We start from the raw sequence: 144,179 nt of genomic DNA, 5'->3' as shown, positions 1-144,179 counted from the left end.
CACAATCATGAGATTTAATTGAAACATTCTTTACACTACAGGTAACCTTTTTTCACCGCCATAATATTTGTGCTGTAATGTTTAATAAACGACTGCTGTAGTCACAGATGTGTGCAAATAAAAGGACATTCTGTGAATAGAGCTAAGGACAAGACTAGTCTCATGAATATAAAGCACAAGGTAATAAACATACATAGTGCAACCTTGCAACCATGTCAGATGGGTATCTTATTTGGAAAGTAATTCCTTTATTGTATGGCCGATATCCCATGCATACCTAGTAAACAATATTTTCATAACTTGTCTTGCAACTATATTAACATCATGTACAATGAGACTAGAACAGACTACAATTTAGAATTTAGTTACTTTAGAACTGAGAACATTGAGTGATGTCACAGAGCTGTTATTTGTATTGTGTGGAGGGATGTAACAGTGACTAAACCTATCTGCTTGGTAACATTTAAATTCTTTATCACCCAAAACAAAATGGATCTCAACTGAGCAAAGATCCATTTTTCCCCTAAATGGATCCTGTTATCCTTTTGCACTGGGTAGATTGCCCAGGTATGTACCATAGCCATCAAATTGTACTGCCTGATACTAAATTATAGGATATTGTTTTTTTTGTTTTGATAAATTGTTGTCTTAACATTGATAGCAATGAGATTAGACTGTTATCAAAACTGTATTGTGCCATGTGCAATTGCTAAATATGTCATTTACTGAATTAACATTGAACAAATTGCAATATAGTATGAGCTATAAAATGAGCTTTTTACTGCTTTTTGTTTGTTCAAATATTCAAATATTCAAAAAGCTTTATTGTCTAATATGTTGCCATGTTAGAAAATGTTCTTTTGATTTAAGGCAGAGTGTATGTGATGTGTCAGTAGCATGAGTTGTGTATATGTATTGCATTGGGAATGAAGGGAGGGGTGTGTTAAACAGACAAATGTTACTACAGACAAAATCCCTTCTAGAAACATGTAATTCATGTGTTAACTCATTATAACTTTACCAATTTATTTAAACTTCACCAATTATTATTTTTGTTTGTTGACAGTATGCAGTCCAGAGTTAGAGAGGGCCCAGGACACTCAACCAAGGAAACAACGTTCTGCTTCTGTTTGTGGTCATTGCAATAATGCTGGTGTCAGCTGCAATCAGAACGTTGGATATTCCCAGCAGCTAGGCAATGATGCTTCACCCGACCAATCACAAGAGAGATCTACACGTAATACATCTAGAAAGGAAACCTCAAGGTCTGCCGCCCCCACCGTTCTAAATCCTGCTGAAAGCCTGTCCAGAATGCGCATGCGCTTTCCTTTTCTGTTTCTGGATGGTGAGAAGCACGAGAACATCCCCAATATCGACTCATGGATGGATTACCTGAGGGAAGACAGTCTCTCTCCCCTTCCATCCCCAGAGCTGGACATAAGTGACTCCACAAATGTAAAAGAACTGGAGGATCATAAGAAACATGAATTTATATTCCCTGCTTCGGTCTACATAGATTGCTCTGAAGAATTCCACTCTAGTTCTTCAAAGTTTGAGTTTCTTTTTCAGCCCCAGGCTGAAGCTCTTACCCCGTCATATGAGGAGAGTCCCAAGAAGGGAAAGCAATTCAAACAGAATCTGGACTCTGGACTAGCGCTCGAGCTGGAGGTTCATCTGGACAAACATGGTGCGTCTACCACACAGGCTAACTGGACTTTCAAAGTCCCTCAGCCCCATAATCAAAAACCTGAACAGTCTTCAAGATACATTGAAAATGGTGACGAACTCTCTTGGAAACCAATGGAAAAGACAGATGCGAGCTGGGGGTGTGCTGAACCCAAAAGGATTGATGTGGCTCTGGAATCCCTCCAAACGACAGGGCGATCTCAAAACTCATGGAGCGTATTTGAAATGTTTACAGAGTCCAGAAAAGAGACTGACTTGTCTCCAGGGACCCGAGACGTGATTAAGTTGCCTACTGAACAAAAAAGGAAGGAGAAGTATCCCAATCTAAGTACTGACTCCAACCTCCTCAACAGGGACATTGCTGAAATCTCTACTCACCCCAAGCAACAGACTGATTCAAGTAAAAAGCCTCAGGATGTATTCAAGATGCCACTACCACCTAGCCCGAGGGTGAAGAAGCATTCTGGATACACAGATGTGCAGCGTAGTGATATCGAGTCAAACATGCCTACTCCATCAAAACCCACTGAGCCGTCACCAGAGAGCTGGCATATATTTGACATTTTCAATGAGCCACCAAAACAAACGGAAACAGGTGCCAAACGTGGGGAGGAGCTGGAGAGGAATATTCAGTATGAGCAGGAGAAGCAAAGATGTGGACAGTCTCCTCAGCGAGTACTGCAGGGGAAACCAGACCACCAAAACAAACAAACAAACAATGGAGATCTGCATGAAGCCAGTTCAGATGGGTCCAATGCACAAAAGGAGGAGTCGGATTTCCATTATGTTGGTCTAACCCACAGCCCCCAGGGAAATGCAATGACTAGCACATTTCTAGGTGCAAAAGGACATTATACCACCATGGCATCATCCAAAAATGTAGGCACTCTTGGTCAGAGTGAGTCCGGACAACAGGGGCTCCACGTTTCCTTACCTCTAGACAACGACGATTCCCTGCTTGTTCAGGCTAGGAAAAGTTCCAGAAAACGCAATTGCCAGAATGACGATGAATTGGAGCCGTCTCAGAGAGACTGCACTGTGACCCGTCGAACCAGCATAATATTTGTCCCCCCTAAGACCACCAGGTTCCCTTCTTCAAATGAGGACATCTCACAACTGGATAGTTATGTGGGACAAAAGGAGAATGAGGCTGATAGAAGCAGGAGTTTGAAGAGAGAAAAGCCTAACAATCCGACGTTGTCCATTCTCTATTCAGGTGAGGGTGTACCATCCCATTTGCCTTGCCTCGCAAACTCAGGTAGATTACATTCTATGCTTGATGGAAGGAATCACATGAGCCTTCGAAATGACCAGGTGAGCTCATCCATCCCTGCCCTGAGTGGAAAGATAATGAGAGAACAACTGCTTCCAGCAACAAGCTTTGAGTCGGAGACAGGAAAATCCCCTCAGAAAAGAAGTACCACATTTAAGAACAGAGCGAAATAGGCTTCCTGGATAATGAAGTAAGAGGATGGAAGAGTTCCTTAGCGTTAATTTCTCCTCATTCGTACATGATTTTTTCTTAGAACACTTCATTTAAACCCATGAACTAGATGTCTACCTTGAAATAAAATAAAATGACTGGAACCATTACCTTCTCTTACGAAAGAAAGTTGTCTGTTTCGATATTCATTTGCCTTGCAATTGTGAATGACCGTTTCAATGCATACAAAACGGATTCAGCATTTGAGGACGAAAAGCTCAGTTTCCTCGCCCCAATAGTTTCAGACAAAGTCAATATATTTCTTCTAGCTGGAGCATTACAGTGAAGTCCACATCTGGTCCCGTGTAGTCATGTACCTGTGATGTTGTTCTGCTGGCTGCTGCATGGACCTCCACAGCTCCTCGATGCTGCGTATGGTCTGCAGTAGTTCCAGTTTCTGGTCCTCACTAATTCCATGTCTTTCAAGCAGCTTGTGTCCAGTAACCCTGAGGTCCTCCATACGAGACTCTCCTTCAGTCGTCACATTCAGGATAGCCTGCCCAACAGTGGAAAAGGGATATGTTTATGACCATTATAGTCATGTTTTTTTAAACATACAAAGCTGATATATATTTACAATCAACTTTATAGCAGACATTATGAAGACTCATTACTGCTTCAACCCTTACTAGGTCCCTAAATCCATCTCCACAAAAAGGACTATTCACTTGGTAGAGTTCAGAACAATCCCCAGGAAAGACTCCCATACCTGGATAGCAAGTACTCTCTGCTCTGCCTGGCCTTGGCTGCCAGAACCATCCGTGACGACAGAGTCAGCTTGTTGTTGCACAGCTGTAACCCAGGCCTCTGTGTTTTCAGCCAGGGTCTGGAAGGCCCGGGTCTCAGAAGCTAGAGGTCGCTGGTCCTCCTCGGACAGCAGTGTGTTGGTTTGGAGACTGTGGAAGTGCTCCAGCAGCCTGCCACTGTGCTGTAGTATGGAGGACTCCTTGAGCGTGCTCCCATGTAAGTATTTAATCAGTTCACCAAGGGCCTCTGTTTGCATGCTGCAAGGGAAGTGAGTCTTGTCAATGCAAATTCGTCAACGTGGAGTGCATTTGTATTGAACTTGGAGGTGAAATAACTAGTTGACCTGTTTTGAAGAACTTCCTGATGCAGGCTGGTAACATCCTTGTCTCTCTCTGCGTTCACCTCTGCTGCCTTTAACCATGTTTCCAGACGCTCACACTCCTTCTGCAGACTACCACACACAGTTTTACAGCTCCTGGCTCTTTGTGAGACAAGGATTTACGAACTGCAAGAGCTATTCAGGGGGGATTAGGGAGTGTATTCCACATACAGTATGACACAGCAACATGATAAACCAGTTCCACTACCCTTCATAAAATGCAATGAAACTGAATAACGAGTATGATATATATGACAGTACCGTAAAGTCTAAACTGCATCCGGAATAAAGTCCAAGTGAACAGCCCCCATTGTGAGCGGTGACAACTAACGAAATAATAAACCAATAAACTAGCACTTTGCGTGGGTTGGAAATCCACTTTCCCCCAAACCAGAGCGGTTCAGCCCGAGGTTGAGCCTGCGAGTGTCCGTACCTCCCCAGCCTCTCCATGTCCTCCTCTGCCTGCTCGCACTTGGCGGCTACGAGGCGGCGCGCCGCGCCGACGCTCTCCTGCAGCTGCATGCAGCATGCACCCAGGTCCTGCAGGCTCTCTGGGCTGGTGACGGAGGCCATGAGCTGCAGCTCCTCCATGAAGCCGTCTGCCTGCTGCGCCTGCGTCTGCAGCTGAGCAGACAGCTCCTGCATGGAGAAGAACGTCATATAACGCGGGTAGGACTTACCCCCACTTTGTTCAGAGAGATCATTTACTACCTTGCTATTCTCCCCTTGCTAAAATATGCAAATAGTGAAACTTGCATTTGAGTTTATAGTGAACATTCGTCATCAGATGGGAAAAGATTTCGTGAAATATGGTAATGAAACACCAGGATGAATATGTGATGGAGATACTCTAGTTCTAGCCTTAGTTTAAGGTCTCCTAACCCCTACCTGGATCTGTGCATACAACTCTGAGGCATCCGAGGCACTGAGGTTGTCAAGGGACTCCTGGATCGTCTGGACAGAAGACTGACATTCGGCCATCTTGGCAGACACCAGCCCCTTAGCGGCCACCAGCTGTCTGTAAATGTCCAGGGTCTCCGAGAAGAACTCCTTCACCTGCTCCATCTTCTTCCTCGTTTGGGTTTCGATGACCTGGACGAGAAGGCCGAGGAAACAGTTGGCAGGGCGCCCATCTCGCTTTATTCGCGGTATAGGTACGGTCTGTCATGTAAAAAGGGTGCATCACGCCACACCACCAACCTGTAGTTCCAGAGGAGGCTCCTCGCTCTGCAACAGAACCTGGATCTCAGACACCCGGCGGTGAAAGCGCTCCAAGCTCTCCTCCTGGGCCTGGAGCTCCTCCTGAAAGCATCATAAGGGTATATTAAAGTAGTCACAAATAAACTAGAATATGTCTCTTTGGCCTCAACGTACAATACCATGACTAGGAATTTTCCGAGATCTTAAATCAAGTGACCGCGTACTTTCGTAAAAATTCACACGACCAGCTAAGTGTGGCCAGGGGGCTGTACCTGCATGGCTGCGACCTCCTCGTCACTCTGGAAGGGGTGTGACTGAGCAAAGGCCGCCATCTTGTTATTGGTCCAGCTCTCCACTTCTCCACCCAGCTGGACCAGGCCCTCCCAGAGAGCCAACCCCACGCGCAGGCTGTCGAGGTGGGAGTCCGTTCTCTCAGTCACCTGCAAGAAAATCAGTTCATGTGCAGTAGGCTGCTTGTGTTATAATTGGTATTAATTAAATAGGAATAATTAATTGCGTCCCATGTGCACAATTCTAGTCCTTTGTGACCTTAAATAAATTGGAAGAAATTTGACTCAAGTGAGGTCTGGGGAATGGGGTAGAGGGTCTGGAGGAATAATCTCAGGGGATAGAAGGTTAGAGGTAGAAGGGCAGGGGTAGAAGGTCAGGGCTAGAGAGTCTGGAGGCAGAAGGTCAGGTCAAAGAGGGTAGAAGATTGTGGGGATTGAAAGGGAGTAGAGAGTCTGAAGGGTGTGGCTCTACAGGTAGAGGCTCTGGAAGTAGAGACGTTGGAGGTTTTCTTGAACGTTGAGGCCGGGGTGAACTCACGTCCAGCCAGCGGTCCATGAGCGTGTCTGCTTCACTCTCGAAGGCGGCGTCGGCACATTCCGGGACCTTCCGCAGCTGAGCCTGCAGCTGTCTGCAGACACTCCGGATTTCCTCCACCCCGTCTCCAAGTCCGCACAGCTCCTCCTTAGCTGCATCCACCTGAATACACGCATGAAACATAAATCCTAAACATGAAACATCAACAAGGTACAAGCACATACAAGCGTGTAAAAAACGAAACAAAGCAGTAACAATTGCAGGTACATTTTCATTGAGAAAGAAAGACTTAAAAATAACAAAAATAAGTATGTGCTGCCATCTAGGTTTGGGAAAAATGTATCATAAAATCATGGCACACTTCCATTGACAATTTGAATTCTCATTCATCGATCTTGGATTTGATGATTAATGTTCAGATTCAATTAGGCATGTTTACCCTACAGATACTGCTCTCAAGTCACTGAACACATACAGGGCTCGACAATAACGATGGCCCGTGGTCAGTAAAAAATAACGTCAAGACAGTTAAACTAGCAACTTACTGTCCCGATCGGGCCACTGCAAAGCATTGATTGGAGAAAAAAATTGCATTGTAAAACTTGACATCCTGCATGTTTTGCTATCTGCTAAAGGCATAAATAACTTTGCAGCTCATGGGGCGCAACGTTGGCCAATCAAAAGTTGAGTAGTGAGTGACTAGTGGTTGTCAAATTGTAATTCTTTAATCTAAAAAAAATGTTTTACAACTGGCGCGAGACACTGAAGTGAAATGGCAGCAAAGGAGAGCTACGAGCTCAAACGGAAGCGACTTATTAAAGTAACTAAGATGCACTGTGTCGTCTGTCGTATGTTACCGTCTAAAGCAGACAAAAGTGGATCTTTTTACACAGGCACTGACAATTTTCTAAAACAATCCCTGACCAGCCATGCTAATAGCAGACAGCACCTGGTTTGCAGAGATGGCTGTCAGCAGGGGAGAGAGCACGTCATGTTTGAGGTTAAAAGTCAATTGTTTTGCTGACTATTAACTTTAAATTTTTTATCACAAAAAAATGTATTTTATTTTTGTTCTTTTTCTATGTATGTAAATAAAAACCGACACAGCTGTAGATGAATCAGTAAAAACGGTGACGCCTACCTTAGTGAGGAGCCTCTGCAGGTTGTCCTTCCCCAGGTAGGAGGCCTGCTGACCGATGGTGCGCTCGGCACGCTGCAGAGCGCCGCTCACGACACCACGGACGCTCTGGAAGCTCTTCAGCAGCTCTGTGAGGCACCGGCACTCGTCCAGTCTGTGCAGAGTAAACAAGAATGAAGATATAAGCAAACGTGTGCCTGCGCACAGATGTGTCCCACACCCACACACACACAATCGTGGACGGTCGCACGCAAACATGCAAATGTGAAGCCAAATACCCAATGACCTCCTGCACGTGTTTCAAGCGAACAAAGAAGTGCGAATGCAACTCGGTGGCAACATCTCCCACGGTAAATCCACGGCTTATCCTCCACTCCGCTCTCGTTACCTGTCGGCGACGGCTTGATGCGTCTCTCCCCACAAGCTCTCCAGCTCCTCCATGGCAGCTCCCGGGTGCGTCGAGTCGGCGTACGCGGCCCGGAGTCCCCGCAGCTCGGAGCGCTGCGTGTCCAGGCGACGTTCCAGGTCTGTCAGCGCACGCATCCTGCGGACAGGAGGGGAGGAGGAGTTTGTGGTGTGTGTGTGTTTGAAGGGTGGCAGGGGGATGAGGTGGGCTGGGGACACATACCTGTGTTGGACAGCAGGAAGGGTGGGCTCCTTCAGTCCCTGCTGGTCGACGGCTGCCTGTACCTCCCTCAGCGTCCGCATGAGGGCCATTCTCCTCTGGACCGGAGGCTTCTTCTCCTCCCCCTCCCTCTTTTCCGGTTCCTTCCCCCTTGGGGCGTTCGACTCGTCCGCCTCTCCCTGCCGCCTCCTCCCCTGTGCCTCGGGCTCATCCTCCTGCTCCGGAGCCTTTCTTCTTTGGCTAGCGTGCTCCTCTTTTGGTTTATGTCCTCCATCTTTTTGGACAACCGACCCTCCGTCTGTTCCCCGTCCCTGCTCACTTGCCCACGTGTCGCCGTCCGCCTCCTCCTCCAGTCTCTGCGACACCGCCGCCGCCGCCTCCTGGCACGTGACCACGACGCCGTCTTTGGTTAGCGTCATCCCCGCCGCCTTCAGCAGGCTGTCCACACCCCAGGCCTCGTGCCCCGCTTTCAGCACCGCTTTTTGGACAGACGCCAGCCTGGCGCGGGCCTCCTGGACCTCACCCTGCTCCTGGGAGTCTGGGGGAGCTCGCAGCGAGGAGATCCCAGAATCGGCCTCGCGTAGCGGGGCGAGGAGGCGCTCGAGCGCCCCCGCTGCCGACTGCACCCTCTTCAGCCGCTGCCTGAGCTGGTTGAGACGGTGGCCACAGTTGCGCAGGGCGTGGCACAGGGGCGGCGGGGTGGTGGGATTGGGCCCCTCCCCTTCCTCCACAGAACTTTGGCCTGAAACGCTACGAAGCGCCGACTGGATCCTCTGATCGATCTCCTGAGGAAAGTAACAAGGGATAGTTCATTCACTTTTGAAACTGAACACTTGCAACAACAAAACACGTTTGGGAAACTTTGTGTGCTGGGTAAGTGAGTGTGTGCGCTTGTTTGTGTGTGCCATTGTTTTATGCACCCGCTTTAAGGTGTGTGATAAAGATAACAGGGGTGTGGTGCAGTTTTCCCACATGACACCACAGAAGCATTTGGTATTCCAACATCGCTGGCAAGCAGCATGCCCTACTCCACGGTTACGCTGCCCTATGTGGCAACATTCAAAATGTTACCCTTAGTCGCACACCTCAATGTCAGCCACAGTCCTGGGATCAGTGACGCTGAAGCCGCAGATGTCCACAGGCTTGCTGGTGATACGATCCAGCTCATCTGAGATCAGAGTTATCTGCGAGTCTGCCGATTCCATTAGGTCCACCGTGGTGTCCAGAGAGGCCATTCTGAGTGATGCACACGCATAAACCATCATCATTCCATACAGTATCACATCCACAAACTGCCTACTGTCGTTCCGTTAGGCTAAAAATGGTGGTTGTGTGTTTCAAGAGCATAGGTCTACAGTACACATTGTTACACTATAATACATTAGCTTTTTAACACAAGCACTTCTTGCGGTACTGTAAATAGTGTGACAGGTCAACATTTGTTGGCTGTATATTTCAGTGTAGCGCATACCGACACAAAGAAAATGATGCTTGGACATGCAGCCTAAAAAGGGAACGTAGAAACACGACACAAATGTCCTAAACAGACTGAGAGTCAACACCACTACCACCGGTCAATTCACCGACGGAAATCAGCCCTTCCTCCAACTTCAAAGTACATTTGGAAGTGAAAAGGCAACGCACCTGGTCTGCAGACAGATCTGCTGGCCCCTCCACTGCTGAGTGAGCGGTGGCTTGTCGTGCTCCGCTTCCCCCCCCTCCTCCAGGCCCCGGGAGGACTGGAAGAACTGGGTGTGCTGCGAGTGCTGGAGCTCAAACTCAAACCACAGCCCCTCGGTGTCCTGTTTGAGAGCCTGCCACAAGGACACACACACACCGGTTCACATTTGGAGCTTTGCGGTTGCAGTCACAGGTTCAACTGAAGTCCATTTGTGCAGGCGTAAAGGTATAACATGTCCTTTTTATAAAAGAACCGTCACTTGGTCAAACACAATGTTTACAGTCGGATTGCAGAGCAACAAAGTATGTGAGACATGCCAAAACAACTCAGTTATGATCTATGTGCTATGCTTACTTGATATTGGTTCCTTCTAAGCCATGTCCTTTTGAAGACTGTTGTTGTCTAACTGTCAGTATCTCAACTTGCTTGGTGATTAAAGGTCATCTTTTTGAGAGATAAAGTGATCTAAATAACCTGGTGGACGTCGACACCCAAGTTTACACCCAAGTCAACTTCATTTTGTTTTCTATGCATTAGGACAAGTAGGTATTAACACTTTACATTAAATTGTAAATTAACCACCATGTAAATATATAGCAAAAAAGTTACTCCCAGGAACTGCCACTGTATTACGTTTTGTGACAAGTTAAACTTGGTATGAGGAACAGGAGACTCTGCAAGGGTAAGTGGATACTAATACTACTCTTGTTTCGATGACAATGCTGACGTTACTGGACAGGTTTGGCAGGAGGGAGAGGGCGTGGAGACTAACCTGCAGCTCTCTGATGAGCCCTCGCAACACAGGAACGGTGACGGTCTCTGGGAGAAAGTCTGCCTCCAGGCACTGCCTGTTCCTCTGCAGCTGAGACTGGAAGGCCCACCGTGATGTTTGGTATCTGAGAGACCAAAGATTGTTCAAGAAGGTTAGAATATATATTGATTTTGTCCGGTTGGCCTTTCCTAATGATGTCACAAATGTGAACCACCTCAGGAACAGCTGTGTCATTCTCGTTGGTTTGATAAGTTATAGATGCATAACTATCACAAGTAAGAAAACAATATTGTGACTTTTCTTTGCTTTTGAATATTTGGTTATGGAAAATGCAAACATGTTTAAAACTTTCATCCCGAACCTCAGGAGGATGTTGGTTAATTGTTGTGAGGTCACTGGATTTTGTGAATGTGGTTGCATTCCATGTCAACTGTGAGAAGTGCCAACCACTACTCATTATATGTGTATAAATACAATAATTTGAACTTATAAATCAAGGCATCCATCTTCATATGGTCCCCTTAGTAATCATTTACCATCAACACATAGATACTTTCCAAAGAGAGACAAAAATAGTTAAACACAGCAAAGCACTAACACAAAGTAAACAGTATTTATTACAGTACATCATGTATGACACATTCGTCACTAAAGGGTTCATTATCTTTTTACAAAAACTGTTCCCCTGTCTAACATTATTCATACCATCTACTATAAAGGTAAGCATAAACAACTTTAAAAACAATTCTATTGACTGCATGCATCAACAGTAGATGCAAGCCACGCCTCCCCCCATACCTTTCTAGGACTTCCTGATCCGACGACCCCTCTTCCTGTGGGGGGGGGGCGAACTGGATGACGGTCCGCTCGGGGGCCTGCTGGCTCTGCACGGTGTCTCCCCTGACGATCGCCTGAGCGACGAAAGAGACGCATGGCAACAGACAGCGAGTCAGGGAAGGGCGCAGAGCTGAACAGTGACTCTGGCCGTTGTCCTATCCCATTAACGAGGATTACCTCCTACAGCTGGTGCAGGAGCTTAAGAAAGGCATAGGCAGCCAATCATGTGGCTGGGTTTGTTTCTGACAAAGGAGGCTTAGAGAAAGACCAAAGGCCAGTTTAAAGTGGATGTGAACAAAAAAGTTCAAAAGGCATGCTTGGTATATATATGCAAATAAACAATGTATTCATTGGAGCTACCAAGTTTAACTAGCAAGTGGGCATTGTCATTTACATTTCCCTTTTGTTCGATAAAAAATGTGTTTTAACTTCAGTTCAGCACATGTCAAATTGTTCAGGGAATGTGTTATAGCTAGATGTAACCAAAACACATTCAGTTTTGCTAAGCAGTTTATCTTTGTTTGGTTCTTGTCAGCTGTTCCAGTTACTCAGCGGTAACCCCACCCAGCCAGAGAGCCAGGTGAGTCACACTGAGCACACCTGTTGTGAAGGATGGCTGCTGTGTGACTGTGGCAGTCCCACTCACAGTACCTGTGGGTGAGCCGGGCCTCCCTGGCTGCAGGTCCGGGACAGCACAAGGTGGCTCTGGACTTTCAAGGGGCGGTCTTGAGTTTGGCTGGAGCGCTCCAGGGCTTGCCATTGGCTGTCCTTCAGAGACCTGTTCTGGGCTTGTCGTGGGTGTTCCGGAGCTGGGCTGCTTCCAGCCTGCAGTGGGAGCTCCAGCCTCTGCTGAGTTCCAAGCAGACCTCTGGTTTTTGGTTGTGGACGGTCTTGGCTTGGCTGCTGTGGGCCAGCCTGAGGGCCAGGCTTCCTCAGCGGGGTGTGGCCTCCCACATCCCGCCCCCTACTGAGGCAACACAAGCAACACCAGGGGGTGAGTCTGGAACAACTTTTTGGATTACTGCACTTCACAGCCTTATGGGACAACGTATATCTGTAGGGTGTCTGAATTCATCCCTTTATGTTTAAGATGCACCCAGCTCACTACAGCACTAGGTTAAGAAATACGAAAATAGAGCAACCACAGCAACTAAATATAATTTTCATGATTCAATTAAATGAAATAGAGAAGAATGTGCCTAGCATTGTAGCACTGGTGGCTATTATCGCAGAACAGTCCTAGCCAGGACACCAATCCGTTTCATCCCAAAGAGTCCTGTTCTTCGACACAAGCCCTCGTCTCACGCAGTACCTCACCTGTCCTGAGGGAGTGCCGGAGTGCTGCTCCCCACGTGTTGCTGCCGTGGTTGAGGCGCACTCTGCAGCCTGCCTCCAGACTCTCTGAGCTGGGCTGTAGCAGTGTGGGGCCCGCTCCCCGGGGACAGGGTCTCACACAGCCCCCTGAGGCCCTCCACGCGCTCCTCTCCCTCAGTAGGGATGCAGGCCTGGAACCACAGTGACCCACAGTCAGCCTGCAGCACGCCGAGTCAGTGTCACGTCCGAATGTGGAGCAGTTTGTTTCAAAGGATGAATCGCGAACAAAAAACAATGGATTTTGCACTTTGCAAACCAAACACAATCCTGTTCGATCAGTGATTAACCACAAAGGACCAGATGGATTGAAAACCCTGTTTCACACGTTTACTATCAACTTCTAAGGCGCAAGTCTGACCTCTTCTGGTTTAAAGGCTCTACTGCACATTATACGGTACAGGCTAGATTAGGCACTTTTCATGAAAACATGCTGTAGGTCATCTCAGCTTTGACATGGTTTTAGCAGGTGTTGAGTTACCTGTTGAATGGATACATGTTCAAGGTCAGGGGCATCTCTGTTAGCATGCGTCTCACATCCCATAATGAGAGGGTTAAGCGGCGGTCCTCCGCGGATCTCAGACCACAAGAGGGGTAAAAAGGCGGCCATTTGCGAACGGACATCCTAGTTGAACGTCACAGCACATCAATGGTTAGTATAAGGTTCACATATCATGCATACACAACGACACGCCATTGGCAGGACATGCAGTGGAATTGTCATGGGGGAACCAGACATCTCAGTGAAATCAAACTTGTCTCAACCAATCACATTTGGTCACTGATCTCCCTCAATCTAATACATTTCTCACGAAAGAACTAATAGCTCTTAATAGGTAAGAATTAAATCAGTAATATTGACATTGAACAAGTTATCATTGGCATTTTAAAGCATCATTAAGGCATGTATTTGCATATAGGCCCTGTTAACAAGTACTAGCATTCTAAACATACTTTGTTATGTCTTTATGATCAACATAGTTTGTGTAATTTTTTCAATAACCATTATGTTATGTTCATGTTCTCAAATCCCATAATAATTACACACATATTAATATACATCAATCCCACGATTCAGGAAGTTAAGAGTAGGCTATTAGAATAAGTCCCAACCCAACGTCATACATCAGTCCTTGGTTGGATTCTAGATGGAAGGCTCCTACCTCCCACTGGCTCCTAACTGAGCGAGACAGCAGCTCCAGGTCCCGGAGCGGGACCCCGGAGTAGAAGGCCCCCAGGCCCTCCACCGCCCCCAGAAACTCCTCCAGGACGGCGGGCCGCAAAGTCCCCAACGCCCTCTGGAGGCGAGAGACCATGCAAGGACATGACAACATGCTGCAGCCACGCACAAACAGCAGCAAACCAACATGACACGTTTTGAGACAGACATTTTGAGGATGGGTTCATCGTTTTGGTCACTGGGATGTGAAAGGCTTGAGGACTAAAAACGAAGTATAACCAGTGATCAAAACGATCAATGTCCATCAAGCACAGAATCAAAAAATGATCAATCATAGCAAGACCATTCTTGAAATGCTAGCTGTTTGCAGTGCAGCTGAAAACCGTGGGCAAAGGCTTGTTGACATTACTCAGCACAAAAGTTTCAAGGCCTGGGAACCATCCAGTATTTGACAAGAAACAACAAAGACACAAAAACAGAAAATCGAACGTACCAACATCAAGTTGCTGTTAGTTTTTTACCTGTTTTCGTTTGGCTTGCCATTCAGAAATCTCTCTGTCACTGAAGAGAATAATGGCTTGCTGGATGTGCTCTTGCAGGACAAACTTGGCCTTCTCCAGCCGACTCTTTGCCATGGCTTGGGCTTTCGAGTGAACCTCACTGTTGATCATTACAGGTGGGTGTGGAGCCGCTTGGCTGCCACACTGTTGAGGGCTTGTTTTGGTTTGGCCTCTAACTCTGAATTTAGGAGTTTGTTTGGGTGGTGTTGCAGCCTGGGGTTGGGCTTGTGAGGTGGATAAGCTCTCGGATGTCCTCATAAAGGGATTTAACCTGATTTTAGGTAGAGTAGGGCTTGATGTTTGGACCTGTGTGTTAGGTCCAGTTGTAGTTTGGGGGAGAGGTTTGTTTTGGGAGAGTGTCTGCTGCTGGCTGTGACTTAGGGGCAGAGGTTGGCCATGGGATTTGGTTAGTGATGGAAGATGGGATAGGCGCTGAGCTGTAGGCTCGGCCTGAGTTTGTGCCGGACGGCACCGCGCTTGAGGTTCAATTGGGGTCTCGACTGTGGGGTTCTGAGTGGCCGTGTCTCTATCGAAGGTGTAGTCGGGTGGAGGTCTCCGTGGCGCCCCCGTGGTCATCGTCCCAGGTGGAGATTGTGAGGAGGGAGGTTGAGTTGGAGGAAACACTTGGGATGCTGGTCCACTCTGACTGTGTTGTCCACTTCTGACTGCACCCACACCAAACACTCCATTTTGAGACTCTGTCTGTGTTGGTGACCGAACAACCACTTTGGCCGGCGGTTGGTCGGTGACAGATTCCAAAGCCGGCCTCGAACTCAGAGAGCTGAGCATCTCCAAGATTTCCTAGTAAACCAAACGCACGTGTTAATGACTTTGTCCAAAATCACGAAGAAAACGTGTTCAACTCACTGAACAATGAACAGGTGTTGAATCCAAGGCTAAGCACACAAACCTTACAACAAAGACCCTTTGAAGCAGCTTGTAAAAGGAAAGAAAATGAGCTACGATTACCACAACCTATAAAGGGTTAGTCCACTAAAACTATAAAAACAGGTTCATGTTCTAAATTCAAGAGTACATTTAGTCTCACATCCCCAAATGCTGCGAGGTGTTAGTCTTTCACCAAATATTCCGGAATTATCCTACAAAAAGGGCCAGACATGGACTTGACAACAAGGTGGGGTCTGATGACATCACTAGTGTTGTAGATATGAACCTGGGACTGAGCGACGGCCTCCGTGACCCTGTCCTGCATGGAGACCCCGCTGAGGTGCTGCTGGGGGGAGCTCCTCTGGGCCCAGGTCACCTTGTTCTGCAGGTCCTGGGCCTCGGTCACCACCTGGCCCTCCAGCTGCAGGCCACGGGACAGCAGCACCTTGGGAGAGAGACACACACGCAACGATGCTGTAGTAACATATTCGATTCAATTTGTATTTAATGGGTGCATCTAAGACTTCCTCTCATTCATGTGCATTAGTCTTGTATTTGTCTTTTTGCTGTCGTTTTTTTGGTGGCAGATCTACACTAGCAGATCAGGTTGGTGTTCCAATGCAGTATTGTGTTTCCTGTTGCTGCTACACAAGTAAATTAATTCAACAACATGCTGCCATATCATTTTATATATATATGAAAAAATAAAATAATAATAATAATCAAACTAAGTCAACCCTCTGATCGAGCAGACAGAGTCTAACCTTGGCCCTGGGCTCCAGGGAGGGGTGTCCCCTGCGCTCCCTCTCCCTGAGGTGCAGGTAGCCCTCGCTGGCCTCCGTGCCCCAGTGCACCAGCTCGGCCACACGGCCCTCCAGCATGGACGTGGCTCGCTGCAGCTCCGCGCACGTCCGCTCCGCTTTGGCCAACGTCTGCCACAGCTGTCCGGCGAGAGCACAGCAGTGGAGGGAGGCAAGCGGGAAGAGTGGGTGGGGGGGGGGGGGGGGGGGGGGAGGCAGTTGTATTTCATTTCAAATCCATGAAGACGGCTTCACATCTCAAATTCAAGGGAAACTTTGGATGTTTGGTATGCAGAGGAGAGTAGCTTGTGTGCGGTCGTGTTGGTTTCGGAGCCTACCTCAGGCAGGGTGTGTCGGAGCTCCTCCACGGCCCCCTCAGGACACTCTGCTGAGGGGCCGAGGGACGACAGATCCACCTCCATGATCTTCTTACTCAGTGGCTGAAGGACAGAAAAACAGACATCGGGAAAAGAGGGAAGAAAAGAGAAAAAATCATCCATCCAACGACCCATCTATCGGTTTCTGCATTCATCCGTCCATCCGCCCGTCTCTGTCTACCTGCAGTCTCTTCCTGTAGGCCTTCAGAGGGCCAGATGCCACCTCCAGGGGTTCCCTGAGGAGCCAGCCTGCCTCCTGGGCCAGGGCCTGAACCGCCTGGGCACTCCGGGGGCCCACGCTGGGCTGGCTGCATGCCTCCTGGGAACCACATCAACCAACGCAGTCACTACTAAGGCAAGGACTGGTGAACCTGCACTGTACTGTACTGTATGCAGCATAGACTATCCAGAGTCAATTCTGCTGCAGTCTGCTAGCTTCATATTTTGGTTTATGAGCCTTATCAACTTTGTCCTTTATCCACTAGGATATTACTGGTTAAATTCAGTTTCTACTAATTTATGAAATAATGAAATCCTTCTTTTAAGGCTGACATGACCAGGCAAAAGACAGAAAATATTTCAATAAAAACTAATAGACAGAACACATAAGCAGGAGTGAATAGTTTAGCAGTAACTGGAACTCACAAACATAGTCCTCTTAACGTAGTCGGCCCACTGCATGTTGATCCGGCTGAGCTGCTCTGAGATGGCACGGCTGGCGGTCGAGTCCGTCACCTCGATGAGGAAGTTGCCCACCTCGTTCAGGTGAGCCTGCCGGCCGCTCCACTCAGACATACGTTGGGTCCTTCCCTGGACGTTCACCTACAAATTGTTTGGGGTTTTTTGTCAGGCAAAAGTGCTATCCCAAAATGTTCTCAGTTTCAATTCTAGGGAGTCAGGTGGCTGAGCGGTGAGGGAATCGGGCTAGTAATCCGAAGGTTGCCAGTTCGATTCCCGGTCATGCAAACTGACGTTGTGTCCTTGGGCAAGGCACTTCACCCTACTTGCCTCGGGGGAATGTCCCTGTACTTACTGTAAGTCGCTCTGGATAAGAGCGTCTGCTAAATGACTAAATGTAAATGTGAATTCTGAACACAGCATTGTACTGATGACTAACACAACTGACAAATGACAGAACAGTCAAAGCTGTTCACAGGGAAAAGCCTAGCTCATTTCAGATAGAGTCAAATTTCAAAAGGAACTTAGTTCCAATGAGTAATCAATTAAGTGGGCAACCACACAATTTGATGGTTGAATCTTGACCTCGGACAGACAAACCTACGAACTGGAGCTGCGACCAAAACAAAAAATAGAATCAACTAGGTGTGAACTAGTTGCAAGCATAAGTAAGGCAGGCTACCTCTGTACCAGCTGGTTCCGGATGTGACTGAGCCTCCTGAGCCAGCCACGCCTGCAGGGAAGGAAGCCGTCTGCTGTAGCCCTCCCAGGACGCCAGAGCACGTTCCATAGACCCCCTGACGGCCGCCACGGCCTCCGCTGTGGAGGCCGTCTCACTCTCGGCTTCCTTCACCTGGCGGCTGACCAGCTTAGAGTCCTCACCTGGGCGGCGCAGAAGGTCAAAGGTCATTTGTGAACCCTGGTGCCACGGACGTCTTCCTACGTACGAACGCACAGACGAGGGTACCTAGGGCTGCCTTGCTGGTGTAGGCCATGGAGGTTTGCTGCATCTCGAGGAGGGCGTCCGTCAGATGGGAGACCAGCCCCTGGCGATCCACCGTTTCCTGACGAAAAGTATCAAAAGGCGATATCGTCACATTCTCTTTCGTAGAAGACTATAAAATGGGAGGAACGTTGAAAAGGGCTAACATACACGCCTCATGACTCTTCAGGAAGTAGAGCTCTCTGAACTGTGACGGGTTCACTTGTGACTGGTTGAGGAGTGTGGTGAGGAGTAGACACTCACGTGCCAGTCTTGCAGGAGCTGCTGCAAGGCCTCGTGGGAAGTGTAGGAACCTTTCCAGGAGCGCAGCTTGGCGTTGATCTGTTCCAGCAGATCCAGAACGGTGTGCCGGCATTCCTGGTACTCCAGCTTGATCCCATGGTACTTTGCCGTAACACGTGCATTGGTGAAACTGCACCGGAGATATGTTTGATATGTCAGACCTCCATGATAACATTGTTGACTTGGTAGTTACAGCTCAAATCATTTCAAGTCATTTAGGGTTACATATGTCATATTTGGCTACTCATTTAATACTTTTATCTTTGTAATGGGGTTTGGTTTGGTGTGAACCAAAAAATCTAGAGTCTGGTGTTATATTACCAGTAATGCAAATAAAACAAGGTAAAAATGTATCCAAATGAGATAAAGCATAAATATGATATATAATATACTGGCTAGACATTCGGTAAATCCCTCTCTCTTACTGTACTTTATTAGTACAGTATACAGCATTGTTTACACCAGGGAATTCCCTTCCATTCCCTCCCCAGTCAGGGAGTATGATCAAAGGGGAGGTGTTCCTCCCCTCTCTCCTGACCGTCGTTTGATCTCCTCCAGCTTCTCCACGGGCACGAGGACGCCGCCGCTCTCTGAGTCAGCGTTGCGGAACATGTGAAGGGTGTCGAGGTGGTGACTCATCTCCTGTATCGACGTCTAAATGAGGGGACGAAACGTGAAACCAGATCCTGGTAAGATCCAGTCGTGTAGGCTACGTTATACTGTACACCAACTTGACATTCGACACCTAGAAATGTGCGAAATTGATGAACTGATTGTGCTATACGTGTAAGACAATATGTGCATCGGTTCTGTGAACTTTCTAAGAACCACATGTACCCTCAATGGGAAAGCTTGGTGAGACAAGAAGATGAAGGGAAAAAAAGAGAGATCTGGAAAAGCACACCTTGAGCTTTTCCTGTTTGGCTCTGGCTTCTCGGGCTGCGTGGGCGTGGTCATGAGCTGCCCCTCCCTCCTCCATTAGCACCGCCTCCACCCGCTGAAGCCACACCCCCACAGAGTCCAGTGGAGACGGCAAATACGTGTCCAGCTCTGCCTTACACTGACGCAGCTGCAGAGGACAAGAGGACACACACACACCGACACACACACAGACACACACACACCGACAGACACACACCGACACACAAACAAAAAGAAGAGCTTTAGGCGAGAAGATCGAGGCCTCGATATCCAGACGTGCAGACAGAACTGGAGTCCCTGGGTGTCTGGTACCTTGTCCTCCAGGCGGTCCCAGGCGGCCCTCAGGGCCCGCTGCTCTTGGCTGGGCTCAGGGCACCGTCTCATGGCCCCGAGCAGGGGCACCACGGGACGCCTCTGCTCGCTGAAGGAGATGACAAAGCCCTGGAATGCCTGGAGCGCAGGAGCACACAGTAAAACATGCTGCACACATCACTTGTATGGTTAGTATCAGAAGAATGATAGGGGGGGGGGGGGGGGGGGGGTATGGGTGTAGCTCAACGGCAGAGCATTAGACTGCTCATCGAGATGTACCAGGTTCAGATCCCCGTGTATTTAGCAGACGCTTTTACCCAATGTCACATTGGCTAAAACGCTAAATGAAATGGATGAATACAAAGAAACTTGCCTGAAAGAGATTTGTAAGGCGTTTGGCACACAAGGCTATGGTTGATGTAGTCTGTTCTTACCTGATGCCTGTCTGCATAGCTCGCCTTCTCGGTGGCTGCCCACAACTCGAGCAGCTCCTGATAGGCTCGCTGGAGCCAGCTGGTCACTTCTCGGGCCCTTTGATTGGGTGAGGCCTGGGGTCATGTTATAACCAGATATTAGAAAAACAGCCCTTCTGCTAACTATTAGGAGAGTCAATCTTTGATATGTAGTAGCAGGATAGAAGGAAGTAGGAAGGAAGCCCATTGGGATCCCTTTCTACCTTTAACTCCTCATGGACCACATGACAATCCCAGATGAGCTTTAGAAATAGCCTGGGGACGCAATGTTCTCCACAGTGTGTGTTGTGTGTGTTGCGTGTGTTGTGTTGTGTGTTGTGCTGGTGTTAAATGTAGCATGCCAATGGGGAAGAAGGTTTTGCGTCAGGCCTACGTGAGTCTTTGGGGAAGGCCATGCAGGCAAGCAGGTAGGCAGCGTGTACCTGGTAGAGAGGAGAGACAGCTATGGCCGGGGTGAAGTGAGAGGGCAGGTTGACGGGAGAGAGACAGGTGGGCAGGGCCACGGTGAACAGCTGAACCCCCGGGCCCCAACGGGGAAGGAGGTTGAGGAGAAGGAAAGAAAGAAAGGAGAGAAGAAAAGGAGGGAGGGGGGTAAGTGAAGAGTGGAGGAGGTGGAAGAGGAGGAACAGAGGAGGGAAGAAGTTGGTGGTTGTTGGGGGGGGGGGGGGGGGTGCTGACCTGCAGATCGTCGTCGGGCACGGGGCAGTCGTTGGAGTATTGGAGGAACTGGGCCACGTAGGTCATGATGGACTTGTCGTCGGGGTTTTCCACATCCACATCTGTTGGGATGGAGAAGGGGGGTTGCACACCTTTATATAGGCCTTTCCTCTTGTCCTTCCTTTCATGACAAGCCATGTTTTCATAATAAGCTACCTCAGCCTTACATTTCCGGTAACATAACTCCCGTAAATCATGTTTTTACTTCACAAAAAACATGGAACAAGCAGGTGCACAGCCCAGCATCGCCTTATATCTCAACGAGGCCTGAAAACCCGCAACAACCCAACCTAAGCGCCTAAAGCAGAACCCAGACAGAGGGGTTCAGTTGTTAAACACGGCCTCCGCCCCCACCCTCAGGCTCCAGCAGGCGGGGGATGCGGAGCTGCTGCTCGGCCAGGCGGAAGGCCTCCTCCAGGTTGTGCAGGTTGCTTCTGGTCTGGGCCCGGGCCAGGTCCACCAGCTCCAGGTCCACCAGATCGGGGCGTATGGAGCATAGGATGGCCAGGAAGGCCACGCCGCTACGCCAGCTGGACTTGAAGTCCTTCACGCTGAGGGGGCAGTTAGCCCTGAGGAGGGGACGAAAGGAAGGAAGAGAGAGGGGAAGGAAGAGAAAAGGGGAGAGAGAGAGAGAGAGAGAGAGAGAGAGAGAGAGAGAGAGAGAGAGAGAGAGAGAGAGAGAGAAAGGAAGTGAAAAGAGAGAGGGAAAGAAGGAAAAAGACAGAGGGAGAGATGGAAAAGAGGAAATAAAGAAAGAAAGACCTTTAATAAACGTCCTCAAATGAAGCTGTTTATATTGCTCTATGAAAGCCAACCGTTGGCACGAGGAACCCACCTTTGACACTGGTCCCTGACCCACATCAACAGGGCCTTCTTGGCCGAGACACGGAAGCGGGCATGGAGGGGCGATACCCGCCCCCGAGGAGTGGGGCTGCTGGGGGTGGGGCTGCCGAGGGCGGGGCTATTGGAGCGTGAGTCCAGGCTGGCCAATGAGTCAAGAGAAGAGTGGCGAGAACTGAAGGACAGGGTGCTTGCAAGCTCCTCAATCTGAGACAAAAACAAAGGTCACCGTTGAGTACTGCCACACGAGTCAGGTAGAGGGAGAATTATCAAGACCCAAATAAAAGAATAAGGACAACATCCTTTTACTTGGAGTTGCTCATTCTTTTTATCTTTTTATCTTATCTTTTTGGATGTATTATGTATTTGCAGTACATCGATCCATAAATCAGGATCATTGCCTCCAAATATGTTCATGTGACATTTATCTAGATGATCTATTATTATCATCTGCCAATAATGATTGTTTATTATGCATTTATCCATTCAATCAAACCACATTTAGATAACAGTGTGTTATAAAAATGCTATAGGTCATTGTTCCATTGGCAAAAACATGCACTGTTGAGCTAGCTCAGTCTACCAGTTCACTAGTACTCAGGTCATCCCCTCCCAGAATGACCTATTTTTGTTGACAAGGATTACAACAATAACAGACATTCAAAGTCTTTCAAACCATCGTTGTTCTTGCAAAGAAAGGAAATACAAAAACTACATTTCCCATGGGCCATTTGAATGTCCCTGTATGAAAAAGGGTTTGACCCATGTGCTTTGAAGGTATTGAGGCTGCAGGCGTGGCTAGACATAGAAGACCAGAAATGACTTTTGCTAGGTATTGTCCTAGCTAGCCCATGGACTGTGGAATAAGCTTATCCAGCTTTCTTTCTAAGGTCATCCATGTTCCTACCGAAGTAGCAACATTTCTGGATCACGGGTCTTCTCAGTTTAAATGTGTGCGAGTCAATCTTACCAATAAACTTCAATTAGCAATACAACAGCTTTTAGGCAGCAGCACATTCAAGGCTAACAGGTTCACAACTGCAAAGATCGAATGGTCACAGTCAACTTTTATAATCCAGAAATAAACCACAGGGATGTGTGTTCCCCCTCCCAGGAAAGCGAATCCCCTGCAGTTATCTGACCTGGTTTTCTCCTTATCGCTCCACTCTCAAACTTGGGCCCTGTCTCCCCTCTTTGATGTCCCTCCGCCCCAGGATCAAGGCCAGCGCGGGCCTCCCTGCACCTTCGTCCAGCTTCGCTTTCTCTGACTCATCAACTACATGTTGTGACTTCTGCCTCGGCTCTAACGCACACACCACGGTCACGTGCTCATGTGCACTCACTTCACGGGTCTTTACGACTTCATTTTACTCTTCACTCTATCTTGCACTATCAGTTGAATCGAGCAAAGCACTTTTCTGTCCATTTTATCTTGGTCACTATCATTGCAAGTATTGTTTCAATTAACATTCTGTTGTTGTATGCCATGTAGTTTATCCTCCAGGCACAAACGCAAGCTTAACAACAACAAAAAAAGCTACCGAATTGCAGCCTTCTGCATCTCATTTGGCACGAGGCAAAAATGTGAAAGAGCTTCACAAGTCTAGACCTGGACCTTCTCTGATACCACACCCTCTGAGCAGTACATCATGCAGAACGTATAAACAGTTGGCCTGGGGAGAGACCTCCATGCAGCTACCCACGTGACAGTGAAGGATGATGGTCCATACGAGGCCGAGGATGATGGAGGGCCTTCCGTCGATGATGTCAGGGATGTTTATGTTCACCAGTTTGACCTGTCGGAAACAGAAACACGCCATCAGCCCTCCGCGATCGGACAAGACAGGGATCTAGTTCACTTTCGTAGCGAAGGAGGCGTAGGAGGCGTGTAGGATTGAGCCCGTGGGTGTGGTTTCCTCCAACGGGAACCATTTTCCCCCTCCAACGGAAGCTCTCACCGATTTCCTTTTGAGGAAGTTCAGGGCCGACTCGATGTTACCCCTCTGCTGGAAGATTCCATGGCCCCGCTCTCTCTTCTGCCAAGGATACAAAGCATCGATACACTGGCAACGACTCAGGGCACAAAAGTATTTCAACTTCAGCGACGGTTGTTGGGACCACTGCTGGTCGGTGGCCACGTCACTCACCATGGGCTGGCCGCTCATCACCTCCAGCAGGTCCAGGAGGCGAGCGCCGTCCCTCAGGTCAGAGAACAGGTCGGACACGGCAGAGGGGGGGCTCCTCTGAAACAACACAACCCCCCGGTCACTAACCACGGTCGAGCCCGGCTCACATACGTTTCTTACGAAAGGTCGTCGGAAGCCGTTTGAAACCCTTTCTTAAGCCTACATGGACAGACGCTGCAAATGTTGCTGACATAATGGGCAACTCGGTATTTCGACGGCTGTTACCGACAAGTTCTCACACCTCTGGTAATAATCCGTATAACTTCTCAAACACATATACGATAAATAAGTGAACTGATATTGAATATATTCATTTCCAGATATGCATTTATTCCAATGAATGCATGCAGAAACATCCAGTGGCGTGTGAATGAAGCACATTCCGAGGGTGACTCGTTATCGATGACAGCACAGCTCTTCTAACAAGGAAGTCATCCATGCTAGGGGCCTCGTCGGAAAGCTGACCGGGGGTGAACAGACCGTGGGTTATTATCGCTGGTGTGATGATCCATAACGCAGCCACGTGGAGCTGCGGGTCTGGGAGGGCAGGCAGGCTCAGGTTACAGCCTATCCCGTGCTCCCCTCCGCCCCATGCGCTCTATATATACTCTGGCCCTCTTTCCGTTCAGAAGCAGCCCACAGGCCTGCTGCCAGGGTGGGCAGAGGGCTGCTGTGAGCCCCATGGTCCCGTGTCACTTCCCCTCACGGTCTAGGCTGTGAGTCAGCACTCGACTGTCTGAGGTCAAACTGATCTGAGACGATACTGTAGATAGGGGTGTTAAGTCACAGAGAAGATGTGGGCTAAACGTTGCTATTTTTTCGAGTCGTTTTTTTTTCCCCCAGCAAATGGGGTGCTGGGTTCAGTTGGTTTGGAATAAGTCAACTGTTACTGCGACTGTGTTGCCTGAACTCTGAAGAGGCGGAGGACGGGACGGTATGTTCCAACTCACTCAAATGATCTGTGTCAGATCTGACTTTCCATCTGAGAAACGGTACCTTGGAGAGTTGAGCATTGATCCAGTTGGTGAACGTTCTCTTCTGAATCTGTTCCTGTTCCACTGGGAAGAAAACAACAGGAAGCACAAAGGAGCTTTAGAAGATGTGTAGAACTGTAGAACAGGTTCTCTTTCTTTACACAGAGACATGGTTGGGCATCATTTAGTTATTGGGAAGTATATTTGCTGACTTACTGACAATGGATACGTGTAATTAAATCACAGATGCATGAGAAAAAGCGTGGATAGGTTAGAAACAGCCTTAAAATCAACTTCAATGATAGAGCAACCCAAGCAAACCAAACCAAAGGTTTAGGAAATGCCACCTTTTTTAAATCTGCAGAATGTCTATTTAATTCATTCTCAGACGTGCCATAAAGATTTATTGGCAAAACACACCCTGATCGACAGTCTGTAGTCTTCATATTTGCTTTTAACACTATTAACAAGATAGTTCCCATTAGACAGTTACAGTCTGGTCATACTTACGGATGTCAGAGCCCTGAGGGATTAAAGGTTCCACTTGAGCTACCTGACCCTCCATGAACACGGTGTCTCACTTGAGCTGCTATCCTCGTGTGTCGAGCCACATATCCACCTTATAACTTCAAGTTCAGTCCATTTTCTCTTATCAGGTAAAAGCCTAGTGATTCAGAGCGCCGGGGGTTTTCCAGACTTCCAGAGTGACCGAGTGTCTTACTGAGCTAAGAAAGGAAACGCTCAGAGGCTGGGATATGGCCAGGGTGTCTATAGTGCATCATGGGACAGGCTCCAGGACAGTTACACACTCAGTTTAAGGGGGGTTATGGGGCGCAATGAACTGTGAAGCATATCACTAGACTGGCTGGGGTCATCATACAGTAAAAATCCAGTAATGAATGCTTACACACACACACACACACACACACAGACAGACAGACAGACAGACACAGATAGACACACACATGCAGAGAGGACGGGACAGGCTCCACGATACACCCATGTATGCCATCAAGCTCGGAGGTTGCCCTCAAACGAACAAGGACACTGACTAGCATCCAACCTATTGTTTCACTACAGGGACATATTAAGAGCTAAGATACATGACTTATCACTGACTGAAAAAACTCCACACTGCTAAACTGGAAAGACATGCCTTTTTGTTTCAGACAGGGCCTTCTGAGGCAGAACATATACAATAGGAACCTCTTGTGCTTTATGGTAAGTCAGATAAGCCAACGCTATTACTCAGTTGGCCCTGAATAAGGTGTTTTGTTTGTATAAAGCCGGTTGAGGCAGACAGTCTCCCAGACCTCTCCACCCACTTCACCATGCAGCAAGCTGAAACTGGCAAAGCCAAAAGGTGGTTGTCAAACTGGAAGAAGTTGTGCCTTAATGCCAATAACGTATTTAACTGTTCTCAATAACATGTTAAACTAATTCTTTACCTATTGGCAATGTTGGCCAAAGGTTCCCATGAGCCTCCAGCAGTTACTTTTAGCCTTGCAGACGGAGGCATTGCATCATGCGGAACACACAAATAAACGAGACGTCACCTCTGACCGTGACTCAAGACTAATAATCACCCTTAACACGGACAACACCGTCGCCATAGCAAACACCTTCCGCCTGGCAACCATGGACCCACCAAGCGAGAACGTGTTTGCTCCTTGGCCTCTCTCCAAAACACTCGGATGAGTTAAACAGACGCTCTGAGATTTATTTTCAAATGGACTAAGTTAAACGGAGGCAGATGAAGTGGTCTTCTTGCTACTTTTGCTTCAACACAGCTCGTGTGGGCTTCGTTTTGGATTTTTGCAGTGATGTTCCAACACCCTTAGCTCCAGAGTTGGGGAGGGGTTGGAGGAGGGGGGGGGGGCGTCTGCCTGGTGACTGTCCAGTCTCCCAGGGTCTGAGAGTAATGTTAATGTTTTCCAGCACTGTGAAGCCATGCCAAACGCTCCGTCATCACAGTACTAGTTCAGTGTTAATACACTGGAGGAAATCCTCCGTAACACAAATGAGGGGAACCTTTACAAAGTGTCTGGAACAAAAGATAACAGTGCCAGTGTAATACCAGGCTGTAAAAAAAACTATTCATGGTTTAGTCCTGAATTTATAATTTGGGGTGCCCGATTTGTGTGTTCGGAGATATTGTGTGGGGAAAAATGGATGACCACAATTTGAACTCTTGGCCCAGTATCTGAACCCCATTCTGCTCCTGGGTTTGCTTTAGGGTGGTAGTGAAGTCTCGAGACACAGGAGAGCCTTATCTCTTCCATAAGGGCTGAAAGAGAGCCGCCGTAGATATAAGATACAATCACTCCCAGCGTGTTGAGGCCTCTATAAATAAAGGATGTTATTTTCGCAACTGATTGACATTTGAACTCCTGGGCTGTTATTATTAGAACATATAGAGCGTGAGGGCAGTGATGGATGGTGAGAGAGAATGATCTGCTGCTCTCATCCGACTACTAAGCAAGTATAAGACTGGGAACCAAACATTTCCCATATTGTACTATGAAGTGCTCTGTTTCCCAATGCATGTTTTGTTTTAACGTATCGTTTTATAATTTAATAATAACGATAATAATAAAACAACTAGGGTTTCGATTCTCTTTGGGAGGGGGGGGGGGGGGGGGTCACAAAATTAAATAATAGGAGCATATCCCCAACGGTATGTTTTTTATGAGGTTATAGCGTCTGCTAAAAGGCATTTGGGTCAAACTCAAGTTCAAGGTTAGTTGGCCACAGCCTATCCTCAAAGGCAATTTTCCTGTCTTGTCCTGTTTGGAAGCATGATATACGACTGCTTCATGGGCCTAATTCTACTCTGCCCAGTCGCACGCAAAACTGGTAGTGGATCACTAAAACCGTGCCGCCCCCACCCCCCTCTCTCTTCTCTCTCTGTCTTCCACTCCCTTCCTACCTTCCCAGAAGCTCTTTTCGAGGCGATGAACAAGTGCAAATGAGGCGGAAAGAAAAGACAACACGAAAGAACCAAGAACCTGTGAGGTAGGCCTCAAGGTCTGTCCTCTGCTCCGCACCTGGAGACGGGCTCGGAAACAACCAACCTTGCAGTAGCATGTGGACATTGTCAATGTCCAGGGGGAGGCCCCAGTCATCTGCAGGAGCGTCTTCCACACCTCCCCCAGACGCCATACCCTCCGACTGGGGAGGAGAATCACCTAGGAGTCCTGGGGCTGTGGTGGCGTCCTGGGATAAAAGAGGGGGATCATCATTCACAATGACATGACATCATCCCCAGATCACAAAGGGATTCCCAGTGGACATTCAGTATGCTAGACAGAGGGCTGTTATGTGGCATATCCATAAGAGCATGCATAGCGAGTGTACACAGTCACAAACACACACAGACAACACCAGCAGTCCTTGAAAATAGTGTAAACACACACAGCCATACATACCATCAAATACAGTTAAAAATGTGGACACCAGACTATACATGTACCATATCTGGCAATGCAGCACAAGGAAATGAAGTAACCACTACTTAGATATACAGTTGTATCAGGCGACTAACTTTGAGGTCTCCTTGCTGGATTTTGTGGATCTGGTCATTCTGAAAAAAGAAATTCCAAAGATCAGAGAGGACAGTATAGGTGAAAGAAGTTGCCCTCTCCTTTAAGGGGGAGTATAATTAGTGTATACTGAATCATCCAGCTTTCCTTAACCTACACCTATCTAGTCCTTCCTAAAAGCAACACTGAGAGTAAAAGTACCTTAGCCAATTCCTTCCTTAACATGAAATCCCCTGGCAACATTTAGGGAAAGGTTTCACCACTGTACCTACTGTGGAAGTAGGTACCCTCATCAAGAGCAGTACGGAAGCTGAACCAGCTTCATTTACTACATTTGTAATCGATCGACATCACTCGTGACGTTCATTTGTCAATGACCTCCGTGGTCTAGAACTTCCTTGACTTGTAAAGCTACGATTCATCCCCACTCATGAACCTTTTACAGTGATTGTCTCCACGTGACTAATGGAATCGGATGATCAAACCACGTATTCAAACCACAGGACATTTACGATATTTCCACACAAATCACATACTCACACAAAGATGAGTGATGTGACGTGGAGACAATGTGGGTTGTTATCTGTTTCGGACTTTTGTCGTCAATAAACAAAAGGCATCGTCTTTGAGAAGCTCAACAGGATGTCTGTCTGTGTGTGTATGCATGTGAAAGGTGGGTTTAATCAAATCCCAACCTATGATCTCATTTTTGTGCTGAAAGAAAAACCATCCCGTTGCCGTCTGAATTCAACAGGTTTGTGCTACTATGTGGGAGAGCCTGATGTGTGGTGGTGTGACATGCCTGCGTGTGGGGCACTGGGTTGGAACCCTCGTTTAAAGGACTGATGTTGTTTTAGTACATTACACACCTGACACGACAAGGCCACGGGTGTTTGTATTTGTGTGTGTGTGTGTGTCGGTTTTCGTGCATATTTGTACGTTCACACTGTCCTTGTGAGTGTTATGAGGAAACAATAACTACTCTGGACTACAATCCAAACGGTAGATTTCGAGACATTATTTGTTCAAATTATTATCCAAAAAATGATTATTCAAAAGGTGAAGAAGTGGTAACTCCAATTCTACTCCCTTTTAAGACGGAAAGCTTTTCTGACACATGCTCACCAAACACTACAACTGGCAAACAATTTTAGGATGCATTCACAGTAACATAAAGGGTATTTGATTAATAATAATATGCGCCAGAGGGCCACCTCTACTCATTCTGAAACTCATGGGCATGTGTCCTTGAGCTGGGCAGTGCTGATGGTGTCTTGTTTGTTAATTTCACTATGGTGAGGAGTCAGAGCTGTCTATGCCTGGACACAGGCATCGTGTTGGACAACTACAGTGATTTCCTTAAATCAATACACACCTGTCACTATGAATCTCATTGAAGATGAGATAGATTGTGTGTGTGCCTGCATGCGTGCATGCACACATCCACGATTCAAGTCACGTGTGGTGTACGTACGTTCTCTCTTTTTCTCTCACACACACACACACACACACACACACACACACAAGGGTGACATCAGAGAGGGACAACTGTCTCTGCCTGATTGCCTGGTTTTACAACTGCCAGGACACACACACTGACCTGTGAGGAATCTGTGGAGCAGATAGAAATAGGACATAATATGAATGATATCCAGTTGAGATCCCATATCCACTGTGCATGCTAGCCAAAGAAGGTCAAGTCCCTCAAATCGACTCTGTCATTGGTAGTGTAGATTCACGTACATTGTAAAGACAATATCCTTACGTGGCAAAATGTCAACTTAACAAAGATGACACGTCAAGTTGAGGTTTAAGTAGCCGAATGTGTAGGGTTCCACAGATTTCCTGTGTTGTTTTTCACCATGGAATTCAAGTAATGTCAAAGTATATAGTATATAGTGTATACTTACATAAAGGGATTACATTACAGTCGCTGGGAGGCTGTCACCAGAGAGAATGAGGCTATGCAATGTAACCACTTCATCTCATGTTTTAGGCCATCCGCAAAATACGCTGTCAAGTAACCTCAATCATTACAGGAATGAGCAAATATATTGTTATCTACTGAAAGGGCCTGGCCAGATTCCTCATAGCAAGACCAGACTTCTCCAGGGGTGCATACTGTTAGAGAAAGTAATAGGTGTGGTGGTTTATTATAGACTAGACAAGAATTTCTGTAGGTAGCAAGAGTCCATGTACTCAAAGAGATCTTGGCATTCTAAGTCTTGCTGACACATAGGGTACATGAACCATTTGTTACAATATAATTACACCTCCCACTCCCTTTGAAGGTCATATTAGCTGCAAACACACTACAGAGGGACCGTTTTGGTAAAGTTCAACAGTTTCCATTAAGGTTGTGATATAGGCTAATAAATTTCACCTAGAGTGACAGTAAGAATGCTTTGCTGGAAAGACGGGAGGACGCACTGATGTTACATGTCACTGCACATTATGGACTGTACCAGCGGACTTGAACCTACCTAATATGCTCACACGAAAGCATTAGAGTCGCAAAAAGTGATATTATCCTATTTCATGAACATCACTCGTTAAATTGAACTCTTACGGTTGTAGGCTACAAACACACTGAGACAGTAGCCAATCTTAAATAATTCTGTGTAATAGACCAATACTCTTCATAAACTTCTCATTACATTTGAAACACGTACTTATAATTGTAAATCGTTTAAAGATTTGAAGTAATATATGAAAGAAAAACTTTTTACTTACAGTATGGGTAAGCAGAATGCGTTACTGTGTCGAGTTGCCCACCTACTAACTCACTAGGAACTGTGCAGCAGCCGCCAAGTCCAATTGCAGTCGTGGTTATTCACTTGCTCCATTGAAGTCGACTTTACTATGCCATCTAGTGGCAACTATGGGGAAACACATTTATTCATTCACCAGGTACGAATCCGAACAGCCAGTGTTTGACTGAACGATGGAAACACGGTGCCTCAGAACTTCGGTTGTCCGGAAGCCAAACTAGACACAACAAAACAACCACAAACGTGATACATGCCTGAAGTAAAAAAAAAAAAAAAAAAAAGCATGGATATAGTTTTTCAGAAAATTACATTCCAACGATAAAAATAAACAGTTGCAGAATAAGGAGTGAGTCAGGTAGATCAAGGGTTGCAGTCTACAGAGGTGGGAACCGATACGGTAAGATTTTTAGATTAGTAGTGTTGTGTGTCTCAAGGTAGTCCTGTTTTGTGAACTTTTATTTTACCGCTCTCGTGAGCAGCATAAAGATAGTTTTCTGTGTTATGTTGCTGCAGAGGCGTCAATATAAATTGAGTGCACAAAAACCTTCAGTCATTTATTTTCTAGTTTGTAATTCTTAGTTTTTAAAAAGAAAATGAGACACACAATAGAAAATATCATTACTGGATTTAAAACTTTGCAATTCCAATCCAAAGTCTCCAAATCAAAAGTTTATTGTTAATTTGCATTAAATGCTTATTGTGTCATAACTAATCATATATTATTATTTTTAAGAAAATAAAATAACTATAAGGAGGAGTTGTATGCCAGAGAGAAAGTTTTTATCACAGTGTTGCATGTTTCTCCAGACAAAATAAACCTGAGAAACATTTAGCCATTTAGCAGACTTACAGTAAGTACAGGGACATTCCCCCGAGGCAAGTAGGGTGAAGTGCCTTTCCCAAGGACACAATTTCAGTTTGCATGACCGGGAATCGAACTGGCAACCTTCGGATTACTAGCCCGATTTCCTCACCGCTCAGCCAACTGACTCCTATTATTATGGCCACTGACTGATTATGTTGAATGTGTCTATATTTACTTGGACTATGTTGAAGTCCTGTTGTTCTCTGAACTTTCTTTCTACACTAGTTGTTGATTTGGATAAAAGTGCCTGCTAAATGAATATTCATTGCTTCACGTTGATACTTCATCACTTGGTTTCAGTCTGTTAACTTTGTTGGTAAATGTAAAGCATTTTGTCAAACTGATTTGAAAAGTGATAAACAAGTGATAAACAAATTATGGACTGTACCAGCAGACTTGAACCTACCTAATATGCTCAAACAAAAGCATCAGAGTCGTACAGAGATATAATATCCTTCTTCATAAAGATCATTAGTTAAATTGAACTCTAAAGGTTGCAAAACCACTTGGAGACAGTAGCCTATCTTAAATTGAGTTAGTCAGATAGATCACTAGAGAGATAACTGGATAATTTAACAGACGCTCTGGATAAGAGCGTCTGCTAAATAACTGTCAGCTTAGGACAACAGACAGTGTCCAAATAGCAAAGAACAGTGCATTTTTGTGACCATACTGAGTAGAGTAAGATTTCAGAATAGTAATGAGTGTTGTGTGTCTCAAGGTACATAGTCCTGTTTTGTGAACTTTTATTTTACCGCTCTCGTGAGCAGCATAAAGATAGTTTTCTGTGTTATGTTGCAGCAGTGGCGTCAATATAAATTGAGTGCACAAAAACCTTATGCAATTTATCTTCTAGGTTGTACTTCTCAGTTTAGAAAGAAAATTAGACACCTAATAGAGAATATCATTACTGGATTTAAAACTTTGCAATTCCAATCCAAAGTCTCTAAATCCAAAGTGTATTGTTAATTTGCATTAAATGCTTATTGTGTAGTAAATAATCTTATATTATTATTTTGAAGAAAATAAAATTACTATAAGGAGGAGTTGTATGCCAGAGATTGCGTTTTTATCACAGTGTTACATGTTTCTCAAGAAAAAATAAACCTGAGAAACGTACACCTCTCATTAAATGATCACCATTACATATGCAGAGTGGAAATTATGACAGACAAAAGATTTCCTTTATATGTAAAATCTGAGTTCTCATTAACATGGAGCTGTTTCCTCCAGAACCCCCATTGGCCAACCATACTTGATTGTGGGCGGAGACTTGACAAAGAAGACATCATATAGCTCCAGAGAGACTCAACCAGAGAGACTACAGAGAGAGACTGAACCCGAGAAAGCAGTTCCCAGAGAGAGGATCAACCAGAAATAGCAGTAACCACCGCAGAAATAAGCTTCTAGAGACTAGATCCAATACAGGATCCAGAGAGGCTAGACAGAGAACAAAGAGAGACCAGAGTTATGGAGACACCTCGCTGTGACACCTGTGGGAAGAGCCTTTCCTCATCCAGTAGCCTCAAGAACCACATGATGATCCACACTGGAGAGAAGCCCTACAGCTGTGAGCTCTGTGGTAAAACCTTTAGCCGGGCTGGTACTCTAAACATTCACCGCAGGATCCACACTGGAGAGAAGCCGTACAGCTGTGAATGCTGTGATAAAGTCTTCTCTACCTCAGATGGGTTAAGAAACACAGTAGGATCCACACAGTAGAGAAGCCCTACAGCTGTGTCTTCTGTGGTAAAACCTTTAGCCAGGCTAGTACTCTGAACATTCACTGCAGGATCCACACTGGGGAAAAACCTCACACCTGTGAATGCTGTGATAAAGCCTTCTCTAACAAGGGTGATTTGAAGAAACACAGCAGGATCCACACAGGAGAGAAGCCCTACAGCTGTGACTTTTGTGGTAAAACTTTTAGCCTTGCTGGTACTCTTAACATTCACTGCAGGATCCACACTGGAGAAAAGCCTCACACCTGTGAATGCTGTGATAAAGCCTTTTCAACCTCAGGTGATTTGAAGAAACACAGCAGGATCCACACAGGAGAGAAGCCCTACAGCTGCCCACACTGTGACTACTCAGGTAAAACAAATGGCAATCTGAAGAGTCATCTGCGTATCCACAATAGAAACAACCCAAAGCAGTGATGTCTGGGGCCAAGCTGTCCCAGCAGTCACCACCTGAGAGAACTTCTGTATGATCCACAGCTGAAATAACAACTGGCCTGCACATGCAGTAACACCAGATCTCCAGTCCAACATGACTGCACACAAACAGGAAATAATACTCTACCCATGTAATGATGGAGGGAAGCTGTGTCAAACTGGGTAGAAACCTGGTCAACTCTGGCTGATACCTTTCTGTTCTGAAGCAATTTAATTCAAGCACATGGAAGTTTCAGTTTTTGTAGTTTACAATGATCTGGTATTGTAAATATAGGAGGTGTTGAGGCGCGTGTGGGTTGTTCCAAACTAACCATGAAAATGTATTAGAATTTCCTGTGATAGTAGACTTGGTGGTTCTGATGTAGAGGGTTACTCATTCTCTCACCAAGTGATCATTGGGTGTGCTCAAGCCTTCGGCGAGAGCACAACCTTTGTTCTCTCACATATATATTATTGGGTGTGCTCAAGCCTTCGGCGAGAGCACAACCTTTGTTCTCTCACATATATATTATTATTGGGTGTGCTCAAGCCTTCGGCGAGAGCACAACCTTTGTTCTCTCACATATATATTATTATTATTATTATTTTTATTTCTTTTTGCCCCCCTAAAACTCAGTAAATACTTGGCCTACATAGACAACGTAGGTGTCAAAAGTTTCGTCTTGGTAGCGATTGAGTTGCTTCTATTGGAATTTACGTTCCGTTGCATGGTTTAAGCTTAAATTAAGTTTTTGTGGCGAAAAGTGAAGCTAACGGTGGCTAATTTGCTAGCCACAGTCACTGACGTTACTAACGTCACTGCGTCACTAACGTCACGAAAACACGCGTGACTACCTTTGCCAGAACATTCGTTTAGCATCTGTTAACTTGGGGGATAGCTAGGCTAACTATAGCTTTACTGCAAGGCAGCTGCAGAAACGCCACAAGAAAAGAGGCCAGGGTGATAACTATTTACTCATTTTACTTTGTGATATGACACACAATTGTGATGTGTAATGTACAATATAAGCTGATATTATTAAGGAAGTACATCTACTTTCGGAAACAGTAGTCTACTATTTCACTGAAGTATTAGCATCATGACATTAGCCTGTGTTTCCCGGGCAACACATACTACAGTGGTCTATGATGTAGCGTTATCTGTTTTCAATCGTTAAAATAAACATTCCTCACATATACATTTTCGTTGTAGGATTTATTCTGACATTAGAAACCGATTTGTTGGTGAAATTACCATTACCTGTGGTTTCAAACCAGTGTAGCTCACTGCAACGCTGTAGCTTACGCGAGACACACTACAAAAACATCTAGCTACAGTACACAGCTGTTTAGGAAGTCAAACGGCGACAGAAAATGTTCGGCACTCCCCTTACTTAAATCAAAAGTCTATCTAACTACTAACCTGAACTTCATTGCCACAGCCTAAACGTTGTCAATCTGTTCATGAAAATAATTAATTTCAGCCTAAACCGTACAACGGAACGTTAAATCCAATTCAACCAACGCAATCGCTACCAAGACGAACACAGCAGTAGCCTAGTACTGTACCGTAGTAGTACAATTTACCGGGGCAGCTTCTCAACACAGGGCTATATCGCATTTTGCGTTGTTACTGACAATGATCGCTACCAGTGAGCTTTTTATGAATGAGCAATTTTCCACTAAATAAATGTCAAGCTTATTTACGTTTTGGGGGGCATATTTTCAGTTAGCAGATGGTACCGTTTGAATTGCGATTCCATCTTCTACTGCCGGGTAACGTCGTAGAATAATCTTCAAAGGGGTTGTTTATTCATGAATGAATGCAATATGAGTAGGCTAAATGCCTGAAAATATCATGAGAAGAGAAAAACTTAAAATGACGTTTAAATCATAGAGATTAGGTCAATTTTTACACCGGTCTGCAATAATGTCACGAAAACACGCGTGACTACCTTTGGCAGAACATTCGTTTGGCATCTGTTAACTTGGGGGTTAGCTAGGCTAACTATAGCTTTACTGCAAGGCAGCTGCAGAAACGCCACAAACAAAGAGGCCAGGGTGATAAATATTTACTCATTTTACTTTGTGATATGACACACAATTGTGATGTGTAATGTACAATATAAGCTGATATTATTAAGGAAGTACATCTACTTTCGGAAACAGTAGTCTACTATTTCACTGACATATTAGCATCATGACATTAGCCTGTGTTGCCCGGGCAACACATACTACAGTGGTCTATGATGTATCTGTTTTCAATCGTTAAAATAAACATTCCTCACATATACATTTTCGTTGTAGGATTTATTCTGACATTAGTAAACGATTTGTTGGTGAAATTACCATTACCTGTGGTTTCAAACCAGTGTAGCTCACTGCAACGCTGTAGCCTACTGTACCCGAGACACTAGTGTGAGTAGCTAACAACAACTCCTCAGCTGTTTAAGTCAAACGGCAACAGAACATGTTCGGCACTCCCCTTACTCAAAAGTCTTTCAGTAGGGAAACTATCTGACTACTAACCTGAACTTCATTGCCACAGCCTAAACTTTGTCAATCTGTTCATGAAAATAATTAATTTCAGCCTAAACCGTACAACGGAACGTTTAATCGAATTCAACCAACGCAATCGCTATCAAGACGAACACAGCAGTAGTCTACTAGTAGTACTGTACTGTAGTAGTAGAATTTACCGGGCAGCTTCTCCACACAGGGCTATATCGCATTTTGAGTTGTTACTGACAATGATCGCTACCAGTGAGCTTTTTATGAATGAGCTATTTTCCACTAAATAAATGTCAAGCTTATTTACGTTTTTGGGGGCATATTTTCAGTTAGCAGATGGTACTGTTTGAATCGCGATTCTATCTTCTGCCGGTAAAGTCGTAGAATAATCTTCAAAGGGGGTTCTTTATTAATGAATGAATGCAATATGAGTAGGCTAAATGCCTGAAAATATCACGAGAAGGGACAACTTAAAAGGACGTTTAAGTCATAGAGATTAGGTCCATTTGTACACCGGTCTGCCAAATGTATTCGTTTTGATTCAGCCTGTCAGCTGCCTCTTGCAGGGGAAATGAGAAGACGTCATATTTCATTCTACACTTCACTCGTATTTTGAGTTGTAAATGAGCAGCAAAAAAAAGATGCTTTTAAATCTATGTAATCTTTATAAATAATAAGTAGGCCCGATGCATTTTTATATAAAATATACAGACCCCTGTGCAACCGACGCAAGCAAGCACACCCTACAATTTCCCCAGAAATTGTATCCTCTCTAGTTATTATTATTATTTTTATTTTTATTTCTTTTTGCCCCCCTAAAACTCAGTAAATACTTGGCCTACATAGACAACGTAGGTGTCAAAAGTTTCGTCTTGGTAGCGATTGAGTTGCTTCTATTGGAATTTACGTTCCGTTGCATGGTTTAAGCGTAAGTTAAGTTTTTGTGGCGAAAAGTGAAGCTAACGGTGGCTAATTTGCTAGCCACAGTCACTGACGTTACTAACGTCACTGCGTCACTAACGTCACGAAAACACGCGTGACTACCTTTGCCAGAACATTCGTTTCACATCTGTTAACTTGGGGGATAGCTAGGCTAACTATAGCTTTACTGCAAGGCAGCTGCAGAAACGCCACAAGAAAAGAGGCCAGGGTGATAACTATTTACTCATTTTACTTTGTGATATGACACACAATTGTGATGTGTAATGTACAATATAAGCTGATATTATTAAGGAAGTACATCTACTTTCGGAAACAGTAGTCTACTATTTCACTGAAGTATTAGCATCATGACATTAGCCTGTGTTTCCCGGGCAACACATACTACAGTGGTCTATGATGTAGCGTTATCTGTTTTCAATCGTTAAAATAAACATTCCTCACATATACATTTTCGTTGTAGGATTTATTCTGACATTAGAAAACGATTTGTTGGTGAAATTACCATTACCTGTGGTTTCAAACCAGTGTAGCTCACTGCAACGCTGTAGCCTACTGTACCCGAGACCCTAGTGTGAGTAGCTAACAACAACTCCTCAGCTGTTTAAGTCAAACGGCAACAGAACATGTTCGGCACTCCCCTTACTCAAAAGTCTTTCAGTAGGGAAACTATCTGACTACTAACCTGAACTTCATTGCCACAGCCTAAACTTTGTCAATCTGTTCATGAAAATAATTAATTTCAGCCTAAACCGTACAACGGAACGTTTAATCGAATTCAACCAACGCAATCGCTATCAAGACGAACACAGCAGTAGTCTAGTACTGTACTGTAGTAGTAGAATTTACCGGGGCAGCTTCTCCACACAGGGCTATATCGCATTTTGAGTTGTTACTGACAATGATCGCTACCAGTGAGCTTTTTATGAATGAGCTATTTTCCACTAAATAAATGTCAAGCTTATTTACGTTTTTGGGGGCATATTTTCAGTTAGCAGATGGTACTATTTGAATCGCGATTCTATCTTCTGCCGGTAAAGTCGTAGAATAATCTTAAAAGGGGGTTCTTTATTAATGAATGAATGCAATATGAGTAGTCTAAATGCCTGAAAATATCACGAGAAGGGACAACTTAAAAGGACGTTTAAGTCATAGAGATTAGGTCCATTTGTACACCGGTCTGCCAAATGTATTCGTTTTGATTCAGCCTGTCAGCTGCCTCTTGCAGGGGAAATGAGAAGACATCATATTTCATTCTACACTTCACTCATATTTTGAGTTGTAAATGAGCAGCAAAAAAAAATGCTTTTAAATCTATGTAATCTTTATAAATAATAAGTAGGCCCGATGCATTTTTATATAAAATATACAGACCCCTGTGCAACCGACGCAAGCAAGCACACCCTACAATTTCCCCAGAAATTGTATCCTCTCTAGTTATTTTTTTTATTTCTTTTTGCCCCCCTAAAACTCAGTCAATATTTGGCCTACATAGACAACGTAGGTGTCAAAAGTTTCGTCTTGGTAGCGATTGAGTTGCTTCTATTGGAATTTACGTTCCGTTGCATGGTTTAAGCGTAAGTTAAGTTTTTGTGGCGAAAAGTGAAGCTAACGGTGGCTAATTTGCTAGCCACAGTCACTGACGTTACTAACGTCACTGCGTCACTAACGTCACGAAAACACGCGTGACTACCTTTGCCAGAACATTCGTTTAGCATCTGTTAACTTGGGGGATAGCTAGGCTAACTATAGCTTTACTGCAAGGCAGCTGCAGAAACGCCACAAGAAAAGAGGCCAGGGTGATAACTATTTACTCATTTTACTTTGTGATATGACACACAATTGTGATGTGTAATGTACAATATAAGCTGATATTATTAAGGAAGTACATCTACTTTCGGAAACAGTAGTCTACTATTTCACTGAAGTATTAGCATCATGACATTAGCCTGTGTTGCCCGGGCAACACATACTACAGTGGTCTATGATGTAGCGTTATCTGTTTTCAATCGTTAAAATAAACATTCCTCACATATACATTTTCGTTATATGATTTATTCTGACATTAGTAAACGATTTGTTGGTGAAATTACCATTACCTGTGGTTTCAAACCAGTGTAGCTCACTGCAACGCTGTAGCCTACCCGAGACACTAGTGTGAGTAGCTAACAAAAACTCCTCAGCTGTTCAAGTCAAACGGTGACAGAACATGTTCTGCACTCCCCTTACTCAAAAGTCTTTCAATAGTTGAAACAATCTGACTACTAACCTGAACTTCATTGCCACAGCCTAAACTTTGTCAATCTGTTCATGAAAATAATTAATTTCAGCCTAAACCGTACAACGGAACGTTAAATCGAATTCAACCAACGCAATCGCTACCAAGACGAACACAGCAGTAGTCTAGTACTGTACTGTAGTAGTACAATTTACCGGGGCAGCTTCTCCACACAGGGCTATATCGCATTTTGCGTTGTTACTGACAATGATCGCTACCAGTGAGCTTTTTATGAATGAGCGATTTTCCACTAAATAAATGTCAAGCTTATTTACGTTTTTGGGGGCATATTTTCAGTTAGCAGATGGTACTGTTTGAATCGCGATTCTATCTTCTGCCGGTAAAGTCGTAGAATAATCTTCAAAGGGGGTTCTTTATTAATGAATGAATGCAATATGAGTAGGCTAAATGCCTGAAAATATCACGAGAAGGGACAACTTAAAAGGACGTTTAAGTCATAGAGATTAGGTCAATTTTTACACCGGTCTGCCAAATGTATTCGTTTTGATTCAGCCTGTCAGCTGCCTCTTGCAGGGGAAATGAGAAGACATCATATTTCATTCTACACTTCACTCGTATTTTGAGTTGTAAATGAGCAGCAAAAAAAAGATGCTTTTAAATCTATGTAATCTTTATAAATAATAAGTAGGCCCGATGCATTTTTATATAAAATATACAGACCCCTGTGCAACCAACGCAAGCAAGCACACCCTACAATTTCCCCAGAAATTGTATCCTCTCTAGTTTGCTATGTTTTTTCAGACGATACAGAATATATTTCAGACAATACTGACTGATTATGTTGAATCTGTCTATATTTACTTGGACTATATTAAAGTCCTGTTGTTCTATGAACTTTCTTTCACATGACTTGCAACGGGGAGGAGGGGGAGGGGTATGGACAAGCAGCATCTGGACCTCCAGCCATAATAGGTGCTGGTCACAGACCCGCCAGCCACACCGGGGGAACAAGCAGGCGAAGGCATTGGATGAGGGAAGGGTTTGATAACATATCTGTAGTAGATGAAAGTTAGTGTATGAATGTGCCTGGGTTGGCGCCTTCGCCTAGGCCACAATCAGTCAGATTCTCAGTTCGCAGATAGTATTGCCATGGAGACATCCTTGGTCATGACCCAAGACAGAGACGCAATCCACAGGTGTCTGTGGGAGAGGGAAGGGAAGAGACTACAGAGAGTCTCACTGCAGCGCTCTCCAGGGGAGTTGTTGTTCCAGCAACGGCCTTGGCCAAGGCCTGAGCTGGTTACGGGGCCGAAAGCAGATAAGATTGGGATTGTTGTTTGGTCGAGTAAGCGCCTTCAATTCCACGTCTACTCATCATTATGGCCTCCAAGTCGGTTCACTTTCCTTTGCAGAGCCGCTAGCTTCTCCATGATGTTATCCAAATTGCGTTCAACGCTTTGTAAAGTCACAGTCTGAGTGCCACCATCTCTGCCCACCGCATCAATCATGTCGGGCAGCTTTACGGGGCTTTTGAAGGGCTGCAGCCGTTTCTTTAATTTTCTGATATACCAGGCCAGCGCCCAATCCAATCAGCAGAAAGCCTGTAATCATGGTTCCAAATAGAAAGATGTCTTCAACGTCCTCCACGGAAAGCGCCGCTAGGCACACGACACGCCACTTATCCCACGCATCCATCGAGTACCCAGCTGCGAACGTCCCGTCAGGACAGTTAGGTTCCCCCGAACCCGAGCTTCTCTTCGAGAAGATGGTGTCAATTGCGTTGAGAGACCAGCCAATCAATTCCATGCTTCTTGCTTCGGAGAGTGATGCGGAGAGAGTCAGTGCTTTAATGGTACTGAATGGTTGTAAAACAAAGGGGTCAATTGTCCTATTTACCAGTTGATAGGACACAAAGGGCATGACACTTAATTCAGTAAATTGTAACATCATTTTTAATTAAAGCACTGTTTCCATGGCATGACTCGTTAAGGTTCTTCTCTCCTTACGGCGAGTCTGTGTAGCATAAAACATGTCCACATCAACCACCATATCACCCCTTTTTGTCCCCTTTTGTACTCACCAGGAGTGGGCTAGATGAGCAACAGGTGTGTCTCGTTGAGGCTTTGCGTAGGTAACGAGGCCAATCGGCTGCCAGGCCCATGGCTGACAACGCCCCCTTGTCACATCAGCCATTAAAGAAATGCCGGATTTGGTGATAACTGTCAGGTTAGGACAATAGACAGTGTCCAAAGAGCAAAGAACAGTGCATTTGTCTGTGACCACATTGAGTAGGGTAAGATTTCAGATTAGTAATGAGTGTTGTGTGTCTCAAGGTAAGTAGTCCTGTTTTGTGAATGTTGGGGCCTATTGATTATTGGGCAGGGTGGCAGGCGTATGTGTGGTACTCGAGGTGAGAGAGGAAGGTCTAAATTGTATGAGCTGCACTGAAGAGAACATGTCCAGAACCAGTTCCAGTAAGGAATGTTGGATTAGGGGCTTTGGGGAGTTCAACAGGCCAGAATAAAGAGTTAGGACTCAAGGCAGACAGGGGCCAGGAAGAGTAGGCAGTTCTGAGACTATTATTTGTGTGCGTATCTCAAATAGTGAGGTTGTTGTGGGTTCCAGAGTGGTAAACATGGCTCCCTAGGACAGTGAAGAAGGGACGTGCCAAGGGCTAGCAGCTGGGAAAACTCATGGGTGAAGTCATTATGAACTGATCACCCCTTATTCTGGGATTTAGGTCCTCAAAAGTGGCACGTCACGCTGACCCAGCCAGAAGAAGTGAGGAGACGCATATGGAGCTCCCATTAAAGATCTGTAAAGTGGAATTCAAAACGAGTTTCAAGTTCACCACACCACAGAATAATGTGTTATTAACTACCCATCCAAATTCGAATGAAAAAAAACACTGACAAGTATGTTAAATTAGGCTTTGAAATCGTAAGAAAATCATCAGTCTTCTCTGTTCGAGACTGGGGGGTGTGTCGCCTGAAGGAGCTGAAGCTCCGCCCCCTCGCTGGAAGGCGCCGCCTCTCTCAAGTAAGCTACCTACGACCCAGATAATGGACGCTACCGCAAGCCGAACAAAGCAGTTTAGAATTAGAATGTATTTGATCTATGAGTGAAACATACAGATGCATATAAATGAAATATTCCCCTGAGCTGTAACACAGGAGTAAACATTTACAGCAGAGACAGCAGACAGTGTCCAACTACTTCTAGCACATTAGCTACCATTTCACCAAAATACCATCATTCTACACCGAGTAGCCTAATATCAAGTTAGCGGTTTGCACTAATTATAGCAGAGATACCTCTGGAAAAGTTATTTAGTATAATTATAACAAACACACAGAACTGAGTGATGAACTGCTGGCGGCGATGGATGGTCCAGGTGCAACCGGAGGATGAACGGCCGGGGGGGCGATGCTCGGTACGGCTCCGCGCTGCAAGAGAAGCCGTGTGTTGGTGAACCCCGTCTGTCTCTGGTCCATGTTAAAACTGTCCGCCGTGAGATGGTCAGTGGCGCAGAGGCGGCTGTTGGAGTTTATCCGAAGCTTTCCATGAGCCTGGCTCTTCACAAAATCTATCCACCTATTTTTCCTTTCATTATCAACAGGGAACTTAAATGGCGTTGCAGCGCAGCTGGAGTTCTTGCATCCAGGGAAGATGCAGTTGCGGGTGGTGGGAGACATCCTGAAGCTAGCTAGCTAGCTGATGTAAGCTACAATAACAGTACAGCAGGAGGAGCCATTCAGTGATCTGACGTAGATGGGGCGAAATGACGTAGATAGGGCATTTTTTTATTAAAACCTGATCTGAAAACGGAAGAGGAACTTCGGTCTAACTCCACATTTCAGTGCGACAAAGTTTTAGCGCTTTGCACATGCTTTCAGGAACTCATTTCACAGTTATATAATGTACTTAGAAGCAAAACATGGAATTTACTTTGCAGGATCTTTAAGGGTTACACATATTGGGGTGAACTGGGGGTGTGAGGAGAACAGGGAACATAGAGAGGGGTTTGAGTAGACATTAGAGTTAGGGGATACGCATGTTGGTGTTATCGAAGATAGGTGGGCCTTGGCCAGAACCGTCTAGAAGTTTGTGAAATTGACTTCTACATGAACTTTTATTTTACTGCTCTTGTGAGCCAGCATAAAGATAGTTTGCTGTGTTTTGTATTGCTGCGGTGGAATCAATGTAAGTTGAGTGCTCATAAACTTTCAGTAAATTATTTTCTAGGTTGTAATTCTCCGTTTTTATATAGAAAATGAGACATGCAATAAAGAATATTACTGCTTATTATGTGGATCCTGCTGTGAAAAAACACAGCAGGATCCACACAGGAGAAAAGCCTTACAGCTGCCCACACTGTGACTACTCAGGTAAAACAGATGGCAATCTGAAGAGTCACCTGCGTATACACAATAGAAAAAACCCAAAGCAGTGATGTCTGGGGCAAAGCTGTTCCAGCAGTCACCATCTGAGAGAACTTCTGTATGACCCACAGCTGAAATAACAACTGGCCTGCACATGCAGTAACACTTGTTTCTTAAGTTTAATACTGTGCTTTATCGCTTTGTACGTTTTTACGTTACAATAGTGGATAGGATCCTGACATTGGAAGACCAAAACAGGTTGTTTTTATTCCAAATAACACACCATTTAGGCTTATGGGTTGGCTTATGGCCTTGAAGATGTGAAGGAGTTCACCTTTACACTTCAAGTATCATAGAAAAAGATTTGCTCAATTGGATACCAAAATAGTCAGAAGCTATTTCCATAATTACTTGTCCTAAACAAACATCCTGAATAATGTTGCTGATGACCAGTGCAATGCACACTGATCTTAATCCATTGTAGAGTACGGACCTACTCTTGTAGAGTACGGACCTAGAAGCCCTACAGCTGTGACCTCTGTGGTAAAACCTTTAGCCAGGCCAGTACTCTCAACATTCACTGCAGGATCCACACTGGGGAAAATCCTCAGACCTGTGACCTTTGTGGTAAAACCTTTTCTACCTCAGGTGGGTTGAAAAAACACAGCAGGATCCACACAGGAGAAAAGCCTTACAGCTGCCCACACTGTGACTACTCAGGTAAAACAGATGTCAATCTGAAGAGTCACCTGCGTATACACAATAGAAAAAAACCAAAGCAGTGATGTCTGGGGCAAAGCTGTTCCAGCAGTCACCATCTGAGAGAACTTCTGTATGACCCACAGCTGAAATAACAACTGGCCTACACATGCAGTAACACCAGATCTCCAGTCCAACATGACTGCACACAAACAGGAAATAATACTCTACCCATGTAACGATGGAGGGAAGCTGTGTCAAACTGGGTAGAAACCTGGTCAACTCTGGTTGACACCTTTCTGTTCTGAAGCAGAACATAAAGTTTTTGTAGTTTAGGATGATCTGGTATTGTAAATATAGGAGGTGTTGAGGCTGTTGGGTTGTTCCATACTAACCATGAAAATGTATTAGAATTTCCTGTGATAGTAGACTTGGTGGTTCTGGTGTAGAGGGTTACTCATTCTCTCACCAAGTGATCATTTGCTATGTTTTTTCAGACGATACAGAATATATTTCAGACAATACTGACTGATTATGTTGAATCTGTCTATATTTACTCAGACTATATTGAAGTCCTGTTGTCCTCTAGATGTTGATTTGGATAAAAGTGTCTGCTAAATGAATATTCATTGCTTCTTGTCGATACTTCATTATCACTTGGTTTCAGTCTTTTAGCTTTGTTGGTAAATGTAAAGCCTTTTGTAAAACTGATTTGAAAAGTGATATACAAATAAAGTTGTCTGAAATACCTTTTCCATCTTGGTTGATTTGTTTTGTGACAGTTCGCCTACATTGGGTGAAGTGTGTTTCCAAACTACTTGTGAACATAGTACAGAAGTTACTGACAAACTGTATTTCTCTGCCTTTTTGACATGTTTACAGAAGTATGTTATTCTCAGCATTTGATGTCCATTGTGCTCAGGAGTATACGTAATATTCATGGTTTATACTAATAATTCAAATCGTATCTCAACAAACTTGTTTCTTAAGTTTAATACTGTGCATTATCACTTTGTACATTTCTGTTACAATGGTGGATATGATCCTAACATTGGAAGGCCAAAAAAGGTTGTTTTCATTAACAATAACACACCATTTAGGCTTACTTAGATGGGCTTGTAGATGTGAAGGAATTCACCTATACACTTCAAGTATCATAGAAATCGATTTTCTCGATTGGATACCAAAATAGTCAGAAACCATTTCAATAATTACTTGTCCTAAACAAACATCCTGAATATTTTGCTGATGACCAGTCCAATGCACACTGATCTTCATCCATTGTAGAGTACAGACACACATTCTCTGTATTTACATTTGCAAGTCAAGGGCCATGAGACTGAATGGTTGTAAAACAAAGGGGTTAATTGTCATATTTACCAGATGATAGCCTGATAACAGGGCAGTTTACACATTTCCTTCCTACCTCACTGGAGTCTTCTCATACAAACTGTATTTTACCCTCTAAGTTAGTTTAGATTTGATCTCATTAGACTACTGCATAACCTGCTGTGTGTCTATAATATAAACCTAGATCAACTTCTTATTACATTTAAAACACATACTTATAATTCTAAATTGTTCTAAATTTGAAGTAAAATATGAAATCCATTTTTTAAACTTACAGTATGGGTAAGCAAAATGCGCTAATTGTGTCGAGTTGCCCACTTTTACTAACTCACTAGGAACTGTGCAAGAGCTGCCAAGTCCAATTACAGTCCTGGTTTTTCACTTGCTCAATTGAAGTCGACTTTACCATGCCATCTAGTAGCAACTCTGGGACTAACTACACATTTCTTAATTCACCAGGTACGAATCCGAACAGCCAGTGTTTGACTGAAAGATGAAAACACGGTGCCTCAGAACTTCGGAAGCCTTCGGAAGCCAAGTACGGAAGCCAAACTAGAAACAACAACTGAGTTCTCATTAACATGGAGCTGTTTCCTCCAGATCCCCCATTGGCCAACCATACTTGATTGTGGGCGGAGACTTGACTAAGAAGACATCATATAGCTCCAGAGAGACTCAACCAGAGAGACTACAGAGAGAGACTGAACCAGAGACAGCAGTTCCCAGAGAGAGGATCAACCAGAAAGAGTTACCTAGAGTTAGAGTTACCCCTCTACTCAAAAAACCCTCCCTTAACCCTGCCGTTCTCCAGAACTACAGACCGGTATCACTGTTACCCTTCCTTTCAAAAACAATTGAACGTGCTGTATCTAACCAACTGTCTAACTTTCTCTCTCAGAACAACCTGCTTGACCCCAACCAATCGGGCTTCAAGACTGGCCACTCCACAGAGACTGCCCTCCTTTCAGTCACCACTGCCCTCCAGTCTGCCAGAGCGGCTTCCAGGTCATCCGTTATCATTCTGCTGGACCTTTCTGCAGCGTTTGATACGGTTAACCACCAGATCCTGCTCGCCAGACTGAGATGGGCATCACTGGCACTGCACTCCAGTGGATCTCATCCTACCTGTCGGGAAGATCCTACCAGGTTTCCTGGGGAGGCAAACTGTCGGGCCCTCGCCAGCTCTCCACTGGTGTCCCACAGGGCTCCGTCCTTGGACCCCTCCTCTTCTCTCTGTACACCACCTCACTTGGACCAATCATCACCTCCCATGGCTTCTCCTACCACTGCTACGCTGACGACACGCAGCTGTACCTGTCGTTCCCCCCGACCGATCCGGGGATCTCAGCTAGGATTGAGGCCTGCCTCACAGACATCTCCGCCTGGATGACCGAGCACCACCTCCAGCTGAACCTCGCCAAAACAGAACTTCTCATCATCCCGGCTAAACCCTCCATCTCCCACGATCTCTCAATCACCCTGGGATCTGCGACGGTGACCCCTTCATCCTCTGCCAGGAACCTTGGGGTTACCATGGACGACGAGCTCTCCCTCACGGCCCACATTGCTGCGGTCTCCCGGTCGTGTAGATTCACCCTCTACAACATCCGGAAGATCAGGAGATACCTGTCTGAGCACTCCACCCAGCTGCTAGTCCAAGCACTCGTCCTCTCCAAGTTGGACTATTGCAACTCTCTGCTCGCTGGTCTCCCAGCATGTGCAACCCGCCCTCTTCAGAGGATTCAGAACGCGGCGGCCCGCCTGGTCTACAATCTACCCAGACGCTCCCATGTTACCCCGCTCCTCGTCTCTCTCCACTGGCTACCTATCATGGCCCGTATCAGATTCAAGACCCTGGTATTGACCTTCCGAGCAGTGAACGGGACTGCACCCGTCTACATCAAGTCTCTCCTGCAGCCTTACACCCCCACCCGCCACCTACGGTCTTCTTCAGACAACCGCCTGGTGGTCCCACCGCTCAAGACCGCCCGGTCCCAACACAAGCTCTTCTCCTGTCTGGCCCCCCAGTGGTGGAATCAACTCCCCACCTCCATCAGAGACACTGACTGTCTCTCCACCTTCAAGAAAAGGCTCAAGACGCACTTGTTCCGGGAGTACAACGGTACTTAGGAACGGTTCGCTTGACCCGATGTTAGTTTCCTCAAGGATCACAATGACTCTTGCTTAGAGACTTGTTGCTCTTGTGGTTAGTGGTAACTGATTACAATTTTTGGTTCTCGCTGTGATATATTGTTTTATTACTGTTGCTTGCTTTTTCCCACAGGTACACTTGCACTTATAGCTGTTCATGTTGTTTGGTTGTGACTTGTTTAACTACATGCTCTTATGGTTCTTCCCTTTGGCACTTACTTTGGTTGTTCACAATGTGTGCTTCATGTTTTGGCTACTCGCGATGTTTTTTGGCTATCTTGTTGTTATAATCAGTGACCTATGCACTTTGTAAAGCTCTCTCTTGGAAGTCGCTTTGGATAAAAGCGTCTGCTAAATGAATAAATGTAAATAAATGTAAATGTAAAGAGCAGTGACCACAGCAGAAATAAGCTTCTAGAGACTAGATCCAAGACAGGATCCAGAGAGACTAGACAGAGAACAAAGAGAGACCAGAGTTATGGAGACACATCACTGTGACACCTGTGGGAAGAGCCTTTCCTCATCCAGTAGCCTCAAGACCCACATGATGATCCACACTGGAGAGAAGCCCTACAGCTGTGACCTCTGTGGTAAAACCTTTAGCCAGGCTGGCAACTTAAGAGGTCACCGCAGGATCCACACTGGAGAGAAGCCCTACAGCTGTGACCTCTGTGGTAAAAGCTTTAGCCAGGCTTGCCATTTCACTGTTCACCGCAGGATCCACACTGGAGAGAAGCCCTACAACTGCGACTTCTGTGGTAAAACCTTTAGCCGTGCTGGAAATCTCAACATTCACTGCAGGATCCACACTGGGGAAAAGCCCTACAGCTGTGACCTCTGTGATAAAACCTTTAGCATGGCTGGTACTCTCAACAATCACCGCAGGATCTACAATGAAGAGAAGCCCTACAGCTGTGACCTCTGTGGTAAAACCTTTAGCCGGGCTGGTACTCTCAACATTCACTGCATGATCCACACTGGAGAGAAGCCCTACAACTGTGAATGCTGTGATAAAGCCTTCTCTACCTCAAGTGCTTTGAAGAAACACAGCAGAACCCACACTGGAGAGAAGCCCTTCAGCTGTGACTTCTGTGGTAAAACCTTTAGCTTGGCTGGTAATCTTAACATTCACCGCAGGATCCACACAGGAGAGTAGCCCCACAACTGTGAATACTGTGATGAAGTCTTCTCTACCTCAGGTGCGTTGAAGAAACACAGCAGGATCCACACAGGAGTGAAACCCTACAGCTGCCCACACTGTGACTGTCCATGTAAAACAAATGGCAATCTGAAGAGTCACCTGCGTATCCACAATAGAAAAAACCCAAAGCAGTGATGTCTGGGGCCAAGCTGTCCCAGCAGTCACCACTTGAGAGAACTTCTGTATGACCCACAGCTGGAAGAACTACTGGCCTACACCTACTGGGACAGCACATGAAGTAACGCACCATGAAAATGTACAGTATTAGCATTTCCTGTTATATTAGACTTGGTGGTTCTGATGTAGAGGGTTACTCTGTCTCTCACCAAGTGATCATTTGCTAGGGTTTTTCAGACCATGCAGAATATATTTCAGGCAATACTGAGCAATTATGTTGAATCTGTCTATATTTAGCCTGACTATATTGAAGACCTGTTGTCCTCTAGTTGTTGATTTGGATAAAAGTGTCTGCTAAATGAATATTCATTGCTTTATGTCGATACTTCATTATCACTTGGTTTCAGTCTTTTAGCTTTGTTGGTAAATGTAAAGCCTTTTGTAAAACTGATTTGAAAAGTGATATACAAATAAAGTTGTCTGGAATACCTTCTCTGTCTTGGTTGATTTGTTTTGTGACAGTTCACCTACATTGGGTGAAGTGTGTTTCCAAACTACTTGTGAACATAGTACAGAAGTTACTGACAAACTGTATTTCACTGCATGTTTGACGTTTGCAGCAGTATGTTATTCTCAGCATTGGATGTCCATTGTGCTCAGGAGTATGCGTAATATTCAGGATTATAATAATAATTCAAATTGTATGTCAACAAACTTGTTTCTTAAGTTTAATACTGTGCTTTATCGCTTTTACATTTACATTACAATTGTGGATATGATCCTAGCTTATAGTGTAGTAACTAATCCTAAATGATTATTTTGAAGAAAATCACATTACTATAAGGAGGAGTTGTATGCCCGAGATTAAGTTTTTAGCAGTGTTACATGTTTCTGCAGACAAAATAAACCTGAGAAACATACACCTCTCACCAAATCTCTAACTCCACTAACTCTCACCATTACATATGCAAAGTGGGCATTATGATAGACAAAAGATTTCCTTTATATGTAAAATCTGAGTTCTCATTAACATTGAGCTGTTTTCTCCAGATCCCCCACTGGCCAACCATACTTGATTGTGGGTGGAGACTAGACAGAGAAGACGTCATATAGCTCCAGAGAGACTCAACCAGAGAGACTACAGAGAGACTCAACCAGAGACAACAGCTCCCAAAGAGAGGGTCAACAAGAAAGAGAAGTACCCACAGAGAAACAAGGTTCTAGAGACGAGATACAAGACAGGATCTAGAGAGACCAGACAGAGAACAAAGAGAGACCAGAGTTATGGAGACACATCCCTGTGACACCTGTGGGAAGAGCATTTCCTCATCCAGTAGCCTCAAGAGGCACATGATGATCCACACTGGAGAGAAGCCCTACAGCTGTGACCTCTGTGGTAAAGCCTTTAGCCAGGCTAGTACTCTCAACGTTCACTGCAGGATCCACACTGGAGAGAAGCCCTACAGTTGTGACCTATGTGGTAAAACCTTTAGCCAGGCTAGTACTCTCAACATTCACTGCAGGATCCACACTGGAGAGAAGCCCTACAGCTGTGACCTCTGTGATAAAACCTTTAGCCATGCTGGCAGCTTAAGAGGTCACCACAGGATCCACACTAGAGAGACACTCTACAGCTGTGACCTCTGTAGTAAAACCTTTAGCCATGCTGGCAGCTTAAGACGTCACCGCAGGATCCACACTGGAGAGAAGCCCTACAGCTGTGAACTCTGTGGTAAAACATTTAGCCATGAAGTAAGCTTAAGAGGTCACCGCAGGATCCACACTGGAGAGAAGCCCTACAGCTGTGATCTCTGTGGTAGAACCTTTAGCCGTGCTGGAAATCTCAACATTCACTGCAGGATCCACACTGGGGAAAAGCCCTACAGCTGTGAACTCTGTGGCAAAACCTTTAGCCGGGTTGATACTCTAAACAATCACTGCAGGATCCACACGGGAGAGAAGCCCTACAGCTGTGACCTCTGTGATAAAACCTTTAGCATGGCTGGTACTCTCAACAATCACCGCAGGATCTACAATGAAGAGAACCCCTACAGCTGTGACCTCTGTGGTAAAACCTTTAGCCGGGCTGGTACTCTCAACATTCACTGCATGATCCACACTGGAGAGAAGCCCTACAACTGTGAATGCTGTGATAAAGCCTTCTCTACCTCAAGTGCTTTGAAGAAACACAGCAGAACCCACACTGGAGAGAAGCCCTTCAGCTGTGACTTCTGTGGTAAAACCTTTAGCTTGGCTGGTAATCTTAACATTCACCGCAGGATCCACACAGGAGAGTAGCCCCACAACTGTGAATACTGTGATGAAGTCTTCTCTACCTCAGGTGCGTTGAAGAAACACAGCAGGATCCACACAGGAGTGAAGCCCTACAGCTGCCCACACTGTGACTGTCCATGTAAAACAAATGGCAATCTGAAGAGTCACCTGCGTATCCACAATAGAAAAAACCCAAAGCAGTGATGTCTGGGGCCAAGCTGTCCCAGCAGTCACCATTTGAGAGAACTTCTGTATGACCCACAGCTGGAAGAACTACTGGCCTACACCTACTGGGATAGCACATGAAGTAACGCACCATGAAAATGTACAGTATTAGCATTTCCTGTTATATTAGACTTGGTGGTTCTGATGTAGAGGGTTACTCTGTCTCTCACCAAGTGATCATTTGCTAGGGTTTTTCAGACCATGCAGAATATATTTCAGGCAATACTGAGCAATTATGTTGAATCTGTCTATATTTAGCCTGACTATATTGAAGACCTGTTGTCCTCTAGATGTTGATTTGGATAAAAGTGTCTGCTAAATGAATATTCATTGCTTCATGTCGATACTTCATTATCACTTGGTTTCAGTCTTTTAGCTTTGTTGGTAAATGTAAAGCCTTTGTAAAACTGATTTGAAAAGTGATATACAAATAAAGTTGTCTGAAAAAACCTTTTCCATCTTGGTTGATTTGTTTTGTGACAGTTCACCTACATTGGGTGAAATGTGTTTCCAAACTACTTGTGAACATAGTACAGAAGTTACTGACAAACTGTATTTCTCTGCCTTTTTGACATGTGTACAGAAGTATGTTATTCTCAGCATTGGATGTCCATTGTGCTCAGGAGTATGCGTAATATTCATGGTTTATACTAATAATTCAAATCGTATCTCAACAAACTTGTTTCTTAAGTTTAATACTGTGCTTTATCACTTTGTACATTTATGTTACAATGGTGGATATGATCCTAACATTGGAAGGCCAAAAAAGGTTGTTTTCATTAACAATAACACACCATTTAGGCTTACTTAGATGGGCTTGTAGATATGAAGGAATTCAACTATACACTTCAAGTATCACAGAAATCGATTTTCTCGATTGGATACCAAAATAGTCAGAAACTATTTCAATAATTACTTGTCCTAAACAAACATCCTGAATAATGTTGCTGATGACCAGTCCAATGCACACTGATCTTCATCCATTGTAGAGTACAGACACACATTCTCTGTATTTACATTTGCAAGTCAAGGGCCATGAGACTGAATGGTTGTAAAACAAAGGGGTTAATTGTCATATTTACCAGATGATAGCCTGATAACAGGGCAGTTTACACATGTATCTCCTACCTCACTGGGATGTTCTCTTACAAACTGTATTTTACCCTCCAAGTTAGTTTAGATTTGATCTCATTAGACTATTGCATAATCCCACTGTGTGTCTATGATATAACTTAGATAAAGTTCCACTTTGTTTGGGTTAAATGAACGTCTTCAGATGTTCAATTTGCATCCGGGAGAGAAATTACTCACAAAGAAGTGGAAACTATGAAAGTTTTCATATTTGAGTCAAGTTCCTCTAAGAATACAAAATGTCACCTTAATCAACTGTCTATGGCTGGCTGCCATATTAGACACACACATAAGAAAAGCAACTGCTGTGGCGTCAATATAAGTTGAGTGCACAAAAACCACTGGTAAATTATTTTCTAGGTTGTAATTCTAAGTTTTTAAATAGAAAATGAGACACATGCAATAGAGAATATTATTACTGAATTATTTAAAATTTTGCAATTCCAATCCCAAATCTAACAAATGCAAAGAGTATTATTAATGTGCATGAAATGCTTGTGTAGTAACTAATTCTATATTATTATTTTGAAGAAAATCTAATTATTAGAAGGAGGTGTTGTATGCCAGAGATAAGGTTTTTATCACAGTGTTACATGTTTCTCCAGACAAAATAAACCTGAGAAACATACACCTCTCATTAAATGATCTCCATTACATATGCAGAGTGGACATTATGACAGACAAAAGATTTCCTTTATATGTAAAATCTGAGTTCTCATTAACATGGAGCTGTTTGTTTCCTCCAGATCCCCCATTGGCCAACCATACTTGATTGTGGGCGGAGACTTGACTAAGAAGACATCATATAGCTCCAGAGAGACTCAACCAGAGAGACTACAGAGAGAGACTGAACCAGAGACAGCAGTTCCCAGAGAGAGGATCAACCAGAAAGAGCAGTAACCACAGCAGAAATAAGCTTCTAGAGACTAGATCCAAGACAGGATCCAGAGAGACTAGACAGAGAACAAAGAGAGACCAGAGTTATGGAGACACATCGCTGTGACACCTGTGGGAAGAGCCTTTCCTCATCCAGTAGCCTCAAGACCCACATGATGATCCACACTGGAGAGAAGCCCTACAGCTGTGACCTCTGTGGTAAAACCTTTAGCCAGGCTGGCAACTTAAGAGGTCACCGCAGGATCCACACTGATGAGAAACCCTACAGCTGTGACCTCTGTGGTAAAAGCTTTAGCCGTGCTGGAAATCTCAACATTCACTGCAGGATCCACACTGGGGAAAAGCCTCACACCTGTGAATGCTGTGATAAAGCCTTCTCTAACAAGAGTGATTTGAAGAAACACAGCAGGATCCACACAAGAGGACTTCATTATCACTTGGTTTTAGTCTGTTAGCTTTGTTGGTAAGTGTAAAGCCTTTTGTCAAACAGATTTGAAAAGTGATTTACAAATAAAGTTGTCCGAAATACCTTCTCTGTCTTGGTTGATTTGTTTTGTGACAGTTCACCTAAATAGTATGTTTCCAAACTACTTGTGAACATAGGACAGACGTTACTGACTAACTGTATTTCACTGCATTTTTGACATGTAGACATGTTTACAGAAGTATGTTATTCTCAGCATTGTCCATTGTGCTCATATTCAGGATTGTAATAATAATTCAAAACCAATCTCAACAAACTTGTTTCTTAAGTTTAATACTGTGCTTTATCGCTTGGTACGTTTTTACGTTACAATAGTGGATAGGATCCTGACACTGGAAGACCAAAACAGGTTGTTTTTATTCCAAATAACACACCATTTAGGATTACGGGCTTATGGGCTGGTTTATGGGTTGGCTTATGGCCTTGAAGATGTGAAGGAGTTCACCTTTACACTTCAAGTATCATAGAAAAAGATTTGCTCAATTGGATACCAAAATAGTCAGAAGCTATTTCCATAATTACTTGTCCTAAACAAACATCCTGAATAATGTTGCTGATGACCAGTGCAATGCACACTGATCTTAATCCATTGTAGAGTACGGACACACATTCTCTGTATTTACATTCGCAAGTCGAGGGTCATGAGACTGAATGGTTGTAAAACAAAGGGGTTAATTGTCCTATTTACCAGATGATAGCCTGATAACAGGGCAGTTTACACATTTATCTCCTACCTCACTGGGATGTTCTCATACAAACTGTATTTTATCCTCCAAGTTAGTTTAGATTTGATCTCATTAGACTATTGCATAGCCTGCTGTGTGTCTATAATATAAAGTTAGATAAAGTTCCACTTTGTTTGGGTTAAATGAACGTCTTCAGAGGTTCAATTTGAATCCAGGAGAGAAGTTACTAACAAAGAAGTGGAAACCATGAAAGTTTTCACATTTGAGTCAAGTTCCTCTAAGAATACAAAATGTCACCTTAATCAACTGTCTATGGCTGGCTGCCATATTAGACACACACATAAGAAAAGCGCATGCTGTGGCGTCAATATAAGTTGAGTGCACAAAAACCACTGGTAAATTATTTTCTAGGTTGTAATTCTAAGTTTTTAAATAGAAAATGAGACACATGCAATAGAGAATATTATTACTGAATTATTTACAATTTTGCAATTCCAATCCCAAATCTAACAAATGCAAAGAGTATTATTAATTTGCATGAAATGCTTGTGTAGTAACTAATTCTATATTATTATTTTGAAGAAAATCTAATTATTAGAAGGAGGTGTTGTATGCCAGAGATAAGGTTTTTATCACAGTGTTACATGTTTGTCCAGACAAAATAAACCTGAGAAACATACACCTCTCATTAAATGATCTCCATTACATATGCAGAGTGGACATTATGACAGACAAAAGATTTCCTTTATATGTAAAATCTGAGTTCTCATTAACATGGAGCTGTTTGTTTCCTCCAGATCCCCCATTGGCCAACCATACTTGATTGTGGGCGGAGACTTGACTAAGAAGACATCATATAGCTCCAGAGAGACTCAACCAGAGAGACTACAGAGAGAGACTGAACCAGAGACAGCAGTTCCCAGAGAGAGGATCAACCAGAAAGAGCAGTGACCACAGCAGAAATAAGCTTCTAGAGACTAGATCCAAGACAGGATCCAGAGAGACTAGACAGAGAACAAAGAGAGACCAGAGTTATGGAGACACATCACTGTGACACCTGTGGGAAGAGCCTTTCCTCATCCAGTAGCCTCAAGACCCACATGATGATCCACACTGGAGAGAAGCCCTACAGCTGTGACCTCTGTGGTAAAACCTTTAGCCAGGCTGGCAACTTAAGAGGTCACCGCAGGATCCACACTGATGAGAAACCCTACAGCTGTGACCTCTGTGGTAAAAGCTTTAGCCAGGCTTGCCATTTCACTGTTCACCGCAGGATCCACACTGGAGAGAAGCCCTACAACTGCGACTTCTGTGGTAAAACCTTTAGCCGTGCTGGAAATCTCAACATTCACTGCAGGATCCACACTGGGGAAAAGCCTCACACCTGTGAATGCTGTGATAAAGCCTTCTCTAACAAGGGTGATTTGAAGAAACACAGCAGGATCCACACAGGAGAGAGGCCCTACAGATGTAACTTCTGTGGGAAAACCTTTAACCGGGCTGATACTCTCAACATTCACTGCAGGATCCACACTGGGGAAAAGCCCCACTTCTGTGAATGCTGTGATAAAGCCTTCTCTAACAAGAGTGATTTGAAGAAACACAGCAGGATCCACACAAGAGGACTTCATTATCACTTGGTTTTAGTCTGTTAGCTTTGTTGGTAAGTGTAAAGCCTTTTGTCAAACAGATTTGAAAAGTGATTTACAAATAAAGTTGTCCGAAATACCTTCTCTGTCTTGGTTGATTTGTTTTGTGACAGTTCACCTAAATAGTATGTTTCCAAACTACTTGTGAACATAGGACAGACGTTACTGACTAACTGTATTTCACTGCATTTTTGACATGTAGACATGTTTACAGAAGTATGTTATTCTCAGCATTGTCCATTGTGCTCATATTCAGGATTGTAATAATAATTCAAAACCAATCTCAACAAACTTGTTTCTTAAGTTTAATACTGTGCTTTATCGCTTGGTACGTTTTTACGTTACAATAGTGGATAGGATCCTGACACTGGAAGACCAAAACAGGTTGTTTTTATTCCAAATAACACACCATTTAGGATTACGGGCTTATGGGCTGGTTTATGGGTTGGCTTATGGCCTTGAAGATGTGAAGGAGTTCACCTTTACACTTCAAGTATCATAGAAAAAGATTTGCTCAATTGGATACCAAAATAGTCAGAAGCTATTTCCATAATTACTTGTCCTAAACAAACATCCTGAATAATGTTGCTGATGACCAGTGCAATGCACACTGATCTTAATCCATTGTAGAGTACGGACACACATTCTCTGTATTTACATTCGCAAGTCGAGGGTCATGAGACTGAATGGTTGTAAAACAAAGGGGTTAATTGTCCTATTTACCAGATGATAGCCTGATAACAGGGCAGTTTACACATTTATCTCCTACCTCACTGGGATGTTCTCATACAAACTGTATTTTATCCTCCAAGTTAGTTTAGATTTGATCTCATTAGACTATTGCATAGCCTGCTGTGTGTCTATAATATAAAGTTAGATAAAGTTCCACTTTGTTTGGGTTAAATGAACGTCTTCAGAGGTTCAATTTGAATCCAGGAGAGAAGTTACTAACAAAGAAGTGGAAACCATGAAAGTTTTCACATTTGAGTCAAGTTCCTCTAAGAATACAAAATGTCACCTTAATCAACTGTCTATGGCTGGCTGCCATATTAGACACACACATAAGAAAAGCGCATGCTGTGGCGTCAATATAAGTTGAGTGCACAAAAACCACTGGTAAATTATTTTCTAGGTTGTAATTCTAAGTTTTTAAATAGAAAATGAGACACATGCAATAGAGAATATTATTACTGAATTATTTACAATTTTGCAATTCCAATCCCAAATCTAACAAATGCAAAGAGTATTATTAATTTGCATGAAATGCTTGTGTAGTAACTAATTCTATATTATTATTTTGAAGAAAATCTAATTATTAGAAGGAGGTGTTGTATGCCAGAGATAAGGTTTTTATCACAGTGTTACATGTTTGTCCAGACAAAATAAACCTGAGAAACATACACCTCTCATTAAATGATCTCCATTACATATGCAGAGTGGACATTATGACAGACAAAAGATTTCCTTTATATGTAAAATCTGAGTTCTCATTAACATGGAGCTGTTTGTTTCCTCCAGATCCCCCATTGGCCAACCATACTTGATTGTGGGCGGAGACTTGACTAAGAAGACATCATATAGCTCCAGAGAGACTCAACCAGAGAGACTACAGAGAGAGACTGAACCAGAGACAGCAGTTCCCAGAGAGAGGATCAACCAGAAAGAGCAGTGACCACAGCAGAAATAAGCTTCTAGAGACTAGATCCAAGACAGGATCCAGAGAGACTAGACAGAGAACAAAGAGAGACCAGAGTTATGGAGACACATCACTGTGACACCTGTGGGAAGAGCCTTTCCTCATCCAGTAGCCTCAAGACCCACATGATGATCCACACTGGAGAGAAGCCCTACAGCTGTGACCTCTGTGGTAAAACCTTTAGCCAGGCTGGCAACTTAAGAGGTCACCGCAGGATCCACACTGATGAGAAACCCTACAGCTGTGACCTCTGTGGTAAAAGCTTTAGCCAGGCTTGCCATTTCACTGTTCACCGCAGGATCCACACTGGAGAGAAGCCCTACAACTGCGACTTCTGTGGTAAAACCTTTAGCCGTGCTGGAAATCTCAACAATCACTGCAGGATCCACACGGGAGAGAAGCCCTACAGCTGTGACCTCTGTGATAAAACCTTTAGCATGGCTGGTACTCTCAACAATCACCGCAGGATCCACAATGAAGAGAAGCCCTACAGCTGTGACCTCTGTGGTAAAACCTTTAGCCGGGCTGGTACTCTCAACATTCACTGCATGATCCACACTGGAGAGAAGCCCTACAACTGTGAATGCTGTGATAAAGCCTTCTCTACCTCAAGTGCTTTGAAGAAACACAGCAGAACCCACACTGGATAGAAGACCTTCAGCTGTGACTTCTGTGGTAAAACCTTTAGCTTGGCTGGTAATCTTAACATTCACCGCAGGATCCACACAGGAGAGTAGCCCCACAACTGTGAATACTGTGATGAAGTCTTCTCTACCTCAGGTGGGTTGAAGAAACACAGCAGGATCCACATAGGAGAAAAGCCCTACAGCTGTGACCACATTTAGTCATTTAGCAGGAGAGAATCCCTACAACTGCCGACACTGTGACTACTCAGGTAAAACAAATGGCAATCTGAAGAGTCATCTGCGTATCCACAATAGAAAACCCCAAAGCAGTGATGTCTAGGGCCAAGCTGTCCCAGCAGTCACCACCTGAGAGAACTTCTGTATGACCCACAGCTGGAAGAACTACTGACCTACCGGAACAGCACATGCAGTAACACCAGATCTACAGTCAAATATGACTTGGTGGTTCTGATGTAGAGGGTTACTGTGTCTCTCACCAAGTGATCATTTGCTAGGGTTTTTCAGACCATACTGAATATATTTCAAACAATACTAACTGATTATGTTGAATATGTCTATATTTACTCAGACTTTATTGAAGTCCTGTTGTTCTATGAACTTTCTGCTGTTCTTTCTACATACAAAGTACATGAAAAGTGATAAACCAATAAAGTTGTCTGGTACTCTCAACATTCACTGCAGGATCCACACTGGGGAAAAGCCCCACTTCTGTGAATGCTGTGATAAAGCCTTCTCTAACAAGAGTGATTTGAAGAAACACAGCAGGATCCACACAAGAGGACTTCATTATCACTTGGTTTTAGTCTGTTAGCTTTGTTGGTAAGTGTAAAGCCTTTTGTCAAACAGATTTGAAAAGTGATTTACAAATAAAGTTGTCCGAAATACCTTCTCTGTCTTGGTTGATTTGTTTTGTGACAGTTCACCTAAATAGTATGTTTCCAAACTACTTGTGAACATAGGACAGACGTTACTGACTAACTGTATTTCACTGCATTTTTGACATGTAGACATGTTTACAGAAGTATGTTATTCTCAGCATTGTCCATTGTGCTCATATTCAGGATTGTAATAATAATTCAAAACCAATCTCAACAAACTTGTTTCTTAAGTTTAATACTGTGCTTTATCGCTTGGTACGTTTTTACGTTACAATAGTGGATAGGATCCTGACACTGGAAGACCAAAACAGGTTGTTTTTATTCCAAATAACACACCATTTAGGATTACGGGCTTATGGGCTGGTTTATGGGTTGGCTTATGGCCTTGAAGATGTGAAGGAGTTCACCTTTACACTTCAAGTATCATAGAAAAAGATTTGCTCAATTGGATACCAAAATAGTCAGAAGCTATTTCCATAATTACTTGTCCTAAACAAACATCCTGAATAATGTTGCTGATGACCAGTGCAATGCACACTGATCTTAATCCATTGTAGAGTACGGACACACATTCTCTGTATTTACATTCGCAAGTCGAGGGTCATGAGACTGAATGGTTGTAAAACAAAGGGGTTAATTGTCCTATTTACCAGATGATAGCCTGATAACAGGGCAGTTTACACATTTATCTCCTACCTCACTGGGATGTTCTCATACAAACTGTATTTTATCCTCCAAGTTAGTTTAGATTTGATCTCATTAGACTATTGCATAGCCTGCTGTGTGTCTATAATATAAAGTTAGATAAAGTTCCACTTTGTTTGGGTTAAATGAACGTCTTCAGAGGTTCAATTTGAATCCAGGAGAGAAGTTACTAACAAAGAAGTGGAAACCATGAAAGTTTTCACATTTGAGTCAAGTTCCTCTAAGAATACAAAATGTCACCTTAATCAACTGTCTATGGCTGGCTGCCATATTAGACACACACATAAGAAAAGCGCATGCTGTGGCGTCAATATAAGTTGAGTGCACAAAAACCACTGGTAAATTATTTTCTAGGTTGTAATTCTAAGTTTTTAAATAGAAAATGAGACACATGCAATAGAGAATATTATTACTGAATTATTTACAATTTTGCAATTCCAATCCCAAATCTAACAAATGCAAAGAGTATTATTAATTTGCATGAAATGCTTGTGTAGTAACTAATTCTATATTATTATTTTGAAGAAAATCTAATTATTAGAAGGAGGTGTTGTATGCCAGAGATAAGGTTTTTATCACAGTGTTACATGTTTGTCCAGACAAAATAAACCTGAGAAACATACACCTCTCATTAAATGATCTCCATTACATATGCAGAGTGGACATTATGACAGACAAAAGATTTCCTTTATATGTAAAATCTGAGTTCTCATTAACATGGAGCTGTTTGTTTCCTCCAGATCCCCCATTGGCCAACCATACTTGATTGTGGGCGGAGACTTGACTAAGAAGACATCATATAGCTCCAGAGAGACTCAACCAGAGAGACTACAGAGAGAGACTGAACCAGAGACAGCAGTTCCCAGAGAGAGGATCAACCAGAAAGAGCAGTGACCACAGCAGAAATAAGCTTCTAGAGACTAGATCCAAGACAGGATCCAGAGAGACTAGACAGAGAACAAAGAGAGACCAGAGTTATGGAGACACATCACTGTGACACCTGTGGGAAGAGCCTTTCCTCATCCAGTAGCCTCAAGACCCACATGATGATCCACACTGGAGAGAAGCCCTACAGCTGTGACCTCTGTGGTAAAACCTTTAGCCAGGCTGGCAACTTAAGAGGTCACCGCAGGATCCACACTGATGAGAAACCCTACAGCTGTGACCTCTGTGGTAAAAGCTTTAGCCAGGCTTGCCATTTCACTGTTCACCGCAGGATCCACACTGGAGAGAAGCCCTACAACTGCGACTTCTGTGGTAAAACCTTTAGCCGTGCTGGAAATCTCAACAATCACTGCAGGATCCACACGGGAGAGAAGCCCTACAGCTGTGACCTCTGTGATAAAACCTTTAGCATGGCTGGTACTCTCAACAATCACCGCAGGATCCACAATGAAGAGAAGCCCTACAGCTGTGACCTCTGTGGTAAAACCTTTAGCCGGGCTGGTACTCTCAACATTCACTGCATGATCCACACTGGAGAGAAGCCCTACAACTGTGAATGCTGTGATAAAGCCTTCTCTACCTCAAGTGCTTTGAAGAAACACAGCAGAACCCACACTGGATAGAAGACCTTCAGCTGTGACTTCTGTGGTAAAACCTTTAGCTTGGCTGGTAATCTTAACATTCACCGCAGGATCCACACAGGAGAGTAGCCCCACAACTGTGAATACTGTGATGAAGTCTTCTCTACCTCAGGTGGGTTGAAGAAACACAGCAGGATCCACATAGGAGAAAAGCCCTACAGCTGTGACCACATTTAGTCATTTAGCAGGAGAGAATCCCTACAACTGCCGACACTGTGACTACTCAGGTAAAACAAATGGCAATCTGAAGAGTCATCTGCGTATCCACAATAGAAAACCCCAAAGCAGTGATGTCTAGGGCCAAGCTGTCCCAGCAGTCACCACCTGAGAGAACTTCTGTATGACCCACAGCTGGAAGAACTACTGACCTACCGGAACAGCACATGCAGTAACACCAGATCTACAGTCAAATATGACTTGGTGGTTCTGATGTAGAGGGTTACTGTGTCTCTCACCAAGTGATCATTTGCTAGGGTTTTTCAGACCATACTGAATATATTTCAAACAATACTAACTGATTATGTTGAATATGTCTATATTTACTCAGACTTTATTGAAGTCCTGTTGTTCTATGAACTTTCTGCTGTTCTTTCTACATACAAAGTACATGAAAAGTGATAAACCAATAAAGTTGTCTGGTACTCTCAACATTCACTGCAGGATCCACACTGGGGAAAAGCCCCACTTCTGTGAATGCTGTGATAAAGCCTTCTCTAACAAGAGTGATTTGAAGAAACACAGCAGGATCCACACAAGAGGACTTCATTATCACTTGGTTTTAGTCTGTTAGCTTTGTTGGTAAGTGTAAAGCCTTTTGTCAAACAGATTTGAAAAGTGATTTACAAATAAAGTTGTCCGAAATACCTTCTCTGTCTTGGTTGATTTGTTTTGTGACAGTTCACCTAAATAGTATGTTTCCAAACTACTTGTGAACATAGGACAGACGTTACTGACTAACTGTATTTCACTGCATTTTTGACATGTAGACATGTTTACAGAAGTATGTTATTCTCAGCATTGTCCATTGTGCTCATATTCAGGATTGTAATAATAATTCAAAACCAATCTCAACAAACTTGTTTCTTAAGTTTAATACTGTGCTTTATCGCTTGGTACGTTTTTACGTTACAATAGTGGATAGGATCCTGACACTGGAAGACCAAAACAGGTTGTTTTTATTCCAAATAACACACCATTTAGGATTACGGGCTTATGGGCTGGTTTATGGGTTGGCTTATGGCCTTGAAGATGTGAAGGAGTTCACCTTTACACTTCAAGTATCATAGAAAAAGATTTGCTCAATTGGATACCAAAATAGTCAGAAGCTATTTCCATAATTACTTGTCCTAAACAAACATCCTGAATAATGTTGCTGATGACCAGTGCAATGCACACTGATCTTAATCCATTGTAGAGTACGGACACACATTCTCTGTATTTACATTCGCAAGTCGAGGGTCATGAGACTGAATGGTTGTAAAACAAAGGGGTTAATTGTCCTATTTACCAGATGATAGCCTGATAACAGGGCAGTTTACACATTTATCTCCTACCTCACTGGGATGTTCTCATACAAACTGTATTTTATCCTCCAAGTTAGTTTAGATTTGATCTCATTAGACTATTGCATAGCCTGCTGTGTGTCTATAATATAAAGTTAGATAAAGTTCCACTTTGTTTGGGTTAAATGAACGTCTTCAGAGGTTCAATTTGAATCCAGGAGAGAAGTTACTAACAAAGAAGTGGAAACCATGAAAGTTTTCACATTTGAGTCAAGTTCCTCTAAGAATACAAAATGTCACCTTAATCAACTGTCTATGGCTGGCTGCCATATTAGACACACACATAAGAAAAGCGCATGCTGTGGCGTCAATATAAGTTGAGTGCACAAAAACCACTGGTAAATTATTTTCTAGGTTGTAATTCTAAGTTTTTAAATAGAAAATGAGACACATGCAATAGAGAATATTATTACTGAATTATTTACAATTTTGCAATTCCAATCCCAAATCTAACAAATGCAAAGAGTATTATTAATTTGCATGAAATGCTTGTGTAGTAACTAATTCTATATTATTATTTTGAAGAAAATCTAATTATTAGAAGGAGGTGTTGTATGCCAGAGATAAGGTTTTTATCACAGTGTTACATGTTTGTCCAGACAAAATAAACCTGAGAAACATACACCTCTCATTAAATGATCTCCATTACATATGCAGAGTGGACATTATGACAGACAAAAGATTTCCTTTATATGTAAAATCTGAGTTCTCATTAACATGGAGCTGTTTGTTTCCTCCAGATCCCCCATTGGCCAACCATACTTGATTGTGGGCGGAGACTTGACTAAGAAGACATCATATAGCTCCAGAGAGACTCAACCAGAGAGACTACAGAGAGAGACTGAACCAGAGACAGCAGTTCCCAGAGAGAGGATCAACCAGAAAGAGCAGTGACCACAGCAGAAATAAGCTTCTAGAGACTAGATCCAAGACAGGATCCAGAGAGACTAGACAGAGAACAAAGAGAGACCAGAGTTATGGAGACACATCACTGTGACACCTGTGGGAAGAGCCTTTCCTCATCCAGTAGCCTCAAGACCCACATGATGATCCACACTGGAGAGAAGCCCTACAGCTGTGACCTCTGTGGTAAAACCTTTAGCCAGGCTGGCAACTTAAGAGGTCACCGCAGGATCCACACTGATGAGAAACCCTACAGCTGTGACCTCTGTGGTAAAAGCTTTAGCCAGGCTTGCCATTTCACTGTTCACCGCAGGATCCACACTGGAGAGAAGCCCTACAACTGCGACTTCTGTGGTAAAACCTTTAGCCGTGCTGGAAATCTCAACATTCACTGCAGGATCCACACTGGGGAAAAGCCCTACAGCTGTGAACTCTGTGGCAAAACCTTTAGCCGGGTTGATACTCTAAACAATCACTGCAGGATCCACACGGGAGAGAAGCCCTACAGCTGTGACCTCTGTGATAAAACCTTTAGCATGGCTGGTACTCTCAACAATCACCGCAGGATCCACAATGAAGAGAAGCCCTACAGCTGTGACCTCTGTGGTAAAACCTTTAGCCGGGCTGGTACTCTCAACATTCACTGCATGATCCACACTGGAGAGAAGCCCTACAACTGTGAATGCTGTGATAAAGCCTTCTCTACCTCAAGTGCTTTGAAGAAACACAGCAGAACCCACACTGGAGAGAAGCCCTTCAGCTGTGACTTCTGTGGTAAAACCTTTAGCTTGGCTGGTAATCTTAAAATTCACCGCAGGATCCACACAGGAGAGTAGCCCCACAACTGTGAATACTGTGATGAAGTCTTCTCTACCTCAGGTGCGTTGAAGAAACACAGCAGGATCCACACAGGAGTGAAGCCCTACAGCTGCCCACACTGTGACTGTCCATGTAAAACAAATGGCAATCTGAAGAGTCACCTGCGTATCCACAATAGAAAAAACCCAAAGCAGTGATGTCTGGGGCCAAGCTGTCCCAGCAGTCACCACTTGAGAGAACTTCTGTATGACCCACAGCTGGAAGAACTACTGGCCTACACCTACTGGGACAGCACATGAAGTAACGCACCATGAAAATGTACAGTATTAGCATTTCCTGTTATATTAGACTTGGTGGTTCTGATGTAGAGGGTTACTCTGTCTCTCACCAAGTGATCATTTGTTAGGGTTTTTCAGACCATGCAGAATATATTTCAGGCAACACTGAGCGATTATGTTGAATCTGTCTATATTTACCCTGACTATATTGAAGACCTGTTGTCCTCTAGTTGTTGATTTGGATAAAAGTGTCTGCTAAATGAATATTCATTGCTTCATGTCGATACTTCATTATCACTTGGTTTCAGTCTTTTAGCTTTGTTGGTAAATGTAAAGCCTTTTGTAAAACTGATTTGAAAAGTGATATACAAATAAAGTTGTCTGAAATACCTTTTCCATCTTGGTTGATTTGTTGTGTGACAGTTCACCTACATTGGGTGAAATGTGTTTCCAAACTACTTGTGAACATAGTACAGAAGTTACTGACAAACTGTATTTCTCTGCCTTTTTGACATGTGTACAGAAGTATGTTATTCTCAGCATTGGATCTCCATTGTGCTCAGGAGTATGCGTAATATTCATGGTTTTTACTAATAATTCAAATCGTATCTCAACAAACTTGTTTCTTAAGTTTAATACTGTGCTTTATCACTTTGTACATTTATGTTACAATGGTGGATATGATCCTAACATTGGAAGGCCAAAACATGTTTGTTTTTATTAACAATAAAACACCATTTAGGCTTACTTAGATGGGCTTGTAGATGTGAAGGAATTCACCTATACACTTCAAGTATCATAGAAATCTATTTGCTTGATTGGATATCAAAATAGTCAGAAGCTATTTCAATAATTACTTGTCCTATACAAACATCCTGAATAATGTTGCTGATGACCAGTCCAATGCACACTGATCTTCATCCATTGTAGAGTACGGACACACATTCTCTGAATTTACATTTGCAAGTCAAGGGTCATGAGACTGAATGGTTCTACAACAAAGGGGTTAATTGTGCTATTTACTAGATGATAGCCTGATAACAGGGCAGTTTACACATTTCCTTCCTACCTCACTGGAGTCTTCTCATACAAACTGTATTTTAGCCTCTAAGTTAGTTTAGATTTGATCTCATTAGACTACTGCATAACCTGCTGTGTGTCTATAATATAAACCTAGATCAACTTCTTATTACATTTAAAACACATACTTATAATTCTAAATTGTTCTAAATTTGAAGTAAAATATGAAATCCATTTTTTAAACTTACAGTATGGGTAAGCAAAATGCGCTAATTGTGTCGAGTTGCCCACTTTTACTAACTCACTAGGAACTGTGCAGGAGCTGCCAAGTCCAATTACAGTCCTGGTTTTTCACTTGCTCAATTGAAGTCGACTTTACCATGCCATCTAGTAGCAACTCTGGGACTAACTACACATTTCTTAATTCACCAGGTACGAATCCGAACAGCCAGTGTTTGACTGAAAGATGAAAACACGGTGCCTCAGAACTTCGGTTGTCCGGAAGCCAAACTAGAAACAACAACTGAGTTCTCATTAACATGGAGCTGTTTCCTCCAGATCCCCCATTGGCCAACCATACTTGATTGTGGGCGGAGACTTGACTAAGAAGACATCATATAGCTCCAGAGAGACTCAACCAGAGAGACTACAGATAGAGACTGAACCAGAGACAGCAGTTCCCAGAGAGAGGATCAACCAGAAAGAGCAGTGACCACAGCAGAAATAAGCTTCTAGAGACTAGATCCAAGACAGGATCCAGAGAGACTAGACAGAGAACAAAAAGAGACCAGAGTTATGGAGACACATCACTGTGACACCTGTGGGAAGAGCCTTTCCTCATCCAGTAGCCTCAAGACCCACATGATGATCCACACTGGAGAGAAGCACTACAGCTGTGACCTCTGTGGTAAAACCTTTAGCCAGGCTGGCAACTTAAGAGGTCACCGCAGGATCCACACTGATGAGAAACCCTACAGCTGTGACCTCTGTGGTAAAAGCTTTAGCCAGGCTTGCCATTTCACTGTTCACCGCAGGATCCACACTGGAGAGAAGCCCTACAACTGCGACTTCTGTGGTAAAACCTTTAGCCGTGCTGGAAATCTCAACATTCACTGCAGGATCCACACTGGGGAAAAGCCCTACAGCTGTGAACTCTGTGGCAAAACCTTTAGCCGGGTTGATACTCTAAACAATCACTGCAGGATTCACACGGGAGAGAAGCCCTACAACTGTGAATGCTGTGATAAAGCCTTCTCTACCTCAAGTGCTTTGAAGAAACACAGCAGAACCCACACTGGAGAGAAGCCCTTCAGCTGTGACTTCTGTGGTAAAACCTTTAGCTTGGCTGGTAATCTTAAAATTCACCGCAGGATCCACACAGGAGAGTAGCCCCACAACTGTGAATACTGTGATGAAGTCTTCTCTACCTCAGGTGCGTTGAAGAAACACAGCAGGATCCACACAGGAGTGAAGCCCTACAGCTGCCCACACTGTGACTGTCCATGTAAAACAAATGGCAATCTGAAGAGTCACCTGCGTATCCACAATAGAAAAAACCCAAAGCAGTGATGTCTGGGGCCAAGCTGTCCCAGCAGTCACCACTTGAGAGAACTTCTGTATGACCCACAGCTGGAAGAACTACTGGCCTACACCTACTGGGACAGCACATGAAGTAACGCACCATGAAAATGTACAGTATTAGCATTTCCTGTTATATTAGACTTGGTGGTTCTGATGTAGAGGGTTACTCTGTCTCTCACCAAGTGATCATTTGTTAGGGTTTTTCAGACCATGCAGAATATATTTCAGGCAACACTGAGCGATTATGTTGAATCTGTCTATATTTACCCTGACTATATTGAAGACCTGTTGTCCTCTAGTTGTTGATTTGGATAAAAGTGTCTGCTAAATGAATATTCATTGCTTCATGTCGATACTTCATTATCACTTGGTTTCAGTCTTTTAGCTTTGTTGGTAAATGTAAAGCCTTTTGTAAAACTGATTTGAAAAGTGATATACAAATAAAGTTGTCTGAAATACCTTTTCCATCTTGGTTGATTTGTTGTGTGACAGTTCACCTACATTGGGTGAAATGTGTTTCCAAACTACTTGTGAACATAGTACAGAAGTTACTGACAAACTGTATTTCTCTGCCTTTTTGACATGTGTACAGAAGTATGTTATTCTCAGCATTGGATCTCCATTGTGCTCAGGAGTATGCGTAATATTCATGGTTTTTACTAATAATTCAAATCGTATCTCAACAAACTTGTTTCTTAAGTTTAATACTGTGCTTTATCACTTTGTACATTTATGTTACAATGGTGGATATGATCCTAACATTGGAAGGCCAAAACATGTTTGTTTTTATTAACAATAAAACACCATTTAGGCTTACTTAGATGGGCTTGTAGATGTGAAGGAATTCACCTATACACTTCAAGTATCATAGAAATCTATTTGCTTGATTGGATATCAAAATAGTCAGAAGCTATTTCAATAATTACTTGTCCTATACAAACATCCTGAATAATGTTGCTGATGACCAGTCCAATGCACACTGATCTTCATCCATTGTAGAGTACGGACACACATTCTCTGAATTTACATTTGCAAGTCAAGGGTCATGAGACTGAATGGTTCTACAACAAAGGGGTTAATTGTGCTATTTACTAGATGATAGCCTGATAACAGGGCAGTTTACACATTTCCTTCCTACCTCACTGGAGTCTTCTCATACAAACTGTATTTTAGCCTCTAAGTTAGTTTAGATTTGATCTCATTAGACTACTGCATAACCTGCTGTGTGTCTATAATATAAACCTAGATCAACTTCTTATTACATTTAAAACACATACTTATAATTCTAAATTGTTCTAAATTTGAAGTAAAATATGAAATCCATTTTTTAAACTTACAGTATGGGTAAGCAAAATGCGCTAATTGTGTCGAGTTGCCCACTTTTACTAACTCACTAGGAACTGTGCAGGAGCTGCCAAGTCCAATTACAGTCCTGGTTTTTCACTTGCTCAATTGAAGTCGACTTTACCATGCCATCTAGTAGCAACTCTGGGACTAACTACACATTTCTTAATTCACCAGGTACGAATCCGAACAGCCAGTGTTTGACTGAAAGATGAAAACACGGTGCCTCAGAACTTCGGTTGTCCGGAAGCCAAACTAGAAACAACAACTGAGTTCTCATTAACATGGAGCTGTTTCCTCCAGATCCCCCATTGGCCAACCATACTTGATTGTGGGCGGAGACTTGACTAAGAAGACATCATATAGCTCCAGAGAGACTCAACCAGAGAGACTACAGAGAGAGACTGAACCAGAGACAGCAGTTCCCAGAGAGAGGATCAACCAGAAAGAGCAGTGACCACAGCAGAAATAAGCTTCTAGAGACTAGATCCAAGACAGGATCCAGAGAGACTAGACAGAGAACAAAAAGAGACCAGAGTTATGGAGACACATCACTGTGACACCTGTGGGAAGAGCCTTTCCTCATCCAGTAGCCTCAAGACCCACATGATGATCCACACTGGAGAGAAGCACTACAGCTGTGACCTCTGTGGTAAAACCTTTAGCCAGGCTGGCAACTTAAGAGGTCACCGCAGGATCCACACTGATGAGAAACCCTACAGCTGTGACCTCTGTGGTAAAAGCTTTAGCCAGGCTTGCCATTTCACTGTTCACCGCAGGATCCACACTGGAGAGAAGCCCTACAACTGCGACTTCTGTGGTAAAACCTTTAGCCGTGCTGGAAATCTCAACATTCACTGCAGGATCCACACTGGGGAAAAGCCCTACAGCTGTGAACTCTGTGGCAAAACCTTTAGCCGGGTTGATACTCTAAACAATCACTGCAGGATTCACACGGGAGAGAAGCCCTACAACTGTGAATGCTGTGATAAAGCCTTCTCTACCTCAAGTGCTTTGAAGAAACACAGCAGAACCCACACTGGAGAGAAGCCCTTCAGCTGTGACTTCTGTGGTAAAACCTTTAGCTTGGCTGGTAATCTTAAAATTCACCGCAGGATCCACACAGGAGAGTAGCCCCACAACTGTGAATACTGTGATGAAGTCTTCTCTACCTCAGGTGCGTTGAAGAAACACAGCAGGATCCACACAGGAGTGAAGCCCTACAGCTGCCCACACTGTGACTGTCCATGTAAAACAAATGGCAATCTGAAGAGTCACCTGCGTATCCACAATAGAAAAAACCCAAAGCAGTGATGTCTGGGGCCAAGCTGTCCCAGCAGTCACCACTTGAGAGAACTTCTGTATGACCCACAGCTGGAAGAACTACTGGCCTACACCTACTGGGACAGCACATGAAGTAACGCACCATGAAAATGTACAGTATTAGCATTTCCTGTTATATTAGACTTGGTGGTTCTGATGTAGAGGGTTACTCTGTCTCTCACCAAGTGATCATTTGTTAGGGTTTTTCAGACCATGCAGAATATATTTCAGGCAACACTGAGCGATTATGTTGAATCTGTCTATATTTACCCTGACTATATTGAAGACCTGTTGTCCTCTAGTTGTTGATTTGGATAAAAGTGTCTGCTAAATGAATATTCATTGCTTCATGTCGATACTTCATTATCACTTGGTTTCAGTCTTTTAGCTTTGTTGGTAAATGTAAAGCCTTTTGTAAAACTGATTTGAAAAGTGATATACAAATAAAGTTGTCTGAAATACCTTTTCCATCTTGGTTGATTTGTTGTGTGACAGTTCACCTACATTGGGTGAAATGTGTTTCCAAACTACTTGTGAACATAGTACAGAAGTTACTGACAAACTGTATTTCTCTGCCTTTTTGACATGTGTACAGAAGTATGTTATTCTCAGCATTGGATCTCCATTGTGCTCAGGAGTATGCGTAATATTCATGGTTTTTACTAATAATTCAAATCGTATCTCAACAAACTTGTTTCTTAAGTTTAATACTGTGCTTTATCACTTTGTACATTTATGTTACAATGGTGGATATGATCCTAACATTGGAAGGCCAAAACATGTTTGTTTTTATTAACAATAAAACACCATTTAGGCTTACTTAGATGGGCTTGTAGATGTGAAGGAATTCACCTATACACTTCAAGTATCATAGAAATCTATTTGCTTGATTGGATATCAAAATAGTCAGAAGCTATTTCAATAATTACTTGTCCTATACAAACATCCTGAATAATGTTGCTGATGACCAGTCCAATGCACACTGATCTTCATCCATTGTAGAGTACGGACACACATTCTCTGAATTTACATTTGCAAGTCAAGGGTCATGAGACTGAATGGTTCTACAACAAAGGGGTTAATTGTGCTATTTACTAGATGATAGCCTGATAACAGGGCAGTTTACACATTTCCTTCCTACCTCACTGGAGTCTTCTCATACAAACTGTATTTTAGCCTCTAAGTTAGTTTAGATTTGATCTCATTAGACTACTGCATAACCTGCTGTGTGTCTATAATATAAACCTAGATCAACTTCTTATTACATTTAAAACACATACTTATAATTCTAAATTGTTCTAAATTTGAAGTAAAATATGAAATCCATTTTTTAAACTTACAGTATGGGTAAGCAAAATGCGCTAATTGTGTCGAGTTGCCCACTTTTACTAACTCACTAGGAACTGTGCAGGAGCTGCCAAGTCCAATTACAGTCCTGGTTTTTCACTTGCTCAATTGAAGTCGACTTTACCATGCCATCTAGTAGCAACTCTGGGACTAACTACACATTTCTTAATTCACCAGGTACGAATCCGAACAGCCAGTGTTTGACTGAAAGATGAAAACACGGTGCCTCAGAACTTCGGTTGTCCGGAAGCCAAACTAGAAACAACAACTGAGTTCTCATTAACATGGAGCTGTTTCCTCCAGATCCCCCATTGGCCAACCATACTTGATTGTGGGCGGAGACTTGACTAAGAAGACATCATATAGCTCCAGAGAGACTCAACCAGAGAGACTACAGATAGAGACTGAACCAGAGACAGCAGTTCCCAGAGAGAGGATCAACCAGAAAGAGCAGTGACCACAGCAGAAATAAGCTTCTAGAGACTAGATCCAAGACAGGATCCAGAGAGACTAGACAGAGAACAAAAAGAGACCAGAGTTATGGAGACACATCACTGTGACACCTGTGGGAAGAGCCTTTCCTCATCCAGTAGCCTCAAGACCCACATGATGATCCACACTGGAGAGAAGCACTACAGCTGTGACCTCTGTGGTAAAACCTTTAGCCAGGCTGGCAACTTAAGAGGTCACCGCAGGATCCACACTGATGAGAAACCCTACAGCTGTGACCTCTGTGGTAAAAGCTTTAGCCAGGCTTGCCATTTCACTGTTCACCGCAGGATCCACACTGGAGAGAAGCCCTACAACTGCGACTTCTGTGGTAAAACCTTTAGCCGTGCTGGAAATCTCAACATTCACTGCAGGATCCACACTGGGGAAAAGCCCTACAGCTGTGAACTCTGTGGCAAAACCTTTAGCCGGGTTGATACTCTAAACAATCACTGCAGGATTCACACGGGAGAGAAGCCCTACAGCTGTGACCTCTGTGATAAAACCTTTAGCATGGCTGGTACTCTCAACAATCACCGCAGGATCCACAATGAAGAGAAGCCCTACAGCTGTGACCTCTGTGGTAAAACCTTTAGCCGGGCTGGTACTCTCAACATTCACTGCATGATCCACACTGGAGAGAAGCCCTACAACTGTGAATGCTGTGATAAAGCCTTCTCTACCTCAAGTGCTTTGAAGAAACACAGCAGAACCCACACTGGATAGAAGACCTTCAGCTGTGACTTCTGTGGTAAAACCTTTAGCTTGGCTGGTAATCTTAACATTCACCGCAGGATCCACACAGGAGAGTAGCCCCACAACTGTGAATACTGTGATGAAGTCTTCTCTACCTCAGGTGGGTTGAAGAAACACAGCAGGATCCACATAGGAGAAAAGCCCTACAGCTGTGACCACATTTAGTCATTTAGCAGGAGAGAATCCCTACAACTGCCGACACTGTGACTACTCAGGTAAAACAAATGGCAATCTGAAGAGTCATCTGCGTATCCACAATAGAAAACCCCAAAGCAGTGATGTCTAGGGCCAAGCTGTCCCAGCAGTCACCACCTGAGAGAACTTCTGTATGACCCACAGCTGGAAGAACTACTGACCTACCGGAACAGCACATGCAGTAACACCAGATCTACAGTCAAATATGACTTGGTGGTTCTGATGTAGAGGGTTACTGTGTCTCTCACCAAGTGATCATTTGCTAGGGTTTTTCAGACCATACTGAATATATTTCAAACAATACTAACTGATTATGTTGAATATGTCTATATTTACTCAGACTTTATTGAAGTCCTGTTGTTCTATGAACTTTCTGCTGTTCTTTCTACATACAAAGTACATGAAAAGTGATAAACCAATAAAGTTGTCTGGTACTCTCAACATTCACTGCAGGATCCACACTGGGGAAAAGCCCCACTTCTGTGAATGCTGTGATAAAGCCTTCTCTAACAAGAGTGATTTGAAGAAACACAGCAGGATCCACACAAGAGGACTTCATTATCACTTGGTTTTAGTCTGTTAGCTTTGTTGGTAAGTGTAAAGCCTTTTGTCAAACAGATTTGAAAAGTGATTTACAAATAAAGTTGTCCGAAATACCTTCTCTGTCTTGGTTGATTTGTTTTGTGACAGTTCACCTAAATAGTATGTTTCCAAACTACTTGTGAACATAGGACAGACGTTACTGACTAACTGTATTTCACTGCATTTTTGACATGTAGACATGTTTACAGAAGTATGTTATTCTCAGCATTGTCCATTGTGCTCATATTCAGGATTGTAATAATAATTCAAAACCAATCTCAACAAACTTGTTTCTTAAGTTTAATACTGTGCTTTATCGCTTGGTACGTTTTTACGTTACAATAGTGGATAGGATCCTGACACTGGAAGACCAAAACAGGTTGTTTTTATTCCAAATAACACACCATTTAGGATTACGGGCTTATGGGCTGGTTTATGGGTTGGCTTATGGCCTTGAAGATGTGAAGGAGTTCACCTTTACACTTCAAGTATCATAGAAAAAGATTTGCTCAATTGGATACCAAAATAGTCAGAAGCTATTTCCATAATTACTTGTCCTAAACAAACATCCTGAATAATGTTGCTGATGACCAGTGCAATGCACACTGATCTTAATCCATTGTAGAGTACGGACACACATTCTCTGTATTTACATTCGCAAGTCGAGGGTCATGAGACTGAATGGTTGTAAAACAAAGGGGTTAATTGTCCTATTTACCAGATGATAGCCTGATAACAGGGCAGTTTACACATTTATCTCCTACCTCACTGGGATGTTCTCATACAAACTGTATTTTATCCTCCAAGTTAGTTTAGATTTGATCTCATTAGACTATTGCATAACTTGCCGTGTGTCTATAATATAAAGTTAGATAAAGTTCCACTTTGTTTGGGTTAAATGAACGTCTTCAGATGTTCAATTTGAATCCAGGAGAGAAGTTACTAACAAAGAAGTGGAAACCATGAAAGTTTTCATATTTGACTCAAGTTCCTCTAAGAATACAAAATGTCACCTTATTCAACTGTCTATGGCTGGCTGCCATATTAGATACACACATAAGAAAAGCGCATGCTGTGGCTTCAATATAAGTTGAGTGCACAAAAACCACTGGTAAATTATTTTCTAGGTTGTAATTCTACGTTTTTAAATAGAAAATGAGACACATGCAATAGAGAATATTATTACTGAATTATTTAAAATTTTGCAATTCTAATCCCAAATCTAATAAATGCAAAGAGTATTATTAATTTGCATGAAATGCTTGTGTAGTAACTAATTCTATATTATTATTTTGAAGAAAATCTAATTATTAGAAGGAGGTGTATGCCAGAGATAAGGTTTTTATCACAGTGTTACATGTTTCTCCAGACAAAATAAACCTGAGAAACATACACCTTTCATTAAATGATCACCATTACATATGCAAAGTGGGCATTATGATAGACAAAATATTTCCTTTAGATGTAAAATCTGAGTTCTCATTAACATGGAGCTGTTTTCTCCAGATCCCCCATTGGCCAACCATACTTGATTGTGGGCGGAGACTTGACTAAGAAGACATCATATAGCTCCAGAGAGACTCAACCAGAGAGACTACAGAGAGAGACTGAACCAGAGACAGCAGTTCCCAGAGAGAGGATCAACCAGAAAGAGCAGTGACCACAGCAGAAATAAGCTTCTAGAGACTAGATCCAAGACAGGATCCAGAGAGACTAGACAGAGAACAAAGAGAGACCAGAGTTATGGAGACACATCACTGTGACACCTGTGGGAAGAGCCTTTCCTCATCCAGTAGCCTCAAGACCCACATGATGATCCACACTGGAGAGAAGCCCTACAGCTGTGACCTCTGTGGTAAAACCTTTAGCCAGGCTGGCAACTTAAGAGGTCACCGCAGGATCCACACTGATGAGAAACCCTACAGCTGTGACCTCTGTGGTAAAAGCTTTAGCCAGGCTTGCCATTTCACTGTTCACCGCAGGATCCACACTGGAGAGAAGCCCTACAACTGCGACTTCTGTGGTAAAACCTTTAGCCGTGCTGGAAATCTCAACAATCACTGCAGGATCCACACGGGAGAGAAGCCCTACAGCTGTGACCTCTGTGATAAAACCTTTAGCATGGCTGGTACTCTCAACAATCACCGCAGGATCCACAATGAAGAGAAGCCCTACAGCTGTGACCTCTGTGGTAAAACCTTTAGCCGGGCTGGTACTCTCAACATTCACTGCATGATCCACACTGGAGAGAAGCCCTACAACTGTGAATGCTGTGATAAAGCCTTCTCTACCTCAAGTGCTTTGAAGAAACACAGCAGAACCCACACTGGATAGAAGACCTTCAGCTGTGACTTCTGTGGTAAAACCTTTAGCTTGGCTGGTAATCTTAACATTCACCGCAGGATCCACACAGGAGAGTAGCCCCACAACTGTGAATAGTGTGATGAAGTCTTCTCTACCTCAGGTGGGTTGAAGAAACACAGCAGGATCCACATAGGAGAAAAGCCCTACAGCTGTGACCACATTTAGTCATTTAGCAGGAGAGAATCCCTACAACTGCCGACACTGTGACTACTCAGGTAAAACAAATGGCAATCTGAAGAGTCATCTGCGTATCCACAATAGAAAACCCCAAAGCAGTGATGTCTAGGGCCAAGCTGTCCCAGCAGTCACCACCTGAGAGAACTTCTGTATGACCCACAGCTGGAAGAACTACTGACCTACCGGAACAGCACATGCAGTAACACCAGATCTACAGTCAAATATGACTTGGTGGTTCTGATGTAGAGGGTTACTGTGTCTCTCACCAAGTGATCATTTGCTAGGGTTTTTCAGACCATACTGAATATATTTCAAACAATACTAACTGATTATGTTGAATATGTCTATATTTACTCAGACTTTATTGAAGTCCTGTTGTTCTATGAACTTTCTGCTGTTCTTTCTACATACAAAGTACATGAAAAGTGATAAACCAATAAAGTTGTCTGGTACTCTCAACATTCCCTGCAGGATCCACACTGGGGAAAAGCCCCACTTCTGTGAATGCTGTGATAAAGCCTTCTCTAACAAGAGTGATTTGAAGAAACACAGCAGGATCCACACAAGAGGACTTCATTATCACTTGGTTTTAGTCTGTTAGCTTTGTTGGTAAGTGTAAAGCCTTTTGTCAAACTGATTTGAAAAGTGATTTACAAATAAAGTTGTCCGAAATACCTTCTCTGTCTTGGTTGATTTGTTTTGTGACAGTTCACCTAAATAGTATGTTTCCAAACTACTTGTGAACATAGGACAGACGTTACTGACTAACTGTATTTCACTGCATTTTTGACATGTAGACATGTTTACAGAAGTATGTTATTCTCAGCATTGTCCATTGTGCTCATATTCAGGATTGTAATAATAATTCAAAACCAATCTCAACAAACTTGTTTCTTAAGTTTAATACTGTGCTTTATCGCTTGGTACGTTTTTACGTTACAATAGTGGATAGGATCCTGACACTGGAAGACCAAAACAGGTTGTTTTTATTCCAAATAACACACCATTTAGGATTACGGGCTTATGGGCTGGTTTATGGGTTGGCTTATGGCCTTGAAGATGTGAAGGAGTTCACCTTTACACTTCAAGTATCATAGAAAAAGATTTGCTCAATTGGATACCAAAATAGTCAGAAGCTATTTCCATAATTACTTGTCCTAAACAAACATCCTGAATAATGTTGCTGATGACCAGTGCAATGCACACTGATCTTAATCCATTGTAGAGTACGGACACACATTCTCTGTATTTACATTCGCAAGTCGAGGGTCATGAGACTGAATGGTTGTAAAACAAAGGGGTTAATTGTCCTATTTACCAGATGATAGCCTGATAACAGGGCAGTTTACACATTTATCTCCTACCTCACTGGGATGTTCTCATACAAACTGTATTTTATCCTCCAAGTTAGTTTAGATTTGATCTCATTAGACTATTGCATAGCCTGCTGTGTGTCTATAATATAAAGTTAGATAAAGTTCCACTTTGTTTGGGTTAAATGAACGTCTTCAGAGGTTCAATTTGAATCCAGGAGAGAAGTTACTAACAAAGAAGTGGAAACCATGAAAGTTTTCACATTTGAGTCAAGTTCCTCTAAGAATACAAAATGTCACCTTAATCAACTGTCTATGGCTGGCTGCCATATTAGACACACACATAAGAAAAGCGCATGCTGTGGCGTCAATATAAGTTGAGTGCACAAAAACCACTGGTAAATTATTTTCTAGGTTGTAATTCTAAGTTTTTAAATAGAAAATGAGACACATGCAATAGAGAATATTATTACTGAATTATTTACAATTTTGCAATTCCAATCCCAAATCTAACAAATGCAAAGAGTATTATTAATTTGCATGAAATGCTTGTGTAGTAACTAATTCTATATTATTATTTTGAAGAAAATCTAATTATTAGAAGGAGGTGTTGTATGCCAGAGATAAGGTTTTTATCACAGTGTTACATGTTTGTCCAGACAAAATAAACCTGAGAAACATACACCTCTCATTAAATGATCTCCATTACATATGCAGAGTGGACATTATGACAGACAAAAGATTTCCTTTATATGTAAAATCTGAGTTCTCATTAACATGGAGCTGTTTGTTTCCTCCAGATCCCCCATTGGCCAACCATACTTGATTGTGGGCGGAGACTTGACTAAGAAGACATCATATAGCTCCAGAGAGACTCAACCAGAGAGACTACAGAGAGAGACTGAACCAGAGACAGCAGTTCCCAGAGAGAGGATCAACCAGAAAGAGCAGTGACCACAGCAGAAATAAGCTTCTAGAGACTAGATCCAAGACAGGATCCAGAGAGACTAGACAGAGAACAAAGAGAGACCAGAGTTATGGAGACACATCACTGTGACACCTGTGGGAAGAGCCTTTCCTCATCCAGTAGCCTCAAGACCCACATGATGATCCACACTGGAGAGAAGCCCTACAGCTGTGACCTCTGTGGTAAAACCTTTAGCCAGGCTGGCAACTTAAGAGGTCACCGCAGGATCCACACTGATGAGAAACCCTACAGCTGTGACCTCTGTGGTAAAAGCTTTAGCCAGGCTTGCCATTTCACTTTTCACCGCAGGATCCACACTGGAGAGAAGCCCTACAACTGCGACTTCTGTGGTAAAACCTTTAGCCGTGCTGGAAATCTCAACATTCACTGCAGGATCCACACTGGGGAAAAGCCTCACACCTGTGAATGCTGTGATAAAGCCTTCTCTAACAAGGGTGATTTGAAGAAACACAGCAGGATCCACACAGGAGAGAGGCCCTACAGATGTAACTTCTGTGGGAAAACCTTTAACCGGGCTGATACTCTCAACATTCACTGCAGGATCCACACTGGGGAAAAGCCCCACTTCTGTGAATGCTGTGATAAAGCCTTCTCTAACAAGAGTGATTTGAAGAAACACAGCAGGATCCACACAAGAGGACTTCATTATCACTTGGTTTTAGTCTGTTAGCTTTGTTGGTAAGTGTAAAGCCTTTTGTCAAACTGATTTGAAAAGTGATTTACAAATAAAGTTGTCCGAAATACCTTCTCTGTCTTGGTTGATTTGTTTTGTGACAGTTCACCTAAATAGTATGTTTCCAAACTACTTGTGAACATAGGACAGACGTTACTGACTAACTGTATTTCACTGCATTTTTGACATGTAGACATGTTTACAGAAGTATGTTATTCTCAGCATTGTCCATTGTGCTCATATTCAGGATTGTAATAATAATTCAAAACCAATCTCAACAAACTTGTTTCTTAAGTTTAATACTGTGCTTTATCGCTTGGTACGTTTTTACGTTACAATAGTGGATAGGATCCTGACACTGGAAGACCAAAACAGGTTGTTTTTATTCCAAATAACACACCATTTAGGATTACGGGCTTATGGGCTGGTTTATGGGTTGGCTTATGGCCTTGAAGATGTGAAGGAGTTCACCTTTACACTTCAAGTATCATAGAAAAAGATTTGCTCAATTGGATACCAAAATAGTCAGAAGCTATTTCCATAATTACTTGTCCTAAACAAACATCCTGAATAATGTTGCTGATGACCAGTGCAATGCACACTGATCTTAATCCATTGTAGAGTACGGACACACATTCTCTGTATTTACATTCGCAAGTCGAGGGTCATGAGACTGAATGGTTGTAAAACAAAGGGGTTAATTGTCCTATTTACCAGATGATAGCCTGATAACAGGGCAGTTTACACATTTATCTCCTACCTCACTGGGATGTTCTCATACAAACTGTATTTTATCCTCCAAGTTAGTTTAGATTTGATCTCATTAGACTATTGCATAGCCTGCTGTGTGTCTATAATATAAAGTTAGATAAAGTTCCACTTTGTTTGGGTTAAATGAACGTCTTCAGAGGTTCAATTTGAATCCAGGAGAGAAGTTACTAACAAAGAAGTGGAAACCATGAAAGTTTTCACATTTGAGTCAAGTTCCTCTAAGAATACAAAATGTCACCTTAATCAACTGTCTATGGCTGGCTGCCATATTAGACACACACATAAGAAAAGCGCATGCTGTGGCGTCAATATAAGTTGAGTGCACAAAAACCACTGGTAAATTATTTTCTAGGTTGTAATTCTAAGTTTTTAAATAGAAAATGAGACACATGCAATAGAGAATATTATTACTGAATTATTTACAATTTTGCAATTCCAATCCCAAATCTAACAAATGCAAAGAGTATTATTAATTTGCATGAAATGCTTGTGTAGTAACTAATTCTATATTATTATTTTGAAGAAAATCTAATTATTAGAAGGAGGTGTTGTATGCCAGAGATAAGGTTTTTATCACAGTGTTACATGTTTGTCCAGACAAAATAAACCTGAGAAACATACACCTCTCATTAAATGATCTCCATTACATATGCAGAGTGGACATTATGACAGACAAAAGATTTCCTTTATATGTAAAATCTGAGTTCTCATTAACATGGAGCTGTTTGTTTCCTCCAGATCCCCCATTGGCCAACCATACTTGATTGTGGGCGGAGACTTGACTAAGAAGACATCATATAGCTCCAGAGAGACTCAACCAGAGAGACTACAGAGAGAGACTGAACCAGAGACAGCAGTTCCCAGAGAGAGGATCAACCAGAAAGAGCAGTGACCACAGCAGAAATAAGCTTCTAGAGACTAGATCCAAGACAGGATCCAGAGAGACTAGACAGAGAACAAAGAGAGACCAGAGTTATGGAGACACATCACTGTGACACCTGTGGGAAGAGCCTTTCCTCATCCAGTAGCCTCAAGACCCACATGATGATCCACACTGGAGAGAAGCCCTACAGCTGTGACCTCTGTGGTAAAACCTTTAGCCAGGCTGGCAACTTAAGAGGTCACCGCAGGATCCACACTGATGAGAAACCCTACAGCTGTGACCTCTGTGGTAAAAGCTTTAGCCAGGCTTGCCATTTCACTGTTCACCGCAGGATCCACACTGGAGAGAAGCCCTACAACTGCGACTTCTGTGGTAAAACCTTTAGCCGTGCTGGAAATCTCAACATTCACTGCAGGATCCACACTGGGGAAAAGCCCTACAGCTGTGAACTCTGTGGCAAAACCTTTAGCCGGGTTGATACTCTAAACAATCACTGCAGGATCCACACGGGAGAGAAGCCCTACAGCTGTGACCTCTGTGATAAAACCTTTAGCATGGCTGGTACTCTCAACAATCACCGCAGGATCCACAATGAAGAGAAGCCCTACAGCTGTGACCTCTGTGGTAAAACCTTTAGCCGGGCTGGTACTCTCAACATTCACTGCATGATCCACACTGGAGAGAAGCCCTACAACTGTGAATGCTGTGATAAAGCCTTCTCTACCTCAAGTGCTTTGAAGAAACACAGCAGAACCCACACTGGATAGAAGACCTTCAGCTGTGACTTCTGTGGTAAAACCTTTAGCTTGGCTGGTAATCTTAACATTCACCGCAGGATCCACACAGGAGAGTAGCCCCACAACTGTGAATACTGTGATGAAGTCTTCTCTACCTCAGGTGGGTTGAAGAAACACAGCAGGATCCACATAGGAGAAAAGCCCTACAGCTGTGACCACATTTAGTCATTTAGCAGGAGAGAATCCCTACAACTGCCGACACTGTGACTACTCAGGTAAAACAAATGGCAATCTGAAGAGTCATCTGCGTATCCACAATAGAAAACCCCAAAGCAGTGATGTCTAGGGCCAAGCTGTCCCAGCAGTCACCACCTGAGAGAACTTCTGTATGACCCACAGCTGGAAGAACTACTGACCTACCGGAACAGCACATGCAGTAACACCAGATCTACAGTCAAATATGACTTGGTGGTTCTGATGTAGAGGGTTACTGTGTCTCTCACCAAGTGATCATTTGCTAGGGTTTTTCAGACCATACTGAATATATTTCAAACAATACTAACTGATTATGTTGAATATGTCTATATTTACTCAGACTTTATTGAAGTCCTGTTGTTCTATGAACTTTCTGCTGTTCTTTCTACATACAAAGTACATGAAAAGTGATAAACCAATAAAGTTGTCTGGTACTCTCAACATTCACTGCAGGATCCACACTGGGGAAAAGCCCCACTTCTGTGAATGCTGTGATAAAGCCTTCTCTAACAAGAGTGATTTGAAGAAACACAGCAGGATCCACACAAGAGGACTTCATTATCACTTGGTTTTAGTCTGTTAGCTTTGTTGGTAAGTGTAAAGCCTTTTGTCAAACAGATTTGAAAAGTGATTTACAAATAAAGTTGTCCGAAATACCTTCTCTGTCTTGGTTGATTTGTTTTGTGACAGTTCACCTAAATAGTATGTTTCCAAACTACTTGTGAACATAGGACAGACGTTACTGACTAACTGTATTTCACTGCATTTTTGACATGTAGACATGTTTACAGAAGTATGTTATTCTCAGCATTGTCCATTGTGCTCATATTCAGGATTGTAATAATAATTCAAAACCAATCTCAACAAACTTGTTTCTTAAGTTTAATACTGTGCTTTATCGCTTGGTACGTTTTTACGTTACAATAGTGGATAGGATCCTGACACTGGAAGACCAAAACAGGTTGTTTTTATTCCAAATAACACACCATTTAGGATTACGGGCTTATGGGCTGGTTTATGGGTTGGCTTATGGCCTTGAAGATGTGAAGGAGTTCACCTTTACACTTCAAGTATCATAGAAAAAGATTTGCTCAATTGGATACCAAAATAGTCAGAAGCTATTTCCATAATTACTTGTCCTAAACAAACATCCTGAATAATGTTGCTGATGACCAGTGCAATGCACACTGATCTTAATCCATTGTAGAGTACGGACACACATTCTCTGTATTTACATTCGCAAGTCGAGGGTCATGAGACTGAATGGTTGTAAAACAAAGGGGTTAATTGTCCTATTTACCAGATGATAGCCTGATAACAGGGCAGTTTACACATTTATCTCCTACCTCACTGGGATGTTCTCATACAAACTGTATTTTATCCTCCAAGTTAGTTTAGATTTGATCTCATTAGACTATTGCATAGCCTGCTGTGTGTCTATAATATAAAGTTAGATAAAGTTCCACTTTGTTTGGGTTAAATGAACGTCTTCAGAGGTTCAATTTGAATCCAGGAGAGAAGTTACTAACAAAGAAGTGGAAACCATGAAAGTTTTCACATTTGAGTCAAGTTCCTCTAAGAATACAAAATGTCACCTTAATCAACTGTCTATGGCTGGCTGCCATATTAGACACACACATAAGAAAAGCGCATGCTGTGGCGTCAATATAAGTTGAGTGCACAAAAACCACTGGTAAATTATTTTCTAGGTTGTAATTCTAAGTTTTTAAATAGAAAATGAGACACATGCAATAGAGAATATTATTACTGAATTATTTACAATTTTGCAATTCCAATCCCAAATCTAACAAATGCAAAGAGTATTATTAATTTGCATGAAATGCTTGTGTAGTAACTAATTCTATATTATTATTTTGAAGAAAATCTAATTATTAGAAGGAGGTGTTGTATGCCAGAGATAAGGTTTTTATCACAGTGTTACATGTTTGTCCAGACAAAATAAACCTGAGAAACATACACCTCTCATTAAATGATCTCCATTACATATGCAGAGTGGACATTATGACAGACAAAAGATTTCCTTTATATGTAAAATCTGAGTTCTCATTAACATGGAGCTGTTTGTTTCCTCCAGATCCCCCATTGGCCAACCATACTTGATTGTGGGCGGAGACTTGACTAAGAAGACATCATATAGCTCCAGAGAGACTCAACCAGAGAGACTACAGAGAGAGACTGAACCAGAGACAGCAGTTCCCAGAGAGAGGATCAACCAGAAAGAGCAGTGACCACAGCAGAAATAAGCTTCTAGAGACTAGATCCAAGACAGGATCCAGAGAGACTAGACAGAGAACAAAGAGAGACCAGAGTTATGGAGACACATCACTGTGACACCTGTGGGAAGAGCCTTTCCTCATCCAGTAGCCTCAAGACCCACATGATGATCCACACTGGAGAGAAGCCCTACAGCTGTGACCTCTGTGGTAAAACCTTTAGCCAGGCTGGCAACTTAAGAGGTCACCGCAGGATCCACACTGATGAGAAACCCTACAGCTGTGACCTCTGTGGTAAAAGCTTTAGCCAGGCTTGCCATTTCACTGTTCACCGCAGGATCCACACTGGAGAGAAGCCCTACAACTGCGACTTCTGTGGTAAAACCTTTAGCCGTGCTGGAAATCTCAACATTCACTGCAGGATCCACACTGGGGAAAAGCCTCACACCTGTGAATGCTGTGATAAAGCCTTCTCTAACAAGGGTGATTTGAAGAAACACAGCAGGATCCACACAGGAGAGAGGCCCTACAGATGTAACTTCTGTGGGAAAACCTTTAACCGGGCTGATACTCTCAACATTCACTGCAGGATCCACACTGGGGAAAAGCCCCACTTCTGTGAATGCTGTGATAAAGCCTTCTCTAACAAGAGTGATTTGAAGAAACACAGCAGGATCCACACAAGAGGACTTCATTATCACTTGGTTTTAGTCTGTTAGCTTTGTTGGTAAGTGTAAAGCCTTTTGTCAAACAGATTTGAAAAGTGATTTACAAATAAAGTTGTCCGAAATACCTTCTCTGTCTTGGTTGATTTGTTTTGTGACAGTTCACCTAAATAGTATGTTTCCAAACTACTTGTGAACATAGGACAGACGTTACTGACTAACTGTATTTCACTGCATTTTTGACATGTAGACATGTTTACAGAAGTATGTTATTCTCAGCATTGTCCATTGTGCTCATATTCAGGATTGTAATAATAATTCAAAACCAATCTCAACAAACTTGTTTCTTAAGTTTAATACTGTGCTTTATCGCTTGGTACGTTTTTACGTTACAATAGTGGATAGGATCCTGACACTGGAAGACCAAAACAGGTTGTTTTTATTCCAAATAACACACCATTTAGGATTACGGGCTTATGGGCTGGTTTATGGGTTGGCTTATGGCCTTGAAGATGTGAAGGAGTTCACCTTTACACTTCAAGTATCATAGAAAAAGATTTGCTCAATTGGATACCAAAATAGTCAGAAGCTATTTCCATAATTACTTGTCCTAAACAAACATCCTGAATAATGTTGCTGATGACCAGTGCAATGCACACTGATCTTAATCCATTGTAGAGTACGGACACACATTCTCTGTATTTACATTCGCAAGTCGAGGGTCATGAGACTGAATGGTTGTAAAACAAAGGGGTTAATTGTCCTATTTACCAGATGATAGCCTGATAACAGGGCAGTTTACACATTTATCTCCTACCTCACTGGGATGTTCTCATACAAACTGTATTTTATCCTCCAAGTTAGTTTAGATTTGATCTCATTAGACTATTGCATAGCCTGCTGTGTGTCTATAATATAAAGTTAGATAAAGTTCCACTTTGTTTGGGTTAAATGAACGTCTTCAGAGGTTCAATTTGAATCCAGGAGAGAAGTTACTAACAAAGAAGTGGAAACCATGAAAGTTTTCACATTTGAGTCAAGTTCCTCTAAGAATACAAAATGTCACCTTAATCAACTGTCTATGGCTGGCTGCCATATTAGACACACACATAAGAAAAGCGCATGCTGTGGCGTCAATATAAGTTGAGTGCACAAAAACCACTGGTAAATTATTTTCTAGGTTGTAATTCTAAGTTTTTAAATAGAAAATGAGACACATGCAATAGAGAATATTATTACTGAATTATTTACAATTTTGCAATTCCAATCCCAAATCTAACAAATGCAAAGAGTATTATTAATTTGCATGAAATGCTTGTGTAGTAACTAATTCTATATTATTATTTTGAAGAAAATCTAATTATTAGAAGGAGGTGTTGTATGCCAGAGATAAGGTTTTTATCACAGTGTTACATGTTTGTCCAGACAAAATAAACCTGAGAAACATACACCTCTCATTAAATGATCTCCATTACATATGCAGAGTGGACATTATGACAGACAAAAGATTTCCTTTATATGTAAAATCTGAGTTCTCATTAACATGGAGCTGTTTGTTTCCTCCAGATCCCCCATTGGCCAACCATACTTGATTGTGGGCGGAGACTTGACTAAGAAGACATCATATAGCTCCAGAGAGACTCAACCAGAGAGACTACAGAGAGAGACTGAACCAGAGACAGCAGTTCCCAGAGAGAGGATCAACCAGAAAGAGCAGTGACCACAGCAGAAATAAGCTTCTAGAGACTAGATCCAAGACAGGATCCAGAGAGACTAGACAGAGAACAAAGAGAGACCAGAGTTATGGAGACACATCACTGTGACACCTGTGGGAAGAGCCTTTCCTCATCCAGTAGCCTCAAGACCCACATGATGATCCACACTGGAGAGAAGCCCTACAGCTGTGACCTCTGTGGTAAAACCTTTAGCCAGGCTGGCAACTTAAGAGGTCACCGCAGGATCCACACTGATGAGAAACCCTACAGCTGTGACCTCTGTGGTAAAAGCTTTAGCCAGGCTTGCCATTTCACTGTTCACCGCAGGATCCACACTGGAGAGAAGCCCTACAACTGCGACTTCTGTGGTAAAACCTTTAGCCGTGCTGGAAATCTCAACATTCACTGCAGGATCCACACTGGGGAAAAGCCTCACACCTGTGAATGCTGTGATAAAGCCTTCTCTAACAAGGGTGATTTGAAGAAACACAGCAGGATCCACACAGGAGAGAGGCCCTACAGATGTAACTTCTGTGGGAAAACCTTTAACCGGGCTGATACTCTCAACATTCACTGCAGGATCCACACTGGGGAAAAGCCCCACTTCTGTGAATGCTGTGATAAAGCCTTCTCTAACAAGAGTGATTTGAAGAAACACAGCAGGATCCACACAAGAGGACTTCATTATCACTTGGTTTTAGTCTGTTAGCTTTGTTGGTAAGTGTAAAGCCTTTTGTCAAACTGATTTGAAAAGTGATTTACAAATAAAGTTGTCCGAAATACCTTCTCTGTCTTGGTTGATTTGTTTTGTGACAGTTCACCTAAATAGTATGTTTCCAAACTACTTGTGAACATAGGACAGACGTTACTGACTAACTGTATTTCACTGCATTTTTGACATGTAGACCTGTTTACAGAAGTATGTTATTCTCAGCATTGTCCATTGTGCTCATATTCAGGATTGTAATAATAATTCAAAACCAATCTCAACAAACTTGTTTCTTAAGTTTAATACTGTGCTTTATCGCTTGGTACGTTTTTACGTTACAATAGTGGATAGGATCCTGACACTGGAAGACCAAAACAGGTTGTTTTTATTCCAAATAACACACCATTTAGGATTACGGGCTTATGGGCTGGTTTATGGGTTGGCTTATGGCCTTGAAGATGTGAAGGAGTTCACCTTTACACTTCAAGTATCATAGAAAAAGATTTGCTCAATTGGATACCAAAATAGTCAGAAGCTATTTCCATAATTACTTGTCCTAAACAAACATCCTGAATAATGTTGCTGATGACCAGTGCAATGCACACTGATCTTAATCCATTGTAGAGTACGGACACACATTCTCTGTATTTACATTCGCAAGTCGAGGGTCATGAGACTGAATGGTTGTAAAACAAAGGGGTTAATTGTCCTATTTACCAGATGATAGCCTGATAACAGGGCAGTTTACACATTTATCTCCTACCTCACTGGGATGTTCTCATACAAACTGTATTTTATCCTCCAAGTTAGTTTAGATTTGATCTCATTAGACTATTGCATAACTTGCCGTGTGTCTATAATATAAAGTTAGATAAAGTTCCACTTTGTTTGGGTTAAATGAACGTCTTCAGATGTTCAATTTGAATCCAGGAGAGAAGTTACTAACAAAGAAGTGGAAACCATGAAAGTTTTCATATTTGACTCAAGTTCCTCTAAGAATACAAAATGTCACCTTATTCAACTGTCTATGGCTGGCTGCCATATTAGATACACACATAAGAAAAGCGCATGCTGTGGCTTCAATATAAGTTGAGTGCACAAAAACCACTGGTAAATTATTTTCTAGGTTGTAATTCTACGTTTTTAAATAGAAAATGAGACACATGCAATAGAGAATATTATTACTGAATTATTTAAAATTTTGCAATTCTAATCCCAAATCTAATAAATGCAAAGAGTATTATTAATTTGCATGAAATGCTTGTGTAGTAACTAATTCTATATTATTATTTTGAAGAAAATCTAATTATTAGAAGGAGGTGTATGCCAGAGATAAGGTTTTTATCACAGTGTTACATGTTTCTCCAGACAAAATAAACCTGAGAAACATACACCTTTCATTAAATGATCACCATTACATATGCAAAGTGGGCATTATGATAGACAAAATATTTCCTTTAGATGTAAAATCTGAGTTCTCATTAACATGGAGCTGTTTTCTCCAGATCCCCCATTGGCCAACCATACTTGATTGTGGGCGGAGACTTGACTAAGAAGACATCATATAGCTCCAGAGAGACTCAACCAGAGAGACTACAGAGAGAGACTGAACCAGAGACAGCAGTTCCCAGAGAGAGGATCAACCAGAAAGAGCAGTGACCACAGCAGAAATAAGCTTCTAGAGACTAGATCCAAGACAGGATCCAGAGAGACTAGACAGAGAACAAAGAGAGACCAGAGTTATGGAGACACATCACTGTGACACCTGTGGGAAGAGCCTTTCCTCATCCAGTAGCCTCAAGACCCACATGATGATCCACACTGGAGAGAAGCCCTACAGCTGTGACCTCTGTGGTAAAACCTTTAGCCAGGCTGGCAACTTAAGAGGTCACCGCAGGATCCACACTGATGAGAAACCCTACAGCTGTGACCTCTGTGGTAAAAGCTTTAGCCAGGCTTGCCATTTCACTGTTCACCGCAGGATCCACACTGGAGAGAAGCCCTACAACTGCGACTTCTGTGGTAAAACCTTTAGCCGTGCTGGAAATCTCAACAATCACTGCAGGATCCACACGGGAGAGAAGCCCTACAGCTGTGACCTCTGTGATAAAACCTTTAGCATGGCTGGTACTCTCAACAATCACCGCAGGATCCACAATGAAGAGAAGCCCTACAGCTGTGACCTCTGTGGTAAAACCTTTAGCCGGGCTGGTACTCTCAACATTCACTGCATGATCCACACTGGAGAGAAGCCCTACAACTGTGAATGCTGTGATAAAGCCTTCTCTACCTCAAGTGCTTTGAAGAAACACAGCAGAACCCACACTGGATAGAAGACCTTCAGCTGTGACTTCTGTGGTAAAACCTTTAGCTTGGCTGGTAATCTTAACATTCACCGCAGGATCCACACAGGAGAGTAGCCCCACAACTGTGAATAGTGTGATGAAGTCTTCTCTACCTCAGGTGGGTTGAAGAAACACAGCAGGATCCACATAGGAGAAAAGCCCTACAGCTGTGACCACATTTAGTCATTTAGCAGGAGAGAATCCCTACAACTGCCGACACTGTGACTACTCAGGTAAAACAAATGGCAATCTGAAGAGTCATCTGCGTATCCACAATAGAAAACCCCAAAGCAGTGATGTCTAGGGCCAAGCTGTCCCAGCAGTCACCACCTGAGAGAACTTCTGTATGACCCACAGCTGGAAGAACTACTGACCTACCGGAACAGCACATGCAGTAACACCAGATCTACAGTCAAATATGACTTGGTGGTTCTGATGTAGAGGGTTACTGTGTCTCTCACCAAGTGATCATTTGCTAGGGTTTTTCAGACCATACTGAATATATTTCAAACAATACTAACTGATTATGTTGAATATGTCTATATTTACTCAGACTTTATTGAAGTCCTGTTGTTCTATGAACTTTCTGCTGTTCTTTCTACATACAAAGTACATGAAAAGTGATAAACCAATAAAGTTGTCTGGTACTCTCAACATTCCCTGCAGGATCCACACTGGGGAAAAGCCCCACTTCTGTGAATGCTGTGATAAAGCCTTCTCTAACAAGAGTGATTTGAAGAAACACAGCAGGATCCACACAAGAGGACTTCATTATCACTTGGTTTTAGTCTGTTAGCTTTGTTGGTAAGTGTAAAGCCTTTTGTCAAACAGATTTGAAAAGTGATTTACAAATAAAGTTGTCCGAAATACCTTCTCTGTCTTGGTTGATTTGTTTTGTGACAGTTCACCTAAATAGTATGTTTCCAAACTACTTGTGAACATAGGACAGACGTTACTGACTAACTGTATTTCACTGCATTTTTGACATGTAGACATGTTTACAGAAGTATGTTATTCTCAGCATTGTCCATTGTGCTCATATTCAGGATTGTAATAATAATTCAAAACCAATCTCAACAAACTTGTTTCTTAAGTTTAATACTGTGCTTTATCGCTTGGTACGTTTTTACGTTACAATAGTGGATAGGATCCTGACACTGGAAGACCAAAACAGGTTGTTTTTATTCCAAATAACACACCATTTAGGATTACGGGCTTATGGGCTGGTTTATGGGTTGGCTTATGGCCTTGAAGATGTGAAGGAGTTCACCTTTACACTTCAAGTATCATAGAAAAAGATTTGCTCAATTGGATACCAAAATAGTCAGAAGCTATTTCCATAATTACTTGTCCTAAACAAACATCCTGAATAATGTTGCTGATGACCAGTGCAATGCACACTGATCTTAATCCATTGTAGAGTACGGACACACATTCTCTGTATTTACATTCGCAAGTCGAGGGTCATGAGACTGAATGGTTGTAAAACAAAGGGGTTAATTGTCCTATTTACCAGATGATAGCCTGATAACAGGGCAGTTTACACATTTATCTCCTACCTCACTGGGATGTTCTCATACAAACTGTATTTTATCCTCCAAGTTAGTTTAGATTTGATCTCATTAGACTATTGCATAGCCTGCTGTGTGTCTATAATATAAAGTTAGATAAAGTTCCACTTTGTTTGGGTTAAATGAACGTCTTCAGAGGTTCAATTTGAATCCAGGAGAGAAGTTACTAACAAAGAAGTGGAAACCATGAAAGTTTTCACATTTGAGTCAAGTTCCTCTAAGAATACAAAATGTCACCTTAATCAACTGTCTATGGCTGGCTGCCATATTAGACACACACATAAGAAAAGCGCATGCTGTGGCGTCAATATAAGTTGAGTGCACAAAAACCACTGGTAAATTATTTTCTAGGTTGTAATTCTAAGTTTTTAAATAGAAAATGAGACACATGCAATAGAGAATATTATTACTGAATTATTTACAATTTTGCAATTCCAATCCCAAATCTAACAAATGCAAAGAGTATTATTAATTTGCATGAAATGCTTGTGTAGTAACTAATTCTATATTATTATTTTGAAGAAAATCTAATTATTAGAAGGAGGTGTTGTATGCCAGAGATAAGGTTTTTATCACAGTGTTACATGTTTGTCCAGACAAAATAAACCTGAGAAACATACACCTCTCATTAAATGATCTCCATTACATATGCAGAGTGGACATTATGACAGACAAAAGATTTCCTTTATATGTAAAATCTGAGTTCTCATTAACATGGAGCTGTTTGTTTCCTCCAGATCCCCCATTGGCCAACCATACTTGATTGTGGGCGGAGACTTGACTAAGAAGACATCATATAGCTCCAGAGAGACTCAACCAGAGAGACTACAGAGAGAGACTGAACCAGAGACAGCAGTTCCCAGAGAGAGGATCAACCAGAAAGAGCAGTGACCACAGCAGAAATAAGCTTCTAGAGACTAGATCCAAGACAGGATCCAGAGAGACTAGACAGAGAACAAAGAGAGACCAGAGTTATGGAGACACATCACTGTGACACCTGTGGGAAGAGCCTTTCCTCATCCAGTAGCCTCAAGACCCACATGATGATCCACACTGGAGAGAAGCCCTACAGCTGTGACCTCTGTGGTAAAACCTTTAGCCAGGCTGGCAACTTAAGAGGTCACCGCAGGATCCACACTGATGAGAAACCCTACAGCTGTGACCTCTGTGGTAAAAGCTTTAGCCAGGCTTGCCATTTCACTTTTCACCGCAGGATCCACACTGGAGAGAAGCCCTACAACTGCGACTTCTGTGGTAAAACCTTTAGCCGTGCTGGAAATCTCAACATTCACTGCAGGATCCACACTGGGGAAAAGCCTCACACCTGTGAATGCTGTGATAAAGCCTTCTCTAACAAGGGTGATTTGAAGAAACACAGCAGGATCCACACAGGAGAGAGGCCCTACAGATGTAACTTCTGTGGGAAAACCTTTAACCGGGCTGATACTCTCAACATTCACTGCAGGATCCACACTGGGGAAAAGCCCCACTTCTGTGAATGCTGTGATAAAGCCTTCTCTAACAAGAGTGATTTGAAGAAACACAGCAGGATCCACACAAGAGGACTTCATTATCACTTGGTTTTAGTCTGTTAGCTTTGTTGGTAAGTGTAAAGCCTTTTGTCAAACTGATTTGAAAAGTGATTTACAAATAAAGTTGTCCGAAATACCTTCTCTGTCTTGGTTGATTTGTTTTGTGACAGTTCACCTAAATAGTATGTTTCCAAACTACTTGTGAACATAGGACAGACGTTACTGACTAACTGTATTTCACTGCATTTTTGACATGTAGACATGTTTACAGAAGTATGTTATTCTCAGCATTGTCCATTGTGCTCATATTCAGGATTGTAATAATAATTCAAAACCAATCTCAACAAACTTGTTTCTTAAGTTTAATACTGTGCTTTATCGCTTGGTACGTTTTTACGTTACAATAGTGGATAGGATCCTGACACTGGAAGACCAAAACAGGTTGTTTTTATTCCAAATAACACACCATTTAGGATTACGGGCTTATGGGCTGGTTTATGGGTTGGCTTATGGCCTTGAAGATGTGAAGGAGTTCACCTTTACACTTCAAGTATCATAGAAAAAGATTTGCTCAATTGGATACCAAAATAGTCAGAAGCTATTTCCATAATTACTTGTCCTAAACAAACATCCTGAATAATGTTGCTGATGACCAGTGCAATGCACACTGATCTTAATCCATTGTAGAGTACGGACACACATTCTCTGTATTTACATTCGCAAGTCGAGGGTCATGAGACTGAATGGTTGTAAAACAAAGGGGTTAATTGTCCTATTTACCAGATGATAGCCTGATAACAGGGCAGTTTACACATTTATCTCCTACCTCACTGGGATGTTCTCATACAAACTGTATTTTATCCTCCAAGTTAGTTTAGATTTGATCTCATTAGACTATTGCATAGCCTGCTGTGTGTCTATAATATAAAGTTAGATAAAGTTCCACTTTGTTTGGGTTAAATGAACGTCTTCAGAGGTTCAATTTGAATCCAGGAGAGAAGTTACTAACAAAGAAGTGGAAACCATGAAAGTTTTCACATTTGAGTCAAGTTCCTCTAAGAATACAAAATGTCACCTTAATCAACTGTCTATGGCTGGCTGCCATATTAGACACACACATAAGAAAAGCGCATGCTGTGGCGTCAATATAAGTTGAGTGCACAAAAACCACTGGTAAATTATTTTCTAGGTTGTAATTCTAAGTTTTTAAATAGAAAATGAGACACATGCAATAGAGAATATTATTACTGAATTATTTACAATTTTGCAATTCCAATCCCAAATCTAACAAATGCAAAGAGTATTATTAATTTGCATGAAATGCTTGTGTAGTAACTAATTCTATATTATTATTTTGAAGAAAATCTAATTATTAGAAGGAGGTGTTGTATGCCAGAGATAAGGTTTTTATCACAGTGTTACATGTTTGTCCAGACAAAATAAACCTGAGAAACATACACCTCTCATTAAATGATCTCCATTACATATGCAGAGTGGACATTATGACAGACAAAAGATTTCCTTTATATGTAAAATCTGAGTTCTCATTAACATGGAGCTGTTTGTTTCCTCCAGATCCCCCATTGGCCAACCATACTTGATTGTGGGCGGAGACTTGACTAAGAAGACATCATATAGCTCCAGAGAGACTCAACCAGAGAGACTACAGAGAGAGACTGAACCAGAGACAGCAGTTCCCAGAGAGAGGATCAACCAGAAAGAGCAGTGACCACAGCAGAAATAAGCTTCTAGAGACTAGATCCAAGACAGGATCCAGAGAGACTAGACAGAGAACAAAGAGAGACCAGAGTTATGGAGACACATCACTGTGACACCTGTGGGAAGAGCCTTTCCTCATCCAGTAGCCTCAAGACCCACATGATGATCCACACTGGAGAGAAGCCCTACAGCTGTGACCTCTGTGGTAAAACCTTTAGCCAGGCTGGCAACTTAAGAGGTCACCGCAGGATCCACACTGATGAGAAACCCTACAGCTGTGACCTCTGTGGTAAAAGCTTTAGCCAGGCTTGCCATTTCACTGTTCACCGCAGGATCCACACTGGAGAGAAGCCCTACAACTGCGACTTCTGTGGTAAAACCTTTAGCCGTGCTGGAAATCTCAACATTCACTGCAGGATCCACACTGGGGAAAAGCCCTACAGCTGTGAACTCTGTGGCAAAACCTTTAGCCGGGTTGATACTCTAAACAATCACTGCAGGATCCACACGGGAGAGAAGCCCTACAGCTGTGACCTCTGTGATAAAACCTTTAGCATGGCTGGTACTCTCAACAATCACCGCAGGATCCACAATGAAGAGAAGCCCTACAGCTGTGACCTCTGTGGTAAAACCTTTAGCCGGGCTGGTACTCTCAACATTCACTGCATGATCCACACTGGAGAGAAGCCCTACAACTGTGAATGCTGTGATAAAGCCTTCTCTACCTCAAGTGCTTTGAAGAAACACAGCAGAACCCACACTGGATAGAAGACCTTCAGCTGTGACTTCTGTGGTAAAACCTTTAGCTTGGCTGGTAATCTTAACATTCACCGCAGGATCCACACAGGAGAGTAGCCCCACAACTGTGAATACTGTGATGAAGTCTTCTCTACCTCAGGTGGGTTGAAGAAACACAGCAGGATCCACATAGGAGAAAAGCCCTACAGCTGTGACCACATTTAGTCATTTAGCAGGAGAGAATCCCTACAACTGCCGACACTGTGACTACTCAGGTAAAACAAATGGCAATCTGAAGAGTCATCTGCGTATCCACAATAGAAAACCCCAAAGCAGTGATGTCTAGGGCCAAGCTGTCCCAGCAGTCACCACCTGAGAGAACTTCTGTATGACCCACAGCTGGAAGAACTACTGACCTACCGGAACAGCACATGCAGTAACACCAGATCTACAGTCAAATATGACTTGGTGGTTCTGATGTAGAGGGTTACTGTGTCTCTCACCAAGTGATCATTTGCTAGGGTTTTTCAGACCATACTGAATATATTTCAAACAATACTAACTGATTATGTTGAATATGTCTATATTTACTCAGACTTTATTGAAGTCCTGTTGTTCTATGAACTTTCTGCTGTTCTTTCTACATACAAAGTACATGAAAAGTGATAAACCAATAAAGTTGTCTGGTACTCTCAACATTCACTGCAGGATCCACACTGGGGAAAAGCCCCACTTCTGTGAATGCTGTGATAAAGCCTTCTCTAACAAGAGTGATTTGAAGAAACACAGCAGGATCCACACAAGAGGACTTCATTATCACTTGGTTTTAGTCTGTTAGCTTTGTTGGTAAGTGTAAAGCCTTTTGTCAAACAGATTTGAAAAGTGATTTACAAATAAAGTTGTCCGAAATACCTTCTCTGTCTTGGTTGATTTGTTTTGTGACAGTTCACCTAAATAGTATGTTTCCAAACTACTTGTGAACATAGGACAGACGTTACTGACTAACTGTATTTCACTGCATTTTTGACATGTAGACATGTTTACAGAAGTATGTTATTCTCAGCATTGTCCATTGTGCTCATATTCAGGATTGTAATAATAATTCAAAACCAATCTCAACAAACTTGTTTCTTAAGTTTAATACTGTGCTTTATCGCTTGGTACGTTTTTACGTTACAATAGTGGATAGGATCCTGACACTGGAAGACCAAAACAGGTTGTTTTTATTCCAAATAACACACCATTTAGGATTACGGGCTTATGGGCTGGTTTATGGGTTGGCTTATGGCCTTGAAGATGTGAAGGAGTTCACCTTTACACTTCAAGTATCATAGAAAAAGATTTGCTCAATTGGATACCAAAATAGTCAGAAGCTATTTCCATAATTACTTGTCCTAAACAAACATCCTGAATAATGTTGCTGATGACCAGTGCAATGCACACTGATCTTAATCCATTGTAGAGTACGGACACACATTCTCTGTATTTACATTCGCAAGTCGAGGGTCATGAGACTGAATGGTTGTAAAACAAAGGGGTTAATTGTCCTATTTACCAGATGATAGCCTGATAACAGGGCAGTTTACACATTTATCTCCTACCTCACTGGGATGTTCTCATACAAACTGTATTTTATCCTCCAAGTTAGTTTAGATTTGATCTCATTAGACTATTGCATAGCCTGCTGTGTGTCTATAATATAAAGTTAGATAAAGTTCCACTTTGTTTGGGTTAAATGAACGTCTTCAGAGGTTCAATTTGAATCCAGGAGAGAAGTTACTAACAAAGAAGTGGAAACCATGAAAGTTTTCACATTTGAGTCAAGTTCCTCTAAGAATACAAAATGTCACCTTAATCAACTGTCTATGGCTGGCTGCCATATTAGACACACACATAAGAAAAGCGCATGCTGTGGCGTCAATATAAGTTGAGTGCACAAAAACCACTGGTAAATTATTTTCTAGGTTGTAATTCTAAGTTTTTAAATAGAAAATGAGACACATGCAATAGAGAATATTATTACTGAATTATTTACAATTTTGCAATTCCAATCCCAAATCTAACAAATGCAAAGAGTATTATTAATTTGCATGAAATGCTTGTGTAGTAACTAATTCTATATTATTATTTTGAAGAAAATCTAATTATTAGAAGGAGGTGTTGTATGCCAGAGATAAGGTTTTTATCACAGTGTTACATGTTTGTCCAGACAAAATAAACCTGAGAAACATACACCTCTCATTAAATGATCTCCATTACATATGCAGAGTGGACATTATGACAGACAAAAGATTTCCTTTATATGTAAAATCTGAGTTCTCATTAACATGGAGCTGTTTGTTTCCTCCAGATCCCCCATTGGCCAACCATACTTGATTGTGGGCGGAGACTTGACTAAGAAGACATCATATAGCTCCAGAGAGACTCAACCAGAGAGACTACAGAGAGAGACTGAACCAGAGACAGCAGTTCCCAGAGAGAGGATCAACCAGAAAGAGCAGTGACCACAGCAGAAATAAGCTTCTAGAGACTAGATCCAAGACAGGATCCAGAGAGACTAGACAGAGAACAAAGAGAGACCAGAGTTATGGAGACACATCACTGTGACACCTGTGGGAAGAGCCTTTCCTCATCCAGTAGCCTCAAGACCCACATGATGATCCACACTGGAGAGAAGCCCTACAGCTGTGACCTCTGTGGTAAAACCTTTAGCCAGGCTGGCAACTTAAGAGGTCACCGCAGGATCCACACTGATGAGAAACCCTACAGCTGTGACCTCTGTGGTAAAAGCTTTAGCCAGGCTTGCCATTTCACTGTTCACCGCAGGATCCACACTGGAGAGAAGCCCTACAACTGCGACTTCTGTGGTAAAACCTTTAGCCGTGCTGGAAATCTCAACATTCACTGCAGGATCCACACTGGGGAAAAGCCTCACACCTGTGAATGCTGTGATAAAGCCTTCTCTAACAAGGGTGATTTGAAGAAACACAGCAGGATCCACACAGGAGAGAGGCCCTACAGATGTAACTTCTGTGGGAAAACCTTTAACCGGGCTGATACTCTCAACATTCACTGCAGGATCCACACTGGGGAAAAGCCCCACTTCTGTGAATGCTGTGATAAAGCCTTCTCTAACAAGAGTGATTTGAAGAAACACAGCAGGATCCACACAAGAGGACTTCATTATCACTTGGTTTTAGTCTGTTAGCTTTGTTGGTAAGTGTAAAGCCTTTTGTCAAACAGATTTGAAAAGTGATTTACAAATAAAGTTGTCCGAAATACCTTCTCTGTCTTGGTTGATTTGTTTTGTGACAGTTCACCTAAATAGTATGTTTCCAAACTACTTGTGAACATAGGACAGACGTTACTGACTAACTGTATTTCACTGCATTTTTGACATGTAGACATGTTTACAGAAGTATGTTATTCTCAGCATTGTCCATTGTGCTCATATTCAGGATTGTAATAATAATTCAAAACCAATCTCAACAAACTTGTTTCTTAAGTTTAATACTGTGCTTTATCGCTTGGTACGTTTTTACGTTACAATAGTGGATAGGATCCTGACACTGGAAGACCAAAACAGGTTGTTTTTATTCCAAATAACACACCATTTAGGATTACGGGCTTATGGGCTGGTTTATGGGTTGGCTTATGGCCTTGAAGATGTGAAGGAGTTCACCTTTACACTTCAAGTATCATAGAAAAAGATTTGCTCAATTGGATACCAAAATAGTCAGAAGCTATTTCCATAATTACTTGTCCTAAACAAACATCCTGAATAATGTTGCTGATGACCAGTGCAATGCACACTGATCTTAATCCATTGTAGAGTACGGACACACATTCTCTGTATTTACATTCGCAAGTCGAGGGTCATGAGACTGAATGGTTGTAAAACAAAGGGGTTAATTGTCCTATTTACCAGATGATAGCCTGATAACAGGGCAGTTTACACATTTATCTCCTACCTCACTGGGATGTTCTCATACAAACTGTATTTTATCCTCCAAGTTAGTTTAGATTTGATCTCATTAGACTATTGCATAGCCTGCTGTGTGTCTATAATATAAAGTTAGATAAAGTTCCACTTTGTTTGGGTTAAATGAACGTCTTCAGAGGTTCAATTTGAATCCAGGAGAGAAGTTACTAACAAAGAAGTGGAAACCATGAAAGTTTTCACATTTGAGTCAAGTTCCTCTAAGAATACAAAATGTCACCTTAATCAACTGTCTATGGCTGGCTGCCATATTAGACACACACATAAGAAAAGCGCATGCTGTGGCGTCAATATAAGTTGAGTGCACAAAAACCACTGGTAAATTATTTTCTAGGTTGTAATTCTAAGTTTTTAAATAGAAAATGAGACACATGCAATAGAGAATATTATTACTGAATTATTTACAATTTTGCAATTCCAATCCCAAATCTAACAAATGCAAAGAGTATTATTAATTTGCATGAAATGCTTGTGTAGTAACTAATTCTATATTATTATTTTGAAGAAAATCTAATTATTAGAAGGAGGTGTTGTATGCCAGAGATAAGGTTTTTATCACAGTGTTACATGTTTGTCCAGACAAAATAAACCTGAGAAACATACACCTCTCATTAAATGATCTCCATTACATATGCAGAGTGGACATTATGACAGACAAAAGATTTCCTTTATATGTAAAATCTGAGTTCTCATTAACATGGAGCTGTTTGTTTCCTCCAGATCCCCCATTGGCCAACCATACTTGATTGTGGGCGGAGACTTGACTAAGAAGACATCATATAGCTCCAGAGAGACTCAACCAGAGAGACTACAGAGAGAGACTGAACCAGAGACAGCAGTTCCCAGAGAGAGGATCAACCAGAAAGAGCAGTGACCACAGCAGAAATAAGCTTCTAGAGACTAGATCCAAGACAGGATCCAGAGAGACTAGACAGAGAACAAAGAGAGACCAGAGTTATGGAGACACATCACTGTGACACCTGTGGGAAGAGCCTTTCCTCATCCAGTAGCCTCAAGACCCACATGATGATCCACACTGGAGAGAAGCCCTACAGCTGTGACCTCTGTGGTAAAACCTTTAGCCAGGCTGGCAACTTAAGAGGTCACCGCAGGATCCACACTGATGAGAAACCCTACAGCTGTGACCTCTGTGGTAAAAGCTTTAGCCAGGCTTGCCATTTCACTGTTCACCGCAGGATCCACACTGGAGAGAAGCCCTACAACTGCGACTTCTGTGGTAAAACCTTTAGCCGTGCTGGAAATCTCAACATTCACTGCAGGATCCACACTGGGGAAAAGCCTCACACCTGTGAATGCTGTGATAAAGCCTTCTCTAACAAGGGTGATTTGAAGAAACACAGCAGGATCCACACAGGAGAGAGGCCCTACAGATGTAACTTCTGTGGGAAAACCTTTAACCGGGCTGATACTCTCAACATTCACTGCAGGATCCACACTGGGGAAAAGCCCCACTTCTGTGAATGCTGTGATAAAGCCTTCTCTAACAAGAGTGATTTGAAGAAACACAGCAGGATCCACACAAGAGGACTTCATTATCACTTGGTTTTAGTCTGTTAGCTTTGTTGGTAAGTGTAAAGCCTTTTGTCAAACTGATTTGAAAAGTGATTTACAAATAAAGTTGTCCGAAATACCTTCTCTGTCTTGGTTGATTTGTTTTGTGACAGTTCACCTAAATAGTATGTTTCCAAACTACTTGTGAACATAGGACAGACGTTACTGACTAACTGTATTTCACTGCATTTTTGACATGTAGACCTGTTTACAGAAGTATGTTATTCTCAGCATTGTCCATTGTGCTCATATTCAGGATTGTAATAATAATTCAAAACCAATCTCAACAAACTTGTTTCTTAAGTTTAATACTGTGCTTTATCGCTTGGTACGTTTTTACGTTACAATAGTGGATAGGATCCTGACACTGGAAGACCAAAACAGGTTGTTTTTATTCCAAATAACACACCATTTAGGATTACGGGCTTATGGGCTGGTTTATGGGTTGGCTTATGGCCTTGAAGATGTGAAGGAGTTCACCTTTACACTTCAAGTATCATAGAAAAAGATTTGCTCAATTGGATACCAAAATAGTCAGAAGCTATTTCCATAATTACTTGTCCTAAACAAACATCCTGAATAATGTTGCTGATGACCAGTGCAATGCACACTGATCTTAATCCATTGTAGAGTACGGACACACATTCTCTGTATTTACATTCGCAAGTCGAGGGTCATGAGACTGAATGGTTGTAAAACAAAGGGGTTAATTGTCCTATTTACCAGATGATAGCCTGATAACAGGGCAGTTTACACATTTATCTCCTACCTCACTGGGATGTTCTCATACAAACTGTATTTTATCCTCCAAGTTAGTTTAGATTTGATCTCATTAGACTATTGCATAGCCTGCTGTGTGTCTATAATATAAAGTTAGATAAAGTTCCACTTTGTTTGGGTTAAATGAACGTCTTCAGAGGTTCAATTTGAATCCAGGAGAGAAGTTACTAACAAAGAAGTGGAAACCATGAAAGTTTTCACATTTGAGTCAAGTTCCTCTAAGAATACAAAATGTCACCTTAATCAACTGTCTATGGCTGGCTGCCATATTAGACACACACATAAGAAAAGCGCATGCTGTGGCGTCAATATAAGTTGAGTGCACAAAAACCACTGGTAAATTATTTTCTAGGTTGTAATTCTAAGTTTTTAAATAGAAAATGAGACACATGCAATAGAGAATATTATTACTGAATTATTTACAATTTTGCAATTCCAATCCCAAATCTAACAAATGCAAAGAGTATTATTAATTTGCATGAAATGCTTGTGTAGTAACTAATTCTATATTATTATTTTGAAGAAAATCTAATTATTAGAAGGAGGTGTTGTATGCCAGAGATAAGGTTTTTATCACAGTGTTACATGTTTGTCCAGACAAAATAAACCTGAGAAACATACACCTCTCATTAAATGATCTCCATTACATATGCAGAGTGGACATTATGACAGACAAAAGATTTCCTTTATATGTAAAATCTGAGTTCTCATTAACATGGAGCTGTTTGTTTCCTCCAGATCCCCCATTGGCCAACCATACTTGATTGTGGGCGGAGACTTGACTAAGAAGACATCATATAGCTCCAGAGAGACTCAACCAGAGAGACTACAGAGAGAGACTGAACCAGAGACAGCAGTTCCCAGAGAGAGGATCAACCAGAAAGAGCAGTGACCACAGCAGAAATAAGCTTCTAGAGACTAGATCCAAGACAGGATCCAGAGAGACTAGACAGAGAACAAAGAGAGACCAGAGTTATGGAGACACATCACTGTGACACCTGTGGGAAGAGCCTTTCCTCATCCAGTAGCCTCAAGACCCACATGATGATCCACACTGGAGAGAAGCCCTACAGCTGTGACCTCTGTGGTAAAACCTTTAGCCAGGCTGGCAACTTAAGAGGTCACCGCAGGATCCACACTGATGAGAAACCCTACAGCTGTGACCTCTGTGGTAAAAGCTTTAGCCAGGCTTGCCATTTCACTGTTCACCGCAGGATCCACACTGGAGAGAAGCCCTACAACTGCGACTTCTGTGGTAAAACCTTTAGCCGTGCTGGAAATCTCAACATTCACTGCAGGATCCACACTGGGGAAAAGCCTCACACCTGTGAATGCTGTGATAAAGCCTTCTCTAACAAGGGTGATTTGAAGAAACACAGCAGGATCCACACAGGAGAGAGGCCCTACAGATGTAACTTCTGTGGGAAAACCTTTAACCGGGCTGATACTCTCAACATTCACTGCAGGATCCACACTGGGGAAAAGCCCCACTTCTGTGAATGCTGTGATAAAGCCTTCTCTAACAAGAGTGATTTGAAGAAACACAGCAGGATCCACACAAGAGGACTTCATTATCACTTGGTTTTAGTCTGTTAGCTTTGTTGGTAAGTGTAAAGCCTTTTGTCAAACAGATTTGAAAAGTGATTTACAAATAAAGTTGTCCGAAATACCTTCTCTGTCTTGGTTGATTTGTTTTGTGACAGTTCACCTAAATAGTATGTTTCCAAACTACTTGTGAACATAGGACAGACGTTACTGACTAACTGTATTTCACTGCATTTTTGACATGTAGACATGTTTACAGAAGTATGTTATTCTCAGCATTGTCCATTGTGCTCATATTCAGGATTGTAATAATAATTCAAAACCAATCTCAACAAACTTGTTTCTTAAGTTTAATACTGTGCTTTATCGCTTGGTACGTTTTTACGTTACAATAGTGGATAGGATCCTGACACTGGAAGACCAAAACAGGTTGTTTTTATTCCAAATAACACACCATTTAGGATTACGGGCTTATGGGCTGGTTTATGGGTTGGCTTATGGCCTTGAAGATGTGAAGGAGTTCACCTTTACACTTCAAGTATCATAGAAAAAGATTTGCTCAATTGGATACCAAAATAGTCAGAAGCTATTTCCATAATTACTTGTCCTAAACAAACATCCTGAATAATGTTGCTGATGACCAGTGCAATGCACACTGATCTTAATCCATTGTAGAGTACGGACACACATTCTCTGTATTTACATTCGCAAGTCGAGGGTCATGAGACTGAATGGTTGTAAAACAAAGGGGTTAATTGTCCTATTTACCAGATGATAGCCTGATAACAGGGCAGTTTACACATTTATCTCCTACCTCACTGGGATGTTCTCATACAAACTGTATTTTATCCTCCAAGTTAGTTTAGATTTGATCTCATTAGACTATTGCATAGCCTGCTGTGTGTCTATAATATAAAGTTAGATAAAGTTCCACTTTGTTTGGGTTAAATGAACGTCTTCAGAGGTTCAATTTGAATCCAGGAGAGAAGTTACTAACAAAGAAGTGGAAACCATGAAAGTTTTCACATTTGAGTCAAGTTCCTCTAAGAATACAAAATGTCACCTTAATCAACTGTCTATGGCTGGCTGCCATATTAGACACACACATAAGAAAAGCGCATGCTGTGGCGTCAATATAAGTTGAGTGCACAAAAACCACTGGTAAATTATTTTCTAGGTTGTAATTCTAAGTTTTTAAATAGAAAATGAGACACATGCAATAGAGAATATTATTACTGAATTATTTACAATTTTGCAATTCCAATCCCAAATCTAACAAATGCAAAGAGTATTATTAATTTGCATGAAATGCTTGTGTAGTAACTAATTCTATATTATTATTTTGAAGAAAATCTAATTATTAGAAGGAGGTGTTGTATGCCAGAGATAAGGTTTTTATCACAGTGTTACATGTTTGTCCAGACAAAATAAACCTGAGAAACATACACCTCTCATTAAATGATCTCCATTACATATGCAGAGTGGACATTATGACAGACAAAAGATTTCCTTTATATGTAAAATCTGAGTTCTCATTAACATGGAGCTGTTTGTTTCCTCCAGATCCCCCATTGGCCAACCATACTTGATTGTGGGCGGAGACTTGACTAAGAAGACATCATATAGCTCCAGAGAGACTCAACCAGAGAGACTACAGAGAGAGACTGAACCAGAGACAGCAGTTCCCAGAGAGAGGATCAACCAGAAAGAGCAGTGACCACAGCAGAAATAAGCTTCTAGAGACTAGATCCAAGACAGGATCCAGAGAGACTAGACAGAGAACAAAGAGAGACCAGAGTTATGGAGACACATCACTGTGACACCTGTGGGAAGAGCCTTTCCTCATCCAGTAGCCTCAAGACCCACATGATGATCCACACTGGAGAGAAGCCCTACAGCTGTGACCTCTGTGGTAAAACCTTTAGCCAGGCTGGCAACTTAAGAGGTCACCGCAGGATCCACACTGATGAGAAACCCTACAGCTGTGACCTCTGTGGTAAAAGCTTTAGCCAGGCTTGCCATTTCACTGTTCACCGCAGGATCCACACTGGAGAGAAGCCCTACAACTGCGACTTCTGTGGTAAAACCTTTAGCCGTGCTGGAAATCTCAACATTCACTGCAGGATCCACACTGGGGAAAAGCCTCACACCTGTGAATGCTGTGATAAAGCCTTCTCTAACAAGGGTGATTTGAAGAAACACAGCAGGATCCACACAGGAGAGAGGCCCTACAGATGTAACTTCTGTGGGAAAACCTTTAACCGGGCTGATACTCTCAACATTCACTGCAGGATCCACACTGGGGAAAAGCCCCACTTCTGTGAATGCTGTGATAAAGCCTTCTCTAACAAGAGTGATTTGAAGAAACACAGCAGGATCCACACAAGAGGACTTCATTATCACTTGGTTTTAGTCTGTTAGCTTTGTTGGTAAGTGTAAAGCCTTTTGTCAAACAGATTTGAAAAGTGATTTACAAATAAAGTTGTCCGAAATACCTTCTCTGTCTTGGTTGATTTGTTTTGTGACAGTTCACCTAAATAGTATGTTTCCAAACTACTTGTGAACATAGGACAGACGTTACTGACTAACTGTATTTCACTGCATTTTTGACATGTAGACATGTTTACAGAAGTATGTTATTCTCAGCATTGTCCATTGTGCTCATATTCAGGATTGTAATAATAATTCAAAACCAATCTCAACAAACTTGTTTCTTAAGTTTAATACTGTGCTTTATCGCTTGGTACGTTTTTACGTTACAATAGTGGATAGGATCCTGACACTGGAAGACCAAAACAGGTTGTTTTTATTCCAAATAACACACCATTTAGGATTACGGGCTTATGGGCTGGTTTATGGGTTGGCTTATGGCCTTGAAGATGTGAAGGAGTTCACCTTTACACTTCAAGTATCATAGAAAAAGATTTGCTCAATTGGATACCAAAATAGTCAGAAGCTATTTCCATAATTACTTGTCCTAAACAAACATCCTGAATAATGTTGCTGATGACCAGTGCAATGCACACTGATCTTAATCCATTGTAGAGTACGGACACACATTCTCTGTATTTACATTCGCAAGTCGAGGGTCATGAGACTGAATGGTTGTAAAACAAAGGGGTTAATTGTCCTATTTACCAGATGATAGCCTGATAACAGGGCAGTTTACACATTTATCTCCTACCTCACTGGGATGTTCTCATACAAACTGTATTTTATCCTCCAAGTTAGTTTAGATTTGATCTCATTAGACTATTGCATAGCCTGCTGTGTGTCTATAATATAAAGTTAGATAAAGTTCCACTTTGTTTGGGTTAAATGAACGTCTTCAGAGGTTCAATTTGAATCCAGGAGAGAAGTTACTAACAAAGAAGTGGAAACCATGAAAGTTTTCACATTTGAGTCAAGTTCCTCTAAGAATACAAAATGTCACCTTAATCAACTGTCTATGGCTGGCTGCCATATTAGACACACACATAAGAAAAGCGCATGCTGTGGCGTCAATATAAGTTGAGTGCACAAAAACCACTGGTAAATTATTTTCTAGGTTGTAATTCAAAGTTTTTAAATAGAAAATGAGACACATGCAATAGAGAATATTATTACTGAATTATTTACAATTTTGCAATTCCAATCCCAAATCTAACAAATGCAAAGAGTATTATTAATTTGCATGAAATGCTTGTGTAGTAACTAATTCTATATTATTATTTTGAAGAAAATCTAATTATTAGAAGGAGGTGTTGTATGCCAGAGATAAGGTTTTTATCACAGTGTTACATGTTTGTCCAGACAAAATAAACCTGAGAAACATACACCTCTCATTAAATGATCTCCATTACATATGCAGAGTGGACATTATGACAGACAAAAGATTTCCTTTATATGTAAAATCTGAGTTCTCATTAACATGGAGCTGTTTGTTTCCTCCAGATCCCCCATTGGCCAACCATACTTGATTGTGGGCGGAGACTTGACTAAGAAGACATCATATAGCTCCAGAGAGACTCAACCAGAGAGACTACAGAGAGAGACTGAACCAGAGACAGCAGTTCCCAGAGAGAGGATCAACCAGAAAGAGCAGTGACCACAGCAGAAATAAGCTTCTAGAGACTAGATCCAAGACAGGATCCAGAGAGACTAGACAGAGAACAAAGAGAGACCAGAGTTATGGAGACACATCACTGTGACACCTGTGGGAAGAGCCTTTCCTCATCCAGTAGCCTCAAGACCCACATGATGATCCACACTGGAGAGAAGCCCTACAGCTGTGACCTCTGTGGTAAAACCTTTAGCCAGGCTGGCAACTTAAGAGGTCACCGCAGGATCCACACTGATGAGAAACCCTACAGCTGTGACCTCTGTGGTAAAAGCTTTAGCCAGGCTTGCCATTTCACTGTTCACCGCAGGATCCACACTGGAGAGAAGCCCTACAACTGCGACTTCTGTGGTAAAACCTTTAGCCGTGCTGGAAATCTCAACATTCACTGCAGGATCCACACTGGGGAAAAGCCTCACACCTGTGAATGCTGTGATAAAGCCTTCTCTAACAAGGGTGATTTGAAGAAACACAGCAGGATCCACACAGGAGAGAGGCCCTACAGATGTAACTTCTGTGGGAAAACCTTTAACCGGGCTGATACTCTCAACATTCACTGCAGGATCCACACTGGGGAAAAGCCCCACTTCTGTGAATGCTGTGATAAAGCCTTCTCTAACAAGAGTGATTTGAAGAAACACAGCAGGATCCACACAAGAGGACTTCATTATCACTTGGTTTTAGTCTGTTAGCTTTGTTGGTAAGTGTAAAGCCTTTTGTCAAACAGATTTGAAAAGTGATTTACAAATAAAGTTGTCCGAAATACCTTCTCTGTCTTGGTTGATTTGTTTTGTGACAGTTCACCTAAATAGTATGTTTCCAAACTACTTGTGAACATAGGACAGACGTTACTGACTAACTGTATTTCACTGCATTTTTGACATGTAGACATGTTTACAGAAGTATGTTATTCTCAGCATTGTCCATTGTGCTCATATTCAGGATTGTAATAATAATTCAAAACCAATCTCAACAAACTTGTTTCTTAAGTTTAATACTGTGCTTTATCGCTTGGTACGTTTTTACGTTACAATAGTGGATAGGATCCTGACACTGGAAGACCAAAACAGGTTGTTTTTATTCCAAATAACACACCATTTAGGATTACGGGCTTATGGGCTGGTTTATGGGTTGGCTTATGGCCTTGAAGATGTGAAGGAGTTCACCTTTACACTTCAAGTATCATAGAAAAAGATTTGCTCAATTGGATACCAAAATAGTCAGAAGCTATTTCCATAATTACTTGTCCTAAACAAACATCCTGAATAATGTTGCTGATGACCAGTGCAATGCACACTGATCTTAATCCATTGTAGAGTACGGACACACATTCTCTGTATTTACATTCGCAAGTCGAGGGTCATGAGACTGAATGGTTGTAAAACAAAGGGGTTAATTGTCCTATTTACCAGATGATAGCCTGATAACAGGGCAGTTTACACATTTATCTCCTACCTCACTGGGATGTTCTCATACAAACTGTATTTTATCCTCCAAGTTAGTTTAGATTTGATCTCATTAGACTATTGCATAGCCTGCTGTGTGTCTATAATATAAAGTTAGATAAAGTTCCACTTTGTTTGGGTTAAATGAACGTCTTCAGAGGTTCAATTTGAATCCAGGAGAGAAGTTACTAACAAAGAAGTGGAAACCATGAAAGTTTTCACATTTGAGTCAAGTTCCTCTAAGAATACAAAATGTCACCTTAATCAACTGTCTATGGCTGGCTGCCATATTAGACACACACATAAGAAAAGCGCATGCTGTGGCGTCAATATAAGTTGAGTGCACAAAAACCACTGGTAAATTATTTTCTAGGTTGTAATTCTAAGTTTTTAAATAGAAAATGAGACACATGCAATAGAGAATATTATTACTGAATTATTTACAATTTTGCAATTCCAATCCCAAATCTAACAAATGCAAAGAGTATTATTAATTTGCATGAAATGCTTGTGTAGTAACTAATTCTATATTATTATTTTGAAGAAAATCTAATTATTAGAAGGAGGTGTTGTATGCCAGAGATAAGGTTTTTATCACAGTGTTACATGTTTGTCCAGACAAAATAAACCTGAGAAACATACACCTCTCATTAAATGATCTCCATTACATATGCAGAGTGGACATTATGACAGACAAAAGATTTCCTTTATATGTAAAATCTGAGTTCTCATTAACATGGAGCTGTTTGTTTCCTCCAGATCCCCCATTGGCCAACCATACTTGATTGTGGGCGGAGACTTGACTAAGAAGACATCATATAGCTCCAGAGAGACTCAACCAGAGAGACTACAGAGAGAGACTGAACCAGAGACAGCAGTTCCCAGAGAGAGGATCAACCAGAAAGAGCAGTGACCACAGCAGAAATAAGCTTCTAGAGACTAGATCCAAGACAGGATCCAGAGAGACTAGACAGAGAACAAAGAGAGACCAGAGTTATGGAGACACATCACTGTGACACCTGTGGGAAGAGCCTTTCCTCATCCAGTAGCCTCAAGACCCACATGATGATCCACACTGGAGAGAAGCCCTACAGCTGTGACCTCTGTGGTAAAACCTTTAGCCAGGCTGGCAACTTAAGAGGTCACCGCAGGATCCACACTGATGAGAAACCCTACAGCTGTGACCTCTGTGGTAAAAGCTTTAGCCAGGCTTGCCATTTCACTGTTCACCGCAGGATCCACACTGGAGAGAAGCCCTACAACTGCGACTTCTGTGGTAAAACCTTTAGCCGTGCTGGAAATCTCAACATTCACTGCAGGATCCACACTGGGGAAAAGCCTCACACCTGTGAATGCTGTGATAAAGCCTTCTCTAACAAGGGTGATTTGAAGAAACACAGCAGGATCCACACAGGAGAGAGGCCCTACAGATGTAACTTCTGTGGGAAAACCTTTAACCGGGCTGATACTCTCAACATTCACTGCAGGATCCACACTGGGGAAAAGCCCCACTTCTGTGAATGCTGTGATAAAGCCTTCTCTAACAAGAGTGATTTGAAGAAACACAGCAGGATCCACACAAGAGGACTTCATTATCACTTGGTTTTAGTCTGTTAGCTTTGTTGGTAAGTGTAAAGCCTTTTGTCAAACAGATTTGAAAAGTGATTTACAAATAAAGTTGTCCGAAATACCTTCTCTGTCTTGGTTGATTTGTTTTGTGACAGTTCACCTAAATAGTATGTTTCCAAACTACTTGTGAACATAGGACAGACGTTACTGACTAACTGTATTTCACTGCATTTTTGACATGTAGACATGTTTACAGAAGTATGTTATTCTCAGCATTGTCCATTGTGCTCATATTCAGGATTGTAATAATAATTCAAAACCAATCTCAACAAACTTGTTTCTTAAGTTTAATACTGTGCTTTATCGCTTGGTACGTTTTTACGTTACAATAGTGGATAGGATCCTGACACTGGAAGACCAAAACAGGTTGTTTTTATTCCAAATAACACACCATTTAGGATTACGGGCTTATGGGCTGGTTTATGGGTTGGCTTATGGCCTTGAAGATGTGAAGGAGTTCACCTTTACACTTCAAGTATCATAGAAAAAGATTTGCTCAATTGGATACCAAAATAGTCAGAAGCTATTTCCATAATTACTTGTCCTAAACAAACATCCTGAATAATGTTGCTGATGACCAGTGCAATGCACACTGATCTTAATCCATTGTAGAGTACGGACACACATTCTCTGTATTTACATTCGCAAGTCGAGGGTCATGAGACTGAATGGTTGTAAAACAAAGGGGTTAATTGTCCTATTTACCAGATGATAGCCTGATAACAGGGCAGTTTACACATTTATCTCCTACCTCACTGGGATGTTCTCATACAAACTGTATTTTATCCTCCAAGTTAGTTTAGATTTGATCTCATTAGACTATTGCATAGCCTGCTGTGTGTCTATAATATAAAGTTAGATAAAGTTCCACTTTGTTTGGGTTAAATGAACGTCTTCAGAGGTTCAATTTGAATCCAGGAGAGAAGTTACTAACAAAGAAGTGGAAACCATGAAAGTTTTCACATTTGAGTCAAGTTCCTCTAAGAATACAAAATGTCACCTTAATCAACTGTCTATGGCTGGCTGCCATATTAGACACACACATAAGAAAAGCGCATGCTGTGGCGTCAATATAAGTTGAGTGCACAAAAACCACTGGTAAATTATTTTCTAGGTTGTAATTCTAAGTTTTTAAATAGAAAATGAGACACATGCAATAGAGAATATTATTACTGAATTATTTACAATTTTGCAATTCCAATCCCAAATCTAACAAATGCAAAGAGTATTATTAATTTGCATGAAATGCTTGTGTAGTAACTAATTCTATATTATTATTTTGAAGAAAATCTAATTATTAGAAGGAGGTGTTGTATGCCAGAGATAAGGTTTTTATCACAGTGTTACATGTTTGTCCAGACAAAATAAACCTGAGAAACATACACCTCTCATTAAATGATCTCCATTACATATGCAGAGTGGACATTATGACAGACAAAAGATTTCCTTTATATGTAAAATCTGAGTTCTCATTAACATGGAGCTGTTTGTTTCCTCCAGATCCCCCATTGGCCAACCATACTTGATTGTGGGCGGAGACTTGACTAAGAAGACATCATATAGCTCCAGAGAGACTCAACCAGAGAGACTACAGAGAGAGACTGAACCAGAGACAGCAGTTCCCAGAGAGAGGATCAACCAGAAAGAGCAGTGACCACAGCAGAAATAAGCTTCTAGAGACTAGATCCAAGACAGGATCCAGAGAGACTAGACAGAGAACAAAGAGAGACCAGAGTTATGGAGACACATCACTGTGACACCTGTGGGAAGAGCCTTTCCTCATCCAGTAGCCTCAAGACCCACATGATGATCCACACTGGAGAGAAGCCCTACAGCTGTGACCTCTGTGGTAAAACCTTTAGCCAGGCTGGCAACTTAAGAGGTCACCGCAGGATCCACACTGATGAGAAACCCTACAGCTGTGACCTCTGTGGTAAAAGCTTTAGCCAGGCTTGCCATTTCACTGTTCACCGCAGGATCCACACTGGAGAGAAGCCCTACAACTGCGACTTCTGTGGTAAAACCTTTAGCCGTGCTGGAAATCTCAACATTCACTGCAGGATCCACACTGGGGAAAAGCCTCACACCTGTGAATGCTGTGATAAAGCCTTCTCTAACAAGGGTGATTTGAAGAAACACAGCAGGATCCACACAGGAGAGAGGCCCTACAGATGTAACTTCTGTGGGAAAACCTTTAACCGGGCTGATACTCTCAACATTCACTGCAGGATCCACACTGGGGAAAAGCCCCACTTCTGTGAATGCTGTGATAAAGCCTTCTCTAACAAGAGTGATTTGAAGAAACACAGCAGGATCCACACAAGAGGACTTCATTATCACTTGGTTTTAGTCTGTTAGCTTTGTTGGTAAGTGTAAAGCCTTTTGTCAAACAGATTTGAAAAGTGATTTACAAATAAAGTTGTCCGAAATACCTTCTCTGTCTTGGTTGATTTGTTTTGTGACAGTTCACCTAAATAGTATGTTTCCAAACTACTTGTGAACATAGGACAGACGTTACTGACTAACTGTATTTCACTGCATTTTTGACATGTAGACATGTTTACAGAAGTATGTTATTCTCAGCATTGTCCATTGTGCTCATATTCAGGATTGTAATAATAATTCAAAACCAATCTCAACAAACTTGTTTCTTAAGTTTAATACTGTGCTTTATCGCTTGGTACGTTTTCACGTTACAATAGTGGATAGGATCCTGACACTGGAAGACCAAAACAGGTTGTTTTTATTCCAAATAACACACCATTTAGGATTACGGGCTTATGGGCTGGTTTATGGGTTGGCTTATGGCCTTGAAGATGTGAAGGAGTTCACCTTTACACTTCAAGTATCATAGAAAAAGATTTGCTCAATTGGATACCAAAATAGTCAGAAGCTATTTCCATAATTACTTGTCCTAAACAAACATCCTGAATAATGTTGCTGATGACCAGTGCAATGCACACTGATCTTAATCCATTGTAGAGTACGGACACACATTCTCTGTATTTACATTCGCAAGTCGAGGGTCATGAGACTGAATGGTTGTAAAACAAAGGGGTTAATTGTCCTATTTACCAGATGATAGCCTGATAACAGGGCAGTTTACACATTTATCTCCTACCTCACTGGGATGTTCTCATACAAACTGTATTTTATCCTCCAAGTTAGTTTAGATTTGATCTCATTAGACTATTGCATAGCCTGCTGTGTGTCTATAATATAAAGTTAGATAAAGTTCCACTTTGTTTGGGTTAAATGAACGTCTTCAGAGGTTCAATTTGAATCCAGGAGAGAAGTTACTAACAAAGAAGTGGAAACCATGAAAGTTTTCACATTTGAGTCAAGTTCCTCTAAGAATACAAAATGTCACCTTAATCAACTGTCTATGGCTGGCTGCCATATTAGACACACACATAAGAAAAGCGCATGCTGTGGCGTCAATATAAGTTGAGTGCACAAAAACCACTGGTAAATTATTTTCTAGGTTGTAATTCAAAGTTTTTAAATAGAAAATGAGACACATGCAATAGAGAATATTATTACTGAATTATTTACAATTTTGCAATTCCAATCCCAAATCTAACAAATGCAAAGAGTATTATTAATTTGCATGAAATGCTTGTGTAGTAACTAATTCTATATTATTATTTTGAAGAAAATCTAATTATTAGAAGGAGGTGTTGTATGCCAGAGATAAGGTTTTTATCACAGTGTTACATGTTTGTCCAGACAAAATAAACCTGAGAAACATACACCTCTCATTAAATGATCTCCATTACATATGCAGAGTGGACATTATGACAGACAAAAGATTTCCTTTATATGTAAAATCTGAGTTCTCATTAACATGGAGCTGTTTGTTTCCTCCAGATCCCCCATTGGCCAACCATACTTGATTGTGGGCGGAGACTTGACTAAGAAGACATCATATAGCTCCAGAGAGACTCAACCAGAGAGACTACAGAGAGAGACTGAACCAGAGACAGCAGTTCCCAGAGAGAGGATCAACCAGAAAGAGCAGTGACCACAGCAGAAATAAGCTTCTAGAGACTAGATCCAAGACAGGATCCAGAGAGACTAGACAGAGAACAAAGAGAGACCAGAGTTATGGAGACACATCACTGTGACACCTGTGGGAAGAGCCTTTCCTCATCCAGTAGCCTCAAGACCCACATGATGATCCACACTGGAGAGAAGCCCTACAGCTGTGACCTCTGTGGTAAAACCTTTAGCCAGGCTGGCAACTTAAGAGGTCACCGCAGGATCCACACTGATGAGAAACCCTACAGCTGTGACCTCTGTGGTAAAAGCTTTAGCCAGGCTTGCCATTTCACTGTTCACCGCAGGATCCACACTGGAGAGAAGCCCTACAACTGCGACTTCTGTGGTAAAACCTTTAGCCGTGCTGGAAATCTCAACATTCACTGCAGGATCCACACTGGGGAAAAGCCTCACACCTGTGAATGCTGTGATAAAGCCTTCTCTAACAAGGGTGATTTGAAGAAACACAGCAGGATCCACACAGGAGAGAGGCCCTACAGATGTAACTTCTGTGGGAAAACCTTTAACCGGGCTGATACTCTCAACATTCACTGCAGGATCCACACTGGGGAAAAGCCCCACTTCTGTGAATGCTGTGATAAAGCCTTCTCTAACAAGAGTGATTTGAAGAAACACAGCAGGATCCACACAAGAGGACTTCATTATCACTTGGTTTTAGTCTGTTAGCTTTGTTGGTAAGTGTAAAGCCTTTTGTCAAACAGATTTGAAAAGTGATTTACAAATAAAGTTGTCCGAAATACCTTCTCTGTCTTGGTTGATTTGTTTTGTGACAGTTCACCTAAATAGTATGTTTCCAAACTACTTGTGAACATAGGACAGACGTTACTGACTAACTGTATTTCACTGCATTTTTGACATGTAGACATGTTTACAGAAGTATGTTATTCTCAGCATTGTCCATTGTGCTCATATTCAGGATTGTAATAATAATTCAAAACCAATCTCAACAAACTTGTTTCTTAAGTTTAATACTGTGCTTTATCGCTTGGTACGTTTTTACGTTACAATAGTGGATAGGATCCTGACACTGGAAGACCAAAACAGGTTGTTTTTATTCCAAATAACACACCATTTAGGATTACGGGCTTATGGGCTGGTTTATGGGTTGGCTTATGGCCTTGAAGATGTGAAGGAGTTCACCTTTACACTTCAAGTATCATAGAAAAAGATTTGCTCAATTGGATACCAAAATAGTCAGAAGCTATTTCCATAATTACTTGTCCTAAACAAACATCCTGAATAATGTTGCTGATGACCAGTGCAATGCACACTGATCTTAATCCATTGTAGAGTACGGACACACATTCTCTGTATTTACATTCGCAAGTCGAGGGTCATGAGACTGAATGGTTGTAAAACAAAGGGGTTAATTGTCCTATTTACCAGATGATAGCCTGATAACAGGGCAGTTTACACATTTATCTCCTACCTCACTGGGATGTTCTCATACAAACTGTATTTTATCCTCCAAGTTAGTTTAGATTTGATCTCATTAGACTATTGCATAGCCTGCTGTGTGTCTATAATATAAAGTTAGATAAAGTTCCACTTTGTTTGGGTTAAATGAACGTCTTCAGAGGTTCAATTTGAATCCAGGAGAGAAGTTACTAACAAAGAAGTGGAAACCATGAAAGTTTTCACATTTGAGTCAAGTTCCTCTAAGAATACAAAATGTCACCTTAATCAACTGTCTATGGCTGGCTGCCATATTAGACACACACATAAGAAAAGCGCATGCTGTGGCGTCAATATAAGTTGAGTGCACAAAAACCACTGGTAAATTATTTTCTAGGTTGTAATTCTAAGTTTTTAAATAGAAAATGAGACACATGCAATAGAGAATATTATTACTGAATTATTTACAATTTTGCAATTCCAATCCCAAATCTAACAAATGCAAAGAGTATTATTAATTTGCATGAAATGCTTGTGTAGTAACTAATTCTATATTATTATTTTGAAGAAAATCTAATTATTAGAAGGAGGTGTTGTATGCCAGAGATAAGGTTTTTATCACAGTGTTACATGTTTGTCCAGACAAAATAAACCTGAGAAACATACACCTCTCATTAAATGATCTCCATTACATATGCAGAGTGGACATTATGACAGACAAAAGATTTCCTTTATATGTAAAATCTGAGTTCTCATTAACATGGAGCTGTTTGTTTCCTCCAGATCCCCCATTGGCCAACCATACTTGATTGTGGGCGGAGACTTGACTAAGAAGACATCATATAGCTCCAGAGAGACTCAACCAGAGAGACTACAGAGAGAGACTGAACCAGAGACAGCAGTTCCCAGAGAGAGGATCAACCAGAAAGAGCAGTGACCACAGCAGAAATAAGCTTCTAGAGACTAGATCCAAGACAGGATCCAGAGAGACTAGACAGAGAACAAAGAGAGACCAGAGTTATGGAGACACATCACTGTGACACCTGTGGGAAGAGCCTTTCCTCATCCAGTAGCCTCAAGACCCACATGATGATCCACACTGGAGAGAAGCCCTACAGCTGTGACCTCTGTGGTAAAACCTTTAGCCAGGCTGGCAACTTAAGAGGTCACCGCAGGATCCACACTGATGAGAAACCCTACAGCTGTGACCTCTGTGGTAAAAGCTTTAGCCAGGCTTGCCATTTCACTGTTCACCGCAGGATCCACACTGGAGAGAAGCCCTACAACTGCGACTTCTGTGGTAAAACCTTTAGCCGTGCTGGAAATCTCAACATTCACTGCAGGATCCACACTGGGGAAAAGCCTCACACCTGTGAATGCTGTGATAAAGCCTTCTCTAACAAGGGTGATTTGAAGAAACACAGCAGGATCCACACAGGAGAGAGGCCCTACAGATGTAACTTCTGTGGGAAAACCTTTAACCGGGCTGATACTCTCAACATTCACTGCAGGATCCACACTGGGGAAAAGCCCCACTTCTGTGAATGCTGTGATAAAGCCTTCTCTAACAAGAGTGATTTGAAGAAACACAGCAGGATCCACACAAGAGGACTTCATTATCACTTGGTTTTAGTCTGTTAGCTTTGTTGGTAAGTGTAAAGCCTTTTGTCAAACTGATTTGAAAAGTGATTTACAAATAAAGTTGTCCGAAATACCTTCTCTGTCTTGGTTGATTTGTTTTGTGACAGTTCACCTAAATAGTATGTTTCCAAACTACTTGTGAACATAGGACAGACGTTACTGACTAACTGTATTTCACTGCATTTTTGACATGTAGACATGTTTACAGAAGTATGTTATTCTCAGCATTGTCCATTGTGCTCATATTCAGGATTGTAATAATAATTCAAAACCAATCTCAACAAACTTGTTTCTTAAGTTTAATACTGTGCTTTATCGCTTGGTACGTTTTTACGTTACAATAGTGGATAGGATCCTGACACTGGAAGACCAAAACAGGTTGTTTTTATTCCAAATAACACACCATTTAGGATTACGGGCTTATGGGCTGGTTTATGGGTTGGCTTATGGCCTTGAAGATGTGAAGGAGTTCACCTTTACACTTCAAGTATCATAGAAAAAGATTTGCTCAATTGGATACCAAAATAGTCAGAAGCTATTTCCATAATTACTTGTCCTAAACAAACATCCTGAATAATGTTGCTGATGACCAGTGCAATGCACACTGATCTTAATCCATTGTAGAGTACGGACACACATTCTCTGTATTTACATTCGCAAGTCGAGGGTCATGAGACTGAATGGTTGTAAAACAAAGGGGTTAATTGTCCTATTTACCAGATGATAGCCTGATAACAGGGCAGTTTACACATTTATCTCCTACCTCACTGGGATGTTCTCATACAAACTGTATTTTATCCTCCAAGTTAGTTTAGATTTGATCTCATTAGACTATTGCATAGCCTGCTGTGTGTCTATAATATAAAGTTAGATAAAGTTCCACTTTGTTTGGGTTAAATGAACGTCTTCAGAGGTTCAATTTGAATCCAGGAGAGAAGTTACTAACAAAGAAGTGGAAACCATGAAAGTTTTCACATTTGAGTCAAGTTCCTCTAAGAATACAAAATGTCACCTTAATCAACTGTCTATGGCTGGCTGCCATATTAGACACACACATAAGAAAAGCGCATGCTGTGGCGTCAATATAAGTTGAGTGCACAAAAACCACTGGTAAATTATTTTCTAGGTTGTAATTCTAAGTTTTTAAATAGAAAATGAGACACATGCAATAGAGAATATTATTACTGAATTATTTACAATTTTGCAATTCCAATCCCAAATCTAACAAATGCAAAGAGTATTATTAATTTGCATGAAATGCTTGTGTAGTAACTAATTCTATATTATTATTTTGAAGAAAATCTAATTATTAGAAGGAGGTGTTGTATGCCAGAGATAAGGTTTTTATCACAGTGTTACATGTTTGTCCAGACAAAATAAACCTGAGAAACATACACCTCTCATTAAATGATCTCCATTACATATGCAGAGTGGACATTATGACAGACAAAAGATTTCCTTTATATGTAAAATCTGAGTTCTCATTAACATGGAGCTGTTTGTTTCCTCCAGATCCCCCATTGGCCAACCATACTTGATTGTGGGCGGAGACTTGACTAAGAAGACATCATATAGCTCCAGAGAGACTCAACCAGAGAGACTACAGAGAGAGACTGAACCAGAGACAGCAGTTCCCAGAGAGAGGATCAACCAGAAAGAGCAGTGACCACAGCAGAAATAAGCTTCTAGAGACTAGATCCAAGACAGGATCCAGAGAGACTAGACAGAGAACAAAGAGAGACCAGAGTTATGGAGACACATCACTGTGACACCTGTGGGAAGAGCCTTTCCTCATCCAGTAGCCTCAAGACCCACATGATGATCCACACTGGAGAGAAGCCCTACAGCTGTGACCTCTGTGGTAAAACCTTTAGCCAGGCTGGCAACTTAAGAGGTCACCGCAGGATCCACACTGATGAGAAACCCTACAGCTGTGACCTCTGTGGTAAAAGCTTTAGCCAGGCTTGCCATTTCACTGTTCACCGCAGGATCCACACTGGAGAGAAGCCCTACAACTGCGACTTCTGTGGTAAAACCTTTAGCCGTGCTGGAAATCTCAACATTCACTGCAGGATCCACACTGGGGAAAAGCCTCACACCTGTGAATGCTGTGATAAAGCCTTCTCTAACAAGGGTGATTTGAAGAAACACAGCAGGATCCACACAGGAGAGAGGCCCTACAGATGTAACTTCTGTGGGAAAACCTTTAACCGGGCTGATACTCTCAACATTCACTGCAGGATCCACACTGGGGAAAAGCCCCACTTCTGTGAATGCTGTGATAAAGCCTTCTCTAACAAGAGTGATTTGAAGAAACACAGCAGGATCCACACAAGAGGACTTCATTATCACTTGGTTTTAGTCTGTTAGCTTTGTTGGTAAGTGTAAAGCCTTTTGTCAAACTGATTTGAAAAGTGATTTACAAATAAAGTTGTCCGAAATACCTTCTCTGTCTTGGTTGATTTGTTTTGTGACAGTTCACCTAAATAGTATGTTTCCAAACTACTTGTGAACATAGGACAGACGTTACTGACTAACTGTATTTCACTGCATTTTTGACATGTAGACATGTTTACAGAAGTATGTTATTCTCAGCATTGTCCATTGTGCTCATATTCAGGATTGTAATAATAATTCAAAACCAATCTCAACAAACTTGTTTCTTAAGTTTAATACTGTGCTTTATCGCTTGGTACGTTTTTACGTTACAATAGTGGATAGGATCCTGACACTGGAAGACCAAAACAGGTTGTTTTTATTCCAAATAACACACCATTTAGGATTACGGGCTTATGGGCTGGTTTATGGGTTGGCTTATGGCCTTGAAGATGTGAAGGAGTTCACCTTTACACTTCAAGTATCATAGAAAAAGATTTGCTCAATTGGATACCAAAATAGTCAGAAGCTATTTCCATAATTACTTGTCCTAAACAAACATCCTGAATAATGTTGCTGATGACCAGTGCAATGCACACTGATCTTAATCCATTGTAGAGTACGGACACACATTCTCTGTATTTACATTCGCAAGTCGAGGGTCATGAGACTGAATGGTTGTAAAACAAAGGGGTTAATTGTCCTATTTACCAGATGATAGCCTGATAACAGGGCAGTTTACACATTTATCTCCTACCTCACTGGGATGTTCTCATACAAACTGTATTTTATCCTCCAAGTTAGTTTAGATTTGATCTCATTAGACTATTGCATAGCCTGCTGTGTGTCTATAATATAAAGTTAGATAAAGTTCCACTTTGTTTGGGTTAAATGAACGTCTTCAGAGGTTCAATTTGAATCCAGGAGAGAAGTTACTAACAAAGAAGTGGAAACCATGAAAGTTTTCACATTTGAGTCAAGTTCCTCTAAGAATACAAAATGTCACCTTAATCAACTGTCTATGGCTGGCTGCCATATTAGACACACACATAAGAAAAGCGCATGCTGTGGCGTCAATATAAGTTGAGTGCACAAAAACCACTGGTAAATTATTTTCTAGGTTGTAATTCTAAGTTTTTAAATAGAAAATGAGACACATGCAATAGAGAATATTATTACTGAATTATTTACAATTTTGCAATTCCAATCCCAAATCTAACAAATGCAAAGAGTATTATTAATTTGCATGAAATGCTTGTGTAGTAACTAATTCTATATTATTATTTTGAAGAAAATCTAATTATTAGAAGGAGGTGTTGTATGCCAGAGATAAGGTTTTTATCACAGTGTTACATGTTTGTCCAGACAAAATAAACCTGAGAAACATACACCTCTCATTAAATGATCTCCATTACATATGCAGAGTGGACATTATGACAGACAAAAGATTTCCTTTATATGTAAAATCTGAGTTCTCATTAACATGGAGCTGTTTGTTTCCTCCAGATCCCCCATTGGCCAACCATACTTGATTGTGGGCGGAGACTTGACTAAGAAGACATCATATAGCTCCAGAGAGACTCAACCAGAGAGACTACAGAGAGAGACTGAACCAGAGACAGCAGTTCCCAGAGAGAGGATCAACCAGAAAGAGCAGTGACCACAGCAGAAATAAGCTTCTAGAGACTAGATCCAAGACAGGATCCAGAGAGACTAGACAGAGAACAAAGAGAGACCAGAGTTATGGAGACACATCACTGTGACACCTGTGGGAAGAGCCTTTCCTCATCCAGTAGCCTCAAGACCCACATGATGATCCACACTGGAGAGAAGCCCTACAGCTGTGACCTCTGTGGTAAAACCTTTAGCCAGGCTGGCAACTTAAGAGGTCACCGCAGGATCCACACTGATGAGAAACCCTACAGCTGTGACCTCTGTGGTAAAAGCTTTAGCCAGGCTTGCCATTTCACTGTTCACCGCAGGATCCACACTGGAGAGAAGCCCTACAACTGCGACTTCTGTGGTAAAACCTTTAGCCGTGCTGGAAATCTCAACATTCACTGCAGGATCCACACTGGGGAAAAGCCTCACACCTGTGAATGCTGTGATAAAGCCTTCTCTAACAAGGGTGATTTGAAGAAACACAGCAGGATCCACACAGGAGAGAGGCCCTACAGATGTAACTTCTGTGGGAAAGTTAGTCCACATATTTAAATTTTAGGTATATGTTTATTGTATGCACCTTCCTGCCAAAGCAAATTCCTTGTCTGTGCAAACTTTCATGGCGAATAAATCCCTTTCTGATTCTGATTCTGATTCTGATTCTGAAAACCTTTAACCGGGCTGATACTCTCAACATTCACTGCAGGATCCACACTGGGGAAAAGCCCCACTTCTGTGAATGCTGTGATAAAGCCTTCTCTAACAAGAGTGATTTGAAGAAACACAGCAGGATCCACACAAGAGGACTTCATTATCACTTGGTTTTAGTCTGTTAGCTTTGTTGGTAAGTGTAAAGCCTTTTGTCAAACTGATTTGAAAAGTGATTTACAAATAAAGTTGTCCGAAATACCTTCTCTGTCTTGGTTGATTTGTTTTGTGACAGTTCACCTAAATAGTATGTTTCCAAACTACTTGTGAACATAGGACAGACGTTACTGACTAACTGTATTTCACTGCATTTTTGACATGTAGACATGTTTACAGAAGTATGTTATTCTCAGCATTGTCCATTGTGCTCATATTCAGGATTGTAATAATAATTCAAAACCAATCTCAACAAACTTGTTTCTTAAGTTTAATACTGTGCTTTATCGCTTGGTACGTTTTTACGTTACAATAGTGGATAGGATCCTGACACTGGAAGACCAAAACAGGTTGTTTTTATTCCAAATAACACACCATTTAGGATTACGGGCTTATGGGCTGGTTTATGGGTTGGCTTATGGCCTTGAAGATGTGAAGGAGTTCACCTTTACACTTCAAGTATCATAGAAAAAGATTTGCTCAATTGGATACCAAAATAGTCAGAAGCTATTTCCATAATTACTTGTCCTAAACAAACATCCTGAATAATGTTGCTGATGACCAGTGCAATGCACACTGATCTTAATCCATTGTAGAGTACGGACACACATTCTCTGTATTTACATTCGCAAGTCGAGGGTCATGAGACTGAATGGTTGTAAAACAAAGGGGTTAATTGTCCTATTTACCAGATGATAGCCTGATAACAGGGCAGTTTACACATTTATCTCCTACCTCACTGGGATGTTCTCATACAAACTGTATTTTATCCTCCAAGTTAGTTTAGATTTGATCTCATTAGACTATTGCATAGCCTGCTGTGTGTCTATAATATAAAGTTAGATAAAGTTCCACTTTGTTTGGGTTAAATGAACGTCTTCAGAGGTTCAATTTGAATCCAGGAGAGAAGTTACTAACAAAGAAGTGGAAACCATGAAAGTTTTCACATTTGAGTCAAGTTCCTCTAAGAATACAAAATGTCACCTTAATCAACTGTCTATGGCTGGCTGCCATATTAGACACACACATAAGAAAAGCGCATGCTGTGGCGTCAATATAAGTTGAGTGCACAAAAACCACTGGTAAATTATTTTCTAGGTTGTAATTCTAAGTTTTTAAATAGAAAATGAGACACATGCAATAGAGAATATTATTACTGAATTATTTACAATTTTGCAATTCCAATCCCAAATCTAACAAATGCAAAGAGTATTATTAATTTGCATGAAATGCTTGTGTAGTAACTAATTCTATATTATTATTTTGAAGAAAATCTAATTATTAGAAGGAGGTGTTGTATGCCAGAGATAAGGTTTTTTATCACAGTGTTACATGTTTGTCCAGACAAAATAAACCTGAGAAACATACACCTCTCATTAAATGATCTCCATTACATATGCAGAGTGGACATTATGACAGACAAAAGATTTCCTTTATATGTAAAATCTGAGTTCTCATTAACATGGAGCTGTTTGTTTCCTCCAGATCCCCCATTGGCCAACCATACTTGATTGTGGGCGGAGACTTGACTAAGAAGACATCATATAGCTCCAGAGAGACTCAACCAGAGAGACTACAGAGAGAGACTGAACCAGAGACAGCAGTTCCCAGAGAGAGGATCAACCAGAAAGAGCAGTGACCACAGCAGAAATAAGCTTCTAGAGACTAGATCCAAGACAGGATCCAGAGAGACTAGACAGAGAACAAAGAGAGACCAGAGTTATGGAGACACATCACTGTGACACCTGTGGGAAGAGCCTTTCCTCATCCAGTAGCCTCAAGACCCACATGATGATCCACACTGGAGAGAAGCCCTACAGCTGTGACCTCTGTGGTAAAACCTTTAGCCAGGCTGGCAACTTAAGAGGTCACCGCAGGATCCACACTGATGAGAAACCCTACAGCTGTGACCTCTGTGGTAAAAGCTTTAGCCAGGCTTGCCATTTCACTGTTCACCGCAGGATCCACACTGGAGAGAAGCCCTACAACTGCGACTTCTGTGGTAAAACCTTTAGCCGTGCTGGAAATCTCAACATTCACTGCAGGATCCACACTGGGGAAAAGCCTCACACCTGTGAATGCTGTGATAAAGCCTTCTCTAACAAGGGTGATTTGAAGAAACACAGCAGGATCCACACAGGAGAGAGGCCCTACAGATGTAACTTCTGTGGGAAAACCTTTAACCGGGCTGATACTCTCAACATTCACTGCAGGATCCACACTGGGGAAAAGCCCCACTTCTGTGAATGCTGTGATAAAGCCTTCTCTAACAAGAGTGATTTGAAGAAACACAGCAGGATCCACACAAGAGGACTTCATTATCACTTGGTTTTAGTCTGTTAGCTTTGTTGGTAAGTGTAAAGCCTTTTGTCAAACTGATTTGAAAAGTGATTTACAAATAAAGTTGTCCGAAATACCTTCTCTGTCTTGGTTGATTTGTTTTGTGACAGTTCACCTAAATAGTATGTTTCCAAACTACTTGTGAACATAGGACAGACGTTACTGACTAACTGTATTTCACTGCATTTTTGACATGTAGACATGTTTACAGAAGTATGTTATTCTCAGCATTGTCCATTGTGCTCATATTCAGGATTGTAATAATAATTCAAAACCAATCTCAACAAACTTGTTTCTTAAGTTTAATACTGTGCTTTATCGCTTGGTACGTTTTTACGTTACAATAGTGGATAGGATCCTGACACTGGAAGACCAAAACAGGTTGTTTTTATTCCAAATAACACACCATTTAGGATTACGGGCTTATGGGCTGGTTTATGGGTTGGCTTATGGCCTTGAAGATGTGAAGGAGTTCACCTTTACACTTCAAGTATCATAGAAAAAGATTTGCTCAATTGGATACCAAAATAGTCAGAAGCTATTTCCATAATTACTTGTCCTAAACAAACATCCTGAATAATGTTGCTGATGACCAGTGCAATGCACACTGATCTTAATCCATTGTAGAGTACGGACACACATTCTCTGTATTTACATTCGCAAGTCGAGGGTCATGAGACTGAATGGTTGTAAAACAAAGGGGTTAATTGTCCTATTTACCAGATGATAGCCTGATAACAGGGCAGTTTACACATTTATCTCCTACCTCACTGGGATGTTCTCATACAAACTGTATTTTATCCTCCAAGTTAGTTTAGATTTGATCTCATTAGACTATTGCATAGCCTGCTGTGTGTCTATAATATAAAGTTAGATAAAGTTCCACTTTGTTTGGGTTAAATGAACGTCTTCAGAGGTTCAATTTGAATCCAGGAGAGAAGTTACTAACAAAGAAGTGGAAACCATGAAAGTTTTCACATTTGAGTCAAGTTCCTCTAAGAATACAAAATGTCACCTTAATCAACTGTCTATGGCTGGCTGCCATATTAGACACACACATAAGAAAAGCGCATGCTGTGGCGTCAATATAAGTTGAGTGCACAAAAACCACTGGTAAATTATTTTCTAGGTTGTAATTCTAAGTTTTTAAATAGAAAATGAGACACATGCAATAGAGAATATTATTACTGAATTATTTACAATTTTGCAATTCCAATCCCAAATCTAACAAATGCAAAGAGTATTATTAATTTGCATGAAATGCTTGTGTAGTAACTAATTCTATATTATTATTTTGAAGAAAATCTAATTATTAGAAGGAGGTGTTGTATGCCAGAGATAAGGTTTTTATCACAGTGTTACATGTTTGTCCAGACAAAATAAACCTGAGAAACATACACCTCTCATTAAATGATCTCCATTACATATGCAGAGTGGACATTATGACAGACAAAAGATTTCCTTTATATGTAAAATCTGAGTTCTCATTAACATGGAGCTGTTTGTTTCCTCCAGATCCCCCATTGGCCAACCATACTTGATTGTGGGCGGAGACTTGACTAAGAAGACATCATATAGCTCCAGAGAGACTCAACCAGAGAGACTACAGAGAGAGACTGAACCAGAGACAGCAGTTCCCAGAGAGAGGATCAACCAGAAAGAGCAGTGACCACAGCAGAAATAAGCTTCTAGAGACTAGATCCAAGACAGGATCCAGAGAGACTAGACAGAGAACAAAGAGAGACCAGAGTTATGGAGACACATCACTGTGACACCTGTGGGAAGAGCCTTTCCTCATCCAGTAGCCTCAAGACCCACATGATGATCCACACTGGAGAGAAGCCCTACAGCTGTGACCTCTGTGGTAAAACCTTTAGCCAGGCTGGCAACTTAAGAGGTCACCGCAGGATCCACACTGATGAGAAACCCTACAGCTGTGACCTCTGTGGTAAAAGCTTTAGCCAGGCTTGCCATTTCACTGTTCACCGCAGGATCCACACTGGAGAGAAGCCCTACAACTGCGACTTCTGTGGTAAAACCTTTAGCCGTGCTGGAAATCTCAACATTCACTGCAGGATCCACACTGGGGAAAAGCCTCACACCTGTGAATGCTGTGATAAAGCCTTCTCTAACAAGGGTGATTTGAAGAAACACAGCAGGATCCACACAGGAGAGAGGCCCTACAGATGTAACTTCTGTGGGAAAACCTTTAACCGGGCTGATACTCTCAACATTCACTGCAGGATCCACACTGGGGAAAAGCCCCACTTCTGTGAATGCTGTGATAAAGCCTTCTCTAACAAGAGTGATTTGAAGAAACACAGCAGGATCCACACAAGAGGACTTCATTATCACTTGGTTTTAGTCTGTTAGCTTTGTTGGTAAGTGTAAAGCCTTTTGTCAAACAGATTTGAAAAGTGATTTACAAATAAAGTTGTCCGAAATACCTTCTCTGTCTTGGTTGATTTGTTTTGTGACAGTTCACCTAAATAGTATGTTTCCAAACTACTTGTGAACATAGGACAGACGTTACTGACTAACTGTATTTCACTGCATTTTTGACATGTAGACATGTTTACAGAAGTATGTTATTCTCAGCATTGTCCATTGTGCTCATATTCAGGATTGTAATAATAATTCAAAACCAATCTCAACAAACTTGTTTCTTAAGTTTAATACTGTGCTTTATCGCTTGGTACGTTTTTACGTTACAATAGTGGATAGGATCCTGACACTGGAAGACCAAAACAGGTTGTTTTTATTCCAAATAACACACCATTTAGGATTACGGGCTTATGGGCTGGTTTATGGGTTGGCTTATGGCCTTGAAGATGTGAAGGAGTTCACCTTTACACTTCAAGTATCATAGAAAAAGATTTGCTCAATTGGATACCAAAATAGTCAGAAGCTATTTCCATAATTACTTGTCCTAAACAAACATCCTGAATAATGTTGCTGATGACCAGTGCAATGCACACTGATCTTAATCCATTGTAGAGTACGGACACACATTCTCTGTATTTACATTCGCAAGTCGAGGGTCATGAGACTGAATGGTTGTAAAACAAAGGGGTTAATTGTCCTATTTACCAGATGATAGCCTGATAACAGGGCAGTTTACACATTTATCTCCTACCTCACTGGGATGTTCTCATACAAACTGTATTTTATCCTCCAAGTTAGTTTAGATTTGATCTCATTAGACTATTGCATAGCCTGCTGTGTGTCTATAATATAAAGTTAGATAAAGTTCCACTTTGTTTGGGTTAAATGAACGTCTTCAGAGGTTCAATTTGAATCCAGGAGAGAAGTTACTAACAAAGAAGTGGAAACCATGAAAGTTTTCACATTTGAGTCAAGTTCCTCTAAGAATACAAAATGTCACCTTAATCAACTGTCTATGGCTGGCTGCCATATTAGACACACACATAAGAAAAGCGCATGCTGTGGCGTCAATATAAGTTGAGTGCACAAAAACCACTGGTAAATTATTTTCTAGGTTGTAATTCTAAGTTTTTAAATAGAAAATGAGACACATGCAATAGAGAATATTATTACTGAATTATTTACAATTTTGCAATTCCAATCCCAAATCTAACAAATGCAAAGAGTATTATTAATTTGCATGAAATGCTTGTGTAGTAACTAATTCTATATTATTATTTTGAAGAAAATCTAATTATTAGAAGGAGGTGTTGTATGCCAGAGATAAGGTTTTTATCACAGTGTTACATGTTTGTCCAGACAAAATAAACCTGAGAAACATACACCTCTCATTAAATGATCCATTACATATGCAGAGTGGACATTATGACAGACAAAAGATTTCCTTTATATGTAAAATCTGAGTTCTCATTAACATGGAGCTGTTTGTTTCCTCCAGATCCCCCATTGGCCAACCATACTTGATTGTGGGCGGAGACTTGACTAAGAAGACATCATATAGCTCCAGAGAGACTCAACCAGAGAGACTACAGAGAGAGACTGAACCAGAGACAGCAGTTCCCAGAGAGAGGATCAACCAGAAAGAGCAGTGACCACAGCAGAAATAAGCTTCTAGAGACTAGATCCAAGACAGGATCCAGAGAGACTAGACAGAGAACAAAGAGAGACCAGAGTTATGGAGACACATCACTGTGACACCTGTGGGAAGAGCCTTTCCTCATCCAGTAGCCTCAAGACCCACATGATGATCCACACTGGAGAGAAGCCCTACAGCTGTGACCTCTGTGGTAAAACCTTTAGCCAGGCTGGCAACTTAAGAGGTCACCGCAGGATCCACACTGATGAGAAACCCTACAGCTGTGACCTCTGTGGTAAAAGCTTTAGCCAGGCTTGCCATTTCACTGTTCACCGCAGGATCCACACTGGAGAGAAGCCCTACAACTGCGACTTCTGTGGTAAAACCTTTAGCCGTGCTGGAAATCTCAACATTCACTGCAGGATCCACACTGGGGAAAAGCCTCACACCTGTGAATGCTGTGATAAAGCCTTCTCTAACAAGGGTGATTTGAAGAAACACAGCAGGATCCACACAGGAGAGAGGCCCTACAGATGTAACTTCTGTGGGAAAACCTTTAACCGGGCTGATACTCTCAACATTCACTGCAGGATCCACACTGGGGAAAAGCCCCACTTCTGTGAATGCTGTGATAAAGCCTTCTCTAACAAGAGTGATTTGAAGAAACACAGCAGGATCCACACAAGAGGACTTCATTATCACTTGGTTTTAGTCTGTTAGCTTTGTTGGTAAGTGTAAAGCCTTTTGTCAAACAGATTTGAAAAGTGATTTACAAATAAAGTTGTCCGAAATACCTTCTCTGTCTTGGTTGATTTGTTTTGTGACAGTTCACCTAAATAGTATGTTTCCAAACTACTTGTGAACATAGGACAGACGTTACTGACTAACTGTATTTCACTGCATTTTTGACATGTAGACATGTTTACAGAAGTATGTTATTCTCAGCATTGTCCATTGTGCTCATATTCAGGATTGTAATAATAATTCAAAACCAATCTCAACAAACTTGTTTCTTAAGTTTAATACTGTGCTTTATCGCTTGGTACGTTTTTACGTTACAATAGTGGATAGGATCCTGACACTGGAAGACCAAAACAGGTTGTTTTTATTCCAAATAACACACCATTTAGGATTACGGGCTTATGGGCTGGTTTATGGGTTGGCTTATGGCCTTGAAGATGTGAAGGAGTTCACCTTTACACTTCAAGTATCATAGAAAAAGATTTGCTCAATTGGATACCAAAATAGTCAGAAGCTATTTCCATAATTACTTGTCCTAAACAAACATCCTGAATAATGTTGCTGATGACCAGTGCAATGCACACTGATCTTAATCCATTGTAGAGTACGGACACACATTCTCTGTATTTACATTCGCAAGTCGAGGGTCATGAGACTGAATGGTTGTAAAACAAAGGGGTTAATTGTCCTATTTACCAGATGATAGCCTGATAACAGGGCAGTTTACACATTTATCTCCTACCTCACTGGGATGTTCTCATACAAACTGTATTTTATCCTCCAAGTTAGTTTAGATTTGATCTCATTAGACTATTGCATAGCCTGCTGTGTGTCTATAATATAAAGTTAGATAAAGTTCCACTTTGTTTGGGTTAAATGAACGTCTTCAGAGGTTCAATTTGAATCCAGGAGAGAAGTTACTAACAAAGAAGTGGAAACCATGAAAGTTTTCACATTTGAGTCAAGTTCCTCTAAGAATACAAAATGTCACCTTAATCAACTGTCTATGGCTGGCTGCCATATTAGACACACACATAAGAAAAGCGCATGCTGTGGCGTCAATATAAGTTGAGTGCACAAAAACCACTGGTAAATTATTTTCTAGGTTGTAATTCTAAGTTTTTAAATAGAAAATGAGACACATGCAATAGAGAATATTATTACTGAATTATTTACAATTTTGCAATTCCAATCCCAAATCTAACAAATGCAAAGAGTATTATTAATTTGCATGAAATGCTTGTGTAGTAACTAATTCTATATTATTATTTTGAAGAAAATCTAATTATTAGAAGGAGGTGTTGTATGCCAGAGATAAGGTTTTTATCACAGTGTTACATGTTTGTCCAGACAAAATAAACCTGAGAAACATACACCTCTCATTAAATGATCTCCATTACATATGCAGAGTGGACATTATGACAGACAAAAGATTTCCTTTATATGTAAAATCTGAGTTCTCATTAACATGGAGCTGTTTGTTTCCTCCAGATCCCCCATTGGCCAACCATACTTGATTGTGGGCGGAGACTTGACTAAGAAGACATCATATAGCTCCAGAGAGACTCAACCAGAGAGACTACAGAGAGAGACTGAACCAGAGACAGCAGTTCCCAGAGAGAGGATCAACCAGAAAGAGCAGTGACCACAGCAGAAATAAGCTTCTAGAGACTAGATCCAAGACAGGATCCAGAGAGACTAGACAGAGAACAAAGAGAGACCAGAGTTATGGAGACACATCACTGTGACACCTGTGGGAAGAGCCTTTCCTCATCCAGTAGCCTCAAGACCCACATGATGATCCACACTGGAGAGAAGCCCTACAGCTGTGACCTCTGTGGTAAAACCTTTAGCCAGGCTGGCAACTTAAGAGGTCACCGCAGGATCCACACTGATGAGAAACCCTACAGCTGTGACCTCTGTGGTAAAAGCTTTAGCCAGGCTTGCCATTTCCCTGTTCACCGCAGGATCCACACTGGAGAGAAGCCCTACAACTGCGACTTCTGTGGTAAAACCTTTAGCCGTGCTGGAAATCTCAACATTCACTGCAGGATCCACACTGGGGAAAAGCCCTACAGCTGTGAACTCTGTGGCAAAACCTTTAGCCGGGTTGATACTCTAAACAATCACTGCAGGATCCACACGGGAGAGAAGCCCTACAGCTGTGACCTCTGTGATAAAACCTTTAGCATGGCTGGTACTCTCAACAATCACCGCAGGATCCACAATGAAGAGAAGCCCTACAGCTGTGACCTCTGTGGTAAAACCTTTAGCCGGGCTGGTACTCTCAACATTCACTGCATGATCCACACTGGAGAGAAGCCCTACAACTGTGAATGCTGTGATAAAGCCTTCTCTACCTCAAGTGCTTTGAAGAAACACAGCAGAACCCACACTGGATAGAAGACCTTCAGCTGTGACTTCTGTGGTAAAACCTTTAGCTTGGCTGGTAATCTTAACATTCACCGCAGGATCCACACAGGAGAGTAGCCCCACAACTGTGAATACTGTGATGAAGTCTTCTCTACCTCAGGTGGGTTGAAGAAACACAGCAGGATCCACATAGGAGAAAAGCCCTACAGCTGTGACCACATTTAGTCATTTAGCAGGAGAGAATCCCTACAACTGCCGACACTGTGACTACTCAGGTAAAACAAATGGCAATCTGAAGAGTCATCTGCGTATCCACAATAGAAAACCCCAAAGCAGTGATGTCTAGGGCCAAGCTGTCCCAGCAGTCACCACCTGAGAGAACTTCTGTATGACCCACAGCTGGAAGAACTACTGACCTACCGGAACAGCACATGCAGTAACACCAGATCTACAGTCAAATATGACTTGGTGGTTCTGATGTAGAGGGTTACTGTGTCTCTCACCAAGTGATCATTTGCTAGGGTTTTTCAGACCATACTGAATATATTTCAAACAATACTAACTGATTATGTTGAATATGTCTATATTTACTCAGACTTTATTGAAGTCCTGTTGTTCTATGAACTTTCTGCTGTTCTTTCTACATACAAAGTACATGAAAAGTGATAAACCAATAAAGTTGTCTGGTACTCTCAACATTCACTGCAGGATCCACACTGGGGAAAAGCCCCACTTCTGTGAATGCTGTGATAAAGCCTTCTCTAACAAGAGTGATTTGAAGAAACACAGCAGGATCCACACAAGAGGACTTCATTATCACTTGGTTTTAGTCTGTTAGCTTTGTTGGTAAGTGTAAAGCCTTTTGTCAAACAGATTTGAAAAGTGATTTACAAATAAAGTTGTCCGAAATACCTTCTCTGTCTTGGTTGATTTGTTTTGTGACAGTTCACCTAAATAGTATGTTTCCAAACTACTTGTGAACATAGGACAGACGTTACTGACTAACTGTATTTCACTGCATTTTTGACATGTAGACATGTTTACAGAAGTATGTTATTCTCAGCATTGTCCATTGTGCTCATATTCAGGATTGTAATAATAATTCAAAACCAATCTCAACAAACTTGTTTCTTAAGTTTAATACAGTGCTTTATCGCTTGGTACGTTTTTACGTTACAATAGTGGATAGGATCCTGACACTGGAAGACCAAAACAGGTTGTTTTTATTCCAAATAACACACCATTTAGGATTACGGGCTTATGGGCTGGTTTATGGGTTGGCTTATGGCCTTGAAGATGTGAAGGAGTTCACCTTTACACTTCAAGTATCATAGAAAAAGATTTGCTCAATTGGATACCAAAATAGTCAGAAGCTATTTCCATAATTACTTGTCCTAAACAAACATCCTGAATAATGTTGCTGATGACCAGTGCAATGCACACTGATCTTAATCCATTGTAGAGTACGGACACACATTCTCTGTATTTACATTCGCAAGTCGAGGGTCATGAGACTGAATGGTTGTAAAACAAAGGGGTTAATTGTCCTATTTACCAGATGATAGCCTGATAACAGGGCAGTTTACACATTTATCTCCTACCTCACTGGGATGTTCTCATACAAACTGTATTTTATCCTCCAAGTTAGTTTAGATTTGATCTCATTAGACTATTGCATAGCCTGCTGTGTGTCTATAATATAAAGTTAGATAAAGTTCCACTTTGTTTGGGTTAAATGAACGTCTTCAGAGGTTCAATTTGAATCCAGGAGAGAAGTTACTAACAAAGAAGTGGAAACCATGAAAGTTTTCACATTTGAGTCAAGTTCCTCTAAGAATACAAAATGTCACCTTAATCAACTGTCTATGGCTGGCTGCCATATTAGACACACACATAAGAAAAGCGCATGCTGTGGCGTCAATATAAGTTGAGTGCACAAAAACCACTGGTAAATTATTTTCTAGGTTGTAATTCTAAGTTTTTAAATAGAAAATGAGACACATGCAATAGAGAATATTATTACTGAATTATTTACAATTTTGCAATTCCAATCCCAAATCTAACAAATGCAAAGAGTATTATTAATTTGCATGAAATGCTTGTGTAGTAACTAATTCTATATTATTATTTTGAAGAAAATCTAATTATTAGAAGGAGGTGTTGTATGCCAGAGATAAGGTTTTTATCACAGTGTTACATGTTTGTCCAGACAAAATAAACCTGAGAAACATACACCTCTCATTAAATGATCTCCATTACATATGCAGAGTGGACATTATGACAGACAAAAGATTTCCTTTATATGTAAAATCTGAGTTCTCATTAACATGGAGCTGTTTGTTTCCTCCAGATCCCCCATTGGCCAACCATACTTGATTGTGGGCGGAGACTTGACTAAGAAGACATCATATAGCTCCAGAGAGACTCAACCAGAGAGACTACAGAGAGAGACTGAACCAGAGACAGCAGTTCCCAGAGAGAGGATCAACCAGAAAGAGCAGTGACCACAGCAGAAATAAGCTTCTAGAGACTAGATCCAAGACAGGATCCAGAGAGACTAGACAGAGAACAAAGAGAGACCAGAGTTATGGAGACACATCACTGTGACACCTGTGGGAAGAGCCTTTCCTCATCCAGTAGCCTCAAGACCCACATGATGATCCACACTGGAGAGAAGCCCTACAGCTGTGACCTCTGTGGTAAAACCTTTAGCCAGGCTGGCAACTTAAGAGGTCACCGCAGGATCCACACTGATGAGAAACCCTACAGCTGTGACCTCTGTGGTAAAACCTTTAGCCGTGCTGGAAATCTCAACATTCACTGCAGGATCCACACTGGGGAAAAGCCTCACACCTGTGAATGCTGTGATAAAGCCTTCTCTAACAAGGGTGATTTGAAGAAACACAGCAGGATCCACACAGGAGAGAGGCCCTACAGATGTAACTTCTGTGGGAAAACCTTTAACCGGGCTGATACTCTCAACATTCACTGCAGGATCCACACTGGGGAAAAGCCCCACTTCTGTGAATGCTGTGATAAAGCCTTCTCTAACAAGAGTGATTTGAAGAAACACAGCAGGATCCACACAAGAGGACTTCATTATCACTTGGTTTTAGTCTGTTAGCTTTGTTGGTAAGTGTAAAGCCTTTTGTCAAACTGATTTGAAAAGTGATTTACAAATAAAGTTGTCCGAAATACCTTCTCTGTCTTGGTTGATTTGTTTTGTGACAGTTCACCTAAATAGTATGTTTCCAAACTACTTGTGAACATAGGACAGACGTTACTGACTAACTGTATTTCACTGCATTTTTGACATGTAGACATGTTTACAGAAGTATGTTATTCTCAGCATTGTCCATTGTGCTCATATTCAGGATTGTAATAATAATTCAAAACCAATCTCAACAAACTTGTTTCTTAAGTTTAATACTGTGCTTTATCGCTTGGTACGTTTTTACGTTACAATAGTGGATAGGATCCTGACACTGGAAGACCAAAACAGGTTGTTTTTATTCCAAATAACACACCATTTAGGATTACGGGCTTATGGGCTGGTTTATGGGTTGGCTTATGGCCTTGAAGATGTGAAGGAGTTCACCTTTACACTTCAAGTATCATAGAAAAAGATTTGCTCAATTGGATACCAAAATAGTCAGAAGCTATTTCCATAATTACTTGTCCTAAACAAACATCCTGAATAATGTTGCTGATGACCAGTGCAATGCACACTGATCTTAATCCATTGTAGAGTACGGACACACATTCTCTGTATTTACATTCGCAAGTCGAGGGTCATGAGACTGAATGGTTGTAAAACAAAGGGGTTAATTGTCCTATTTACCAGATGATAGCCTGATAACAGGGCAGTTTACACATTTATCTCCTACCTCACTGGGATGTTCTCATACAAACTGTATTTTATCCTCCAAGTTAGTTTAGATTTGATCTCATTAGACTATTGCATAGCCTGCTGTGTGTCTATAATATAAAGTTAGATAAAGTTCCACTTTGTTTGGGTTAAATGAACGTCTTCAGAGGTTCAATTTGAATCCAGGAGAGAAGTTACTAACAAAGAAGTGGAAACCATGAAAGTTTTCACATTTGAGTCAAGTTCCTCTAAGAATACAAAATGTCACCTTAATCAACTGTCTATGGCTGGCTGCCATATTAGACACACACATAAGAAAAGCGCATGCTGTGGCGTCAATATAAGTTGAGTGCACAAAAACCACTGGTAAATTATTTTCTAGGTTGTAATTCTAAGTTTTTAAATAGAAAATGAGACACATGCAATAGAGAATATTATTACTGAATTATTTACAATTTTGCAATTCCAATCCCAAATCTAACAAATGCAAAGAGTATTATTAATTTGCATGAAATGCTTGTGTAGTAACTAATTCTATATTATTATTTTGAAGAAAATCTAATTATTAGAAGGAGGTGTTGTATGCCAGAGATAAGGTTTTTATCACAGTGTTACATGTTTGTCCAGACAAAATAAACCTGAGAAACATACACCTCTCATTAAATGATCTCCATTACATATGCAGAGTGGACATTATGACAGACAAAAGATTTCCTTTATATGTAAAATCTGAGTTCTCATTAACATGGAGCTGTTTGTTTCCTCCAGATCCCCCATTGGCCAACCATACTTGATTGTGGGCGGAGACTTGACTAAGAAGACATCATATAGCTCCAGAGAGACTCAACCAGAGAGACTACAGAGAGAGACTGAACCAGAGACAGCAGTTCCCAGAGAGAGGATCAACCAGAAAGAGCAGTGACCACAGCAGAAATAAGCTTCTAGAGACTAGATCCAAGACAGGATCCAGAGAGACTAGACAGAGAACAAAGAGAGACCAGAGTTATGGAGACACATCACTGTGACACCTGTGGGAAGAGCCTTTCCTCATCCAGTAGCCTCAAGACCCACATGATGATCCACACTGGAGAGAAGCCCTACAGCTGTGACCTCTGTGGTAAAACCTTTAGCCAGGCTGGCAACTTAAGAGGTCACCGCAGGATCCACACTGATGAGAAACCCTACAGCTGTGACCTCTGTGGTAAAACCTTTAGCCGTGCTGGAAATCTCAACATTCACTGCAGGATCCACACTGGGGAAAAGCCTCACACCTGTGAATGCTGTGATAAAGCCTTCTCTAACAAGGGTGATTTGAAGAAACACAGCAGGATCCACACAGGAGAGAGGCCCTACAGATGTAACTTCTGTGGGAAAACCTTTAACCGGGCTGATACTCTCAACATTCACTGCAGGATCCACACTGGGGAAAAGCCCCACTTCTGTGAATGCTGTGATAAAGCCTTCTCTAACAAGAGTGATTTGAAGAAACACAGCAGGATCCACACAAGAGGACTTCATTATCACTTGGTTTTAGTCTGTTAGCTTTGTTGGTAAGTGTAAAGCCTTTTGTCAAACTGATTTGAAAAGTGATTTACAAATAAAGTTGTCCGAAATACCTTCTCTGTCTTGGTTGATTTGTTTTGTGACAGTTCACCTAAATAGTATGTTTCCAAACTACTTGTGAACATAGGACAGACGTTACTGACTAACTGTATTTCACTGCATTTTTGACATGTAGACATGTTTACAGAAGTATGTTATTCTCAGCATTGTCCATTGTGCTCATATTCAGGATTGTAATAATAATTCAAAACCAATCTCAACAAACTTGTTTCTTAAGTTTAATACTGTGCTTTATCGCTTGGTACGTTTTTACGTTACAATAGTGGATAGGATCCTGACACTGGAAGACCAAAACAGGTTGTTTTTATTCCAAATAACACACCATTTAGGATTACGGGCTTATGGGCTGGTTTATGGGTTGGCTTATGGCCTTGAAGATGTGAAGGAGTTCACCTTTACACTTCAAGTATCATAGAAAAAGATTTGCTCAATTGGATACCAAAATAGTCAGAAGCTATTTCCATAATTACTTGTCCTAAACAAACATCCTGAATAATGTTGCTGATGACCAGTGCAATGCACACTGATCTTAATCCATTGTAGAGTACGGACACACATTCTCTGTATTTACATTCGCAAGTCGAGGGTCATGAGACTGAATGGTTGTAAAACAAAGGGGTTAATTGTCCTATTTACCAGATGATAGCCTGATAACAGGGCAGTTTACACATTTATCTCCTACCTCACTGGGATGTTCTCATACAAACTGTATTTTATCCTCCAAGTTAGTTTAGATTTGATCTCATTAGACTATTGCATAGCCTGCTGTGTGTCTATAATATAAAGTTAGATAAAGTTCCACTTTGTTTGGGTTAAATGAACGTCTTCAGAGGTTCAATTTGAATCCAGGAGAGAAGTTACTAACAAAGAAGTGGAAACCATGAAAGTTTTCACATTTGAGTCAAGTTCCTCTAAGAATACAAAATGTCACCTTAATCAACTGTCTATGGCTGGCTGCCATATTAGACACACACATAAGAAAAGCGCATGCTGTGGCGTCAATATAAGTTGAGTGCACAAAAACCACTGGTAAATTATTTTCTAGGTTGTAATTCTAAGTTTTTAAATAGAAAATGAGACACATGCAATAGAGAATATTATTACTGAATTATTTACAATTTTGCAATTCCAATCCCAAATCTAACAAATGCAAAGAGTATTATTAATTTGCATGAAATGCTTGTGTAGTAACTAATTCTATATTATTATTTTGAAGAAAATCTAATTATTAGAAGGAGGTGTTGTATGCCAGAGATAAGGTTTTTATCACAGTGTTACATGTTTGTCCAGACAAAATAAACCTGAGAAACATACACCTCTCATTAAATGATCTCCATTACATATGCAGAGTGGACATTATGACAGACAAAAGATTTCCTTTATATGTAAAATCTGAGTTCTCATTAACATGGAGCTGTTTGTTTCCTCCAGATCCCCCATTGGCCAACCATACTTGATTGTGGGCGGAGACTTGACTAAGAAGACATCATATAGCTCCAGAGAGACTCAACCAGAGAGACTACAGAGAGAGACTGAACCAGAGACAGCAGTTCCCAGAGAGAGGATCAACCAGAAAGAGCAGTGACCACAGCAGAAATAAGCTTCTAGAGACTAGATCCAAGACAGGATCCAGAGAGACTAGACAGAGAACAAAGAGAGACCAGAGTTATGGAGACACATCACTGTGACACCTGTGGGAAGAGCCTTTCCTCATCCAGTAGCCTCAAGACCCACATGATGATCCACACTGGAGAGAAGCCCTACAGCTGTGACCTCTGTGGTAAAACCTTTAGCCAGGCTGGCAACTTAAGAGGTCACCGCAGGATCCACACTGATGAGAAACCCTACAGCTGTGACCTCTGTGGTAAAAGCTTTAGCCAGGCTTGCCATTTCACTGTTCACCGCAGGATCCACACTGGAGAGAAGCCCTACAACTGCGACTTCTGTGGTAAAACCTTTAGCCGTGCTGGAAATCTCAACATTCACTGCAGGATCCACACTGGGGAAAAGCCTCACACCTGTGAATGCTGTGATAAAGCCTTCTCTAACAAGGGTGATTTGAAGAAACACAGCAGGATCCACACAGGAGAGAGGCCCTACAGATGTAACTTCTGTGGGAAAACCTTTAACCGGGCTGATACTCTCAACATTCACTGCAGGATCCACACTGGGGAAAAGCCCCACTTCTGTGAATGCTGTGATAAAGCCTTCTCTAACAAGAGTGATTTGAAGAAACACAGCAGGATCCACACAAGAGGACTTCATTATCACTTGGTTTTAGTCTGTTAGCTTTGTTGGTGAGTGTAAAGCCTTTTGTCAAACTGATTTGAAAAGTGATTTACAAATAAAGTTGTCCGAAATACCTTCTCTGTCTTGGTTGATTTGTTTTGTGACAGTTCACCTAAATAGTATGTTTCCAAACTACTTGTGAACATAGGACAGACGTTACTGACTAACTGTATTTCACTGCATTTTTGACATGTAGACATGTTTACAGAAGTATGTTATTCTCAGCATTGTCCATTGTGCTCATATTCAGGATTGTAATAATAATTCAAAACCAATCTCAACAAACTTGTTTCTTAAGTTTAATACTGTGCTTTATCGCTTGGTACGTTTTTACGTTACAATAGTGGATAGGATCCTGACACTGGAAGACCAAAACAGGTTGTTTTTATTCCAAATAACACACCATTTAGGATTACGGGCTTATGGGCTGGTTTATGGGTTGGCTTATGGCCTTGAAGATGTGAAGGAGTTCACCTTTACACTTCAAGTATCATAGAAAAAGATTTGCTCAATTGGATACCAAAATAGTCAGAAGCTATTTCCATAATTACTTGTCCTAAACAAACATCCTGAATAATGTTGCTGATGACCAGTGCAATGCACACTGATCTTAATCCATTGTAGAGTACGGACACACATTCTCTGTATTTACATTCGCAAGTCGAGGGTCATGAGACTGAATGGTTGTAAAACAAAGGGGTTAATTGTCCTATTTACCAGATGATAGCCTGATAACAGGGCAGTTTACACATTTATCTCCTACCTCACTGGGATGTTCTCATACAAACTGTATTTTATCCTCCAAGTTAGTTTAGATTTGATCTCATTAGACTATTGCATAGCCTGCTGTGTGTCTATAATATAAAGTTAGATAAAGTTCCACTTTGTTTGGGTTAAATGAACGTCTTCAGAGGTTCAATTTGAATCCAGGAGAGAAGTTACTAACAAAGAAGTGGAAACCATGAAAGTTTTCACATTTGAGTCAAGTTCCTCTAAGAATACAAAATGTCACCTTAATCAACTGTCTATGGCTGGCTGCCATATTAGACACACACATAAGAAAAGCGCATGCTGTGGCGTCAATATAAGTTGAGTGCACAAAAACCACTGGTAAATTATTTTCTAGGTTGTAATTCTAAGTTTTTAAATAGAAAATGAGACACATGCAATAGAGAATATTATTACTGAATTATTTACAATTTTGCAATTCCAATCCCAAATCTAACAAATGCAAAGAGTATTATTAATTTGCATGAAATGCTTGTGTAGTAACTAATTCTATATTATTATTTTGAAGAAAATCTAATTATTAGAAGGAGGTGTTGTATGCCAGAGATAAGGTTTTTATCACAGTGTTACATGTTTGTCCAGACAAAATAAACCTGAGAAACATACACCTCTCATTAAATGATCTCCATTACATATGCAGAGTGGACATTATGACAGACAAAAGATTTCCTTTATATGTAAAATCTGAGTTCTCATTAACATGGAGCTGTTTGTTTCCTCCAGATCCCCCATTGGCCAACCATACTTGATTGTGGGCGGAGACTTGACTAAGAAGACATCATATAGCTCCAGAGAGACTCAACCAGAGAGACTACAGAGAGAGACTGAACCAGAGACAGCAGTTCCCAGAGAGAGGATCAACCAGAAAGAGCAGTGACCACAGCAGAAATAAGCTTCTAGAGACTAGATCCAAGACAGGATCCAGAGAGACTAGACAGAGAACAAAGAGAGACCAGAGTTATGGAGACACATCACTGTGACACCTGTGGGAAGAGCCTTTCCTCATCCAGTAGCCTCAAGACCCACATGATGATCCACACTGGAGAGAAGCCCTACAGCTGTGACCTCTGTGGTAAAACCTTTAGCCAGGCTGGCAACTTAAGAGGTCACCGCAGGATCCACACTGATGAGAAACCCTACAGCTGTGACCTCTGTGGTAAAAGCTTTAGCCAGGCTTGCCATTTCACTGTTCACCGCAGGATCCACACTGGAGAGAAGCCCTACAACTGCGACTTCTGTGGTAAAACCTTTAGCCGTGCTGGAAATCTCAACATTCACTGCAGGATCCACACTGGGGAAAAGCCTCACACCTGTGAATGCTGTGATAAAGCCTTCTCTAACAAGGGTGATTTGAAGAAACACAGCAGGATCCACACAGGAGAGAGGCCCTACAGATGTAACTTCTGTGGGAAAACCTTTAACCGGGCTGATACTCTCAACATTCACTGCAGGATCCACACTGGGGAAAAGCCCCACTTCTGTGAATGCTGTGATAAAGCCTTCTCTAACAAGAGTGATTTGAAGAAACACAGCAGGATCCACACAAGAGGACTTCATTATCACTTGGTTTTAGTCTGTTAGCTTTGTTGGTAAGTGTAAAGCCTTTTGTCAAACTGATTTGAAAAGTGATTTACAAATAAAGTTGTCCGAAATACCTTCTCTGTCTTGGTTGATTTGTTTTGTGACAGTTCACCTAAATAGTATGTTTCCAAACTACTTGTGAACATAGGACAGACGTTACTGACTAACTGTATTTCACTGCATTTTTGACATGTAGACATGTTTACAGAAGTATGTTATTCTCAGCATTGTCCATTGTGCTCATATTCAGGATTGTAATAATAATTCAAAACCAATCTCAACAAACTTGTTTCTTAAGTTTAATACAGTGCTTTATCGCTTGGTACGTTTTTACGTTACAATAGTGGATAGGATCCTGACACTGGAAGACCAAAACAGGTTGTTTTTATTCCAAATAACACACCATTTAGGATTACGGGCTTATGGGCTGGTTTATGGGTTGGCTTATGGCCTTGAAGATGTGAAGGAGTTCACCTTTACACTTCAAGTATCATAGAAAAAGATTTGCTCAATTGGATACCAAAATAGTCAGAAGCTATTTCCATAATTACTTGTCCTAAACAAACATCCTGAATAATGTTGCTGATGACCAGTGCAATGCACACTGATCTTAATCCATTGTAGAGTACGGACACACATTCTCTGTATTTACATTCGCAAGTCGAGGGTCATGAGACTGAATGGTTGTAAAACAAAGGGGTTAATTGTCCTATTTACCAGATGATAGCCTGATAACAGGGCAGTTTACACATTTATCTCCTACCTCACTGGGATGTTCTCATACAAACTGTATTTTATCCTCCAAGTTAGTTTAGATTTGATCTCATTAGACTATTGCATAGCCTGCTGTGTGTCTATAATATAAAGTTAGATAAAGTTCCACTTTGTTTGGGTTAAATGAACGTCTTCAGAGGTTCAATTTGAATCCAGGAGAGAAGTTACTAACAAAGAAGTGGAAACCATGAAAGTTTTCACATTTGAGTCAAGTTCCTCTAAGAATACAAAATGTCACCTTAATCAACTGTCTATGGCTGGCTGCCATATTAGACACACACATAAGAAAAGCGCATGCTGTGGCGTCAATATAAGTTGAGTGCACAAAAACCACTGGTAAATTATTTTCTAGGTTGTAATTCTAAGTTTTTAAATAGAAAATGAGACACATGCAATAGAGAATATT

General features: G+C 41.8%; 5 protein-coding genes and 4 pseudogenes across 5 annotated transcripts in view; 8 read left to right on the top strand and 1 right to left on the bottom strand.

Annotated features, from left to right (window-relative positions):
* The window catches only part of LOC136947652 (nesprin-2-like), an 81,528-nt gene extending 53,431 nt beyond the window's left edge, over window positions 1–28,097 (bottom strand). The window contains 41 exon segments of the mRNA XM_067241779.1: window positions 3,487–3,665; window positions 3,879–4,173; window positions 4,260–4,367; window positions 4,729–4,934; window positions 5,184–5,387; window positions 5,496–5,597; window positions 5,768–5,935; window positions 6,324–6,482; window positions 7,462–7,612; window positions 7,847–8,002; window positions 8,087–8,868; window positions 9,169–9,319; window positions 9,728–9,897; window positions 10,537–10,660; window positions 11,335–11,447; window positions 12,025–12,340; window positions 12,691–12,878; window positions 13,226–13,369; window positions 13,908–14,042; window positions 14,446–15,285; window positions 15,659–15,817; window positions 16,137–16,313; window positions 16,511–16,612; window positions 16,731–16,868; window positions 17,195–17,371; window positions 17,910–18,109; window positions 18,195–18,291; window positions 18,474–18,642; window positions 19,051–19,166; window positions 19,417–19,581; window positions 19,746–19,883; window positions 20,180–20,293; window positions 20,641–20,730; window positions 20,897–20,997; window positions 21,290–21,504; window positions 21,771–21,982; window positions 23,479–23,571; window positions 23,734–23,811; window positions 23,923–24,018; window positions 24,958–25,019; window positions 28,010–28,097. Of these exon segments, the coding sequence (XP_067097880.1) occupies window positions 3,487–3,665; window positions 3,879–4,173; window positions 4,260–4,367; window positions 4,729–4,934; window positions 5,184–5,387; window positions 5,496–5,597; window positions 5,768–5,935; window positions 6,324–6,482; window positions 7,462–7,612; window positions 7,847–8,002; window positions 8,087–8,868; window positions 9,169–9,319; window positions 9,728–9,897; window positions 10,537–10,660; window positions 11,335–11,447; window positions 12,025–12,340; window positions 12,691–12,878; window positions 13,226–13,369; window positions 13,908–14,042; window positions 14,446–15,285; window positions 15,659–15,817; window positions 16,137–16,313; window positions 16,511–16,612; window positions 16,731–16,868; window positions 17,195–17,371; window positions 17,910–18,109; window positions 18,195–18,291; window positions 18,474–18,642; window positions 19,051–19,166; window positions 19,417–19,581; window positions 19,746–19,883; window positions 20,180–20,293; window positions 20,641–20,730; window positions 20,897–20,997; window positions 21,290–21,504; window positions 21,771–21,982; window positions 23,479–23,571; window positions 23,734–23,811; window positions 23,923–24,018; window positions 24,958–25,019; window positions 28,010–28,097 (7,478 nt within the window).
* A 5,516-nt stretch (window positions 28,098–33,613) lies between these two features.
* On the top strand, window positions 33,614–34,272 carry LOC136947651 (zinc finger protein 679-like; annotated as a pseudogene).
* Window positions 34,273–49,033: 14,761 nt separating this feature from the next.
* LOC136947649 (zinc finger protein 208-like) lies at window positions 49,034–74,303 on the top strand (annotated as a pseudogene).
* A 2,364-nt stretch (window positions 74,304–76,667) lies between these two features.
* LOC136947648 (zinc finger protein 91-like) lies at window positions 76,668–96,529 on the top strand (annotated as a pseudogene).
* LOC136947183 (zinc finger protein 239-like) lies at window positions 93,368–93,877 on the top strand (the record flags this gene model as incomplete). The annotated part of the gene is made up of 1 exon (XM_067241071.1): window positions 93,368–93,877. A coding segment is annotated over one exon (510 nt), but the record flags the coding sequence as incomplete, so codon positions are not given.
* A 2,383-nt stretch (window positions 96,530–98,912) lies between the features above and the next one.
* LOC136947647 (zinc finger protein 208-like) lies at window positions 98,913–120,800 on the top strand (the record flags this gene model as incomplete). The annotated part of the gene is made up of 10 exons (XM_067241778.1): window positions 98,913–99,489; window positions 101,272–101,836; window positions 103,703–104,206; window positions 106,073–106,538; window positions 108,405–108,969; window positions 110,752–111,323; window positions 113,109–113,686; window positions 115,553–116,018; window positions 117,885–118,449; window positions 120,232–120,800. Coding segments are annotated over 10 exons (5,427 nt in total), but the record flags the coding sequence as incomplete, so codon positions are not given.
* A 1,812-nt stretch (window positions 120,801–122,612) lies between these two features.
* Window positions 122,613–123,313, top strand: LOC136947182 (zinc finger protein 239-like; the record flags this gene model as incomplete). The annotated part of the gene is made up of 2 exons (XM_067241070.1): window positions 122,613–123,045; window positions 123,180–123,313. Coding segments are annotated over 2 exons (567 nt in total), but the record flags the coding sequence as incomplete, so codon positions are not given.
* A 1,804-nt stretch (window positions 123,314–125,117) lies between these two features.
* On the top strand, window positions 125,118–128,045 carry LOC136947645 (zinc finger protein 271-like; the record flags this gene model as incomplete). The annotated part of the gene is made up of 2 exons (XM_067241776.1): window positions 125,118–125,678; window positions 127,488–128,045. Coding segments are annotated over 2 exons (1,119 nt in total), but the record flags the coding sequence as incomplete, so codon positions are not given.
* Window positions 128,046–129,888: 1,843 nt separating this feature from the next.
* LOC136947643 (zinc finger protein 729-like) lies at window positions 129,889–142,957 on the top strand (annotated as a pseudogene).
* The last annotated feature ends 1,222 nt before the right edge of the window (window positions 142,958–144,179 follow it).

The sequence above is a fragment of the Osmerus mordax genome, chromosome 8, assembly GCF_038355195.1.
Source record: "Osmerus mordax isolate fOsmMor3 chromosome 8, fOsmMor3.pri, whole genome shotgun sequence".
NCBI classification, from domain to species: Eukaryota; Metazoa; Chordata; class Actinopteri; order Osmeriformes; family Osmeridae; genus Osmerus; species Osmerus mordax.
This window is presented reverse-complemented; position numbering and strand designations above follow the sequence as displayed.